General features: G+C 45.3%; 1 protein-coding gene and 1 pseudogene across 2 annotated transcripts; one reads left to right on the top strand and one right to left on the bottom strand.

The window, feature by feature from the left end:
• Positions 1 to 17,420: 17,420 nt before the first annotated feature.
• Positions 17,421 to 122,876, bottom strand: NF2 (NF2, moesin-ezrin-radixin like (MERLIN) tumor suppressor). 2 transcript variants are annotated; one of them, XM_004461765.5, is made up of 17 exons: positions 122,108 to 122,876; positions 95,514 to 95,639; positions 93,483 to 93,605; positions 90,950 to 91,033; positions 73,265 to 73,333; positions 71,803 to 71,885; positions 64,621 to 64,696; positions 61,971 to 62,105; positions 48,578 to 48,652; positions 46,560 to 46,673; positions 43,968 to 44,090; positions 41,476 to 41,693; positions 40,054 to 40,159; positions 36,375 to 36,502; positions 32,441 to 32,606; positions 31,022 to 31,066; positions 17,421 to 20,555 (listed from the first exon to the last, which is right to left on the bottom strand). In XM_004461765.5, the coding sequence occupies exons 1-16, from the start codon at positions 122,219 to 122,221 to the stop codon at positions 31,031 to 31,033; spliced, it is 1,776 nt and encodes a 591-aa protein (XP_004461822.1). In that variant the 5' UTR covers positions 122,222 to 122,876; the 3' UTR covers positions 17,421 to 20,555; positions 31,022 to 31,030. The 2 variants fall into 2 exon arrangements, with proteins under 2 accessions (XP_004461822.1, XP_004461821.1); XM_004461764.4 differs by lacking the exon at positions 31,022 to 31,066 and having other exon boundaries at positions 122,108 to 122,805.
• Positions 111,264 to 113,251, top strand: LOC139437019 (26S proteasome non-ATPase regulatory subunit 6 pseudogene; annotated as a pseudogene).
• Positions 122,877 to 125,199: the final 2,323 nt, after the last annotated feature.

Below are 125,199 nucleotides of genomic sequence, written 5' to 3'. Positions count from 1 at the left end.
TCTCGGTTTCACCGCTTAACCTCGCGGGGCCTCTATTTCCCCACCTGCAACGTGAGGGTGGCAATGCCACCTCCTAAGGCGGTGATGAGGATGAAGGGATGTCACGTGTGCCTGGCAGTACCTCTTTGAACCTCTTGGGAGTTTCCTATTAGCTCGAAAATCCCCCCCCCCCCGCCCCAAAGGAGTATGAATTAATAATAATTACAGCTGCCCAGTATCGATCGAGAGTGCGAACTGCAGCAGCTCCCTCCTTTGGCGTTCACTGGGTGTCCAGGCTGCACTGGCCCAGGCCAGCCGGCTTCTAAGTCAGCACCGCCTGGCTCAGGGAGGGTGGGCAGAAGCCTGCTAAGGGGCTGGTGGGAAACCCGGCTCCCAGCGACTCTCTCAGGAGCTGCCGCAGAGTGTGTTGGCGCTCGCCCATGGCATTCCCTGCAGCTCCTGGTCTTGCTGCCCAGGTAGGGAATTTTCCAAGGAAAGGGCTGAAATGGTCCCGGAGCGAAATCGAGCAAGAATGCAGTGGGCTTTCCTGGAAGGCCCAGCCCTGTACCTCTATGGCGAGGGAGGGCATGGGTGTCCCTGGAGGCCCAGGCCTCGGCCTCCCCCACACCCCAGTCCATGGCCCAGGGGATGGGCTGCCCCCCTCATGACCAGGCTGCTGCTTGGGGCAGGCTCCTTTCAGGTCAAAGGGTCTCTGAGGCCAGAGCCCACCAGGGATGACAGCTTCAAGTTCATGGTACACCTCAGTGCCCTGATGACTCGGGCCGGTCCCTTCCCCTGGTACAAAGCCACTGCCCACGGGGCACATGTTGGCACCATGTGTCCACACGCCGCCTGGCCCGAGCACAGGACTGCTGTTTCCCTGCCCGTCAGAGGGCCATGCGGCCCCATCCCCATTCACAAGCGAGGACACCCTGGCCCAGGTCACTGAAGGGACCAGGTCGGGTCACCTCTCTGTATAAGGCAGAGCTGGGGCTAGAGCCCATGTCAGGGCTGGGGGCCCCCAGGGATCAGGCCCTGCTGCTCTCTCCCTGCACCTCCAGGCTCAGCGTGAAGGCTGCGTCCTCCAGGGACCATGTCGACCCCAGGCAGAGCGGACCTCTCTTCCCCACCCCCCCAGTGCCTTGCTCCACAGCTCACCTAGGTGCCAGGTGATGCAAGCAGGGCTGGGAGCCAGAGGACAAGGGGTTGCCCCTTACTCCTGGCACTCACCAAGCCAGGGCCACGAGCGGGCAGTGTGGACGAGGCTGCAGATCACTCTCCCTGAAGGGCTGGGGTGGGGTGGTGGGGTATTTACAGAGGAGGGACATCGAGGCAGGTCTTGGGGTCTTGGGAAATCCTTGGACATGGAGTGGGGGAGACAGGGCCGTGAGAGAACCCAGAGCTCACCACGTGACCTTGTCTGTGTCAGTTTGCCTCCCTAGGCCTCGGTTTACTCACCTGTTAAACAGGAACCCGTGAAACCCTCGGAGGGAACAATTAGATCCCGTGTGTGAGGTTCTCCAGCTTCGCGAGGGCCCAGAAGGTGGTGGAGCTGCTTATGAGCCAGGGGAGGTCCAGGAGGAGGAGGCAGGATGGGCAAAGGCTCAGGGGTGTGAGAGGGCCACTCTCAGCTCGGGGGGTAGGGTCTGGGTGGGCACCTGTGCCTGGCACAGGCCTGGGCTTGGGGAGGTGGCGGGGGCTGGATGAACATCTGCCCATGAATAAATGAAAGAATGAATGAATGAACGAACACTCGCCCACCCGCCGGCACTGCAGCCCCGTCCTCTCCTCTGCACGTCACCGGGAGCAGATGGCATGATCGCAGGGTGTGAATTATGTCTGTCGCTCCCCCATCTGGGGAAGGTGCTGCCGTCATCACACCGGGAGATTCGTGGGCCTCGGGCCCACTCAAGAGGGGTCTCCCCGGACCTCGCCCCCTAGTCCTTGGCTCAGAGGGTTGGAAACACCAAGAGAGGTGACCCCCTGACACCTGTGTCTGTGGGAGGATCCACCAAGCAGCAGGTGTACCATGGGGGAAAGTGGGGGCCCCCTGTCCAGAGGCCGGAGCCCTCCCCTCCTGATGCTGGGGTTCTCCGCAACCTCCCTGGCAGGAGTCCTCTCCCCCAGGCCCGCTCCTCGCACCACCCGCATTCAGCACCAGGGAGAGCTCCCGGCAGTGCCCGAGACCCTGCGGCACAGGGAGGGATCCAGAGGGACCTGGGAGCACCTCACCAGGCAGTGAGGGAACCCACTGCGCGGAGTTGAAAGTCAAGGTGGAGGGACGGCAAGCGCCAAGCTCAAGGTCATGCCAGGATCGCTGACGGCAGCCTGCTGGGAAAGACGCCGGGTGGCTGTGGTGGGACGGGGGTGTCCAGGGAGGGCAGAGGCCCCTGCTCCTTGGCTGAGGAACAACATTGTTTCCCAAACCTGCTGGGGACGATGTCTGGAGGTGAATAAAATATTCATCGTCCAGGCAAACTCAGTCACTTGATGAATAATGGAATTTAGACCTGGCTGGGAGGGGGTGTGGGCTGGAGCCCAGAGGCCCCATCTGCCCCTATTCTGCCCTGCTCTGCCCACTCTCCTTTGAGGCTGCAGACACCCAGCTCCCCCAGGTGTGGACGGACAGAGCAGGGATCAGAGTCCGTGTTAGGGAAACAGGGTGAGCAGACAGGCCCTGAATTTGTTGCTCCTGGTGATAGAGAAAGAGCCCCGAATATGGAGATTGTTGGGGGGGTGGGGGGCGACGAGTGGGGATGGAGCCTGATTTGGCTCTTACCCCTTTGTTCCCCGATGGGGGCCCTGGTCTGGCCTCAGTTTCCTTCCCTGCACAATAGGGTTGATGTGCGCCGCCCCCTCCGCCCAGTGTTTCTGCAAGGCTGTGGGGAGAGGGGGAGGGCGACGCTGCCTGGGGCCCCTGTCCCTGGCACGCCCAAGGCTTGAGGCCCCTAGCCGAGGCTGAGCCTCCTGAGCCTCCCTCTCTGATCTCCTTTCCTGTCCTCCCAGCTGCACTGGCCCCCAGGCCCCCTGAGCCCCGGAGCATCTCCCCCCGGGCTGCTCTGGATCAAGCAGGAAGGCAGCAGGGTTTGGCGTCAACGACTGCAAGCCCCACGCCGACAGTGAGATGCGTGCGCTCACCCGCTGGTCTGGAGTGGGACCCGGGCAAAGGGTGTTTTTAGAAAACTCCCGGGGAGGTTCCAGGGTGTAACCAGGGTTGAGAAGTCCCGCTCTGGAGCAGGAAGGCCTGGTGAGGGAAACTGAGGCTGGGGCAGGGGTGAGGGGAGGTTGGGGGTGCTACCAGAGATCGCCGACCGTGGTGCCCTCTGCGTCTCTGTCCCCCGACCCCTGGCCCCGGGGGGCACAGGACTCTATGCCTGGGCCACGGCGGGGCTGGGGACTGCGTGGGGGATCCGGCCCCTGCACAGACGGGAAGGGGGGCTGTGGGCACCGCAGGCCCGGCCCCTGCTCCAGGCCCTCCGCTTCCCGAGTGGCAGCTGTGGCAGCTGGCAGGAGACGAGGTACGAGGCAGCTCCTAATTGCTCTGGGCTCCCGGATCCCTGCCTCAGTCTGCTGCCTCTGACGAGACGCTCGACCTCCGCCTGCCTGGGGGGGGGCGGCTGCTCCTCCAGAAGGGCCCCTCTCTGGCCGCCCCTGCAGTGGGGGGTGGGGGAGAGGTCGCCTCCCTTTTCCCAGGGTCGATGGCTCTGCAGCAGGGCAAGGCTGGGACCCAAGGGGCCCGTCCCGCCCAGCTCGGCGTCTGTCTTGGGCGTCCGAAGGGCTGCATCAATGCCGCGTGTCCCGACCCCGCGGGCGGGCGCCCCCTGCCTGCCCCCTGCCCCTGCCACAGGGACGGGAGCCCTGACCTCTGCGACCAGACCCGAGGGAGAAAAATACCCTTTCTGTGCCAACTTGGGCAGGTAACGCGCTCCTGCATCTTTGTGCCGCATCTGGAAAGCCGGGTGCCAGGGTCCAGGGCAGAGCGCCTGACCGACAGCCTCTAGCACCTCCACATAACAAGAGAGTGGGGGTGAGCCCGATGGCTCCCACAAAGGGATTCTCAGACCCTCAGCATCTCCAATTCTTTCTCAGGGGGACCAAATCATTCATCTGGCTTCAGTCTGCCACTCCAGCACTCACCCTTCCCCATGTGTGAATGGCTGCCTCTGCCTGTCACCGTGTGCCTGGGCACAGCCTGGACTTGCATGCCTCCAGGGACAGGGAGCTCATCCCCCCAGAGCAGCGGCCTTTCTGCCCAAAGATCTGAGAGAAGGCACTGAGGGCCTCGAAAAGGGGATGTACCACACCAACCTGTGGGTGCCTCACTGGGGTGGCACCTACCTCCTACAGCGGGGGGTCTTAAGGATGGAGCCTGGAGCTTGTGGGGGCCCAGAACTGTCTGGGTGGGGGTGGGGGCGGGGGCAATGGGCGCAGGCTTTTCTATAAGCACCACTGCCCCTGGACCCAAGGCTCAGCCGCTCCAATTAGCCTGGCGCCGAGAGAATGGGATGTGGAGGGGTGAACTCTGACAAGGGGAAGGTGGGAAAGGCTCCAGCAGGAGGCGCTTCTCAGGGAGGAGCTGGTCTCATGGAGTTCCCTACAGCCCCCCTGCTATAGGGTCCTGGCCTGTGACTCGGTGGAATCTCCGATGTAGGGGTAGAGCTGGGGCAGAGCCTGAGGAAGCCGAGGTGGTGGGGAGAGCGCTTCCTTCTGAGCCACTACCTGCTCCAGGACCCAGCTCCGCTGACCCCCCACCCCGGCGGCCCCGCAGTGCCCCGGTCGTGTCGAGCCTAAGTGATGATAAAATCGACAGCATTTTAATTGGTAATTTTAATCCTGGACAGAGCCGTAATGGCGTTACTAATTGGATCATTAGAGATTTGTGCTTTATGGCTGTGTAATTAGAGGAGCCGTGGGGGGCCGGGGTGAACTGGGGGGCCGTGCGGGAACAGGGGGCAGGAGCAGCGGGCAGAGCTCCTTCTTTGGCTGGGTCACCACTGGAACCCCGGCTTTTCTTCTGCTCCTTCCAAGCCGGGGTCCTGGGGTGGCTGGGGGTGGAGGCGGGGGCAGCCAGGGGTCTAAACGCTGCCTCTCCCCAATCCTTGGGGTCCCATCATGTCAGGAGCAGGAGGTCCCCAGGGGCCCTGGGGGAGCAAATACACGAAGGGACCCCAGCGGCTCCCAGCCCACTTCCTTGTAGATCAGCTCTCCCTGATTGCACATATGTACACGTTTTAGAGTAGGAAGTGCTCTAGGGCCTCTCACCTGCTCACCTTTCAGAGGGGAAACTGAGGCCCAGGGAAGGGAGGAGCACCTCGTGTGTGCTCTGAAGGTGATCTCGCACACACGAGGCGCACACTCACCAGCCCTCCCACCATGCACACGTGTGGCCATACTGCTGTACTGTATCTGCATGGGGAGGGGGGGGGCACGGACTGACCATCTGGAGCATGAGAGGGGCAGGGGTGCCTGGCCCCCACCCCCGGCGAGGCGGGCAGATGCCGTGAGGTGCTCGAGGTGGGGAGAGGAGGGTGGAGTGTCCTTTGGATTGAGTTCACAGAAGGCTAGAACTGTGCCTGGCACTCAGTAAGTATTTACTAGATTTAATTAATGAAAGAGAAAAAAAAGAGAAGGGAGGGAGGGAAGATGGACAGAGGGCCACCGTCACATGCTCCGCCCACTAGTCCCCTAGGCCCCTCCCATTGGTTCTAAACTCCCTCCATGGGCCCTCCCAGACCTCCTATGGGACCTACCTTATTCCAAGGAAGGGTCCGTCACCACGGTAGCATGCAAGACCTTCCTTCTCCCCTCCTCCCTTCCTCTAGCTGCCTCACTTGGCTCCCATGTGCTGTTTCTGGCAGAGTCCCAGGCACAACCCTGCCCCAGGGCCTTTGCACTTATTATGCCAGGAACGCTCTCTTCCAGATACCTGCATGGCTCGTGGCTTTCGCATCCTTTGAGTTTTCACTCAAAAGTCACCACCCCAATAGGCCTTCTCTGTTCACCTTAGCTTAAAAGATGGACACACACTAACAGAAGCTGTCTTTTCTCGCCCCTTGTTTGATTGTCCTGCCCTGGCCTGCCACTCTATAACACCCTGTGTACTTGGCTTTCTTGCCTGCTGCTGGGTTTTGTTCGCTGCTGCATCTCCGGTGTCGTGATACACAGTAGGTGCCCATAAATAGTTGTTGAATGAAGGAATGAACAGAAGAATGAATAACTGGAGGGGTAACTGGAGCTGGTCCTGGGAGGCGAGGTGGGGGTGGGGGTGTCGCGGGGGGTGGGGGGCCGGGGATGGAGGGGTGGCTGATTTGCCTCAGACCTCTTGCCCTTTCCCTCTGGCTGGCCCGGGCACCCCCATCAGCAGCTCAGTCAGGAGACGGTGCCCCAGGGACCTACGCCAGCCAATTCCCTGGCAAGGTGGGGGGCAGGGAGACTAAAATCTCTGCCCTCCTGCCAAATGCGGTGGGGCCACCACACCTTGGGCTCCTCCACCTGCTCAGCCACCCACTCGGTTGAGGCGCCTCCCCCTTCAGCCAGGTCCCCCGTGGGCCCAAGTGTCCCCTCCCTGCTCGCCCACAAGAAGTGGCTACCTCCCAGGTGGATTTGGGGCCCCAAGAAGACCCCTCATCGGCTGGCCCCAGCTCCCGGTTTGCAGGGGGCTGTCTCAGGGCCTGGAATCCCACCATCTCCGGCGAGGTGGGGGACACACCCGAGGCTGAGTGCTGGGGTCCCGAGCTCCCCAGCAACGCCGGCCTGGCCTGGCTGCCTCAGGCCTCCGCCAGGTGATGTGTGGCCCGCCGGCCCTGCCAGGAAGTGACAGCAGATGGATGGGCAAGGCCGAGGGGCAGGCTCAGAGCCAGGAGCCAGGAGCAGCGGGCAGGGGGGCTGGCTCTGGAGAGAGCCATTCCCGGAACCTCACCCTCCCTGGCCCAGAGCAGGGTGGCAGGGTGCGGGCGTCTTCTCGGGCACGGCTCCCACACTCCTGGCCCTGGACGGGGCTGTGGGCTAGTGCAGGGCACTGGGAGCCTCAGGCCCCCTCCAGGCCCCTCTCCGGGCCTCAGTTTCCTCATCTGCAAAATGGAGAGGTGGCAGGGACAATGCACTGGGAGAATGCACCGAAGTCCAGCCCCCGCCAGACTCAGGGGTGCTCCAACCACACGCCCCTACCCTGTTACGCCTGGTGCTGGGTCAGGAGGGGCTGCTCTAAATTCTGCTTTCTCCTCGCTCCTGGGCTGCCTGCCCCCTCCCCTCTCCTGACTTTTTGGAGAACCAGCCAGAGACAGACCAGACCTGGGGAAGTTTCTAGTTAGGCCTCCCTCCCATTTTTCTGATAGGCAAACTGAGGTCTTGGGAGAGGAACAACCTGTTCAAAGTCAAGAGGGAGGGCACGGGAGACCCCTCCAGGGGATCCCTGCAAAAAGCCCCCTCCCCACCATGGCGGCGGGAGGGTGGGGAGGGGGGAGTTGGCTCAGCTGCCCAGCTGGTGGAGAAGGACAAGCAGGATGGTTCCGGGCATAAAGAAGGGGGCCGGGGTGTGTGGGGGGGTTGCTGGCCCGGCTGCTGCGGCCGAGTCAGGATGCGCCAGACGCCTCCATGGGCTCTGTCTGGGTCCAAGGAGACCAGGACACTGGGCGGACGGACAGCATGTCCTTGCCGGCCGGGCCTGGACGAGGGACGGGGAATGGGGGGGTCATCCGGGAACTGGGGCCTCCTGCCGTCTGTCCACCTGCCCTGCTCCCTGGAGGAGCCTGGGCCCCACGTGGGACTCCCACCCGCTGCGGGGATGGGCCGTGCGTGTGCGCGTGAGGGATGTGTGCACAGCGGTGCGGGCGTGTCAGCGGCTGTGTGCTTGTCAGCGTGCGCCGGGCACGTTTGCACGTGTGGGGGCTGAATTCCCGGGCCCCGAGAACACAGGACAAGCGCACGTGGATGCACGTACCTGTGAGGGAGCGCACATCCAAGCGTGCAGGGGCTTCGCACATGCACGTGCATGTGTGGGCCTCCCTATGCACGCGGGTGTAGAAGTGGGCATGCGTGTGGGCACGTGTGGGGGCGGCGGGCACGAGGGCAGCCTCGGGCCCCCGTCGAAAGGAGCAGGGTCGGATGGGGAAACCGAGGGCAGCGGTCTGCTGCAGGCTGCCCAGGGTCCTGCCTGCAGATCCAGGAGGACAGCCCCTGTCCCTGTCCCACCAACACGGAAGGATGGGTTTAACCGCAAAGGAAGCCTCCGCGGCAGGTCGCGGGGTGGGGGGTGGTATTTCGGGGTGTGAGTCTTGCTCTGGCCTTGTTCTTCTGAGCAGGCACAGGGCACGGGCTGTGGGTCCCATGGCTGGAGGGGCCTCTGGGGTCCCGTGGGGCAGCCTCTGTCCCAGACGGCCCTGCTGCTGGCTCTTGGAGGCCGCTGGCCAGGACCTTTGCAGAGGGAACCTCGCCTGGGGGCTCTCGCCCTCTCGCCAAGCCCCTCAGTTCCCTCGCCTGAAGGTTGGGGCCCTCCCTGCCCCGCATCCCAGGGCCCTGCTTGATGAGACCCCTCCGTGGAACACAAAGCTGGACGCCCAAGGTCACCTCATGGTCAAGGCGATGGTCCTGGCCAGGGCAGCCATCCGATCTGGGAGGGGAGACAGGCCTGGGGGGCCGAGAGGAGGGAGGTGGGGGCTGCAGGGATCCGAGGCAGACCTTCCGGTTCACTTAGTGAAGGGATTTGTCATTTTAATGATGTGATATTTCTTGCCTGGCTCCAGTCCGCGGCTGTGCGAAGGGGACAGCTGCCTCCCTGAACGAGGTGCTGGCGTGTGTGGGGGAGGCTGTCCTTGGGCTCCTGTGCTCGGAGAGGGGAGCTTGGATTCTGGTCCAAGGGGCAGGCTCTGCCACGAGGCTCTCGCGGAGCCTCCTCCTGCCCAGCTTGGCCTCTCCCTCCCCTCGTGACCTTGGGCAAGTCCTCCCCCATCTCCAGGCCTCGGTTTCCTCATCTGTAGAGTGGGGCTAATCCTAGCCCCCCCGGGCTTCCCCAGAGTCTCTCCAGGCCTTCCCTTGGTGGCCTCCCACCCCCATCGGGCCCCTCCCATCCCACTCCTGAATTTCTGCAGCCCCTGATCCTCGGCAGGGTCTTTGGGAAATGCTAACCTGGCTTCCTCTCACCCTCGGACCAGCCCAAACTGGCCTCGACCCAGTCGCCAGCCTCGCCTTGGTGCCCCCACCCAGCTGGGCCTCCATGCCTTACCCACCCTGCACGGCTCGCAGCTGTGAGAACATTCCTTGCTCTTTCTCACCTTCTGGGCTTTGCACAAGCTGCACCCTCTGCCTGGACTCCTCTCTGCCCTGTGCCCAGGTCAGACGCACGCCCCTGGTCCCCAAGCCCAGGTCACAGGCCCCCTCTGGCTCTCCCAGCCACCACCTATTGGTCCTGCGACCACATTCGTCACACCGGACGGGGACAACTGGTGTGTGTCTTGCTCATTGCTGTGTTCTGGCACATAGTAGGCCCTCGATAAATAGGTGTTTGTTGAGTGACTGAATGAGTGACCGCTATGCCCTCCTGGACCCGGAGCCGCAGTGGGGTGGGTGCGGCGCGGGTGGCCGGGCAGGCGGCCCATCAATCAGTCTGACTCTGCACCTGACCAGATGGAGCCGCACCCCCGGGGAGGGGGAGAGGAGGAAAAGATCCATCACCCAGCGGCGGCCGGCGTGCGGGTGTGGGCGTGTCACACCTACCCCCTACGGGCTCCTCATCCATCACACCCTTCTAGGGACATTGGGGTGCAGGCGAGCAGGTGGCGGTCTCTCAGCCGACGGGGCCCACGGAAAACCTGCAGCTCTGCTGTGCGCTGGGGCCCTTGAGGCCTGGAGGGGAGGCGCAGGGATTCAGAGTGGGGATCCTGAACCAAGGCGAGTTGGCGGGACGGCTCTGGGACTCCCTAGAGTGACCCTGGGCCAGTCTCTGGCCTCTGGGAGCCAATCTATAAGGTGGGGACGCAGCAGGGTGCCCCTCACCGGGGGTGGGGGGAGCGGAGTCGGCGGCCAGGCCCTGTCTCCATCCGCACTCAGGGAGGGCCCCCGCCTGGCCGCGGCTCCCGGGGCTGGTGGGGAGGAGGCAGAGGCTGCCAGCGCGAGGAGATTCAGGCAGCGCTGGCTAATTGTCTGGCCGTCAGAGGGGAAGGAGACGTTGATGGATGCGCCTCCTGGCCAGAGGGGCGGGGGGACGGCTGAGTGATGACCAGGCTGGCGGTGATCACAGCTCAGCCGGCCACAGGGACATCGCGCCCCGCACCGGGACTCTGTCCCAGCCCCCACGCCCATTTGCTGGGAAATCACCGCCTCCCTCCTCCTCCTCCTCTTCCTCCTCAGCATTTTAATTATAAAAACAAGCCCGTTCGGAGCTCTCGGTTCACCTGAGTTGCACAATGGCCTAGGCGGTGCTGTGGGTGGCCACTAAGAGCCTCCTTGTGCAGATGCGGAAACTGGGACTCATTCGTTCACTCAGCAAATATGTACCGAGCACCTACTACGTGCCAGGCTGGTGCTGGGCATGGGGGAAATCAAGCCCCAACGGCGGAGGCCCCTTGCCTGCCCTGGGGCACCCGGGAAGTTACAGGGCCTGCCAGGTGAAGGGGCCTGCTAAGCACTTTCCCCACATTGTCTCGCTTACTCATTCCAGCTAAGGAAACCGAGGCTTGAAGCCCTTTACGCGAGTTTGTGACTTGCTTGGGTGACCCAGCTGGGAGGAGGCGGGACCAGCTTTCGAATCCCGGACTCTGTGCTCTGTCCACCAACCAGAGTCTCGGCCTTGGGGCCTCGTCTCTCTGCTTCTCAGGACATCGGGCACGTCTGACGAAGAGCTGCTGAGCGTGGGGGTCACGAGGGAATGGCACAGGTGCCCCCTTTCCTGAGTCTGCCAAGCCCCACATCGCCACTCCCTCCTGCCAGCCTGGGGATCTCCCCACTGGAATTTGACCCCTCTCCTGGGTCAGCCCCATTGCCCACCTCCCATCCTGCCCCGTCCTGGCCCCACTGCTGAGCCCTCGGAGGGCTCCGGCCATACCCAGGCAACCTGTGGGAACGACTTCCGTCCACCCCGCCAAGCTGGGTGGGGGGATTCCCCTCTGAAGCTGAGCGGCACAATAAGCCCAGACACAGGGGTAGGATGGGGTTCAAATCCCAGCTCTGAGCAGTCCCTTGGTCTCTCGGAACCTCGGTTTCCCCGTGTCACATGGGAGCGATGGTAACTGCAGGGGGCTTGTATGGGAATCTCACGATGCCAAGGGTAGGAGCTAAAGGTTAAGCATGCAGGGCCCACCCAGCCACCGGGACTGCGGTTTCCCGTCGTCCTCAGCACCGGGCCAGGGCAGGTGTTGGGGAGATGTGGCCTTGACCCCAGGCAGATATGGTCAGAACTGGGGTGGGGGCCGGGGTCCCTCCGGGGCTGGTCTCTTGAGCTGGGGTGGTGGTGGGGGAGCGCTGTGCTCAGCCGGTGCTGACCTACCCAGCAGAGCGGAGCTGGCTCTAATGAAGTGGGCTAGCCCCAGGCCGGCAGTGATTTCACGTCTCGGTGGCTACTTCCCGGCCGGTAAATGTCACCGAAGAGAGCAGCCGTGGCACCTGGCACGGGCCCAGCTGCGGGTGGGGGTGGGCAGGACCGGGGATGCCCGTGGAATGCTGATGCTGGCCCGGAGCTCCTGGGAGCGGCCGCGTCGCCCAGGCCCTTAGGCAGCCCCTGCCGAGCCCCCGAGGGGAGGCCGTGCCCAGCGCCTACTCACTGGGACAGTAGCGACCAGCCCTTCTCTCACGGTGATCTGGGGAGGGGTGGAGCTGTGAGCTGTGGTGAGCCCCTCCCTGCCCTCAGCTGTCACCTTTGATAACTGACTCAGGACAAGCTAATAGTAAATAGCAATAACCACACAGCGGCAGCTCTCGTTTAATAAACTCTTGCTGCGGCAGGCACTGGCTCACAACTTGGTATCCGCGATCTCATTCAACCCTGATCGTGACCCTGCGGCCAGACCTGAACTACTACATTGTACAGAAAGACTGCGGCTCAGACCAAGGCCCTCCTCAGAGCAGCGCTGCCCGCCCCGCTCCATTCTAGCTCTGCTGTGCCTCCCACATCCCTCCTGGGCCCCTTCTCTACCCACCCCCCACCCCCCGACTTCAGACAGGACAGGGGGCACCTGTCTGTGAGGCTCCTCCTCCCCCCCCCATCTTGTGGGAGCCTCTGGAGGCAGGGTGGGCAGCCTGGGGGGGGGGGCATGGCTTTTCCACTGCCCATCTCGGCCTCTAGCCCTCCCCTAGCTTCCCAGCCTTCTTGAAGAGGCAGGCAAGGAGCAGCCCAGCTCTGAGGCACCAAGGAGGGGCGGCACCGTTCCCTGGTCCCTCCCTGCCCTTTCCCCTTTCTCTCCTCCAGGTCTAAGCCCTGAAAACCAAGATCTGCCCCAACCCACACCAGTCCTGGGCTCAGCAATTCCTGACCCGCCTTAGCATGGATGAGTTACTGCCTGGAACCGACGACTGGGGTGCTGGACGTCCGCAAGTGGCCTCAGACCGGCGGGACCCCTTCCTCCCAGTTAGCTGCATCCTGGCCCCTGGCTTCCCCCTTCCCCAGCCACCCCAGAGTTGCTCCTGAAGGTGTCGTATTTCCTGACCCCTGCCCTGCTCAACTACCCCACCCACCCACACACTCCCAGCAGGGTCTGGCCAGAGTGGAGCGAGGCAAACGCTGGGTGGGTGAGGGAGGGGACCCTGGGTGCAGGCTGGGGCAGGAGCTGCCCCTCGCAGGGCTCCGAGAGAAAGGCAGCTCGCGAGTTCCCAGGAGACGCTCGCTCTCCCTGCTCCCCCTTCCTGGCGGTCCCCGGGGACCTTCCTACATGGGCCGGGAGCCCTGGCATCCCCAGCTCTCCCTGCTTCCATGGGAAAGAGGAGGGAGAGAGGAGAGAAAAGCCGTATTAATAAAAGAAGAGGAGACTGCGACTAACTCCGCAGCGTGCGCCGCTCAGAATAGCAATGTGCTTTCTCAAGGCAAACACAACTCCCCAGGTGTTAATGCAAATCCACTCCCGTTAAGATGAAAGAGGGCCGTTTCCCCCTTTGCTGGTTAATATGAAGGGCTTAATAGGTTCAGCCGCAGGAACTGGGGCTGGGAGCAGAAGGCTGCTGAGCGCTGGGGGAGGGGCGCGGGCCTGGGCAGAGAAGGGAGGTCCCCGTGGGTTTTAGGGCACAGCGACTGCCACAGCTGGCCTGGCCGAGATGTGGCTCCTGCCACCTCCAGCCGCCTCCTGGGTTCTGACAGTGCCGCTGCCCGGGAGCAAGGGGCAGGCAAGCCCAGAGCAGCAATGCCACTGCCCTGCCCTGAGCCCCTTGCCCCTCACAGGGCCTGGGGGGGAGGGGTTGGTGGCACAACTGTCCCTCCCCAGGTGGAACCAGAGGAGCCCAGGGCAATGAGAACAGGAGGAGGACGGGGTGGGTACATGGAGGGAACCGGCTCGCCTTCTTCCTGGACCCGGCAAGCACCTAGGCCGGTCACTGTCCTTCTCTGTTCCTTGGTGGGAGAAACCGCTGTGACTGAGCTGGGGAGACGGGCCTGCAAAACACATTAGACCACTGGAACTGGAAGGGGCCTCAGAGCTCATCTGGTCCATACCTGCTCTTCCCCAGCCCAGGACACGGACACCCAGCCAGGGGCGGGGATCACTCAAGGGCACACAGCTGGACGCAGAGGCGCTGAAGGGACCAGAACCCTACCGCGTATGGCTGGGACAGACAGCCCTTGGGGACTACTGGGTTGGGTGGTCAGAAAAGCATGTGGTGGCTCTGTCAGCGACGGGGGGGACCCCTTCCTCCCACAGACTGGCCCTTTCCCAGCCCAGGGTTCCCTGGCTAATTTCTTGCACAGACGTCTTTCAAAATTATCCTCCACTGAAAAACACGTAAGCCCACACTGGGTGGCAGATGCCACTTGGGGTGTCTGAGGGCCTCGGGACCAAGTGGGGACTTGAGGGAGGCTGTCCCCACCAGTCCACGTCACTCATGGAATTTAGCTCGCTTCTGTTGGGGTAAGTGGCACAGCAGGAGGAGACCTCCGCAGCCATCACTTTTGTTTACTGACTTAATTCCTTCGGATTAAAGGCTGCCCCTTTTCCCCCTAGCTTGCAGGTGGGGGAATTGCATTATTTATATTGGAAATGGGCAGGGCTCCATGGGGACTTCTCTCTTAAACCTGGTAAGAGAAATTAGGTTGCTGCCATGCCTCTCTGGAACCTGCCGTTGGGTTTTCACAGCCAGGTACCCGCGGGAGCTCCGTGAGCAGAGTCGGCACTGCCCACCCAGCTCCTCTCACCCTGAGCCACCCTCCAGTAAATTATTGACCCCAGCAGTGGGTATTAATGTGACAAAACAAGAACATCCTTCCCAGGCAGCCCCAGCCTGGGTTATATATCATCTCCTGGGCTTTGCGGCTGGCGCTGAGCAAACACAACGAGACAAATGGGCCAGATGCGGGGTCATTAAGCACCTGGTGCAGGTGGAGCGGATGGGAGGCACTGTGGGAGCAGCCCGTGAGTCGGGGTCCCTCTGAGCTGTGATGTCCTTGGGGTCACCACTGCTCCCTCCTCTGCTCCCCCCTAGCCCGCATAAAGGCAGCAATCAAAAAAAGGCACCCCTCCCTAGCAGTGACTCTGTGTCAGGCACTGGGCTCAGAGCTTCTGGACATTTTGCCTTTGTGAATGTCTATTTTCTCCTTAATTGAGGTGAAATTCCTGTAACTGACAATTAACCATTTTAAAGTGTACCATCCAGGGGTACTGGTTTAGCCACAATGCTGTGCAACCACCAGCTCTTGCTGTTTCAGAACTTTCTCATCATCCCAGAGCACCACTAACCCAATAAATAACAACTCCCCATTTGTCTGTCTCTGTGGATTTGCCTATTCTGCAGATTTCATAGAAAATGAACCATGCAATATTTGTCAATTTGTGTTGGCCTCCTTTCACTCAGCATGTTTCCAAGGTTTATCTGCATTATAGCATGCATCAGGACTTCATTCCTTTTCATGGCTGAATAATATTCCACTGTGTGGATAGACCACATTTTGTTTAGGTATTCATCTTGTTGACCCAGGCGTTATTAATCCTCTAAAATGCTACCAAATTCCCACTTTACCAGTGAAGAGACTGCAGCACCCAGTGTTTAAGCTGTCTGGATTGCGCAGCTGGTAAGTGGCTGAGCAGGGCCTTGAACCCAGGTTTTTCTGAGTTCCAAGTCAGGGCGGCTTTTAGCCACACAGCTATGCCCTTTCCCTCACTTACCCCTTGGCTGGTTTTAAGGAAAAGATTTCACATTTCCTTGTGCTAGCTGCCTCTATTATTTCTAAACAATGGTAATACCACTACACATCCACACTCCTTTTTTTCTTGGGAATCTGAATACTTCTACTTCTGTTCTATGTGATCCTGACAATATCCCCAAGTAACCAGAGGTGTCATCATTAACTCTCTTTATAGATGGGGAAACAGGTTTCAGGAAGCAAGTCTGGCCCTGCAGGGAAGGGGAGGGCCTGGCCTGGCCTTCCGGCAGGCCGCCCAGAGCAAGCTCACGGCTTAGTGGAGGGCCCATGGGCAGAGGCGAGGCCTGCTCTTCCAGAGGGGTCTGGAATTTTGCTCACAAGCAAAAGGCCAGGTGGTGTTCTGGGGCTATCACCCCATTGGGAAGTGGGCATCAAGTGGGAGCTAGGACAGGACACCACGGGGGTTCTTCTGAGTCAGCCCAAGTCCTTCATGGCGCTGATAAACCGGCTCTGTCATTTTCTTGAGCGAGCTCCGGGCTCTGAGAGCTGGGAGTGCGGCCGCAGGCTCCTGCCATAATGCAGTAATGACAGGCTGCCAGGAAGCCCCGCCATGGCCCGGGAGGGAGAGGAGCCCTTGGCCTCTCTCTGCTTGAGCAGACCGGTTAGCCTGGACTGTCTGAGGGGAGACGGAGAACAGGAGTACAGCTAGATTTCCTCTTCCCCAGACTGGCAAGAAATTGGATTAGACATGGTGGCAGCAATCCTCTCACAGATACCTTTTCCCCAGAGTTTTGCTGCCAGCTCTTCATAACGTGGGTGGCTCCTTATCCGCTCCTCCGAAGTGAAGGCTTCTGGGGTGGGCTGCTCTGGGGAGCAGCGTCCAGGCACTCCACACCGCAGGCGAGGACCAAGGCAAAGGAGGAAGGGCTGGCAGGGAGGCCAGAGGGACCCATTCAGGGACATGGCTGGGACCGGGGCTGCAAATGCCACAGTTAGCCCCCCAGGTAGGAGGTCAGCAGCTTTGGGGTTTACAGGCAAGGTCAAAACTAACTTTATGGGCAGAGCAAAACTCAAAAGATCTCCTGATACCAGAACACATGGTGTGTTATTAGTTTTAACCCCTGTCATGTCAGAGTGAGTGTATTACTGTAACATCTTGGGGGTTGGGAATTGCCTTCAAAAAAACATTAGGTTAAGAATACTGCCTGGACAGCTTACAATGACCAGTGTTTTACAAAGAACTTTCTCTTAGACTTCATGGAAATAAAAGTATTTCCAATCACTGAAAATAATAATCTACATTTAAGAAATCAAGTAGTTTCATATGATTATTTACCCAATAAAAAGTCTAATCAGCTTCTATTCACATATTCAAAGCTGACAAAATACTGTTTAAAAATTCCATAATTCTCTTATTTTACAACTGTAAACATATCTTTCCAAAATATACAGAAAACTAGCAATATTTAACTCAAACACTTCTGGAAACTTTTGCGAATGGTGTTCCTACTCTTGACTTGCACTAAGGAAACCTGCAATGTATTGTGACAGTGAGGTGGCCAGCACAGTGTCCCTAGAGGTCCTGCAAACACATGGGCCACCTGAACCTCTGATTTTAGGTGACAGAGGTTTGGGATAGAGTGATCCTATAATATTACATAGTAGTATAGTAATATACAGTATTAATACTGGACTTTCGTTGGTGGAAAATTTTTAAACAAAACAAAGAAAGAGAAGCTCTGCCGTGGTGGTTCCCAGCTTTAACTGCAAATGTCACTGTGCCTTATTTGTTCTGCAGACAGTGGCTCTGCACACAAACCCTCTCCCCAGCCCTGAATGGGGAAACCCGGAAGCAGAGGTACCTAGAGGGACTGCCATGTCCCACAGCCTGGTTTTTAGGTCTGGAATCCAGGATGGGCAGGGGTGTGGATAGGAAATGGGGGCCACAGTACCTGGGACGAGGGGAGTCCCCAGGTGAGGTACGATAAGGGGCACTGTCATCAGTGCAGAAAGAGGAGATTCTTTTACCACCAGAGACAGAGGGTCTGGAACTGAAGTCCTGGGAAGTTGGGGAGGGCAGAAGGCCCCATTAGAGGTGGCACCACCACCTCCTCTCTTGTCTCTTCAATGGCCTGCACAACAAGCAAACTGAGGAAGTCCCAAGACAAACTTTTTACAGCTTAGAATTTTTATTAAAACAATCATTTAAATTATAACAATCCCCCGGAATAGAAAATAGCCTTCGTTGGTCTGGCCCTGCCAGGAGGCGGGTCTCGGGCCACAGGAAGACGTGGGCGGTGACATCTTTGAACACTGAACTCCCGTGGAAGCCCCTGAAGGCCGCGCTTGGCCAGGCAGCTGGGAGGGGCTGTCTCCTGCCGCGGTGCCTCCCCCCAGCCCTGTCAGTGAGGAACACTTAGTCACCACGCTGGTTGTCAGCCTCTGGACTTGCTGTTTTGATTTGAAAAAGAAGACAGAGGGAGAGAGAGAAACCTGTCCCCAAGATTAGAAAACACAGTCACTCAAGAAGTGTTATGTAATGCCCCGGGCGCTGTTTAGCAGGGCCTGGCTCCATGAATGACTGAGTGGACAGCACAGGTCAGAACCGCTCTGTGGCTGAGGTGAGGCCTCATCAGGATGAACGAGGTGGTCTGTGCGGAAGAGTTAAAGGCCAGCAGCAAGGCCGTGTAGTGTGTCATTGCCTAGGCAGGGACTTCTTGAACTGGCTCAGTAGTGTGGTGCTCTGGCCCAAGAACCATGAGAAGTGCTCAAAATGAAATAACCATGGCCAGGACCCTGCTTACGTGGCAAGCTCCTGTGCCCTAAAGAGATTCACTTAAAGAGAACACTTAGCCACAGGCACAGGCACAAGTCTCTGAAAACTGAGCTTCTCCTTTTCCTTCTTTCACCTTCCACTGGGGCTTAAGACCCATCGGAGGACCACCATGCTCTCTGCCTGATCAGTCCTCGGGGAGGTGCCGCCAGCTCTGGCCTCCAGGGAGAGATGAAGCGTTCCTGGCCGAGTAGGTTCTGCCAGTCCCCCCGGGTCCCCTCCCTGGGCCTGAAGGCACTCCTGTCACACTCAGATGCCAGCCGGCTCCCTTGAGGCCAGGCAGCTTGGCATTTCCTGGGCTTCAGTCGCAAACACATCAGTTAAATAAAAAAAAAAAAAAAAAGCCTGACAACATTTTTATAAGCCACCAGCATGATCCTGTGCCCCACAGACACTGTTAAAAATTAAATTTACAGGTCGGGAAGAAAGTAACTTGTTGTGGAAATTCACGTATGGGTTTTAAGCTTGAGGAGAGCGAGCCACAACATAAAAGGCAGTCCTTACTCCTGAGGCCTCAGCTACAAGGATCCCTCCCCTGGCTGGGACTACACCTCGAGATAAAGAGGCCTTTGAGATTTATTTATTTCTCTCCCCTTCCCTTCTACCCTGTTATCTGCTCTCTTGTGTCCATTTGCTGTGTGTTCTGTGTCTGGGTTCTCAGCGGCACCAGGAATCTGTGTCTCTTTTTTGTTGTGTCATCTTGCTGCATCAACTCTGCGTGTACAGCGCCACTGCTAGGTGGGCTGCACTTTCTTCGCGTGGGGTGGCTCTCCTTGCGGGGCGCACTCCTTGCGCATGGGGCTCCCCTACGCAGGGGTCTCCCCTGTGTGGCATTGCACTCCTTGAGAGCGGCAGCTCTGCGCATGGGCCAGCTTACCACATGGGCCAGAAGGCCCTGGGTTTGAACCCTGGACCTCCTATATGGTAGGCAGATGCTCTATCAGTTGAGCCACATCCGCTTCCCTAAAGAGGCCTTTGAGGAACAGAGAAACAAGGAATCTCAGCTCCAGCCACACACACCTGTGTTCCAGACTCAGAGTCACAACCTGCATGTTGTAAGGGACAAAGTCTTGCTACCTTGGTACAAGGTGGGCCAAGAAGGCCATGGCCAGCATGGGAAACTATTAGGTCAGCTTGACCTTGGGAAAAAGGCAAGATCTCCATGAACTTCTCAATTTCTCAAAACCCAAGAGACTTGTCAGAGACCACCTCTGCTCTCAGGAGAACTCCAGGTCCCCAACCGTCTTCATTTAATAAGCACCTTTTCACTGACTAAGACTGATCGCCTGCTCTGCACACTGGCCCATGTGGAAGGCTCTCTGTGGCTGTGGTTGGTCACAGCAACACCACCAGCCATGGAGAAAAGACAGGGCAAAAAGGTAGCCCCTAATCAGGGAGCGAGCAAACCATAATAAAGAGTGGTCAATGGCTAGCTGCTGCCCAGCACAGAGGGGACCTGTCGGCCAGCACATCTGAGCACTGTTGGGAATAAGACACACTGTGTCAGGCTCTCGCTGAAGGGGCACAGTGGGACCCCACATGGCCCACAGGGAAAATAAAATAAAGGGCCTCTAAGGGACAAGGGCAACAGGTACAACAGACCCAGGCACAATAATGGGTCAGGAAGGGCTTGCTGGCTCATGGCCGGGAGGACAGGAGATTCAGATCAGCAAGTTTCTAGCCAGAGAATGGAACTTGGTTTCTGGGCCTGTGACAGAGATGCCTGGCAGGGGGAGGGCAATGACCGTTCTGTACAGTGCCCTCCTTGCTGCCGTGTGCTGGCAGACAGCCCTCCTTCACAGCTTCTGCCTAATCCTGCCCCATGCCCACTAGCTAACAGCCCGCACACATCCTCGCGGTGCCTGGGTCCAAGGACCCCCCCACTCAGCTCAGGATGAACCATGTCGGAGCTCACTGACCACATGGATCGGGCTTGGCTGGCCCTGCTTCTTCACCACATGCCAGTTCCTTATCCATGGAGATGAATGTTCTGGAACTTTGAGTGGGTGGTGTTCAGGGTGCAGTCCTCCTTACCTTGGGGGCCTCTATACTTCACCCTACACCCACTTCCCAAACTGGGCCAGAGAAGCCAACACTGGGCAGTAAGACACAGACCGGAGTGCCTTAAGTAGAGAAGAATGGGATCCCACATTATATGACGAAAGACAAATTGTTTTTTAAAAAAATTAAAGATTCAGGTCAGGAGAACTAGAATCTCATGAAAGAAATCCTGGCAGGGCCATAGTTCAAGGCAAATTGCACATGAAGGAGGCTGGGCTCTCCATTCAGCTGGGGAAAGTTCCAGAGCTCCCACAGAAGCATCCAGTCAGTCGACCTATGGTTCATCCCCAAGGTGTCTGACCCACCCACTGGTACCGGGAGCAGCAGAAGTGGCAGATCCTGGGGTGGCTGGGCTACCTGCTACAGCTCTTCAAAGAAGGCCACTCGGGACTTGGCACTCTGCAAGGTGAGCTGTAAGAAAGCAGAGAAGAAGTTGAAAGGCGGGCTGGATTTCGCTCTTGTTCACAACAGGCTCCCATCCTGCCTTGTGTTTGGAGTGAAAGGGAAGGCTGTTTAAATAGATGATCAGGTAGTTGGTGGTCAACTCCAAATAAGTTCCCAGATTTGTCCAAGAATTCAAATTAGGAGGTGACAAATGAGGGCCATGCCAGGCTGGTGGGCAAAAGCAGGTCAGCAGGAATATGTCACCACATGGTCTCTTCACAGGTAACAGGAGATCTCTTGATATTTTCATAGAGTCTCACATTCTGGACTACAAAAAGTCTCTATGATGCCTCTGTGGTGTGTTGTCTGGGGCAATGCCAGCCTGGGCGGCTAATCCTCTCCAGGGCTTGACAGTGGAGCATCTCGGACCTCATGCTCTGAGGATGCCCTGGAGTGACATGACCTCAGGAAGGAAGGCTGAGCAGATGAGGAAAAGTGGGCCCCTTCCTCTACTCCGGTTCCTAGGGCCGCAAGGTGGACCTGCCTATGATATACACTGAGAAGGGGTTCTATCCTGAGCTGGAAGCCAAGAGACCCACTAAGTGGGCTGGTCAGAGTGCACTGTCGAGAAGTATGGCAACCCTCTCCTGATCTCACCTCTCAGGCCTCCCCAGGAAGAACATGGCACTGAGAGATACAGGGTGGGAAAGATGTGGAGAAGGATAGTATCAGGGGTCTAGCTCTTGGCATGGGCAATAAGGCACTAGAGTTTGCAACTCCCTGGACTGCTGCCCCTGACTACCCAACCTATAGGCCCCAAACAAAAGCATCTGGCACACCCCCCCTCCCATTGCCCTATTCCAATTCTACTCCTGAAATCAACCACTTGGGGAGAGACTGTGTGGTCCATATCCAGTTCCAGGATTCTCAAAGGTAAGTGTTTAGAAGACAGAGAGTACATACTAGTCATCTTTATACCCTGCAATACACTAAGCTTCTTGCTTTGCACCTAGGAAGAGCTCACCAATGTTTGTTGAGCGAATCAGGTATAGACCACATGATAAGAGACTGGTGAGCTGCATGGGAAAGGCAAGAGCTCCAGCTGGGACTTGAGAGGCCCAGGCACTAATGTTCCTTGGCACCAGCTGCTTGTGTGGCCTTGGAGGACACCCTTGACCTCTCTGAGCCTCTCTCCTCTAGAATAAAGTCTAAGAGGCAGGTCTGGCCATTCTCCTACCTCTAGCAGTCTCTGAATCTGAAAAGTCCTCAGTACCATACACAGCTCTACAGGGGCGGGGGAGGAAGATCCAAACCAACCACATCACCATCAAAAGACAGGCAGCATTAGTGTGCTCGAAATGTGACAGCTGGAGAGCCGACTCTTTAAATCCTGCCAAATCTTTTGGCCTTGAAGTTCCGACTAACAAGCTGAATGCAAGGAGGCATCTGAGCTGTTTTCTTCAGTGGAACCAATTTCAGAAGCCCTCTGGAAAGCCCGGTTCTGATGGGAATGGAGAGTGCTTTTCGTTTCTTTGCTGAGATGGAACTCCCTCTAGAAGGGAGCTGGGTTTGGATGGGTTTCTCCCTAAATGCAACTGGAGGAGAGGGGCCAGGAGTTATGTGCTCTGCAATAACAAGAGGCGTGATGGTGACTGGGAAAGAGAGAAGGAAGGGAATTGGCTGCCAGAGAACTCTGGAGCCAAAATCCTCTTGGATGAGAGTTTAAATCAGAAAGTGTGAAACCCAGTGTCTCTAATCACCTTTCCTCCCACACTTCTAAGACCTCAGTCCAGTTCCGCAGCCCCGTCTCCTTAACCTCCTCGCAGCTATCTCAAGGCTGTGCTTGAAGTGTCCAAGTCCTTCCTGGTCCCGAGTCACCACACAGGCACTGTTCAAACTGCCTGGCCCCAAAACCTGTCTGGGCCAGCTACTGGCAGTGTGGTCCTGGACAGGTTACTTCCTCTGGCCTCTGCTCCTTGCCACAGAGTGGAGTTGATGCAGCCCCTTCCTTGAGATTGGCACATGGATCAATGAGGAAGTGTGGGGGAGCGTGCAGCCCAGTGCTCAGAATGTGCTGAGAACCCCCCAGCTGTCATTACTGATGGCAGCACACGCTCATTCTCTCTTCCAGCTCTGGTTCCTCCCCTTTCAACGGGGCCCAGAGCACGGTGTGTGGGTCAGAAAGGGGTGCACATGAAGGTAGGCACGTGATGCCCCTGAAAGGCCTGCCACTTCACCAGGCAGGGAGCTCAGCCTGGTGGGGCCTTAGGAAGCCTCCTGCCCATTTGTACAATGCTGGCTCCAAGAATTCCTAGATCCTCTACCCAAGGAGTATGTCTTGCTGTACCCTCAAGGGGAGGGTGTTGGCAGCTCCAGCAGTGCCAGATTCCAGTTACTTCAGCCTGTGCTCACTGGGATGCAGAATGCTCTTTGGGTGGGCAGGACGTTTGCCCAGATCCTCTTCCCACCCTGGTGCTGCACTGGCTCAGCCTGACCTCGTCTTTCAAGAATGGGAGTTTCATCTCTGCCCCAAAAAAAGGCACTGAGGAGACTCAAATACTCTTGCTCAAGCAGAAGCAAGAAAGCACTAGAGACATGTGGCCTTGGCAAGAGGACAGAATATCAGTTTTCCCAAAGGCACCCAGTTTGACAGAGGGAAAGGCAGACCTCCTGGACCAACACTGGCTGAAACTGGGCCAGACTGGTTAGCGAGGGCCACCACCAAGAGTGCTGGGCCTCCTGCTGTCTCTGTTCAGCCTCTCAGCCTGGCCCTGCAGGCAGACCTGGCTGCCGCTGCCCCAATCTTTTACCATTGCTGTACAATTTCTGGCTGTTCCTCTTCTACCAGGGACCCGAGGTTCGGAGGAAATTTCAGCACAAACTTAGTGCCCGCTACTGGAGCCCTTCCAGCCGCTGCCACGACCTCTGCCAGTCTCCACCTCTGTACCTGCCCTTCCTCGTAGACAACAATGTGCCCTCCTCCCGTGTTGGCAGTCCCTGAGTCTCACACTGGAGGACACCCACAGCTCCCGCTGGAGCGTGGGTGGGGAAAGGGGAAGAGAGCATTGTGTTTTTTCTCAGGGCCAGGGGGTTTCTAAAGAGAGCCCAGGAAGTACTCCCCTTGGGGCACCACCTCAGCTCAGTGCCAGGCAGCTTCTGCCAACTGCACTCCTGCCTCGGCACCATCTTGCCCTGTGCCACATGGGCTGCCCTTTCCCACGGGGCCCTTCACCACCTGCTGCATCAGGACACAGGCAGGGCCCATTCTAGAAAGCTCACCAACTGTCATATTTTCAGTACAACTAGAGTAGGAGGTGCTGATAAAAGAGAAGGGGTAGGCTTACTGGAAATGATATAAAACTGGCCTTTCATAAAATAAACTCTACCTCCATGAGTCTTCTTAGGCACATGAAAATCTGCAAACAACAGTTTCTTGGTTTCCAGTGATACTCTTGCGCCCCAGGGTGTCTGGGCCCATGTCAATGTTTGGTCTGCCTTCCTGCTCGGTGGCCAGCAGGGCTCCCTCTGTATAGCATGGCCACCCATTTGCTTGCTAGAGCCAGAAGACACCATAATGACCCAACTTAGGTCCTCACCTCATCCAACATTGTACTGAGTTGAAAACTGAAGCCAATCTCATGAGTCCGACCCACCACCCCACATTCCAAACAAAAGCATTTGAGTCCCCCCTGGCAAATTAGCAACACCCTGCCTAGCCCCACAGCCTTGCCTGCTTGGGGAGCGGAGATGGGAAGAGGCAGGGAATTCCTCAAATGCACCCTGCCATGGGGTAGTTCACAGATTATCCAGGAACAGTCCTCTTCTGAATTTCTATAGGTGCTGAAGCAAAAAAACTTCAGAATGTGGATATTCAACCAGGGGCTTTGCAGACAATGGCTGTGTCATTCCAGGACCCATCGGATACAATCCATTACTCCTTTGAGTTCTTCTGAGGACAAGCAGGTGAGTGCTGCTCAAGTGTGACCAGTGACCACATTTGCCACACGCTGTTCCTTTAAAGCTCACAACTGAATCTAGACCAGGGCCAACCACGGGCATTCCGGATGCTGGTCGTGCCCAGCTGCTTTGGGAAGGGCACGAAGCACAAGGTCCTGCTCAAAGCCTTCAACCCAAGGCACACGTGCCAGTCCCTAAAGATGACTAAAGAATGCAAAGTTGGTTCACCAGGCACTGGGCTGACCGGCTTCTCTCTTCCAGCTGTCTTTTCACATCTGATGAAAATCAGCCGTGTGAATAATACAGGAGGAATTCAGTTCTGTCTTGACTGAACTGGCTGTTCAAGGCTGTCACTAGTCCAATTCCATTCTAAGACAAACTTCCTTTCCTTTCTATGCTGCAGAATGCATGCCAGTGTTTTTGTCTTATGGGGACTCTGTGACCCACCTGTGGGCACCAGATCCCTCTTTCCTCCCCAGCATCCAGACTCAGCCCTGGCAAGTCACCTTTCCCTCCTGCCCATCTCCCCCATCAGACTGCCAGCAGTTTGTGACAGCCATCAGGCTGTGGAAGGGCACAAGAGGGAGCCACTTGGCAGAGCAGCTCTCCTTAATCTCTCTAAACTGTGTGTAGTGTGACAAAAATGGACACAGCTACCCAATGCAAATAAATGCTAACTGGGCAGACACATCTACCTCTTTACAAAGAACAGGGGCTGGCTCCACTCGACCCTGTTCAGGCCCTGGCACCCAGCAGGCACGTCCCAGCCCAGGCTACACGCAATAGCCTGCTCCCTGCTCACTGGTGAGAATTCCAGAGCTCATTAAGAGACACTGACCTGGCATCGGCCCACTCCTGAGAAACGGCCCCAGGGGCCAGAGACGGCAAGCCTGGAAGTGACAACCACTGCACAGATCCATCCCAGGGGCCCACAGTGGATGGGTTCCAGCCCCAGAGGCTCCTCCCACATCACTTCCAGGAGTGCTCCCTAATGGAAGAACACAGCATGGGGTGAGCTGCCCACTTCTGCCAGCTCTCCTCTAAAAGACCTTTTGGGGGGATCGTTTCCCAAAGTGATGGGAAGATAACGAAATGTATTCAGGCATGGCGCCTGCAGCAGCGAGGCTGCTTGATTAAGAATGAATTACACTTTCATCCGTACATAGAGAAAATTGATTCACAAGGCCACATTGTGATCATCTTGTTCCTATAGCAAAAGGGGGTAGGGTGGGGGTGGACAGGACACAGAGCCACTTTAGCTGTCAATAGAGAGAAAGGGAGCTCTCTGAAGAAGCTGGGAGAGCAAAACTAATCAGAGCCAGATCCCTCCAACTAGTCTCTGAGGGCCTCTCCTCAATCTACTCATCTCCAGGGAGAAGAAAGGAAGATGGGAGGGGGCAGTCCAATTCATTTTAAGCAATCAGACCCACAATGCTGAACCCATTTTAGATACTAACCTAATAATTCCAGGCGCTGAGACTTGGTTTTTCCCATAAAAAATGCAGTGGAATTGAAATGCAAGCCCTAAAATCATGGTATACTTCCTCTCAGCCACTATATATTGAAAAGTAAGGAGTGGGGGAGGGCACAAGTATTAGAGGGCAAGCAGGGTCTCTGGCACTCAGCCCTACCAGAAGAAAGCAGGCTCTGGAGCAGAAAGGTGATAGCCAAGCCGGAGAGCAGCAAATTCCTACTTAATCTTTGGTTTGGGGTATGATAAACACCCTCCTTTCCAAGCCAGAGCCGAGGGGGAAGACTCTGAAGGAGTGTAGTTATGGTAAGCCAGCTCCAGGTAAGGTTTTCTGTGGGCTTGCTGGTGAGAGCCTGCACCCAAATGCCACCTGGCAATGAATAGAGAGAAAGAGCCAACCGCACACAATCCCACGCAGAGGTGGAGTTAAAGGCCCAGTCCATTCCCATTAACAAATCCAGTTTGGTATTAGCTACTTCTACTCTAGGCAGAAACCTGGCAGGGAGCGTCCAGGGGATCCCTCTTGCTCATTAACCCTTTAGGAACCTAAAGCAGCAGAAAGGAGCCTGGAAGACAGGGTCTGCCTATTTCTCCAGCTGCCCAGGTGATGGTGGCAGGGCCCTTTGCTCCTTGTTCCTGTTACTCCACCTGAAAAATGGACTAATCGGCCTGAATCACTTCACTGGGCAGGTGGAGGTGAAAAGATTTCTATAGGGCACTTTTGAGCAAGGACAAAGGTCCAGATACACTGATGTCATTTTGAAATTGCCAGTCACGAAAAGAGAAATCATGGCAAGGATCAAGGAACTTACGAACAAAGCACTGCACCTGCACAGTGAATGTGCGTCTGACTCTCCCTCCCACTATTGCAGTAACATACCAGGTGCCAGAGAAGAGCTGCACTGAAACATATCTTCAGTGCTGAGGGACCAAATGGGATGTTTTATTGTATCAAATAAGGCCCAAATAATGTCTTCAGGCACTTCCAGATGGTAGTAAAATATCATGGCGAGCAAGGCAAGTTTATAGGCTTGTCAACACCACCCAGAGAGCAACTGCTTGACCAAAAACATGGAATAGGCTGTAGCCTTTGAAAAAAGATGCTGGTAGAATCTTCTATCTACAGCTAACAGAAACAAGCAAGAAACTGTAACAGTTAAGAGGCACCTAGAAATTTAGTGCTGTGTGTGTATCTGTAAGGTTGGAATGGCCTTCAGGGATGAGCCTAAGGTGCCAGATCCAGGTAAGAATGCACCCCTGAGACCAACTCCTTCCCTGGGCCCCCAACAAAGGCGGGGGTGCTGCTGCTACTCTGTGCTGCTCCTTGCACCCACCTTGCTCTCCATTCCTTTTTCTCCTCCTTTCTCCCACACTGCAGTGTTCCCACAACAACGAAGGGAGGGTTCTGGAGCCAGGGAGCCAGTGCACTGCCTCTTATGTTAGGGCAGGGTATGTGCTACCAGACAATGCCCAGTTTCCGAAGACAGCAGAGACACTTGCGCCCTAAGGATGGGGTGAACATTAACCACATAATTAAATATAAGCTATTTAGCAGCCCCCTTCAGGGTAGGTGATCCAGACCAGAGGTCACCAAGGAGGCTCTGGCTGATTGTTTCCATTGTGGGAGATGCCTTTCATGCCCATTCAATCTTTCCCAGTGATTTACTGCTTCCGGCCCGGGTGTTTTAAGTGTTCTACTTCACTTCACCAGCCTTGCATCTCCAAGGGAAGTCCGCACAAATTGAAGATGACATTGGACTTTTATGTCTTCCTGATCCAAGAGAGGTGGCTACAGCTCCAGATAAATGTCAAGGCTCCTCTATTCTTGTTCTTCCACCACCGGAAACCCACTGTTGGACCTTGAAGGTTCAAACCATTTTACTAATAAAATAAACTTTCCAAACTCCATACCCTCCACGATTTCTCATTTGTCTATTTCCTTTGAAACTAGTGCCTCTTCAAAGACCATGGGCACAACATCGATGACTAGTCTGCTGGCCCGCAGACCGGCTCAGGGTCAGAAGAGTGAAATTTGTCCCTTGAGAGGGGACGAGAATGAGACCCTGAAGTGTGTGCCTGCTCCAGGGCGGCCTGATCAACCCCAAGGTTAGGCTGGAGAGCTAAGTCACACCTGGCCAGCTCTCATGTCACAACGCTGTGGGTTTTGCAGTCAAGAAGCTCAAGCCCAAGACACTTTGTGCCCACCTCATACTCTAACCCCTCCCACCTGCCTGCCGACCTCACTCCCCTTGCTCAAAAGACTCAGATGCTAGGAACGCATGCTGCTCCCCCTGAGAATGAAATGAATCTGGGTTCTCAGGGGCGGCTTTGATCACCAGTTCTGCTCTGACTCAGCTGCAAATGCCAAACCAGCTGCACTTATTATCAATTGGAAAAATGGAAATGTAGGGAGGTAAGATTCGCAGGAGAAAAAATACTTTTGCAAATCCAAATCAGTTATTAGAAGGAGCTAGTAAAGTTAATTCTGGCCATTTTACCTCTAAACACAAGGAAATTAATACAATTAATGAATATTCTCATCACAAGTTGTGTACTTAACTGTGGAGGTACAACCTTTGTCCCTCACCCCAGGCTCCCAACAGTTAGTTTCTCTTTATATTTTTAAATCCTTATTGAGTCCTTACTGTGCAGTAAGTGCTTCCCATGCATTATCTCATTCAATCCTAACAATCCTGTGGTGTAAGGACTATTTTTATTCACCTTTTACAGGTGAGGACACTGCGCCCCGAGAGAGAAAAAGTATTATAGAGAAAGTAAGTGGTAGAGCAGAGATACAAGGCCAAACCTCAATTAACAGACTGGACAGCCTCTTGGCATTCCCAGGGGAACACAGTTCTCTCTTTATCGCACAGTCCTGGTAACCCTGGGAGAGCAGACCTGGAATTAGCTTAATTCATTGACACAACCCCCGACTAGTGCTGCTGAGATAGCATCAGGCACCCAGACCTCTCCCTGAAACAGAGGTGTACTGAAAGCAAGCAGGAGGATAAGCCTGGACTGTGGATCTCAGAAGAAATTTATGATCAAAAAACATTAAAACAAACAAGGTGGTTTGACCCAAGAGTAATGAGCTTTCAGAACATTGAAAACTCCAGGCTCACCTCTGCAGTTCTCAGCCCCAGACTTTATAGCTGGAGCTCTGCCCTTGACATTCTAGGTGTCAACACTTCCAAGAAGCATCTTTAACGAGGCTGGCTTCAGCCCAGGATGTAGGAGGTGAGACCTCAGAGCCACAGACATCTGGTCATTAGCCCTAGTCTAGAAAATGGAAAGTGGATTAAATTTCTGTGTAGCAAAAACTGCTACTATTTTGTCTAGTGATGCTGAGATAGCCCTGGTTATATTAAAAGTCCAGTTCATACTTTATTAACCCTTGATTAGTCAGAATTCTTGATTACCCAGGAGGCTGACAGCTTACTTTGAAAACAAGTTCACATCAATACATTAAAAAAAAAAAAGTTTCTGTACATGTCCTAGAAGCTGTATAAATTTGACTAAAAATCGAACTTTGTCTACAATAACAACTCAGTGATAACTGATGGTCAGGATCAGGACTCTGAAGAATTTAAACATTCTGAATCATGACAGAAAGAAGAACAAAATCATAGTAAGGCTGAAGAATTGGGTTGAATGTAGGGACAACCTGCTGGCACAGGCTTGCCCCTGTGCTGACATTGAGTCCAGGAAAACATGGGATCCCACCATGAGTCCTCAGGCTCCCTGGGCTCACTCCTTGAGCAGATAACCCATCTAGCCTGCCCAGGTCAGAAGTGCCCTGGTCAGAGCTAAAGTATTTTTGACCCCCCATGGACTGTTTGGTATTGGGGTATTCAATGCCAGTGCATGATATGAAAGCTGAAGAAACAGGGGCCTGCTAAATGAAAGTGTAACACACAAATTGGGGTTCACATCATGGAACCAAATGACAGCTCGAATCCATCTTACAATGAGGTCCCTTCCAGTATTTTAATATCTAACCTCTCTTGCTTCGATAACAACCACAAATGGGATCTATCTTGTTTCAGATCCCACTTTTTGGGAGAGAGCACAAAGAGCTTCTAATGTGCTTATTCTACTCCAGCAGCAGAGACAGTGGCAGGACCTCCAAATGACAAACCCTGCTCTGCTGCCAGGGGTTGTCTGGCTCATTGTCATGGGTACTACTGGGGATTAGGTACGAAGCAGGGGCAGGATGTCATTTTATTATTGGCATAACAATTTCTCTCCACTGCCTAGGAATGCTGGAAGAATAATGAACTGTTGCAGAAGAAAAGCAGCCATCATTTAATTAATTCACTCAACAGCCACTGATTGCTCATCCACTGGGTACCCACAACTGCACTACTCTGATGTAAGCTCACTCCAACCACAACTCAGTTCCAGAACACAGAGAAGCCAAAGCTGAGATGACCTTCAGAATGCTGATGAAACATACAATATATGTAGACCAACAATTCAGACCCCTGTGGTATTAGCTTACTTTGCCTCAAAAAAAAAAAAAAAAGGCTGCGTACAGAAAGGGAGGCTATGAAAGCAAATGAGCAAGAATGGGCAGCCCCTTTGTTCAATGCCCAGAAGCTGCCAAGTATGACCAGGAGATTATCACTACACCAAAGGTCTTAATCTTGAGTTAAAGACACCAATCTTAAAAGCACCCAAATTACCCCATTTCCATGCTAGGGTATTCATCTGAAGAGTACGCACACCACCAAGACAAAGGACTTTTAGACAGACCTGACTGGACAAGAAGCCATGATCTTCCCCAGCCCAACACTGACACAAGAAGTGAAGGATAACTGGTCCTATGACCCCGTGACATGCTCTTCCGAATGAGGCAGCATTCTGGATGCCTGGAGGTGAGTCAGGTTCCACTGGGCAAATGACTGCTCTCAGACTCAAAGCATGCTGCGGCCAGTACCCAGGCACCACCTGCCCTTGGGAGGGCTTGGCATTGCCGAGGACATTGACAGGCAAGCTCATGCATGGGTTAGTATCACAGGAGGCAGTACCATCACCACATACAGAGTACCTGAGAATAACCTACTTTGAGGGCTCAAATGCAGATAGGTCTTCTGCCTTGGGCTTGAGGCTAAACCAGCAACATAAAATGAAGAAAAACAAAACATACCCTTGTGATATCAACAATGCCACATGTGCCATTTGCAAAATGCTTAGACAGGCCCGAAAATGTGACAAGTGACTGTTCATGTTTGTTTTTATAGCTTAGAAACAGGTCTCTCCAGATCTCAACACTCCAGGTTTCCTGTGGCTGACAGCCCAGTTTACTGCACAGCAATAAGAATTAAACTCCTGGGGCCAGATGACAAGGTGAGGGGATCTGAAGGGACGTCATTCAAGCGCTGACTGGCTCATGCATCATTTTACCTTTCTGCTCACTGGCAGAGGTCTCATTTTTTTTTTTTTTGCCTCCCCTTTTGCTGTTTAATAGCTTTGTTTTGGAAGGGAAACCCAGTAAATGTCAGAAGTCAGAGATGTGGAAAAACCTTTCCTTCCAGGTCACACATATTACAAGGAATTCTCTCCTGGTGCAAGACTAACTTAAGTCCAGAGATGGAAGTCCAGGCTCCCAGCTGTACCCACCAATGACGGCAGGTTGATAAAGCTCTTTTGGAGTTTTCAGATACGGCTCAAACACTGAGAACAGAGATAATTCTTAAACTGGGAGGCCATTTTAAAGAGTAAGGTAAAGAGTAAAAAACTAACTGCATCAGTCATTATCTAAACTTGATGTACAGTCTTATTTTAATGACACTTATTTAATGGGTGTTAACCCGATCCTGGGCTATTAATTAAGAGTGGTACATTAATTGCCAAGAGAGAACCTTTCTTCTTTGCTCAACATAAGTATACTTTCAAGATAATTAGTATGGAAATTAAATTCCTCTAAAGGAGAATACAAATGGAGAAAGATAAGAAACTGTTAGCAACACAAATGAAGACTCATCTTTTAAAAACTTAAGGGTTCTCCTAAATGCGTCCTTTCAAGCCCAAAAAAATTTAAAATTCAGAATGTGGTTTTCAAATCAAGAACAGGACTCTATAGTCCTTGCCATGTAGAACCACATGAAAAGACCAGAGGGAGAGTCCCTCCTCGCAAGCCTCCATTTCATTTTTTTTTCTCATCAAGTAAGGCAGTTCCCTGGGCATAACGCCCCTTGGCTTAAAAGACAGAACTGCTTTACTGCTAAATGAGGTATCAAAACCCCTACCGTAAAGGGGATTCATTTCATCAGAGCTTTTAACACAAGCTTCCATCAAGCCAATGGGTTCATAGTCATTGGCAGATTAAATCCCCCTTCTGGCACAAGTCAAAAAATTTCAACTAAGAATATATTAAAAATGACAAAAGTTTAATGACTGGGCTACTGAGGAAGCCAAGATGCCAAACTCACATTTCATTAATGACTCTCCCGATCAGCAAAAGACAAGAGACTCTGGGTACCTTCTTAATAGTGTTGTGCTTGCTGCTGGTGTCGCCCCGGTCAGAGTTCTCGTTGTGCAGAATATCCAGGGCCGTCTCCCTCTCTTTTAGTTTTAAGGCCTCGATTTCTGTCTTGAGTTCATTGAGCTGCTCCTGCAGATGCTTGCTCTTCTCCATATATTCCACTCTGCCGGCAAAAGGATACTGCATGTCTTATGGCTTTGCGTTAATCACACTGGAGATGCTCCATGACCTACGGGTTACTCAGCATGGGTTTCAGGGTCTTAAGCCTTTGTGTCTCTGCTGTGCCACTCACAGGCCCAATTACCTGCTCTGAATCGGCCTCCTCAACCACAAAATTAGGATAATGATCAGAGGACTGTGGTCAGGACTAAATAACATAATATGTAACATACAGTGTAAAAAAGTAGGAAGCAGTTGTGGTTCAACTGATAGAGCATCCGCTTACCATATGGAGGGTCCAGGATTCTATACCCAGGGCCTAATGACCCGTGTGGTGAGCTAGCCCACATGCATGTGCAGTGCTGCTGCACACAAGGAATGCTGTGCCATGCAGGGATGTCCCCTGTGTAGGGGAGCCCCACGCGCAGGGAGTGCACCCCGCAAGGAGAGCTGTCCTGGGCGAAAAAACTGCAGCCCACCCAGGAGTGGCGCTGCACACACAGAGAGCTGATGCAGCAAGATGACGCAACAACAAAAAAGTGACAGTTTCCCGGTCCTGCATGACCAGAATATAAGCAGACACAGAAGAACACACAGCGAATGGGCACAAAAAGCAGACAACCGGGGGGGGGGGGGGGGGGAAGGGAGGGGAGAAAGAAAATAAACCTTTGAAAAAAAAAGTATAAGAAAGGCCCCTATAGACAATTACTGGACATTTTATGTCCTCCCATGGCCCACTGGGTAGAACGTGGGAGAGTGTGGGCTATGATGTGGACCATTGACCATGAGGTGCAACAATGTTCAGAGATGTATTCACCAAATGCAATGAATGTCTCATGATGATGGAGGAGAATGTTGCTATGGGGGGAGGAGTGGGGTGAGGGGGGAGTGGGGGGTATATGGGGACCTCATATTTTTTTAATGTAATATTAAAAAAATGAATAAAGACAAAAAAAAAAGAGAAAGGCCCCTATAAACTCTCACGAAGTGCCCTACAAATTCCAGTTACCACAGATAGTTTTTAGTTCTGTGTAAAAACAATACATGAAACAAGACTCCTGGCATCCAAAATAATCTCCTTGTCTCCATTCTTCCTCAAAGCAGTAATTCCACTCAAATGACCTCTTCTGACAGACCACATCCTCACTCCCACTTGCGCTGGGACTATATATCCTAAAGATGACAAGGGATCATTCAGACATGAGGAAGAGGATCTCCATTGGTAAAGGGACAACTAAGGTGCCCACACAAGCGGCAAGCAGACACACCAAGCAACAGTATTTATGAGGGTAAAAATGTGGACATCACCCAAGAGCCCAAGACAAGGACATGGCTAGGCAAACCATGCAACACAAATACAGAGTAACATACTGAGGTGAAAGCAATGCATAGTATGGACTCTGTCAACATGGACAACAAGTAAGAAAAGGCAAACTGTAAAAAAAGCAAGACACAGAACAGAAAGAATATAGATGCCCCTATCACAACCATGTAAATATGTATGCCTAGAAATAGGAGAGGTTGGAAGGGGAACTTGGACAGTGATACCAGAGAGACAAAGCATGGCTCAAAGCAATAACTCCAAGGAAATTATCCCAAGGATTCTATGGGTGGTAAAAGCATAAAGGCTCTTTTTTTTTTTTTTTTTAAATATTGGTTACTTTCTTCTTTTTTTTTGAAAGATTTATTTATTTATTTTTCTCCCCTTCCCCCGTCCTGGTTGTCTGTTCTCTGTGTCTATTTGCTGCATCTTCTTTGTCCACATCTGTTGTTGTCAGCGGCACAGGAATTTGTGTTTCTTTTTGTTGCATCATCTTGTGTCAGCTCTCCGTGTGTGCGGCACCATTCCTGGACAGGCTGCACTTTCTTTCGCACTGAGTGGCTCTCCTTAGGGGGCGCACTCCTTGCGCGTGGGGCTCCCTTATGCAGGGGACATCCCTGCGTGGCAGGACACTCCTTGCACGCATCAGCACTGCGCATGGGCCAGCTCCACACAGGTCAAGGAGGCCCAGGGTTTGAACCGCGGACCTCCCATGTGGTAGACGGACGCCCTAACCACTGGGCCAAGTCTGCCACCCATAAAGACACTTGCCAGACAGGTAAGGGATTGCATCCTGGCTTTTTCTTCATCAGTGGTGTGACACTGGGTGAGTTCACAGGTATCCTTAAATCTAAGTTCTCAGTGATAAAAAGGGAAGACTTCAATCTACCTTTGATGTTAGTTATGGGAATTATTATTTTTTTAAAGATTTATTTATCTCTCCCCTCCCCCCCCACCGTCTGCTCTCTGTGTCCATTTGCTGTGTGTTCTTCTGTGTCCACTTGCATTCTTGTCAGGCAGCACTAGGAATCTGTATCTCTTTTTATTTATTTATTTATTTTTAAATTTTTAATTTTTAAAAAATTTATTTCTTTCCCCTCTCCCCCCAGCTGTCTCCTCTCTGTGTCCATTCGCTGTGTGTTCTTCCATGTCTGCTTCTATTCTTGTCAGCGGCACTTGGAATCTGTGTCTCATTTTGTTGCGTCATCTTGCTGTGTCAGCTCTCAGTGTGTGCAGCACCATTCCTGGGCAGGCTGCACTTTTTTTTGAGCTGGGTGGCTCTCCTTACAGGGCGCACTCCTTCCGCATGGGGTTCCCTTACTCAGGGGACACCCCTGCATGGCATAGCACTCCTTGCACCCATCAGCACTGCATGTGGGCCAGCTCATCACATGGGTCAGGAGGCCCTGGGTTTGGACCTTGGACCTTCCACGTGGTAGGTGGACGCCCTATCCGTTGGGCCAAATCTGCTTCCCTGTATCTCTTTTTGCTGTGTCATCTTGTGGCGTCAGCTCTCCTTGCAGGGTGCACTCCTTGTACCCCTACATGGGGGGCACCCCTGCATGCTAAGGCACTCCTTGTGTATGGCAGCACTGCGCATGGACCAGCTCACCACATGGGTATCGAACCCTGGACCTCCTATATGGTAGGCGGACACTCTTATCAGTTGAGTCATATTCGCTTCCCAGTTACAGGAATTAAATGAGATAAAAGCTAAAAAGTCCTGACACACAGGCATTCAATACATTGTCACTACTGGTATTGTTCTCTGCCCATAAAGGAATAACATTAGCCATAAGATCAGCGACACAAGGCAGCCCATTTACCTGGGCTCTGGGAACCAGGGGCTCTTGGTAGGACTTTTTTTTGTAGCAAGAATTCTTTCCATCTCTGATCCATTCCCACTGACTATAAAACGAAGATGGAGATGCTGCTGTGATCAGGGAGAACTGATGCTCAGCATGGCCCTGTGCAGTCAAGATGGCCCAACTTGGGAGCTACCCTGGCTATTTGCTTTCCACTCCCTTAGGCCTGAGCTTCTTCTCTGTCACTCTGCTCTAGACATGAGAAACAACCCAAATCCCAGGGAGTCCTACCAACTGCTAGAGAATACAACTAGGAAACAACTGCTGTCTATTACACGTGAACAGCAGTTTGACTGACTTGGAAATCTGAAAACCCAGCCATACACTTAGGTGAGGTTTTTAGCTACTATCAATTCTAGGTCACTAACCAATTAATAAATCAAAATAACAAAGTTATTTTTATTCTGCAAAGTCATATGCTCATCTTGTCCTATAATTAAATTCTTCCTCCAGTGGGTGAAAACAGAGCACACCTTTGCAGGAGTTGGCTATAGGCTGCTTCAGTGACCCCTGGCTTTCCCCAGGCCCAGAACTACTCACTCCAGTGCATTGGGGGTCCAGAGGACAGCACAAGAGAGCTACGTACTTTTCTTTCTCTATCTCCATGGAAAGCCGCTTCATGTCAGTATCCTTGAAGTCAAAAGAGAGGCTGTCACCCATGAGGTTGAAGCTTGGTATATCAGGAGGCAACGGTGCTGGAATTGGGTTGATGGGCTAATAAGGAGAAATTTCAGGTTAGGAGGTTTGGGTTATACAAGAACAGAGATGCCCTGGTCTACCAACCAACCCTCCAGCAAATGCGAAGGCAATGTGCACAGCATGGACCCCTCCCTCTCAACATCACCGCAACTTCCCACCATGTCTCTCTTCTCTTTAAGCCTCCACACATGCCGCTGCCAGGTGAATTTGCCCAGATTCCAAGTACAGGCAAATCCTTCCTCTTCCCTCAAACCTTTTAAAAAATTATTTATTTATTTATTTTTAATGTTACATTAAAAAAATGAGGTCCCCATATACCCCCCACCCTCCTTACCCCACACCTCCTACATCAACCTCTTTCATCATCATGGCACATTCATTGCATTTGGTGAATATATTTTTGAGCACTGCTGCACCACATGGATAATGGTTTACATTATAGTTTACACTTTCCCCCAGTCCACCCAATGGGCCATGGCAGGACATACAATGTCCAACAACTGTCCCTGCAGTACAACCCAGGACAACTCCAAGTCCTGAAAATGCCCCCACATCATACCTCCTCTTCCCTCTCCCTACCCTCAGCAGCTACAGTGGCCACTTTCTTCACATCATTGCTACATTTTCTTCCATTACTAATCAAGTCTTTAACAGTTATTTACTCTGAGCCAAAGTAAAAATAAACTCTCTTTCGCTTACTCTTTTAAGAAACACCCAGTCTTGTGCTGGGAGCTGGAGTCACAGATAACATGACGGAGTTCATCACTGTTAATTAAGGTAAGAGAATGGGGAAACCCAATGGATAGGGCACCCGCCTACCACATGGGAGGTCCGTGGTTCAAACCCAGGACCTCCTTGACCTGTGTGGAGCTGGCCCATGAGCAGCGCTGATGTGCGCAAGGAGTGCCGTGCCACGCAGGGGTGTCCCCCACGTAGGGGAGCCCCACGCGCAAGGAGTGCGCCCCCAGGGGAGAGCCGCCCAGTGCGAAAGAAAGTGCGGCCTGCTCAAGAATGGCGCCGCACACATGGAGAGCTAACACAGCAAGATGACGCAACAAAAAGAAACACAGATTCCCAATACCGCTGATAAGGATAGAAGTGGTCACAGAAGAACACACAGTAAATGGACACAGAAAGCAGACAACTGGGGGGGGGAAGGGAGAGAAATAAATTTAAAAAATAAAACTTTAAAAAAAAAAAAGGAGAGAATGGAGGCTGAAGGAGCTGGAGAAGGTGTGCTAAAAGAGATGTGGTTTCTGCTGGCATCAGAAGAAGGCTCGCCAGGCAAGAGGAACAGTGAGCACACACAGGCATGGCATTAGGGAGGGGCACAGAATGTTCAGAGAGAATGCAGGGGTCAGTGTGGGGAGGCGCAATGGGAGAGAGGAGAATGGGGAAGATAGGGTGAGAAGTATGGTGGAGGAAGACTTGGATGACGCCATAAAGGCTCCACCTGTGTGCTAAGGGTTTGACTCTGAAGAAGGAGCCAGAGTAGGTCTAGAAGCAGAGGGTGAAGTAATTAGATTTGTTTTTCTGCATTTTCTCATTCTAGGAAAAAAGGGTCATCTAAACTATGGCCCCAATCTACCTCCCCAACTTTTCTCATTATTTGCTCTACAAAACCCTTGAGCCACTTTGCCATCCCATGTCTGCACCTGTGCCTCTACCATTCCTTTTCCCTATACTCCATCTCTCTTTTAAGTATTAAGGATTTCAAATATTACAGTCTTTCACCAAAGCCCTTCTAGTGCCTTCTTGGCCAGATGGCAACTGTTTCCTTTGCTGTCATTTAATACTGGTTACAGTTCTGTAATGGCCTTTCTCAAACTCTACCCTGTACAATAATCCTTTTTGGTTGTGCCTTCTTTCTACTGTTTGAAAGTTTACTGAGCACAGGATCTGCCTCTTTCTCATCCTTGGACCCCTCACTGAGTCTAGGACAGGGTTTGGGAAAGAGTAGAGGCTCAGAACAATCATTTGAGATGGTAACCAGGCCTGAGGCGGCCTGTGTGGCTATTAGAGGTGGTGCTGAGAGGGGACTTTTGAAGTTCTAGAAATGTTTTCTGATCTGGGTTCTGGGTACACAGGTATGTTCTGTGTTCAGTTTATGAAAATTAAGCAAGCTGTACAATTATAATTTGGGCATTCTTCTGTACGTATATTACACTTCATAAGAAATTTCCAAAAATGATGGGTGCTGGGCACTGCACCACTATTGGGAGCATACATGGGTATGACTTCTTTGGAGAGTGTCAACATTTAAAATCTGACCCCACAGTTTCCATTTATAATTTATTCCACCAATATATCCACACATATGTGCAATGATTTGTGTTTAAGAATGTTCAGTGCAGTTTTGTTCATCAGAAGGTGGTTGGTTAGTTGAATAACAACCCATCTACTCAACAACAAAATAGGATTAAAATGCTGGCCATGAATGATCTCCCAGATTTATTGTTAAGAGAAAAGAGCAAAGTTAGGACAGTGTATGAAGCCTGCTCCAATGTGTGGTTTAAAAACACAAGCATCTGGGGCATCCAGCCCAGCTGAGCCCTAAGACAACTCACTCTAGTTGCCATCTGACAGAAACCTCCTGAAAGCACTTGAGTGAGACCATCCAGCCTACCTACCCACAGAGCCACAAGGTAACAATAGGTGTCCTCAGCCATGTGGTGGGCTTGGGGTGGTTCCTTATACAGCAATAGATAAGCAGAACACACAGCAACAGCAAACTGTTCACGATTCCCTCCACCTTACACCCTGGGCAGCTTACATCTCTATGCCCTGTGCTTGTTTATGTCCCCCTGCGTGTCTGTGCCCTGCATGTCCATGTGTCTGTGTCCTCACCTGGGATACTGTCCATCTCTTTCCCACCTGGCTAGTTCCTACTCACCCTTAAGCTCAGGCACCACCCTGAGTCTCTCTTGACTCTCCAGTCTGGGCTAAGTGCTTCTCCTTCAGCACCTATGCCCCTCCACACCTGTCCTAGGACTTCATGACTGCACTGTGTTCATCTGGAATAGAACAGGTGTGCAAAAATGTTTGCTTTGCTGAATTTAATGGACAAAGAAATTAAAGAGAAAAGGCTTCTCTACTCATTTTGTGACCCTGTCTGACTGAAGTCTGCCTCCATGTCCCAAAACTGAGGTTGGAGGCTAGTTCTTGCACGATGGAAAATTGCTTGGAGATAAGTTCTGGGGAGGTTATCCCTTCCCAGAAGTACAATTACAGTATATGGTATATACTAGTAGTTGAAGATTACATTCAGCTCAGCATTAAGAAGCTAGAATGCAAACTCTCTTGAGGATAGAATAAGAGAAACGTTATTTCACAGATGGAAAAGGCTCCACTGCCTGATTTCATGACAATAGGTAAGCAACTGGCTAATTCCAGGCCAAATGGTAGACCAGGGACATTCTAACCAGCTCCCTAACTCCAGGTTTTCTGTATCATTTGTTCTGCCATGTGTCTACTTGAACATTCACCCCGAAAGGCACTGCCAGATGAATAGAAGGACCAGGAATAAAGGGAAGGGTCACAGGTCACCAGCCCCACTCCAAGCTCACCGGGTACGTGGGTTTGGTGGTGATCTCCAGGAGCTTTTGCTTGGCTCTTCGTTCTGCTTCTCGGGCCTCCTGCAGGTCCTGTTTCAGCTGATCTGCCTCCTTGGCCCTGAAACAAAAACAGGAGCCATCAACTCCCCTAAAGAGGACAAAGCAATGGGAAGTAACCCCCACTATGGAGAGGAGATACATGGGTTGACCCAATCAAACCAGAGGATGGCACCTGACAGTAGGGAGGGGGAAACACATCTGCAGGAAATCAAAGCTTCAAAAGCAAGAACACTCCTGGATATTAATCATTTCAACTAGTAAATCTAAACTGGAAGAAGAGAAAAGCCAGTGGGAAGAAGAGGCAAACAAGAATCTTTACAACTGGAGGCAAGGGAGTTGGGGGAAGGGTTAGAAGCTTTCTGTGTTTCATTTCTGGATGAGAGTGGGCTTAGCAAATGAAGGGTTCAGTGGATCAAAGGGCTTATGTTGGATCACAAAGGGCAGAAGATGAGAAAAGAACTGATACTTGATAGCCCCCAGATTCCGTCAGCCAGTAAAGGAAGCAGCAGCACCTGAGAGCATCCTCTGTGGGTGCAGATCCTGTCCTGCAGGACACAGGCCAGCATGCCACAAGAGGATGCTGCACAGGGTACTTGCCCGATATATACCACTCACAGGGATAATGACCACACAGGAAAAGAAAGGCCTAGGACAAGATGGGAATTGGGGGATGACATTCCCTGAATGACATGCAGAATGTGGAGAAGAAAACTGTAGTAAATACACCTTGGAAGCGAGATGCCAAATCCAAGTGTTCTAAATCAGCAGAGTCAAATGCTGTGCTGGATGTGCCAGTGTTTATCTGAGGGCTGCAGGGCCAGAACAATCCAGAGCCTAGAACAGTCTTTGAAAAGTACAAAGAACAGTCCACCCTCCAACCTGGTCATGAGTTGTGGCATCCTGGCCCTCCTTTCCTATCAGCTTCAGGAGACCTACCACCAAGGACAGGCTTCTTGGAAGTGGGTGTCTAGGTTCTGTTTAAAGGAAAATAACTGCTGTCTTCCTCCCCCGAATAAAGAGGGGGAAAAAAACAAGTTTTTTAATGCAAAAGCAGCCTCATCACATCTCCTCAGCTAAAAGCAATCTGTGGACATGCTCATTTATTTCCTGCAGCTATGACTAGCAAGGGAGAGTCATGACATGACCAGAGGTGCCCACTCGACCAAAGAATTGTGTTCCTGTGCCCTTCCTATGGCTCCACCTCCACCAACCTGTCAAGGAAGGACCCTCTCCCTTGCCCCAGATGATAGAGATAGCTGCAGGTAAGCTTGGACTTAAGGCAGCATTAGGACTGAGCAGTGCCTCAGCTGGGGCCCTGGGGCTCAGGACTCCTACTAGGCTGGTGTGGGGGTAAAGAGGACCCTCCCCTCTGACCTCCTCTCTGACTCCTCGGCCATCTTCAGTGCCAGCACCTCTGCTTCCAGCACTTTCTGCTCCATCAAGCGCTTTTCCTCTTCTGTCCGAATGGCAGTGGCCTTGATGCGCTGCATTTCCTGTTCGGCCTCTGCGGCCTTCTGAGCCAGGAGTTTTGCCTCCTCCTCGGTGATCTGGGCCTTTTCTGCCAACAGGTCGGCTGTCTCCTCAGACCGCATCTGGAGAGAAGAGTGCTGTCACTGGAATGGGGACCACATGCCTATTCTCCTGTCCAGATCTGGCCTCAGACCAGTCTAAGGCACCCTCAGGGCCCTGCCACTCAGTGCCCTTCACCCCCTACAAGGGAACAGATGACAACAGGTGACAAGCCTCAGCCACCAACTTTTCAGAAGAACTCTTCAGGCCTCCCATGTAGAGCAACAAGAAAAAACATCTTTATGAGCTGAAGTTTATGAAGGAGAAAAACAACTTAAACTCTATTTTTCTTTCCCATTTAAATCAGAGGTTCAAAACCAGGGGTGACTTTTGTTCCCCTTCCCCACCAGCGGACATCTGACAACGTCCGCAGGTTCTTTTATTTAAAAAACAAAACAAAACACATCGATAGCTTTTTATTCAAATAGAAAAATCAAAACTTTAAAGTTTGTACTTTAAAAATCATCATTCATGGAAATGATTAACACAATGTTTTCAGATTCTAAGTTCTTTCGTGAAACATCAGTAGTATTTCTGCCAATATCGTCCATATATTTTAAAGATTTTACCACTGACTTCCATGTCGAGTGTTTAACATGATTAGCAAGATTAACTGTTATTACAATGGAACCTCGGAAAATTAACTCCCTGCTGCCATAAGTTGATATGTTTTGGTTCTAATATATAATAGGAGACAAACCTCAAGCAAAAAATTTGATTACTATTTTTCTCAAAGATAGTGATTCTTACTTTCTACAAGTCATATATTTCATAGCAGAAAAACAACTTGGTAGAAAGAAGTTTAGAAACATTTTTTCTCCCTTTTTTTGAGGCTTTATAACAGTGGAAACTGTAGATTCAATTCAGTAACAGAGGAATGGGGAGGGAAAGAATAGTTCTGATAAGCCCCACTTTCAATTTCATTAGGGTGGTGAATGAGAAATAAAATGAATATTTTGTTCTTCTAAATCCAAATTCAAAACAGGGTCTTAAAGTGACCAAAAAACAAAAAAATAAAAGAATAACAATAAAACCTAAGATAATGCCTAGGTAATACCAAAAGACTATGTACTATAATGTACTTATTTACTTTTTAAAAATCTCTGCCTGCAGGTATTTATATATATATATATTTTTTAAGATTTTTAAATTTATTCCCCCCCTCACCCCCAGTTATCTGCTCTCTGTGTCCATTTGCTGTGTGTTCTTCTGTGCCTGCTTCTACCCTTATCAGCAGCACAGGGAATCTGTGTTTCTTTTTGTTGCATCATCTTGTTGTGTCAGCTCTCCATGTGTGCAGTGCCATTCTTGGGCAGGCTGCACTTTCTTTCGCACTAGGCGGCTCTCCTCATGGGGCGTGCTCCTTGTACATGGGGCTCCCCTACATGGGATACATCCCTGCATGACAGGGCACTCCTTGGGCACATCAGCACTGCACATAGGCTAGCTCCACACGGGTCAAGGAGGCCCGGGTTTGAACCTTGGACTTTCCATGTGGTAGGCGGACTCCCTATCCATTGGGCCAAGTCCACTACCAGCCTGCAGCTATTTTTGATTGTCATCCAATGGTGGTTGGCATCTAGTGCATGGAGATCAGGGATATACTGCTCTCTGTCCTTCAATGCACAGAACAGCCCCCGCCATAAAGAAGTGTCCAGGGAAACGGACTTGGCCCAGTGGTTAGGGCGTCCGTCTACCACATGGGAGGTCCACGGTTCAAACCCCGGGCCTCCTTGACCTGTGTGGAGCTGGCCCACGCGCAGTGCTAATGTGCGCAAGGAGTGCCGCGCCATGCAGGGGTGTCCCTGCGTAGGGGAGCCCCACGCGCAAGGAGTGCGCCCCGTAAGGAGAGCCGCCCAGCGCGAAAGAAAGTGCAGCCTGTCCAGGAATGGCGCTGCCCACACTTCCCGTGCCGCTGACAACAGAAGCGGACAAAGAAACAAGATGCAGCAAACAGACACAGAGAACAGACAACCGGGGGAGGAGGGGGAATTAAATAAATAAATAAATCTTAAAAAAAAAAAAAAAGTATCCAGCCCAAATGCCAAGGTGCCAAGGCTGATGAGCAGCCTGCTTTAAAGGCAGTCCCATGCTGAAAGTGGAATTCAGCTGCACATGAACTCAGCCTTAATCTACTTTTGCTAACACAGGTCAAAAGAAAAGACACCTGTTATTTTTAAGCTGAAATAAACTGTCAAAACAAATGCCCGTAATTTGTAATGCCTTGGGAGCCTAAGTTCAGAAAACCAAGGAAGTTCCAATGTAGTCTCCTGGCAACCCAACCCCTTAGAAATCACCAGGGCTTCGTTGGCCATCGTTGCCTCCTCTTTCATCTGTAGTAGCCTCCTCTCCAATTCATCCCTTGTGCGCTCGGCCTCCTCCCTCATCTGCTTTTCTCGGGCAAGGCGCTGCCGCTCCATCTGGGAGATGAACAAAACAGAGTCACGGGACCCAAGATCTGTCATGCTGCAGGGATCCAAGAATGCCCCATTCTCCAGAGATTCCCCTTTGGGGACCCAGTGTCATTCTTGTCATCCACCATCCTCTTTCCTTCTAAACCATTGTAGAATTTAAAGTTCTGCCCCTTGAGGAAAAATTCAATGGTAAATGAGCAAACAAATGAACGAACAACAAAAAATCAGGCCCAGTCTGCCTGAAGAGAAAGGTATTCTCACACAGCTGTGTGCTGGAAAAGCTACCTTCAGGTATCCCTCTTCACTGGAAAACCTCATGCAGCTCTGACCTGCGGCTGACAGGACATAATGGGCGTTTCTTCCTCAATGAAATGGAGCCTCACAGACAGCTTTCTTCTCTGGTCAGAAGAGACACCTCACCATTTCTAATCTACACGGACCCCTCACACACTTCTGATTTCATCAACAATAACTCCACTCTTGCCTCTGACCCAAAGAGAGGATAGAATCATTCTGTGTGATGCATCAATAGTTCACACGTTATATTTCACAAGGGAAACCTGCAGCGGCCACAGCACAGAATCTCACAGCCTCACGCAGAGGCAACTCCTGAGCCAGGCAGGCAAGAGGAGGGAGCCAGGCAAAGAACAAAGACCCCCATCCTGAAGGCAGCAGTACACTGCTGCCATCACCTCCCTTGCCTTCTGGATCACTGCATTAATTAGGCCACATGCCAAGCTTAATAAGGAGAACAAGCCCAGGACAAGCACTATTCTCTGTGATCTTAGGGTACTGAGTTCTGAAAGCAGAAGCCAGAAATGACCACTGTAATACTTTCTTCCTTAAATAATTAAATCATGTTTAATTACTTCTTGCTCCAATCTTATCCCACACTCTAACAGCATGAGATTTTGAAAACTGCTGTCTTTTCTAAGTTCTAAGCCAAAAAAAAAATTACACTGGCACCGCCTTTAAGGAATAATGCAAAAACAAGCAATAAGACACTGTAAGTTCCCCAATTTTCCTAGTGCAGGCCAGTGAAAAGCTTGGCCCATTTATTCTCTAATTTCCATCATATTAAAATTTCCATTAGGTGGATTACTGCATCTCTGTTATATTCCACTTGAGAAAAGAAACTCAGGTAATCCCCTTCAATTCCCAGCGTTGTACTTTCCCTAAGATCTCTACCCCAATAATAATGGGCTTCCTGTCTGCAAAGTGGTTTATTGCTTATAAACATCTTCAGGTACATTCAGTCCTTTGATATGAGACAGAGAGAAGGATTGCCTCCACATAATGGATGAGAAAACTGAGGTCTGTCAGGAAAGTCACACACTAACTTTCAGATCTGGTTCCAAGGTCAGCATTTGTTCCACTGGGCCAGAGCCCCTGACCTGTGGTTGCCTAGATGCTGAATTGCCAGGGACATGCCTCCACTCTTCCACAGGCAGCACAGACCTGTGGTGTGCTCATGAGATTCCCTACCGGGGCCCAGAGGCCACATGCTCCTTGTTGTTTTCAGATCTCTCACTTCTAAGTTTTGCTCTGCTGGAAAAGAGGTCAAGGAGGGCTCCACTTGAAGATGCCACTGTGACCTCATGCTGGCTGAAAAGACATTTCTTTATCCAACAAAACCCATTCTACCATCCCCAAAGTATCCCAAAGAGCACATCTATGGCCCACCTCTCAGAGCAAAGAGATGAAGGGCTGAATGCACACGGGATAAAACTGGGCACATCATTCTAAATCCCAGGGCTGGGAGCCAACCTCACCAGTTACCCAAATCAGAGTGCAACATAGAGACTAATTATTACACCTCCAAGCCTGCAAGTCCTGAGGGCAGCTGACTACAGCTGCTATCTAGTAGTTGTCCAAAACACAACTGATTCTCTCAGTAGTGAGGCTCAAATTAGTGTGTGAATTTCAGAGAGCAGAAAAGGTCTATGAGTAGAAAACACTCATGCAGATTGTCCAGTTTGCCAATGAGCTCCCCAGCACCGCCCGCTGCGGGCAATGTGCTGCCTAGGCTGACCTGCAGGGGAAAGTGGGGCTGAAGTCTAATTAGCATTCCAGCAGCAAGCTCTGCAATGCCGCCATGCATTCTATCCCAATAAGAAAGGCAAAGGCCAAGTAAAGGAGACAGGCACATGGGGAAAAAAAAAGAAAGAGATAGGTAGATGGATGGATGGATGCTCAGCTACCTCTTACCAAATTTGTGTTAATTATACCTAATTCCACCTAAGTGTAGAAATAACTAGAGACTTTTTTTTTTTCTAATATGCTATTAGAGTTTCTTCCTCATCTCCAGAGCTGACATTCTACCAGCTGGGCATTAGCCAATAAAGATCCAACAGGGATAAATAAACGCAGGCATATCCAGGGTCAAGGGACACCTGCCAGCCCATAACCACTCCTTGCTTTCCAGGCCAACCCTCTGAGCAGCAAAAACATCAGTTAAAACAAGGTCTTACTCACCTGCTTTCTAGCTTTCTCCTCTCTGGCTTGGGCTTTCATCTGCTGAACTTCCAAAGAATCAGCCTTCCTCCTCCTCATAAAAAGGTCATGGTTCCCAATACACAGCTGGAGAATCTGTGGCCATGAAACAAAGAGAAACATTAAACCCACACACTGATTACCAATTCACCAACACTACAGCTTCTTGGTCTGAGGGCTCTTGTGGGAAGTGGCAACCTGTAGAAGAAAGAGTGGGGTAATATACCAAAATCCTGCCAATGGTTTCTGGTCCTCTCAGCTCTGAAGACTGGCAAAATGAAGTGCCTCAGATATGCCAGGAGGCAAAAATCACAGGGAAGAGAAGAACAGGGGACACTTTATCATGTTTTCTAGATGCAACTGACTCTCCTAATCAAGATGTGGCTCTGTTGATCAGGGAGGACAGCAAAGATCATTCAATAATTTGGGCTGGGAAAACAGGTTTTCATGTGGAGAAAAATAAGTTGGAATCTTCCCTCACACCATACCCAAAAATCAATTCCAGAAGGATTAAAGACTTAAATGCAAAGATCAAATCTTTGAAACTTTTGGAATAGATTATAGAATAGCTTTATGATCTTAGGAAAGGAAAGACGTCAAGCAAGATACAAAGCACAAATGATAAAGGAAAAGATTTATACATTTGGTTAAATTAAAATGAAAAATTTTTGTTCATCAAGACATAAAAAGTTAAAAAACAAGCCACAAACTGGGAGAAGATAAACCAACAAAGAAATTTAAAAACCCAACAGAAAAATGGCCCCAAAACATGAAATAGATATTTGACAGAAGAGACACATGATTGCCCAATAAATATAAAAGATGTTCAACCTCATTAGTAAACATGAAGATGAAAATTAACATGACTGAGACACCATTTAATATGAACAAAATTGGTGAACATTTTAAAAAGCCGATAGTCTTGAGAATGTAAAGGAAAAAGGAAGTGTTACTCACTACACTACTGTTGGGCCTGTAAATCAATTCACCTCTCTTGGAAAACAATGTGGCATAATCTTGATTTTGGACATATCCTAATGGCCTGTACTACTACTATGTACATGCTCTAGAGACACTAACAGAATACAGAGTATTCACTTTTGTTTTTATTTATGCCTTATACACCCATTATATGTGTACTTTTATATGTATGAGGTAATTTAATTAAAAACTTTAAAAAATAACTCATGACAAATTAAGGTTTAACTTTTTAAGTTAAGCTAAAGAAAAGAGACTTTCAAGGTCTATCAGAAAAGTGTGAACCTCTTATGTTTTTTAATGTAACATTTTGTGTGATCTCTTTATCTTTAAAAAAAAAAGACAAAAAATAAAAATTAAAAAAAAGTATGTACCAAGTGACCAACATTCTACACCTCACAAGAAGCCACTGTGATACTCTTTAAAAAGAAGCATTTTGGGGGCGGGGGTGGTGGGATTGAATGGGACCTCATATATATATATTTTTAATGTAATATTATTACAAAGTCAATTAAAAAAAAAAAAAAAAAAAGAAGCGTTTGGAAAGCGGATTTGGTTCAATGGATAGAGTGTCCGCCTACCACATGGGAGGTCCAAGGTTCAAACCCAGGGCCTCCTGACCTGTGTGATGAGCTGGCCCACGTGCAGCGCTGATGTGAGCAAGGAGTGCCGTGCTACACAGGGGTGTCCCCTGCATAGGGGTGCCCCACGCGCAAGGAAAGCACCCTGTAAGGAGAGCCGCCCAGCGTGAAAAAAGTGCAGCCTGCCCAGGAATGGAACCGCATACACGGAGAACTGACGTAGCTAGATGACGCAACAAAAAACAAGATACAGATTCCTGGTGCCACTGACAAGAATATAAGCGGACACAGAAGAACACACAGCGAATGGACACAGAGAGCAGACAACTGGGGGGTGGGGGGGAAGGGGAGAGAAATAAATTAAAAAAAAAAAAAAAAAGAAGCATTTGGTGTCTCAGAAAAAAACAGTTATCAATCATAAAAACCAGAATCTCAACTTACCAGTTTATTAACACGAAGCTTTGAGGAGTTAAATTTGAAGACATCAATTTTCTTATCCAGTGGTTTAATGGTAAACTGAAAGAAGGAAGCAAAAAACAGTTTCAGTCTAACAGCTTAAAATGTTACTACAAACTGAGACATGCCACAAAAGCCAGCAACCACACTGCCAATGAATCAGCATCATGCTTCACCCTGTCCTTGTTTCCCAGGCCCAGGCACCAAACCAAGATGAATGAGAAGCAACTGAGTGGTGCCACATCTGGATCTGTGGAAGTTCAGAAAGAACCCTAGAAGCTCTAGGAAGCTCTGCTACCATCTCAGGCTTGGCTCTGACGAAGGGATGCTTGGTAATCTGAAATAAGAACTCTTGTCCTACCTAACTCTGAGGCCAACACTGGGAGGGCCCCCAAGAGTCTAACGCATGGTCCCCTGCCATCATGAAGTTCACAAACTAGTTGGAACTAGACAAACAACAATTAATTACTCAAGAAATGATACAATAAGCAAGTGCCTTATTGTGTAGTACAAATCACAAATGTCCTCGGAGTTCAGAGAAAATCTACAATTAAGTAGGAGGGGACTTAAACTAGTCTCAGAAAGAATATGATAGAGAAGCCAAAAAGTACAATTGAAGAACATTCTAGACAAGGCAAATAACAGAAACAAAGAAGGGAAAATGAACACAGCATGAGTGAGTGAGTAAGAGAGTGTGGTTTATGGAAAGAAGCAGAGGAGTAAGATGATAAAATGAGCTTAGAAGAGAGCAGATGTGGCTCAAGTGGTTGAACACCTGCTTCCTACATGGGAGGTCCCAGGTTTGGTTCACAGTGCTTCCTAGAAACAGAAGAAAAAACAACAAACAAACAAATGAGGAAAAAAAGAACAATTCAGGGAGCCAATGTGGTTCAGTGGTTGAGTGCCGGCTTTCCACGTATGAGGTCCCAGGTTTAATCCCCAGTACCTCTGAAAAAGAAAGAGCTTAGACTAGGATGGAGGCAGGGACAGGGTGGGGGTGATGAGGAATAAAAGGCAGGCAGAGGGGAGTGGATGTGGCTCAGTGGTTGAGTGCCTACTGTGTATATACTAGGTCCTGGGTGCAATACTCAGTACCTCCTAAAAAAAAAAGTTGAAAGGCAGTTAGAAGTAAGCAGATATGTAGTCAGCCATACTGATTCTATAAGAAATGAAAGAACTTAAGAAACCAAACACATTTAAAGAGATTGAATCCGTCATAAAAAATCTCCCAGCAAAGAGAAGTTCAGGACCAGATGGCTTTACAGGTGAATTCTACCAAGCATTTTGAAAAGAATTAACACCAATCCTGTTTATACTCTTCCAAAAAATTGAAGACGGAAAAGTACACAGCACGTTTTAAGAAGCCTACATCACCCTAATACCAAAGCCAGATAAAGATACTACAAGAAAAGAAAATTACAGACCAATCTCTCTTACAAATGTAAGATGCGAAAATTCTCAACAAAATACCTGCAAATTGAATCCAACAGCATATAAAAAGACTTATATATCAAGACCAAGTGGGATTTATTCCTGGTATGCAAGGCTGGTTCAACATAAGAAAATCAACCAGGGAAGCATATTTGGCTCAACTGATAGAGCGTCTGCCTACCATATGGGAGGGTCCAGGGTTCAAACCCAGGGCCTCCTGGCCTGTGTGATGAGCTGGCCTACATGAACCGCTGCTACGTGCAAGGAGTGTCCTACCACATGGGGGTGTCCCCAGTGTAGGGGAGCCCCATGCACAAGGACTGCACCCCACATTGAACTGCCCATGCAAGAAAAGTGCAGTCTGCCCTGAAGTGGCGCCATACACATGGAGAACTGATGCAGCAAGATGATGCAACCAAAATGAGACACAGATTCCCAATGCCACTGAGAATACAAGCGGACACAAAAGAACATACAGCAAATGGACAGAGAGCAGAAAACGGGGTCGGGGGGAAGGAGAGAGAAATAAATAAAATAAATCTTTAAAAAAAAAAAAGGGCAGTCAGAGGGGAGCAGATGTGGCTCAGTGGTTGAGAGTCTGCTATGCATATACTAGGTCCTGAGTTCAATGCTCAGTACCTCCTAAAAAAAAAGTTGAAAGGCAGTTAGAGGGAAGTAGATGTGGCTCAAGCATCTGGGCTCCCATCCACCATATAAGAAGACCAGGGTTCAATGCCCAGGGCCTCCTGGTGAAGGCACGCTGGCCTGTGTGGTGAGCTGGCCCACACGGAGTGCTGGTCTGCGTAGAGTGCTGGCCTGTGCAGAATACTGCCCCATTCAGGAGTGCTGGCCCACACCGAGAGCTGGTGCAGCAAAATGATGTGAAAAAAAAAGACACAGAAGAGGGAGAATAAGAGATGCAGCAGATCAGGGAGTTAAGGTGGCACAAGAGAATGATTGCCTCTTTCCTACTCTAGAAGGTCCCAGGATGGGTTCCCAGAGCCACCTAACAAGAATAAAAGCAGACATAGAAGAACACACAGTGAGTAGAAACAGAGAGCAGACAATGGAGCACACACGGGGAAAAAAATTCTAATGTATTAAAAAAAAAAAGGCAGTTAGAGGGGTTTAGATTTGATGAGACAGGATATAGGTCTGAACATGGGGATGATTTGATGAAAGCTGCTAATAGAAGATATAATGTAGAGTGTGAAAAGGAATGTATTAAAGTAGATGAGGAAAACACAGTTCCTGAAATTAGAGGGAAGAGAAAGAGGAACGATAAAGATAGGCTGGTAATCTAGTAGGAGAACCCAGGGCCAGACCATCAAGCAGGGAAGCATATAACAAACAGCAACCACTGCTCTCAACCCCTCCCGATAAGACCAGAGAGACCGTAGATTTCAATGATGCACTTAAAAATGGATATCCACTTCCAAAAAAGATTTGCCAAACAGAGAAATATATTTAGGGAAATATATTCCTGGATATTTCTCTCACATGCTACACTGTCCACAAGGGGTACACATCCTGAGGGCTAAAAGTGATCCTTTGTTTAGTTTTTTGCCAAGTCAACTCAGAAGCATTATTGCTCTTGAGTAGGCTGCTATTTGTGAATTTCATGAGGTTATTTTTGGCCTTGCTGTTAAGCCCCAGAGCTGTCAGTGGAAAACCACAAGTAGTGGGGAAACCACAGGCTCTGTGATATACCAGGGCACACACAAAGCATCAATGGATCACTTAAAATAAACCAACATTTCTGTTTTGACAGCACAGCTGTCATGCATAACTACCAAGACTACTTCCTATTATATCAAGTCAGCTTGGGGTGTTCTTATTGCATGAGTTACTGACATGCTAGAATGTGATGATGCCTTGCCCCTGGAAAGGGTACATTAGAGTTTATTGTGTCAAGCCATGCTAGGGGAGATTTTAATCCTTGGGTTCTTTGAAGAATGTTTATTTTGGGACCCCTTACCACATAAATGTGCGGATGTGCAACAAACAGATTTTATGAAATGGGAGATGAAAAACTACCAAAGCGTGGCATACTTATTGCTTTAAGTCGTGTGGAACTTTCAATTTAAGTACTTAAAGAAAAAAAAAAAGGACGCTCATCTCCTAAGCTAATTACTTCCAAAAAGTTCAAAGCCAGGAAGTTTTGAATTCAGAAGCTCAATCTGTTTCATCAAGCATGGCTGAATGGATCCCAAGCATGGACTGGAAATCAGGGCCTGGTGTTCCTCCCCTCAAGTTGTTATGAAGAAAGAAAAAACAGGTAATGTGCTAAGGGCTGATTCTGCAGTTGACTGTGCAGTTGATAACGTAAGCCATCACAGGCAGTTCCACTCAAGCCCTGGCAGTAAAAATCAGAAAGTATGGTCAAGGCTGCTCTCCCACAGCAGAGGGCATGCCTTCTGCCTAGTTCCTCCTTTCCTCTCAGGGCTCACTCTTTGGGCTACCTTGAAAAGCAGGGGATAGATTAAGAATTTGCCCTATTCAAGATGATAAAGTGAAATGATTTCAGGGTTCTGTCCCCTCACAGAAGCTTTGAACAACCAGCAAGAACTAGCACAAAAATCCTTTTCAAAGCTCCAAAAAACAGTTAAAGGACTATAGTAACAGGGTGAGTGCTGAATCAAAAATGAAGCCGTTAGGAAGCGGACTTGGCCCAGTGGTTAGGGCGTCTGTCTACTACATGGGAGGTCCGCGGTTCAAACCCCAGGCTTCCTTGACCCGTGTGGAGCTGGCCCATGAGCAGTGCTGATGTGCGCAAGGAGTGCTGTGCCACACAAGGGTGTCCTCCACGTAGGGGAACCCCACGTGCAAGGAGCGGGCCCCATAAGGAGAGCCACCCGGCACGAAGAAAGTGCAGCCTGCCCAGGAATGGCGCCGCACACATGGAGAGCTGACGCAGCAAAATGATGCAACAAAAAAGAAACACAGATTCCCATGCAGCTGACAACAACAAAAGTGGACAAAAAGAACAAGCAGCAAATGGGGGAGGGGGGAAGGGGAGAGAAATAAGTAAAATAAATCTTAAAAAAAAAATGAAGCCATTAAAAAAAAAAAAAAGAAATTAACAAAAGCCACTTAGAAGCAGAAATGGCAACCTTGGCTGGTCCCACCCCACCCCTCGCCAGCTCGGTGCAGAGCTGCCCTGCAGTCTCAGTGTGGATCCCAGGCCCCAGTTCCGAAGGGAGCCAAGGAACACTCATGCACATACTGGGAACATACTTGTATTGCCCAAACTGTCTGGTGGTGGCCTGAGGGACTCCTTGTCCCAGAACTTGCTCTGCACTTAGAAGGCAGCACATGGAATTCTCTTACAGAATGCTGTGGGAGAGCAGGCAAGTCATGCTGCCTGGGCAAGACACTGCAGGCTGAAGGACTATACTATAGGGTATAGTGCCTGGGAATGCAAGGAAACTGTTTCCTAGGGAAGAAGAGACATTTGACCTGTGTAAGGGGGAGGAGGGATTCCTAAGCCTAAAATAAGAAGTAAGGACAGAAAGAATCAGAGAGGCCCTTATGCTTTGGCCTAGAACTATTCTCTAAACAAATTTTATGGATAAACCCTGAAAGAACACACACTAGCAGAGGTCAATGGGCAAAGACTGGGGGCAGTGTTTTCTTTTTTTTCAATCAAGGAAGGCTCTGTCATAACACTAGTTGAATACAAGCTTAAGGAACAGGGGACTCAGAGTCTAATTTCCAGCAATAACCCATTATTCTATCAAAACATCCAGATTTCAACAAAGGGTCAAATAACGTACAAAGAAACAGTAAAATGTTTCCAAACTCAGCAGGCTATACATTTTTCTCAAGTGCCCAAGGGTAGACTTTCTCCAGGATAGACCACATGTTAGGGCACAATGCAGCTCTCAATAAATATAAAAAGATTGAAATTATACAAAGCACCTTCTCAGATGATAATGGAATGAAACTGGAAATCAGTAATAGACAGGAAAAAAGTAAATTCACAAATGTGTGGAGGCTGAACAATACACTCTTAAATAATCAGTGGGTCAAAGAAGAAATTACAAGTGAAATCAGTAAGTACATTGAGATAAATGAAAACGAAAACACAACTTATCAAAACATATGGGATAGAGAGAAGGCAGTCTTAACAGGGAAATTTATAGCCCTAAACACCTATATTAAAAAAGAAGAAAGACCTAAACTCAAAGATTTAATGGAACAACTAGAAAAACTAGAAAAAGAACAGCAAACCAATCCCAAAGCTAGCAGAAGGAAAGAAAAAATAAAGATTAGAGCAGAAATAAATGAAACTGACAACAAAAAACAAGAGAAAATCAACAAAACCAAAAGTTGGTTCTTTGAGATCAATAAAATTGACAAATCCCTAGCTAGATTAACAAAGAAAAAAAGGGAGAAGATGCAAATAAATACAATCAGAAATGAAAGGGGGGAAGTTACAACTGACCCTACAGAAATAAAAAGGATCATAAGAGGATATTATGAGAAACTGTATATCAACAAACTAGACAACCTAGATGAAATGGACATATTCCTAGAAATACACAGCCTATACTGACTCTACAAGAAATGCAAGAACTTAAGAAACCAAACACATTTATTATTATTTTTTGAAGATTCATTATTATATTTCTTTCTTTCTTTCCCCTTCCCCCCACCCACAGTTGTCTGTTCACTGTGTTCATTCACTGTGTGTTTTTCCGTGTCCGCTTATATTCTTTTTTTTTTAAGATTTATTTATTTATTAATTAAACCCCTCCCCTCCCCGGTTGTCTGTTCTCTGTGTCTATTTGCTGCTGTCTTCTTTGTCTGCTTCTGTTGTTGTCAGCGGCACGGGAATCTGTGTTTCATTTTGTTGTGTCAGCTCTCCATGTGTGCGGCGCCCTTCCTGGGCAGGCTGCACTTTCTTTCACGCTGGGCGGCTCTCCTTACAGGGCGCACTCCTTGTGCATGGGGCTCCCCTATGCGGGGAACACTCCTGCATGGCACGGCACTCCTTGCCCCCATCAGCACTATGTGTGGGCCAGCTCACCACATGGGTCAAGAGGCCCTGAGTTTGAACCCTGGACCTCCTATGTGATAGGTGGATGCTCTATCTGTTGAGCCAAATCCACTTCCCCAAACACATTTAAAGAGATTGAATCCATCATAAAAAATCTCCCAGCAAAGAGAAGTCCAGGACCAGATGGCTTTACAGGTGAATTCTACCAAGCATTTTGAAAAGAATCAACACCAATCCTGTTTAAACTCTTCCAAAAAATTGAAGAGGAGGGAAAATTGCACAGAACGGTTTAAGAAGCCTACATCATCCTAATACCAAAGCCAGACAAAGATATTACAAGAAAATTACAGAACAATCTCTCTCATGAATGTAAGATAAAAAAATTCTCAACAAAATACCTGCAAATCAAATCCAACAGCATATAAAAAGACTTATACATCAAGACCAAGTGGGATTTATTCCTGGTATGCAAGGCTGGTTCAACATAAGAAAATCAACCAGGGAAGCATATTTGGCTCAAATGATAGGGGGTCTGCCTACCATATGGGAGGTCCAGGGTTCAAACCTAGGGCCTCCTGGTCCGTGTGGTGAGCTGGCCCACACGAAGTGCTGCCATGCACAAGGAGTGCCCTACCACACAGGGGTGTCCCCAGCATAGGGGAGCCCCATGTACAAGGAGTGTGTCCCATAAGGAGGGCCACCCTGCGAGAAAGAAGTGCAACCTGCCCAGAAGTGGTGCCACACACATGGAGAGCTGATGCAGCAAGATGATGCAACAAAATGAGACAAAGATTTCCGGTGCTGCTGACAAGAATGCAAGCAGACACAGAAGAACACATAGTGAATGGACACAGAGAGCAGACAATGGGGGGTTGGGGGGTGGGGGGTGGGGAAAGAGGAGAGAAATAAATAAAAAATAAATCTTAGGGAAAAAAAAAAGAAAATCAACCAATGTAATATACCATATTAACAAATTAAAGGAAATAAAACAAAATCATCTCAACAGATGCAGAAAAGGCATTCCACAAAATCCAGCATCCTTTTTTGATAAAAAGACTTCAAATGACAGGAACAGAAGGAAAATATCTTAATATGAGAAAAGGCATATATGAAAAACCCATGGCAACATTGTACTCAATGGAGAAAGGTTCAAAGCTTTCCTTTTAAGATCAGGAACAAGACAAGGATGCCCTCTGTCACCACTGTCATTCACTATTGTACTAGAAGTTCTAGATAGGGCAATTAGACAAGAAAAAATAATTAAAGGCATCCAAACAGGAAAAGAGGAAGTAAAACACTATTTGTGGATGACATGATCCTGTACTTAGAAAATTCTGAAGTATCCACGACAAAGCTACTTGAGGTAATAAATGAGTTCAGTAAAATGGCAGAATACAAGATCAATACACAAAAATTAGTAATGTTTTTGAATCTAGAACCGAACAATCTGAGGAGGAAATAAGGGGGAAAATTCCATTTAAAATAGCAGTGAAAGACTCAAATACTTAGGAATTAATTTAACCAAAGAAGTACAGAACCCATATGCAGAAAACGACAAAACAATGCCATAAGAAATTTAAAAAGACCTAAACAAATGGAAAGACATTGTGTGTACATAGACTGGAATACTAAATACTGTGAAGATGTCAATCTTACCCAAACTGATTTACAGATTCAATGCAATACCAATCAAAATTCCAAAAGCCTACTTTACAAAATTAGAAAGGACAATTAACAAATTCATTTGGAAGGGAAAGTGCACCCAAATAGCCAAAAGCATTCTATGAAAGAAGAGCAATGTAGGAGGAATTTCACTGCCTGACCTTGAAACATAATAAAAGCCACAGTGGTCAAAACAACATGGCAGTGGCATAAAGATAGACACATCAATCAGTGGAAGAGAACTGATAATCCAGAAATAAACCCTCACCTATATGATCAAATTTTTTTTTTCTAGATTTATTTTTTTTATTTATTTCTCTCCTCTTCCCCCCACCCAAGTTGTTTGCTCTCTGTGTCCATTTGCCATGTGTTTTTCTTGTGACCGCTTCTATCCTTATCAGCGGTACCAGGAATCTGTGTTTCTTTTTGTTGAATGATCTTGTTGTGTCAGCTTTCTGTGTGTGCAGCACCATTCTTGGGCAGGCTGCACTTTCTTTTGCGCTGGGCAGCTCTCCTTACAGTCCCTGCGCATGGGGCTCCCCTACGCAGGGGACACCCCTGTGTGGCAGGGTACTCCTTGAGCACATCTGCACTGCACATGGGCCAGCTCCACATGGGTCAAGGGGGCCCGGGGTTTGTACCGTGGACCTCTGATGTGGTAGGCGGATGCCCTATCCATTGGGCCAAGTCCACTTCCCTCAGATGGCTTTTGACAAACCTACCAAGTCCATGTTAACGGGACGAAACAGTCTCTTCAACAAATGGTGCTGGAAGAACTGAATATCTATAACCAAAAGAATGAAGAGGACCCCTATCTCACTCCCTATACAAGAATCACCTCAAAATGGATCAAAGACCCAAATAAAAAAGCTAGAACCATAAAACTACTAGAAGAAAATGTAGGGAAACATCTTAAAGACCTTGTGGTAGGTGGACCTTATACCCAAAGCACACGCAACAAAATAAAAAATAGATAAATGGGACCTCCTCAAAATTAAACACTTTTGCACCTTACAGGACTTTGTCAAAAGGCTGAAAAGGCAGCTAACTCAATGGGAGAAAATATTTGGAAATCACATTTCAGATAAGGGTTTAATATCCAGGATTTACAAAGAGATGTTACAACTCAGCAATAAAAAGACAAATAACCCAATTGAAAAATGGGCAAAAGACTTGAATAGATATGTGTCCAAAGAAGAAATACAAATGGCAAAAAAAAACAAAACAAAACATGAAGAAATGCTCAACATCACTAATGATTAGGGAAATGCAAATCAAAACTACAATGAGATATCATTTCACACTTATCAGAATGGCCATTATTAAAAAGACAGAGAACTAAAAGTGTTGGAGAGGACATGAAGTAGTAAGAACACTTACTCACTGTTGGTGGGAATGCAGAATGGTACAGCTACTGTAGAGGATTGTTTGGCAATTCCTAAGAAGCTTAATATAGACTTGCCACATGACCCTGCAATATGACTACTGGGTGTATACCCAAAAGAACTGAGAGCAATGACAGGAACAGACCTATACAAACCGATGTTCATAGTGGCATTATTCAAGATTGCCGAAAGCGGGAAACAACCCAGACATCCATCAACCGATGAATAGATAAACTGTGGTATATTCACATGATGGAATATTATGCAGCTGTAAGAGGAAATGAAGTTGTAAAGCATATGACAAAATGGATGAACCTGGAGGAGACATTTTGTTGAGTGAAGAAAGCCAGACACAAAAGGACAAATACTGTATGATTACATTATTATGAATCAAATGTGCTGTGTAACATATTATATGATTTTTAAAAAATGATATGTATCCAGTACATTTATTGAGAAACAGATGTTTTCATTCAACTGTGGAAAAAAAAAAGAAAGAAACCATCCATGAGGAGGACCAGATCTGGGATATATCAGACAAGACTTTAGAATAAACGGTCCTACACAGGATCAAAGAGCTAAAGGAAAACATGGACAAAGAACTAAAGGAAATCAGGAAGATAAGAGATAAATACAAAGAGAGTATCAGTAGAGAGATGGGAATTATGAAAAAGAGTCAAAAGAGCTAAACTCAACAGTAACAAATTTAAAATTCCTTAGTGGGACTCAATAGCAGAGTAGAGCTGGCAGAAGAAAAAAAATCAGAACTTGAAGACAGGATAATTGTAATCCTTCAGGCTGAGGAGAAGAAAGAACATAATTTGCCATACTTAAAAAGGCTAGAAAGAAGAAAAGTGAGAAAGCCTGAGGAAACTGTAGGACACATGATGAGAGCCTCAGAGGGAGAGGAAAGAGAGAAAAAAGCAGAGAATATTCTAAGAAAGAATTGTGGTAACTTTCCCAAACTAACCAAAGTTATGAATATACACATCCAAGAAGCTCAATGAACTCCAAACAGGATAGACCCAAAAAGACCCATGCTGTGGCATATTATAATCAAACTATTGAATGCCAAAGATAAAGAGAGACTTCTGAAAGCAGCAGGAGAGAAGAAGCAAAGTGTTATGTACAAAAGAGCCTCAATAAAATTAAGTGCTGATTTCTCATTGGAAACTGGGGAGGCAGGAAGGCAGGATGACATATTTAAAGCACTGAAAGCAAAAAATTAAAAATCAATCTTGTATCTGGTAAAATGGTCTTTCAAAAAGGAGGGAGGGATTAAGACATTCCCAGATAAACAAAAACTGAGGGAGTTTGTCACCACTAGGCCAGCCCTGCAAGAGACGCTAAAGGGAGTTCTGCTGGTTGAAAAGAAAGGATGAGAGACAACAGACTGAAGCCTCAAGAAGAAATAAAGATCTGTGGTAAGGGTAACATTTATGGGTAAATATAAATGCCAATGCTACTGTATTTTTTATTTCTAACTCCACTTTTTACTTCCTACAGGATCTAAAAGGCAAATGCATAAAATGTAATGCTAAACCAGTGGTTTTAGACAATGTACAAACATATGTAATTTGTGAAAAGAACTACATAAAGGTGGGAACAGAGTGATTTGGGAACATCATTTGCGTATATTACTGAGGTTCAATTGGTATCAAAGCAAAAGAGATTGTTATAGAGTTAGGATGTTAATTGGTAACTACAAAGAAAATACTGGCGAATATGTAACCTCATAGAAATGGAAATTAGAGTACAGGTTGCCAGGGTCAGGGAATAGGAGAAATGGGAGTTAATGTAAAATGGGTATAGGGTTTATGTTGGGGAAGATGGGAGAGTTTTAATAATAGGAGGTGGTGAGGGTTCTACAATATTATGAATGTGATTAATGTCACTGAATGGTATGCTTGAGAGTGGCTGAGATGGGAAAGCTTACATTGTACACGTCTCCACAATTAAAAAAAAAGAGCAACTTTTTTTTAAAGAGAAAATGACAATTAAATGCAATACATGATCTTGGATGAGATCTTGCAAGGGAAGAAAAAAGGCTCAAAGGGACATTACTGGGACATATGAAAAACTGGAATATAGACTATACACTTTATATCAATGTTAAATTTCTTGAACTTGATAACAATACTTGGCATGATCACATAAGGGAATATTCTTGTTCTTAGGAAATGTACATGACAGTATTAAGTGCTGATGGAGCATAATGTATACAACCTACACACAAGTGTTCAGAAAATGGATAAATATATAGATACACAGACAGATGGACGGAAAGACAGACTAGCTAGATAGAATGATATGGCAGATATGGCAAAATATTAAAACTGGGGGATCTGAGTATCTGCAGTGGGAAGGGTATGAGGAAGTTCTCTGTATGATTATTATTTTTACAACTACCATGTAAATTAGAAAGTATTTCAAAGTAAAAAGAAAAAAGAAAAAAAGCAGATGTGGCATCAGTAAACCTGATGGAGCTCAGCACCTGCTATGTCACTCGCCAGATACAGGTCACTTAATCCCTCTGTATCTCTGCTTCCTGATGTGACCCAGAGATAGTGAAGGCATGGCCCATACCTTACAGCAGTGTTCTTATGAGGATTCAATCAGAGAGGCGGCTGAAAGTGCTTTGTTGATGGAAATGCACTATATCACCATCATCATCATCATTAATCCCATACTCTGCAGTTCTTTATTATAGCATTCGAACTTTTATTTGACTCCTTAGAAGCTGAGACTAGATTTTCCACATCTTTGTTTCCCCTCCAAAGCCTAACACAAAGAGAAAAGCTCAAGAATTCCTTTAAAATTAATGAACAATGAGTGAATGAATGAATGAAGGCTGACAGCATCTGGGAAAGGTTACCATCCTCTACAGAAATAGTGTAATTCTGAGAGAGTTCATCTGAGTTATTATCTTTTTTTTAAAATGTGGCTTATGTTTTGGCAAATATAAGTATTTATTTTATTTTATTTTTTATTTCTCTCCCCCCGCCCCCAGTTGTCTGCTCTCTGTGTCCATTGGCTGTGTGTTCTTCTGTGACTGTTTCTATCCTTATCAGCGGCACCAGGAATCTGTGTTTCTTTTGGCTGCGTCATCTTGCTGTGTCAGCTCTCCGTGTATGCAGTGCCATTCTTGGGCAGGCTGCACTTTCTTTCGCACTGGGAGGCTCTCCTTACGGGGTGCACTCCTTGCATGTGGGGCTCCTTTGCGCGGGGGACACCCCTGTGTGGCACGGCACTCCTTGCGTGCATCAGCACTGTGCATGGGCCAGCTCCACATGGGTCAAGGAGGCCCGGGGATTGAACCTTGGACCTCCGATGTGGTAGGCGGACGCCCTATCCATTGGGCCAAGTCTGCTTCCCTCATCTGAGTTACTAAAATTTAATTATTCTCCAATTCTTATAAGCATATAAGCCTGACAATCTTATTTATATCAGCTGTGAGAGAAATACATACACACACAAAAACATTCCTTACAACATTTATCAAGCCTTGAGCACAGAGATATGACTATAATATACATACTAAACTTAAACATAAAGACAGTTTCTCCTCTCCCCAGAAAGAGAAAGACAAACAAGAAACGTTAGTTTTTTTGTTTGTTTCCTACTCTTTGGGGGTTAGCCCTGAACAAGATGAGTTTCCTAGCCTCTTGTTAATCAGTGGCAGGTTTAATGATGGCCTTTGAAAAATGGATGCCAATACTGTTCTGTCAATACTTTAAAAATTAGCAAACAAAATCAAAAGCCTAGGAATGAAAGAATTTTATTGATAAGAAGAAGAGAAGATGGTCTGTCCAAGGAAGCTACAGCAAGGAGAGATGGGAAAAGAACTTCTGCTTGGCCATTGGGCCCTAGTGGCACTGGCAGTAAAGACAGGTCCTACCTCCTTGTCACTGTAGGAGATGTTTCGGATTTCATTCCACGGGAAGGAGATTTTGGGGGTCAGCCTGTTCTCAGGGTCATAGATGTGAAGCCCCAGGGCATCCACTCCAAGAAGCAGCTCTGTGCCTTTCTTATTCTGTAAATCCAATAAGAAAACAGCAAGTTCAGCTCCAGCAGAGGTGCGAGGTTTTACTCAACATTCCAAAGAACCTTGTACATACTGTTACATATGACAAGTTTCAACTGGTCCCAAAAGAAGTCACGGCTGTCTCATAACCCAGAGGGGCTCCAGCTTCCTGAATAGGGGCAGGCAGAGGCAAAAATGTACTGTTCTTGTGACTCACTTATCCCTTAGAGGAACCACCAGGGGCTTCTGTCACAGGCTTGACAGCTGAAGTAGGGGCATTCTAAGCATTGTTAACTCTAAGTAATTTACAGTAGGAAAAATGCTGAAGACAGGCAACACAGAAGCAATTTATTCACCAAAAAACTCAAACTGTAATTAATAACCAGGTTATAGAGATATAGAATAAAAATCAGAGGGACCACACATTTCTTACATTAAAAGAAAAGGCTGTTGGACTAACAAAAAAAAAATTCTAAGTACTGGGATGGAATGGTTTCATTTAATGTTAAAATGTAATAAAAATATTGATAAAGTAAGTATAACCTGGGTGTTAGGCACATGGGTGTTCACTAAAATTCTTTCAACTTTTCTGTATATTTACAAATTTGCATAATAAAATGAAAAAATATCAAAATGAACTGTGACTAAATTATACCTCAATAAAACTGCTTTAAAAATTAATTTATTGTATATATGTTATGTCTCTAACAGAAGGGGTGATCAGAAGTCAAAGTAGCCAGAGGGCAACTGCCCTGGGCCCACAGGCCCAGCTGCGATCCTGGAGGCTGCATCCTCACACTGCAATCCGTCTGCCTGCATGAGGTTCAGCCCAACTAGGGAGGTGGAAGGAAGCTCCCTGCATGAGGACACCACAGCACCTGACACTTTGCTGATGACAAGGAAACTGAACCAAGACTGAGGGCAGAAAAGCAGATCTGCAGATCTATAAATCAAGAGGGTGGGCCAGCTATGATGAGAAGCACCAATCTAATAGCAGGTGTCGGATGGAGAAGCAAGTGCTTCAAGGTAATTCTCTTTACTCCTTCTAACCCTGAAGTCAGGTATTATCACCAAACCATGTGAGATTCTTCTGCTTATCTGTAAAGCTCTTAAAACTACCGAATTTATACAAGTGAGACTTTGTACTGTGAAAATCTACAGTACATCTTGGAAAACAAGGTATTTTGTTATATTTTATTTAGTTCATTATTATTATTTTTTAAAAGGATTCTACCCTCTGCCTCCTATCATTATGATCCCACCACTTGTAAAGATTAAATGGAGGGAGGTGCGGACTCAAGCAACCTGTTTTTAAATGTTTTAAGCATATATTTTCAGGTAAAATTTCAGGAACTCTAACACAAAACCACTAAAATAGCCATCAGCTTTGCATACTGCTCAACATAAGAAACACAGGCAAAAAACTATATTTTAGTCTGACTGATGTAGAAATATCCCCTAATAAGAAACTATTTTTGTGGATCATAAAACTCTATCTACTTAGAATCTAGGTAGTGGGCACATGGGACAAGAGGAATGGGGTTGATAAAAATGACAGAAATGTGCAAACATTAATAAAACTGTAGAAAACAACCTTCTGCATTATTTCGCAATATATATTATTATGGAACATCTTTTAGATACATTTTTGGTATATGAAATAACATGACATTTCAGTGTACTTTATGCAAAGCAATCTGTAAAAATCTGTACTTAGAAAACAAAGTAGATGTAATAAAGTAGGCATAATAAACATAGTAAAGTAGAAAGCCACCTAGAATATTTAAAATGTGTTTCAATTTATCCAAATTTTATACAAAATTTGTAGGAACTCAAACATGGAAAGCAAACCGTAACTATGCTAATAGTAGAGGTGGACCACTCTGGACAGTTTTTTAAAGTATTGGAACCAGTGATGAAATACTTTAGCAAATTACACGCATTCCTTTGGAAGAAGCTGCCCACACACTGCATCCAGCAACCAACCCACAGGAGAAAGCCATCTAAAGGCTCAGACCTGGACTAAACACAAATGCAGCTTTCAATGCAGAAACAGTGGGTCCCCAGAGGACAGCCGACTACTATTAATGGCCTGAATAGAAAACCAATTAGCCTCATAGTGAGGATAAGATTCCCCACCCAAACAAATCAGTAATCTATAAATGCAGCTTTACTATCTTTGTGCTCTGGGAAAAGAAAGTATTTACAAGTCCTTCCCCGTGCGCCAAGATCTCACAAAGCCAGAAATAATCAAATGCTAGACTCAGAGCATTCAAACAGGTTTCTGCTGAACATAGAACCAGGCCCAGGTCCCTCAAGACCCAAGTGAAAATTACCTATGATCTAATTGAAGTCCAAAAATAGAAAATTAGGCTATAAGACCTCTTTCCCCTTGCTCTTCTTTACCACTGAACCATAAAGTGACTGAGCCATCCACACTGGAATGAAGTAACCCATTTCAGCATTTTGTACCTAATTCAGTCTCTGTTTTCTAAATAAGGAACACAGAGAGAAGTCTACACACCCGAATTGCAAAGTAGTTCACACCATACATCTCTAGGTCCTGAGCTATCTTCAAATACTCCATTTCAGCTTCGTCCCTGTGAGGAGAACAAAAGACAATGTCACTGGAGCTAAGTGAGGAAGGTGGTGGGTGGGTCTAGGCAAAGCTCAACATTTTGAACCTGCTATTCTTCTTGGGGTCGTCCCTGGCAGAAGACACAGGCCGGAGAAGATACCAGAAAAGCTCTTGTAAACTCTGAATTTTTTTTTTAAAGATTTTATTTATTTATTTCTCTCCACTTCCCCCCACCCCGGTTGTCTGTTCTCTGTGTCTAGTTGCTGCGTCTTCTTTGTCCACTTCTGTTGTTGTCAGCGGCACGGGAATCTGTGTTTCTTTTTGCTGCATCATCTTGTTGTGTCATTTCTCCATGTGGGCAGTGCCATTCTTAGGCAGGCTGCACTTTCTTTGGCACTGGGCAGCTCTCCTTACTGGGCGCACTCCTTGCCTGTGGGGCTCCCCTACGTGGTGACACCCCTGTGTGGCAGGGCACTCCTTGCGTGCATCAGCACTGCGCATGGGCCAGCTCCACACGGGTCAAGGAGGTGCAGCGTTTGAATCGCGGACCTCCCATGTGGTAGGCAGACTCTCTAACCGCTGGGCCAAGTCCACTCCCCCCAGCTCAGAATATTTTAAACACCAAGATCAGGCAGTATTTCCCATCCCCATAAAAAGAAGAGAAGAGATTCACTGCAGTATCTCCTAGCTTCAATTTCACACTTTGCCCTTGGTAAATAAAGACTCTCATCTTAACTAATTCAAGAAAAGCATATGGCTGATTATCTTCTACCCTCGAATGTATTTAGATGTTTAAATTTTATTTACCTTGTTTCTTTACCTTACATATACTTTCTTCAGCTAGACGGTTTTGGAGATGAAATAACTCTCTCTGAAAGCTACCTGAGCACTATCTACCTGATTTTATTTCTTTCAGTATTGTTGAATAGGTACCAGGGCTATAAAACCCAAGCCAGGTCACCTGCTTCCAAGTTGTAAGTCAAACAAGGTAAGCTTTCAAAGGAGCAATGACTTGCAGAAACTCCCAAACTGGTGCAAAGTGAAACATTTTAACTTAAATCTCTTTATGACTTTGTCCTCCTCCCTCTCTTCCCAACCTCAAAATGCTCTCAAATGAATTTTTAAAGTTAAATTTTTTGATAACACCAAGTGTTAGTGGGCAGGTAGAGCAACTAGAAATCACACAAACTGCTGACATAAACTGGCACAACCACTTTGGAAAATTGTTTGACATTATTTGTAATGCCAAAAACCAGAAGACAACCCAACAACCCAAATATGCATCAATAGTAGAACTGATAATTTGTGGTATATTAAAACAATTCTATACAGCACTGAAAGTGAAAAAGCTACTGCTATATGCCAACAAGCCCAAATCTCACAATATGAGGTTGAGTAAATGAAGTGAGGCACAAAAAACAGAAATCATCTGATTTTATTTATATAAAGTTTAAAACAGATAACATTCAGCTATGGAGTTAGAAATAAGGAAAGTGGTTATACTTTTGGGGAGGAGGGAAAAGGAGTGAAGGAGGAGAAGGTCATGTTCTACTTCTTCACCTGGTGATATATGGGGTTTTCACTTTGTGATAATTTCATTGAGGGGTGGAGTTACGATTTGTCCACTTTTCGGTATGCATGGTACACTTTTTTAAAAAGTTTTTAACAAATCATGTGACAGGAAGTAGACTTGAAGAAGAGATTAAAAAATTAAAGACTAATGAAAAAATGTTCAACTCCAAAACTGATCAGGGAAATAGTAATTAAAATAAGATACAAGAAGAAGGTTGTGAGCCAACACCCATATGGGCAGGGAAATCTATGATAAGGTAGAAGTGAATAGTTACACAGTAAAGGGATATGACAGGGGTGTAGTGATACACTGAGTTGGGCAGTGCAAGCATGATGGGGGTAGGGTGGGGAGGATGGGTTGGACAGTCCATGGAACTGGGGGGAGGGCTGGGGGAGGGATGGGGGAGGAGCAGGTGAAAACTGGGGATTGGCAGGTATGTGGCTGAAACTACCATGTTGAGAAAGCTCTCTTGGCAATATAACAAGGGTTACTTGTTTAGGGTGTTGGATGGGGGGGCATTTGGGACAGGGTGTCCCTGGGGCAGTCTTCTAGAGAATGTGCCAGTAATTATTTTGTCATAGTGCATTGTATCAGTGGGTGGAGACCCACATAATGAGCAGGAAGGAGTTGGACTCCCATCCTGGGGAGGCCTAATACGTTCTCAGGCAGAGGGGAGGGTGTCTCTTGAGAGCATGGGTGGTTCCTAATAGGGGAGGACAGACTAGTGTGTCAAGCCCTCAGTGTTGTTGCAATTATCTAAGTATGAATCTTGTCCTTTAAGGAGTGAAGCCTGGTGGTTGCAGTGGGCCCCAAGGAGAGGGGGAAGAAGGAATAAAACAGATGGAAGAAGGGGTATTTAGAGGGTAATGGAAGTATTCTGCATGATCTTGCAATGCTGGACACAGGACATGTTAAATTTCATCAAAAAAATTTTTTTAAAAGCCTATGGTCTAGGGAAGCAGCTGTGGCTCAATCAGTTGGGCTCCCGTCTACCATATGGGAGACCCTGGATTCACGTCCTGGGGTCTCCTTGTGAAGGTAGGCTCACTCGCACGCCGTAGAGTGCCACCTGGCCCACAAACGCCACGGAGAGCTGACTCAGCAAGGTGATGCAACAAAAAGGGAGACAAGTAAAAAACAGAAGAGCGCACAGCAAATGGACACAGACACAGAGCAGACAACAAGAAAGCCGTGGGGGAGGGGATAAATAAAAAAAAAATACAGACAGAATGCACAGCGAATGGACAGAGAGAGGAGACAGCAAGCAAGTCACAAGGAAGGAGGGCGCAATAAAAAAAAAGTGTATGGTCTAAAGTATAAACCATAATGTGAACCAGTGACCACGATGGTAGCTATGTATCAATATTTGTACACCAGTTGTGGCAAATGTACCATTCACATGTAAAAAGGTTATTGATACAAGAGGGGGAAAGGGGAGAGGATGTTGGGTGTATGGAAGTACCTTATATTCTGTATGCGACTTTACTATGACCTAAAACTTCTTTGAAGACAAAATGAAACAAAAGTAAGACACTGGGGAAAAAATGCTAGAAAATCCCACCATATGTACAGGACAACAGATATAACAGTGATGAAAGGCAAAACATCAAAAAAAATTCTTTTTAAATCTTGTTCATTTTTTTTTAAATATCCCAATTTTTAAGTCTTATTTTAGTTTCAGTTTTTCTAAATTTATATTTTATTTCTTATGTTTAAATCTATCATTATTTCATTTTCCTAATAATTGTATTTGGCAATATTCTAGGCTTCATTTTTTTAAAAAATTTATTCCACCCCCCCACCCCCCCGCCACTTATTTGCTGTCTGCTCTCTGCGTCCACTCGCTGCACGTTCTTCTCTGCCTGCTTGTCTCCCTTTGTTGTGTCATCTTGCCGCACCAGCTCTCTGCCAGCGCAGGACAGCTTGCCTTCACAAGGAGGCCCTGGGACACAAATCCAGGGCCTCTCATATGGTAGAAGGGAGCCCATTTGACTGAGCCACAGCTGCTTCCCTCTGAGCTTCATTTTTTTTTTTAAGATTTATTTATTTTTCTCCCCTCTCCCCCACCCCAGTTGTCCGTTCTGTGTCTATTTGCTGCATCTTCTTTGTCTGTTTCTGTTGTTGTCAGCGGCATGGGAATCTGTGTTTCTTTTTGTTGCATCATCTTGTTGTGTCAGCTCTCCGTGTGTGTGGCACCCTTCCTGGGCAGGCTGCACTTTGTTTTGCACTGGGCGGCTCTCCTTATGGGGCGCACTCCTTGCACGTGGGGCTCCCCTATTCAGGGACACCCCTGCGTGGTACAGCACTCCTTGCACACATCAGCGCTGCACATGGGCCAGCTCCACACAGGTCAAGGAGGCCCGGGGTTTGAACCACAGACCTCCCATGTGGTAAATGGACACCCTAACCACTGAGCCAAGTCCACCGCCTGGGCTTCATTTTTGAAGAAGTTTTGGATCACAGAAGGGTTAAAACTATGGCAGGGGAAGATCATTGGTGTGGGGTATCAGTGATAGGAGGAATTTCACCTGGGCATACATATAAGGTATATAAATGTGTTTAAGTGTTGATGGGGCATTGCACAGTGAGTAGAGATTCACACAACTGAAAGAATACTGAATTCCCATCCTGGGGAGCTCTGCCACATTCTCTAATGGAACAGCAACAATCACCCAAGTAAAGGGGCAATGATTAGTGTCTATTGATGGGCACTTGATATTTACAACTATCCTTATAAGCCTTTGTTCTTGCAGTTGCAATGTAGCCTAGTGTTGTAAGGTGCCTAAGAGTTAATTCTTGAGAGCCTCCCTGTTGCTCAAATGTGGCCTCTCTCTGAGCCAAACTCAACATAAATGTATTACCTTCCCCTTCAGCATGGGACATGACTCCCAGGGATGAGTCTCTCTGGCACTGAGGGATTACTAACAAACACCAAGGAGCAATGCAGCTGGAAAAAGACCTTGAATAAAAGGGGGAAAAGGTAAAGATAAATGAGTTTATGTGCTAAGTGACTTCAAAATGAGTTAGGAGGTCTTCCCAGAGATAACTCTTATGCATGTCTCAGGAGGATCTCATAGACAGCCAAAGTAGATACTATCCCAAATAGTGGGGCTCCTAAGGACTCTGGAGACACTCAGGTCCATGGCAGCCATGGCAGATAGCTCCGGAGGTTGGTGCCTTGCCAGTGGGCCTTACTTTGGAGTTTGAGTTCCCCAGTGTGACAGAACTGGACTCAGATATGGCTCCTCTACACATGCCTCTTCTGTCCCCTTTATTTGAACCTATAGTTGATACTGGAGTTGGTAGGTGTATGTCCAAGAAACTTGAATCTCTGGGCTGTCCATTTGCCAGCTGAGCCCTGAAGCTTAGGAGAATTGCAACACCTACTCTCCAATTCATTGGACTCACCTAGGACAACTAACAAGGAGGTGAGGATGGACAACTACCATACCAAGGAACCAAGATAGTCTACAACTGCAAGCAAGAGGGGCCCCATCCATCAGCCATATGGGACTGAATCCCCCTCTCAATTAGAGGTGGAGTGGGCATCACCATCCCAGAATCCTCAGGACTGGGAAATAATATATGGACTAGAATGGACTTACTGGTATTCTACTACAGATTTTTTGTGATTCTAGCAATGGAAGAAATTTTATCATTGATGCGGAGACAGTGGCCACTGGAGGTATTGAAGTCAGGAAGAGGGACAAAGAGGTATAACATGGGGGCAATTTCAGGAGTTGGAATTGTCCTGAGTGACACTGCAACCACAGATACAGGTCATTATATATACGACCATACCTACAGAATTGAGTGGGAGAGAGTGTAAACTACAATGTAAACTATAATCCATGATTAGAGGCAATGTTCCAAAACGTGTTCATCAATTGCAATGAATGTACCACACTAAATGAAAGAAGTTGATAATGTGGGGAAGGGTGACAGGTGTGGAGAGTGGGGCATATGGGAATTCCTTATGTTTTTTTATGTAACATTTTATGTAATCTAAGTACCTTTTAAAAATAAAAAATATATTTTAAAAAAGATACAATTTTCTTAACCCTTTTTTTAAAAGATTTATTTATTTTTTTAAAAAAAGATTTATTTATTTATTTAATTCCTCCCCTCCCCCGGCTGTCTGTTTTCTGTGTCTATTTTGCTGCGTCTTGTTCGTTTCTTTGTCTGCTTCTGTTGTCAGCGGCACGGGAGGAAGTGTGGGCAGCGCCATTCCTCGGCAGGCTGCACTTTCTTTCGCGCTGGGTGGCTCTCCTTATGGGGCGCACTCCTTGCACGTGGGGCTCCCCTATTCAGGGACACCCCTGCGTGGTACAGCACTCCTTGCACACATCAGCGCTGCACATGGGCCAGCTCCACACAGGTCAAGGAGGCCCGGGGTTTGAACCACAGGCCTCCCATGTGGTAGATGGACACCCTAACCACTGGGCCAAGTCCACCGCCTATTTATTTATTTAATCCCCCCCCTCACCCGGTTGTCTGTTCTCTGTGTCTATTTGCTGAGTCTTGTTTCTTTTGTCCGCGTCTGTTGTCGTCAGCAGCACGGGGGAAGTGTGGGAAGTGTGGGCGGCGCCATTCCTGGGCAGGCTGCACTTTCTTTCGCGCTGGGCGGCTCTCCTTATGGGCGCACTCCTTGCGTGTGGGGCTCCCCTACGCGGGGGACACCCCTGTGTGGCATGGCACTCCTTGCATGCATCAGTACTGCGCATGGGCCTGCTCCACACGGGTCAAGGAGGCCCGGTGTTTGAACCGCGGACCTCCCATGTGGTAAACGGATGCCCTAACCACTGGGCCAAGTCCGTTTCCCTTTTTTACCTTTTAGATTACAAAAATTAAAATTATTGATAATGGGTGCCGATATAACTCAGTGGTTGTGCACCTGCCTCCCATGTACAGTACCTCCACAAAATAAAATAAAATTGAAATGAAATGAAATTAAAATTAAATAAAATGACTGATAAAAATAATGAGGTAGAATGAAGGCACTTGTACAGTGTTGCTGGGAACATAATTAGGTACAACCTTTTTTGGGGTACAACTTGGTAGCTCCCATTGAAATGCAAAAATGCTCACATCCTTTGAGACCCTGCGATTCTTCTAATGAATCTATCCTCAGAACTACTCACACAAATGTGTAAGGATAGACAAGATTGTGTACTGCAGACCTTTCTGTAAAGGTGAGAGTCCTACAGATACTTCAAATGTCATTAAATAGAAGAAAAGATTTAAAATCAATGCTATATCCATATATTATATTTCTTAAAATTAAACTCAATTAACTATGAATGCAGTAGATCGATATATCCAACAGGAGGAATAAGTGTGCATGCAGACACATGCTCACCCTATACTGTAATAAATGACACATGTGAAACTGAAGACCCAGATTACTCCCAGTTTTCCGTTTTTCTTTCATATATTTCTGAACTGAATTTTATTAAGTATGTCCTAGTTTTGTAGTTTTTTGTTTTTTTTTTTAAATGAAACACTCATAAAGAAATGTAAGGCAATAATGGAACAGCCTAATGGGACAGCCTCACCTGGCTCGGCCTCGGTGCTCTGCGTACCAAGCAGTAATTCTCTCCTCCCACATTTCTGGAGTCATTTGATACAGATTTATCACCTACCAAAAAATGGAGCAAAATAAAAAACCCACACATAAAGAAAGTTTGGGTATTGTCTGATATTTTTATAATTATTTATCATTTTTACAAAACAGCAAGTTATTTTTTAAAAAGTTGCAAGCAGAGAGACACACAGAGCAGCAAAGGAGGGCATGTTCGCAAGCATCATTCAATCTGAGTAACAACTCAGAAAACTGCACTATTTCTCAGACCTCGGAGCAACCCTCTTCTGACAGGGCCCCTGCTTTCTTTCCTGTGTTGTACGTCCCAGAGACCATCTCTGATAGAGAAGCTCACTGAAGAGCTTGCTTCAGGATCATTGTAAACTAATCTTGGGTTGGCCAGCCAAGCCAGGCCTGCAAAAAAGCCATCAAATGAGCAAGTGAAGTCAGTGAAAGGTGAGGAGCATGCCTTTATTACACAGTGACAGACGAGTAGCGCTATAAAATTGGAAATGGCAAAAGGGAGGGAGGGCCAGCTTCTGCAGCTAATGAATAAGATGAACAACACTAAGGATTAAAAACAATACCCACCCCTAACTCATCTCTATCCACCCAGCACAGATGCAAACAGCTCAATTCTCTAAGCTGAGCACACTCCATACCCCTCCCTGAGACTAAATGATGCTCCTCCACCTTTATTAAAGAAACTATCATACTAGAGAACACTAACAAGCAAGCCATGCTGGTTGATCCTGACAATCCCAAACCAACTCCAAGAACCTTTGCTTTTTTTTCCCCTTTAAACTTATTTTGAAATGATTTTAAATTTACAGGACAGTTGCAAAAATAATACAAAACCCATACAGAGAACTCCAACAAATACCCCCCATAACCATATCTACCACTTTTAATATTTTGCTACAAAAAATATATATTTGCTACATTTCTTGTACCATTCTCTCTCTCCATCTACCTACCTATGCATTTACCAATCTTCTAAACATTAGAGTTTGTTGTATATATCAGGCTCCTTTAACATACAATACTTCCACATACATTTCCTTAGAACAAGGATAATCATTTATACAACCACCTTAAGTACACTTATCAACTTCAAGAACATTGATTTAAAGTTTTCTACCTATATTCTAGTTTTTTTCATATGTCCCAGTAATGTCTTTTGGGGTCTCTCCTCTTCCATTATTAGATCCAATCTAGGCTCATTTATTGCATTTGTCATTGTCTTTTTAGTTGTGATATTTGCTTTTCTGATATTCTTAATAGAGATTACACACTCTTTATTCAATATTTATAAAAACATTCTTCTCCTATACTTCCAGTTTTCCTACAAGTCCTTAAGTTAGCTTTCTTATAGACCAAATAAACTGCTACGTGTTCCCAAACAAGCTGGAGTACACCTCAAATTGATTTCTTACCCTTTTTGGAAGCAATTCCTCTTGGGCCAAAAATCCACGCTTGTGAACAGAGGGATCATAGTCACCATACTGGAAGAGAAGAAAGGGAGAGAAGGCAACTGAGATTCTATGAGACAATTTCCATTTCTGAACAGGGCTCAGCTCAGTCTCATTCCAGCCCAGCTCCGGGGAGCAATTCAATTCTGATGACAAGTCAAGATTTCAACCTTGCTAGTTTGTTATCCTTGAATGAAAATACAAAGCTGATTGTATCTATGAACAGAGTTGCATAATCCCATAAGAGATGGATGGGTGATGTGCTAATAAGAATATGACTTTTGTATAGAAACGTGACCATGTTTTCTAGCCCTAAAAGAAAACAGTCGCTACGAAAACATTAGCTTTTGAAATGAAACATCAAAACCCAACTGTGGAAGGTGTAATCAGTAATATGATAAGAGTCTGGTCCATTTATGATACAAATGCTTCTAAGTGGCTGGTAATTGGAACGAATTACTAGTTGAGAGCCAGGAATAATACAGACAATATTTTTAACATTTCACTCAAGGCTTTCAAAAATACTTTGGAAAAATCTAATGTCAATACTGTCATTCCCATTATGCCATCAAAGAAATGACTAAAAGGTTCACTGATTTTTCTAAAGTCACTAGTAGGGCCAGAACTAGGGCTCTGAATTTTAATGTACTTACCCAGGGACAATTATTTTGAAATTTATTTTATGATTAAGAAAAAAAAAATCAGGAAGCGGACTTGGCCCAGTGGATAGGGCATCCGTCTACCACATGGGAGGTCCACAGTTCAAACTCTAGGCCTCCTTGACCCGTGTGGAGCTGGCCCACACGCAGCGCTGATGTGCGCAAGGAGTGCCATGCCATGTGGGGGTGCCCCCCATGTAGGGGAGCCCCACGCGCAAGGAGTGCGCCCCATAAGGAAAGCTGCACAGCATGAAAGAAAGTTCAGCCTGCCCAGGAATGGTGCCGCACACACAGAGAGCTGATGCAGCAAGATGACGCAACAAAAAGAAACATTCCTGTGCCGCTGACAACAACAGAAGTGGACAAAAAGAAGAACAAGCAGCAAATGGACACAGAGAACAGACAACTGGGGTGGGGGCGGGGGAGAAGGGGACAGAAATAAATAAAATAAATCTTAAAAAAAAATACTCCTCTCCTTAGACAACTTAAATCTGATCAGTAAATACTTAAAAATAAAAGAATTTTAAAAAAGAAACTAACTCTAAAACATATAGAATACAAAATCAAAGCCTGTTTCAGATCAATCAGCATTCAGTGGTTTTCTTTTTACCTAAAACCACAAAGCTGTCTTTTAGTTGCTCAAGATGACATTGTAGGATGCTTCAGGGTGCCATCCCCTCACACAATCTTTGAACAGCTAGAAAAACCAGCAGAGGCATCTTCCTCAAAACTCTAGAAAATAATTGAAGAGTTGCAGTAACTGGGTGAGTGCTGTAAAAATGGTAGGAAAAGCTCACAGCATCCTTGCTAGCTTCTCCCTGGAACAGTGTGGAGCCAGCCTGTAATCTTATTGTGGGTATGTAGCCTGGTTCTGGAGGGAGCAGAGTAATCCCATAGCACATACTGGGGTACCCACATGTTGGTTTTCATCTATCACATGGCAGCCTGAAAGAACGAACCAGGAAACTCATCCCAGAACTTGCTCTGCAGTTAGAAGTAACATGGGGACAACTAAAGCAGTATAAGAAACAAGTCAAAGCAACCTGGGGAAAAGGATTACTTGCTTTAAGTCAAACAAAAGAGAACCCCAGAGGGAGAGAAACTCTATTTCATAGGGAGTAGAAGGGACAATTCAAATTCCTGTAGACGGGAGAATTCCCAAGGCCACAAGCAAGCACAAGCCCAGGAAAAGGCATAGGCTCATTAAAGACAGAGAGGACACAGCACTCCACATTCACGTCGGGCTGATCTTATCGATAGAAGGGGGCTAAACTCTAATGGAGAGTACCAGGCAACGCAGAGCCAATTTGCAAAGGCTGTGAAAGGTGTTTTTTGCTTTTTTTTTTAAGATTTATTTATTTATTTAATTCCCCCTCTCCCCTGGGAGTCTGTTCTCTGTGTCTATTTGTTGCGTCTTGTTTCTTTGTCCGCTTCTGTTGTCATCAGCGGCACGGGAAGTGTGGGCGGTGCCATTCCTGGGCAGGCTGCATTTTCCTTCGCGCTGGGCGGCTCTCCTTAGGGGCGCACTCCTTGGGCGTGGGGCTCCCCTACGTGGGGGACACCCCTGCGTGGCACGGCACTCCTTGCACATCAGCACTGTGCACAGGCCAGCTGGACACGGGTCAAGGAGGCCCGGGGTTTGAACCGCGGACCTCCCATGTGGTAGACTGATGCCCTACCCACTGGGCCAAGTCCATTTCCCCATTTGTTTGTTTTTATTAGCTCCTGGCACTCGGAAATCTGTCATATCACTAGATAGATACAAACTTAAGGAACAGACAGTTCAGGGGCAAATCCCAGCGTTAATGCTTTATAATATTAAAACGTACAGTGTGCAACAAAAGAATGCAAGACAAAGAAACTGAAAATGATGGCCCATCCAAAGGGACAAGATGAAAACAAAAAACCTATTAATGAAGAACAACAGATTTTTAACATATCAGACAAGGACTTTTAAAAAAAAAATTGATCCACAATATGCTCAAGGAGATAAAGGAGTACAAGGAGAAAGAACTAATGGATATCAGGAAAATAATGAGTGAAACAATATAAAAATCTCAATAAGAAGGGAGAAATTTTTTTAAAAACCAAACAGAAATACTGGGAAGACCTCAATAACAGATATAAAAAATTCCCTAGAATGGATTTAAAAAGCATGATCCAACTATACGTTGTTTACAAGAGACTCACCCTAAATTCAAAGACACAAGTAGACAAAAGTAAACGTATGCAAAAAAATATACCATGCAAATATTAAACAAAAGAGGCTGGGGTAGCTGTACTACTATCAGATAAAACAGACTTTAAGTCAAAAACTATTGCAAAGGACAAAGGAGGTCACTACATACTGGTAAAGGGGCCAATTCATGAAGAAGACATAACAATTAAAAATATATACCTACCTAAGCACAGAGTTCCCAAATAAATAAAACAAATATCAGCAGGTTTGAAGGGAGGAATAGACGGTTCTATAGTAATAGTAGGAGACTTCGATAAACCACTTTTTGACAGAACATTTAGACATAAGATCAATAAGGAAATAGAAGACCTGGACAATACTCTAAATCAAATAAGACTTAACAGACATACAGAACACTTTGCCTATGGATCATTTTCCAGGCTAGACCATATGGTAGGTCACCAAACAAGCCTCAATAAATTAAAAAATATTGAAATTATACAACGTATCTCCGCCAACCAAATGGGATGATACTAGGAATCAGTAACAGAGGGAGAACTGGGAAATTCACAATAATGTGGAAATTAAGCAATGACCTCTTTAATAGTCAGTGGGTCAAAGAAGAAATCACAAGAGAAATTAAGAAATATCTTAAGGCAAATGAAAATGAAAACACAATATGCCAAAACTTATGGAATACAGGGAAGCAGACTTGGCCCAGTGGTTAGGGCGTCCGCCTACCACATGGGAGGTCCGCGGTTCAAACCCCGGGCCTCCTTGACCCGTGTGGAGCTGGCCCACGCTCAGTGCTTACGCGCACGGACTGTCGCACCACTCAGGGGTGTCCCTGCGTAGGGGAGCCCCACACACAAGGAGTGTGCCCAGTAAGGAGAGCCTCCCAGTGCAAAAGAAAGTTCAGCCTGCCCAGGAATAGCACCGCACACACGGAGAGCTGACACAAGATGACGCAACAAAAAGAAACACAGATTTCCATGCCTCTGACAACAACAGAAGCGGACAAAGAAGAACACGCAGTAAATGGACATAGAGAACAGACAACTGGGGCGGGGGTGGGGGAAAGGGAAAATAAATAAATAAATTAATAACAAATCTTTTTTTAAAAAAAAACTTATGGAATACAGCCAAGGCAGTACTGAGAGGGAAATTTAGAGCTCTAAATGTTTATTTATTTTTATTTTATTTCTCTCCCCTCCCCCCCGTTGACTGCTCTCTGTGTCCATTCACCGTGTGTTCTTCTGTGTCTTATATTCTTGTCAGCGGCACCAGGTATCTGTGTTTCTTTTTGTTGCGTCATCTTGCTGTTTAGCTCTCTGTGTGTGCGGCCCCACTCCTGGGCAGGTTCAACTTTTTTTGCATGGGGTGGCTCTCCTTACGGGGCGCACTCCTTGCGCGTGGGGCTCCCCTACGCAGGGACACCCCTGCGTGGTAGGGCACTCCTTGAACGTGTCAGCACTGCTCATGGGCCAGCTCACCACACAGGTCAGGAGGCCTTGGGTTTGAATCCTAGACCTCCCGTGTGGTAGGTGGATGCTCTATCAGTTGAGCCAAATCTGCTTCCCCAAATGTTTACTTTAAAATGAAGAAAAATCTCAAATCACAGACTGAAATTCACAAGTGTAGAATCTAGAAAAAGAAGAGCAATCTAAACCCAAAGCAAGCAAAAGGAAGGAAATAACAAAGATTAGAGCAGAAATAAATAGAAGAGAAAAATTTAAAATTATAGACAGAATCAAGGAAACCAAAAGTTGGTTCATAGAAACAATTAATAAAATTGACAAACCTTTAGCTAGACTAACAAAGGAAAAAAGAGGAGACAAATAACTAAAATCAGAAATGAAATAGAGGCATTACTACTAATCCCACAGAAATAAAAAGGATTATAAGAGGATGCTGTGAACAACCGTATGCTAACAAATTAGATAACCTAAACAAAACAGACAAATTCCTAGAAGCACAAAAACTACCTAAACTGACTTAAGAAGAAATAGAAGATCTCAACAGACCAATTGTAAGTAAAGAGATCAAATCAGTCATAAAACAATCTCCCAATGAAGACAAGCGCAGGACCAGATGGCTTCACAGGGGAATTTTACCAAGCATTCCAAAAAGAATTAACATCAATTCTGCTCAAACTCTTCCAGAAACTTGAAAAGGAAGGAACACTCCTAACTCATTCTATGAGGCCATCACTCTAATAACAAAGCCAGATAAAGATATCACAGGGGAAGAAAATTACAGACCGATATCTCTTATGAATAGAGATGCAAATATCCTCAACAAAATACTAGAAAACTGAATCCTACAGCATATTCAATGAATTATACACCACAGTCAAGGGGCATTTATCTCAGATAAGGAAGGGCGATTCAACAAAAGAAAATCAATTAATGTAATACACCACATTACCACATTATTAGAACAAAGGAAAAAAAGACATGATCATGTCAATTGATGCAGAAAAGGCATTCGACAAAATTCAGCATCCCTTCTTAAAGAAAACACCTAGAAAACTGAAAATAGAAGGAAACTTTCCTAACATGATAGAGGGCATTTATGAAACACCCACAGCTAACACCCTACTTAATGCTGAAAGACAAAGTCTCCCTCTATGATCAGGAACAAGACAGGGATGCCTATTGCCACCATTGTTATTCAACACTGGACTAGAAGTTCTAGCTAGGGCAATTAGGCAAGAGAAAGAAATAAAAGGCATCCATATTGGAAAGGAAGAAGTGAAACTATATACAGAAAATCCTGAAAAATCAACAAAGCTGCTAGAGCTAAATAACCTAATTCAGAAATGTGGCAAGATGTGAGATCAACATGCAAAAATCAGTACCAGTAACTAATAATCTGAAGAGGAAATCAAGGGAAAAAAGTCCATTTACAACAAAAGAATCAAATATTTAGGAATAAATTTAACCAAGGATGTTAAGGACTTAAACACATGGAAAACTACAAACACTGCTAAAGGAAATCATGACCTAAATAAATGGAAAGACATTCCATTCATGGATTGGAAGACAAAATATTATTAAGATGTCAATTCTACCCAAAGCGATTTACAGATTAACACAACCCCAATCAAAACTCTAACAGCCTTCTTTGCAGAAATGGAAAAGCCGATCATCAAATTTATATGGAAGGGTAAGGGGCCTGGATTAGTCAGCCATAGAGGTGCTGATGGAAAATACCAGAAATTGGTTGGTTTTTATAAAGGGTATTTATTTGGGGTAGGAGTTTACAGATACCAGATCATAAAGCGTAAGTTACTTCCCTTACCAAAGTCTATTTTCACGTATTGGAGCAAGATGGCTGCAAATGCCTGCGAGGGTTCAGGCTTCCTGGGTTCCTCCCTTGAAGGGTCTTGCTTCTCTCTGGGTTCAGGGTTCCTCTCTTCCTCTACAAGGTCAGCTGTGGACTATGAGGCTCTCCAGGCTTTACATCTCTCCACAAAGTCAGCTGTAAACTACCAGGCAACACCTCCATCTCTTTCACTGGGGCTCCAGTTTAAGACTTCAGCATCAAACTCCAACATCAAAACTCCAACATTAAGAACGCTCAACTCTGTCCTTTGCCATGCCTTTTATGCCCCACCACCACCATGCCCCACCAAGGGGTGGGGACTCAATGCCCATTCAAAGCCCTAATCATAACTTAATCATGCCCAGGTACAGACCAGATTACAAATATAATCCAAAATCTATTTCTGTAACTCATAATCATATCAAACTGCTACAGGGCCCAAAATAGCCAAAAACACCTTGAAAAAGAACTTAGAGGACTCACACTTTCTATTTTTAAAACTTACTACAAAGCTACAGTGATTAAAGCAACATGGTACTGGCACAACAACAAACATATAGACCAGTGGAATAAAATTAAGAATCCAGAAATAAACCCTCATATCTACGGCCAACTGATTTTGACAAGAGTGCCAAGTCCACTTAATTGGGAAAGACTAGTCTCTTCAACAAATGGTGTTGAGAAAACTGGACATCCATAGGCAAAAGAATGAATGTGGACCCCTACCCTCATGCCACATACAAAAACTGAAACTTGAGCAATCTATGGACTATAATTAACAAGTATAATTATAATAACATTTGTTCATTGACTAACAAAAATACCACACTAAAGCAAAGTTTTAAGAACAGTGAAAACTGAATGTGCAGGAGGTGGCCTAATGGAAACTCTGTATTTTCTGCATGATATTTCTGTAAACCTATATAACTTTCCTAATATAAAAAGAAACAAATGGCAAACCTCAGTAATTTAGTATAATCTACAACCATTCATGCTGTTAGTCAAGGACATTGGAAAACAAAAGGGCAGGCACAAATCTGTTGGCTCTATCTACCACCAAACTGGGACAGGACATGGCCCCACCTTTCTGCTCTCAGAGAACTTCAAATTAGACTTCTGGTGTGTTCATTTGCCAAATGAAGTAGTACACCAGACTACAGAGACACTCCACAATTGAAAGATGCTCATCATCACCTTTAAATAGTGCCTCATTACCATACCACCCTGAATTAGTATTACTATATCTTATAAATCTCCTATGATTACCTTGTGAATAGCAAAATTATATTGCACTGTTTAGTGTGTTAAAAGAATTTGTCAAACTAAGCATGTTAAATTTGTCACAGTTTTTGTAACTCTGTCTATGCATTTCTTCATAAAAACTGGAAGTGACAGTTTCTCTCAATTTGGAAGAGGCCCTGAGGTGTCAATAAATCATCAACTGTAGTGAGCTTCAATTGCACTCTTGTGGGAGGCATCAGTAGAGTGTGGGCAGAGGCTCTTTAAGGTTCAATCCCAACGCTTTCATTTACAAGCTCTATGAGTTTGGACATTTTTGTGCCTGTTTTCTCATCTGTATAATGGGGGTAATAGTACTTACAGGACTTCTGTGGGAATTAAATGAAATAATACCTACATAGAGATTTTTAAACAATGCTTGGCATATAAACGCATGATACAATCTCATATCAAAAGATAAAATTCAGGTCGTGACACCTCCCTGAGTCTGTTTCCTTGTCTCCCTTAGAGGATCTGAAAGGGTAACCTCTGGAGTACACCTCTGAGGCTTTCAATAAGGCTCCCTCTCTTGAAACCCCAGCCTCCCCATCTGTAAATCAAGGGACATAACAGTGTAAGATCATAGGTGGACAATTCAGGTAAAGGATTAAGTGCAGAGCCTGCTCATATGTTTGTTGTCCTCCATATAATTTATAATGACACCAGTCACTGTTTGCTTCCCTGATTTTGAAGGAGTAGGATGCTAAAGAAAGCCCCATTAGTTGCATTTGCAAAGCTCTCAACTATGCTGACCAAACTCTAATGCAAAAGTAAGCAAATATGCAAAGTTAAAGCTATAAATTCAGATTCCAAAGGCTTGAAAGATTAACTATCCACATTATTATAACATGCTCCCAGCTTCTCGATTGATCAAATGCATTACATCTGAGCCTCGCTGAGAACTTCTCTGGATCCACTCCACTTATAACATTAAAGCCACCTTGATGTGGATGTCTGCTCTTAAACATCTCTTTAAAAAACAAAGAAAGAAAAAAACAGTTTTTAAATTGTGGCAGTTGCTCAGTATAAAAGAGTCATACCACTGCACAAATTGGGATGGCTGCTCCTCATTCTTTTACGTAATGCAGTCTGATGGTATAACCAGGGACGAATTTACTGTGAAGCTAATGAAGCTTGGATTTCGGGTCTTCGCATATGTATGGGCCTGTGTCTAATTTTATATTCACAATTAAGTATTCTTGCATTAAAGAGAGCCCCCCAAATTTTATAAACTTTAGGCTCTACAAAACCTGAATCCACTCTAATGTAAACCCAGTGAATTTAAATCCAAGAAGGGAGTTCACCATTGAAAGGACTCTTGGAGTCGATTCTAGGGTTAAACTCCTTCTGAAAATTATATAATTTCCTATGCCTATATATACTGGAAAATTAGACCAAATGCTCTGAAAAGGATTTCACAAAATATAAAGATTTGATTAATGCACACATAGAAAAATATTTAAATCCCTACCACACAATAGTCACTAAATTCCAAATGCATGAAGGACTTAAACCTGTAAATAAAATCCAAAAAAATACCAGAACAAAATATGGAGGAACATGTATATAACAATGGATTGGTAAAGCCATTCTAAAAATCACTCAAAACACAAAAAGAAAAAGTTCAACATGTAAAAACAGACAAAAGGCTGATGCCCATTAACACACAGAGCTCCTACAAATCAATCAGAAAAATATAAACAATACAGTAGAGAAAAATGGCCCAGTACATAAACAATTGATTCAGAGAAAAGAAATACAAATGGCCAATAAACCTATGAAAAGTTGCTCAGTCTCAATGGCTATCAAGGATATACAAATTCTTAAAAATCTTTTTTCTATCAGATTAGCAAAAATTAAAAGACTGATAATACCATTGTTGGTCAGGGTGTGGAAAATAGGTATTCTACACTGTTCTGGAAGTTAAATCAGGGCAACACTTATGGAAGGCAATATGGCCACATCTATTTTTTTTAATTTTTAAGTCTTTTTATTGAGATAAAAACTCACATAACATAAAATTCACCCTTTTCAACTGGTTAAACTAAAAATCATTCCATGGTTTTCTGAATATTCACAATGTTGTGCAACCATCACCACTGCCTAGTTCCAGAACCTTTCCATTACCCCAACAAGAAATCTTGTACCTGTTAGTAGTCACTCCAAATTTCTCCCTCTCCCATCTTCTGGCAACCACTAACCTATTTTCTGTCTCTATGGGTTTGCCTATTCTGAACATTTCATATAAATGGAATCCTACAATATGTGGCCTTTTGTAAAACTTAAATAATGTTCTTTCACTTAGCATTATTTAAATTTTAAATGTCCTTATCCTTCAACCCCATTATGCCATTTCTTGGAATCTGATATTGTTCATATGTGCCCAAGGAGGCACAGACAAGGATGTTCATCACAGCACCACTTAAATAATAGAAAGAAAAACAAACCTAAATATCCAACAATTAGGAAATGTTTAAATAATCTACAACCCTCCATTATATGAAATACTGGAGGGTTAAAAAGAGTAGTTTTTAAAAAGAATAAGGTGGATCTATCTGTTCTGACAGTTTTAAGTGACAAGGGCATATTGGGCAGGGGTTCTTCTGGAACCTCGAGAAATGGAGAGGACTCAGAGTGTCATCTATTTCACTGGCCCCTACCACACTCTTCATTTAAAGAGGTTATACCAATTCACAGTACCTCCAACAAGTACCTAAGCTGCAATACTGCGGATGTTCAATTTATTAGTCTCTGCCAATCTTATGGGTTTGAAATGTTACCCTATGTTTAATTTTCCTTTCTCCTGATTATTAATTGGTGATACTATCTTTTCATATTTACTGAACATTTTCATTTCTCTTCTATAATTACCTTTCATATCCTTTGTGCCCATTTTTCTTCTGTTTGTCTTTTTCTTATAAATTTAAGAGTTCTTTATATTTAGAGGTACTTCTTTTGTCAGTCCTGTGCAATTCTACTTCTAGAAATCTATCTGAAGGGGGGGGAAACTTTTACATATGTACAAAAATAAATCATGTAAAAGGATTTTCAGTAGAGCATAAAAACTGGAAACAATCTATCTCTTCCTTAGAAAGGGAATGGTTAAACTGGGTTTATTTATCAATGGACTACAGAGAGCAGTTAAAATCAATGAGCTACATGTACACATAACAACACGGATAATTCTCAAAATCAATGTTAAGTGGGGGGAAAAAGCAGTTTGTAAAAGGATATGCAGAGTATGGCACCATTTATATCAAGTTTTACCTCCTGGATATTTTAAAACCAGTCTCTTCCCTTCCATCCAACTACTGCCCTGAGGTCTGAGCCTCACCGTCTCTCACCAGGAGGACCACTACAGCCTACTAACTGGTCTCCCTGTTTCCAAACCTGTCTCATTCCATTCTGTCCACACAGCCACCTTAAGATCTGTTTGAAATACAAACATCACTGGCTTTCCATTACCCACAGGATAAAGTTAATACCCTTCATACTTTGACCCCCTAAAGACCTTTAAGGCCTCAACCCTTGCCACTCCATACCGTATACTTTACATACACAGTTGATGCTTGTTATAATGCAGTAGTTATGTTCTATAAAGTTACTGTAAACAATCGGTGAATACTGAAGCACTGCTCTAGAGGATATAGAGTGAGATTCCTGTGAACAACATTTTTGTTAATCAGCCAATATACAACCTTGTTTTATGTGTTTTTCTATTAAAGACACCTTACTTAAAATCACAGCCAACAGCACTATAACTCATGCCTGAATGAAGTTTATCTAACATGTGTTTTCTCACATAAGGCACATCACAGCCTACTTGCACTTAGGAACATTAGACAGTCCTTCAGCACTAAGCCAAGGGGCCCTTGAAACAACAAAATCATCCCTCCCAAAAAAAGATACAAAAATGTAAAAAACATGGTAATAAATATACCACAAAAAGGACACTTATTTACAGCATTAGAGCTGAAACAAGGAGGTAGAGTACTTCTTTGTTTGACCTTCCCTGGGAAAGTATACATTAAGCAACTCAAATTTTTTGCTACTCTGTGCATGTTTGCAAATGACTGTGAAAGCACTGCAAGTATTGATTTGGGGATTACAAATAAATTTTAGTGAGTGGGCGAATTCATTAATATGTAATGCGATTAATGAGGATTGACTGTACTCAACTTCTTAACGGATTGCATTTTGGCATTCTGTCTGATTTTCATTAAGAAACACTAACCCTTTTCTCTGACCATTCTTTTCTCCTGTCTGAACACGACAAGCTTACAGGCCAGCAATGCAAGAATGGTAAGTCACATACTATTCTCTCCCAAAGTAATTTTTTTTTTAAGATCCATTTATTGACAGTGGACTTGGCCCAGCGGTTAGGGCGTCTGTCTACCACATGGGAGGTCCGCGGTTCAAACCCTGGGCCTCCTTGACCCATGTGCAGCTGGCCCATGCGCAGTGCTGATGCACATAAGGAGTGCCCTGCCACGCAGGGGTGTCCCCCGCTTAGGGGAGCCCCACGCGCAAGGAGTGCACCCCATAAGGAGAGCTGCCCAGTGCAAAGGAAAGTGTGGCCTGCCCAGGAACGGTGCTGCACACACAGAGAGCTGACACAACAAGATGGCACAACAAAAAGAAACAGATTCCGGTGCCGCTGACAACAACAGAAGTGGACAAAGACGCAGCAAACAGACACAGAGAACAGACAACCAGGGTGGGGGGGTGAAGGGGAGAGAAAGGAAAGAAAGGAAAGAAAGGGAAGGGAGGGAGGGAGGGAGGGAGGGAGGAAGGAAGATTACCCCCTTTTCCATCCACCTACCCTGCTGTTTTTGCTGCATTGTCTTCTCATTTTCTCTTTCTCTAGGATACACCAGGATTTGATCCTGGAGACCTCTGATGAGGAGAGAGGTTCCCTGTCAACTGCGCCACCTTAGTTCCTGGTTTCTGCTGTGCTTCACCTTGACTCTTCCCTTGTCTCTCTTTTGATGCATCATCATCTTGCTGCGTGACTCACTTGCGTGGGGCACTGGCTCACCATGCAGGCAGGCTTTCTCTTCTTTTTCACCAGGAGGCCCCAGGAATTGAACCCAGGTCCTCCCATATGGTAGGTGGAAGCTCTATCACTTGAGCCACATTTGCTTCCCCCAAAGTCATTTTTTTTTAAAGATTTATTATTATTTTTTTTAATTTCTCTCCCTTTCCCTCCCCCAGTTGTCTGCTCTCTGTGTCCTTTCACTGTGTGTTCTTCTGTGACCGCTTCTATCCTTACCAGCGGCACTGGGAATCTGTGTTTCTTTTTGTTGCGTCATCTTGCTGCGTCAGCTCTCCGTGTGTAGGGCGCCATTCCTGGGCAGGCTGCACTTTCTTTCGTGCTGGGCGGCTCTCCTTATGAGGTGCACTCCTTGCACACGGGGCTCCCCTACACGGGGGACACCCCTGTGTGGCACGGCACTCCTTGTGTGCATCAGCACTGCGCATGGGCCAGCTGCACATGGGTTAAGGAGGCCCTGGGTTTGAACCGTGGACCTCCCATGTGGTAGGCAGACACCCTATCCATTGGGCCAAGTCTGCTTTCCCCAAAGTCATTTTTAATAAGAACAAATTTCAAACAACAAACTGTCAACATAAAATCCAACAGGTGGCTTAAACATTGGTGTATCATATGATAGGACAAAAAAAAAGAGAAAAGAAAAACCCACACAAAAAAAATAAAAACCAGTCCATACTTTTGATTCAAACATAACTCAAACTTCAAACAAGAAATATGGTTCTTGCTAACTGAAGCATGTGATTAATATTTGTATTTATACTTTGACAGTAATTGTTTCTTTATGCTTTGGAATTAGCTGTGTCTATATCATTCAAACAGCTGAAATGCTGTAATGAATACATTTGCTTGTAATTAAATTCCATGTGTTAATGAGTTCGGTTCACTTTCCCCTCCATACTTCTAAAGTTCCTTTCTATTTCAAAAAGAAGGAAGAAAACAAACTAAATAAATTAGAAAGAACCAGTATGACTTACTGAAAGGCTTGGCCTAAGGTGACCATATAAATGAAGCTGGAACATAGTGAAAGGCAGTGCATGCTACTCACAGACCTCCCTCACACACCAGGCCAGGTGTGGCAAGAGCAAAGTGCTGAGTTAGGCAACCTGGAGACCAGGGTCCTCATCCCAGCTCCATTCACTCATTACAGTCTGCCTCAAATCCTGTCCATCAAAAAGTGGGCAGAAAAGGAAAAAAAAAAGTGGGCAATAAATTCCATAAAAATAAAATGACATACAAATGACTTTGGACAAATCATAATCCTTTCTGAGCCTTAAATTTCTCATCTGCAGAACAGGCAAAGTGTTCTCAAGCCTTAGCTACCAGAAAATACAATACTAAAAATCACACAAAATATCCATGTTATGACATTTTATAAAGCTGTAAAACACTATAGGCATGTGAGATCTGATTAACATTCTAATAAAAGATATCCTTGTAATATTAAATAACAATCCTAGAAACTGGAAGCAGTTAAAGTAATCCTTAGTTTCCTGAATGCAGACTTTAAGCCATAGATTTCCTTTATTTGTAAAATTCTGAAAATTTACATCAGGAAAGATAGAACATCCTTCTCCATATGAAACACATACACTGTCTGTGAATCACTTTCATCTCCAAATTAGTAGGATTCAAATTAGTAGGGCTTTCCTATAGTGAAATCTGTTTAAGCAAACATCTGTTGGTTCCCTGAAAAGTGTCTTTTCTCACAGGTGGCCTTTGAATTTGAGGGCCAAAATCTAGGCAAAGAAAATGTAGCCTTTTAGACTGAAGCCCTTCAAAGAGAAGGACTGTCCTTGAGAGTTTGGGAGCATGAGTACTAAAAAGGGCCAGGAAGAGCTCTGATTTAATGAAAGCAACAACTGCTTCATCACTGTCAGGGTGATACTGATTGAAAGGACACATTTTTCCTGTTAATAATATTCTTAATCAAAGCATAAAAGGAAATGCATGTTTTAGTTGAGTCAAGGCCTATTTTCTGTTTTCTCAATTACTCATTTTTCAGAGCAATGGAACAGAGGAGCAAAAACGCAATCCCAAAGCCAAGAATTCTGACCTTAGCTTTACCCAAGATTGCCTGCACGACCTTGGACAAATTTAGGACAGAGAAAAGAACCTCACAAGTCCTGGTGATACTCAGCAAATATTAGACTAGTCATCAAATGAGTAAACTGACTCAGGGCTTCTGCTGGTTTGACAAGCACGTATAGACTTTTTTTTCTTTTCAGTTGACACTAAAACTCTATTAAATGACACAAAAATGTGAGCTAAGAAGGTCATTGTGGGAAGCGGATGTGGCTGAAGCTATTGGGCTTCCGCTTATCACATGGAACGTCCCTGGTTTGGTTCCTGGTACCTCCTAAAGAAGAGAGCAAGCTAGCGTGGCAAGGTGACGCAACAAGAAACACAAAAGGAGAGGTATAATGAGAGACACAACAAAGCAGGGAGCCATGTCCCCGATGCCTCCTAAGTGGACTAGCAAGACAGCAAGCTGACATGATGGGCAAGCACAGGAAGCTAATACAACAAGAGACACAAAAAGAAAAATACAATGAGAGACACAACAGGGCAGGGAGTGGAGGTGGTTCAAGCGACTGGGCACTTCCCTCCCATATCAGGGGTCTGGTTCCCAGTGTCTCCTAAGAAACAAGGAATGAATGAATGAATGTATAGAGGTTGATTGTGTTGTTTTGCTTTTGCTTTTTGTTTTTTGAGGTACTGGGGCCAGGGATTGAACCAAGGACCACATTATGTGGGAAGCTGGCACTCAACCACTAAGCTACGCCAGTCCCTCTAAGTTGGTTTCGTCATCTGTTTTGCTATTTGGTTTTTAGGAGGTACCAGGGATCAAACCGGGGACCTCATATGTAGGAAGCAGGTGCTCAACCACTTGAGCTACACCTGCTCCCTGTGTTTTTTTAGTTATTAATGTGTCTTAGTTTTTTCTAGCATTATAGGGAAATGGTTTGATGGACACCAGGAAATAACTAAAAAAGAAAATCATAACTAAAAAAATTATGCTTCTGAGGAGAGGTTATAGCTCAGTGGTTGAGTGCCTGCTTCCCACGTTTGAGGTCCCGGGTTCAATCCCCACCACCCCCTTAAAAATAAAAAAAAAATAAAAAAAGACCCTGCTTCAAAATCACAAAAAAAATCAAGGAGCCCCAATTCTGGAGATATCCTCTTATACTGGGGAAAAGGGCAGGAGTAAGGGGAACAAGCAAAGGTGGTAGGTGATTAAAGTGGATAATCTGAGGAACACCATGCATCCTAGGTTGATTCTCTAGTTAATCTACAAAGGTGTGAAGAGAGAACGTGGCTCAAGTGGTTGAGCACCCGCCTCCCACATGGGAGGTCCCATGTTCAGTTCCTGGTGCCTCCTAAAGAAGACAGACAACAAGCCAAAACAATGAGCAGACAACAAGCAAACAATGAACAAAATCAAACAAGCAGGGAGTCGATGTGGCTGAAGCAGTTGAGTGCCTGCCTCCCACATGGGAGGTCCTGGGTTTGGTTGCTGGTGCCTCCTAAAGGGAAAAAAGAAAACAAACAAAACAAGCAGACAATGAGCAAAAACAATGAGCACAGGGAAGTGGATTTGGCACAATGGATAGAGCATCTGCCTACCACATGGGAGGTCCCAGGTTCAAACCCAGAGCCTCCTGATCCATGTGGTGAAGCTGGCCCATGCCCAGTGCTGATGCGCGCAAGGAGTGCCGTGCCATACAGGGGTGTCCCTCACGTAGCAGAGCCCCACACGCAAGGAGTGCACGCCGTAAAGAGAGCCGCCCCACATGAAAAAAAGTGCGCCTGCCCAGGAGTGGAGCTGCACACACGGAGAGCTGACACAAGATGATACAATAAAAAGAGACACAGATTCCCGGTGCTACTGACAAGAATACAAGTGGACAAAGAATAACACACAGTGAACAGACACAGAGAGCAGACAATTGGGGGAGGGAAGGAGAGAGAAATAAATAAAAATTTTTAAATCTTTAAAAAAACAACAACAATGAGCACAAACAATGAGCAAAAACAACAGCAAAAACAATGAAGAAAGAGAAGAAGGAGAGATCTCAGGGGGAGCAAACAAAACAAAACAAAACGAAGGGGACAAAAACCTAAGACCTGCAGCTTCTCTCTTGGTCTGTAGTGATTTCTCTTTCAAAAGATTTTCAGCCAACCAAACAGCTCAACTGGGTTTAGAGGCCCACAGAGTCTGCAGTGCCCAGTCATAAGGATGGTAGAAGGCCCATCAAGGGCCAATGAAGCAGACTACCACACAGGGCCTCTGGTTCTCATGAGATGAGTCTGGAATGAAGATCTGGGCCTTCCTGACCTACAGGCTATATTTGGCCTAAACTGGAGACCATAAATTTATTTTTCCTCTCTAATAAAAAGAGAGGTCGGCCCAGTGAATGTAACTGACCACACATGTACAATGACATTATGCAGAAAATTCATCAAGCTTTATGCATATTATTTGTGCATTGTTCTATAGGAATGTAATGCTTCAAAAAAAAGTTTTATGGGTAAGCGAATTTGGCTCAACGGATAGACTGTCCGCCTACCACATGGGAGGTCCAGGGTTCAAACCCTCCTGACCCATGTGGTGAGTTGGCCCACACGCAGTGCTGATGCACGTAAGGAGTGCCCTGCCACACAGGGGTGTCACCCACATAAGGGAGCCCCATGCGCAAGGAGTGCGACCCGTAAGGAGAGCTTCCCAGCGCAAAAAAAGTGCAGCCTGCCCAGGAGTGGTGCCGTACACATGGAGAGCAGCAAAATGACCCAACAAAGAGAGACACAGATTCCTGGTGCTGCTGACAAGAATACAAGCAGACACAGAAGAACACACAGTGAATGGACACAGAGAGCAGACAACTGGGGGAGAGAGCAGGGAAGGGGAGAGAAATAAAAAATAAATCCTTAAAAAAAATTTTTATGAAGAATAAAGTGACCATCTACACACATTCTCTCTCTTACAAGACTACAGAAAAGCTGAGACAGCTACAGTGGTTCCTCCAAGCCCACAGTCCCATAACATCTTCTTTTCTGTGGCAAGTTTCTCCAAGTCCAGAAAATGCAAAGAAACAGTAGGTAGAAGCAATCCCTTGACACGCATTAATACCCAAAAAGAATGCCTTTGAGCCTACCTTGGCCTGGACGGCGTAAGAAGCGAGGAGCACAGAGGCCTCGGGAGGACAGTAGATCTTCTCGTCTAAAATCTGCTTCTTTACCTGGAAGGGTGAACAAGGGAGACATGATATCGTGTGTGTGTGGAAGTGAGCCATGAAGCAGATGGCTGCAGGGTGTTCTGATGAGGGCTGCCAAACAAGCCTGATAATGATTCTTCTGAGAAAGGATACCATTTTTTACTGATACAGACAGGTTGAGAGTTCAGTCACTGAGAAGTTATTGGAAAGATGACTGTGTGCAAAAACCCCTCATCTCTTCTCCTCATGATCAAATGCTGAAGAGTAAAAACAATCTTCACAGATAAAACAGAGACTGACATCTAGGCTGGGACAGAGGAGGGCTGTGAATACGCTAAGTGTCAGGAGCAGCTCTGGTGGTGATTGGAGCCTCCATCCCTGCTGAACACTCTCAGCACTAAAGGAAATGGAGTTGACTTTTAAGTCTTAACATAAGACAAAAGTTGCCAAGGCCACTGAGTTATGACTGCAGGAGAAAACCATTACTTTCAATGAGCCTGCTTAAAGGAAAGAGGAGGCAATAAAGTTTGATTGATTAAACTTTTAAGTACACGTGAGGTAAAGGAAATATAGTTCTTAAGCCATAATGTTGAATTTATATATCTCATTGCACCTAATTTCTTAGAATGGTACAGTATGTGATGTTGCAGACACAAAGGCAAGAGAGCTGCACAAAGTGGTGGCATGCTGAAATAAGCACAACAGGACAGCCAACTCTCTCTTCACAGATGTCACCTGTCACCCAGATTCATAAAAGTAGTAAATTCTGCCTTCCTCAGTCACAAAAATGCTCTAATACTTCAGTATGAGGGAAAATGTAGCCAAAGTCCTATGAGGGATAGACACTGCTTCCAAGTGCTATTATAAGAAAGCCAGTTCTTACAATGCTAGGACTTCTGGGGCCTAGGAGACTGCTATGTGGTTTTGTTCAAATGCAAAAATTCTTCCCAGGTTTTAAAACTGATTTTACATTCTTACAGAGAAAATGAAACCTGAGATGTTTCTGAAGCAGTGCAACTTTCTAATTCTTGATTTCTTTTTAAGGGAGGAGGGGAAATCACACTCCAGAAAAATGAAAATGGCTTCCCTTTGACCTGAAAATGTTGGAAAGAATGTATATATGACAAACTTTTTTTGTAAAAGAAATTATTTGGAGTATTTTAGTTAATATTTACTGAACACAATATAACTGAGGTTCAAACTAATTATAGAAGACTATGTGATATAGACAACACATCCAGTTCTGGAAAATCATGTAATTCACACCCCTCACCACAATGTTTTACTGACAGTGGGCACCTCTGGACACACAAGACAGTCTCAGTGCCAATCTCTAATTAACCACAGAACTGGGGACAGACTCTGACCAAGCAGTAAGAACACAAGCAAAACAGAGAGCACTTTCATCCTCAGACAACCACCGCCCCCCACAAGATGGCCAACTAGTCAACTCAGAACATAACTATAATCATGGACCTCCTCATTTTGTTAATTCAGTTGAACAATTACTTATGGAATGCCTGCTGTGCACTCAGTGAGCCTTACTTCTAAGGGTTTATAATCTAATGAGGGGGTAAGGGAGAAATAAAGCAATTACAGACAAAGGAGCAGCATGAAATGCGATGTTTGAAGTAGCACAGGCGAGGTATAAACCAAGTATCACTAAGGTTCCCAGAAGTACTGTCTTCAAAAGAGCAGATTTTAAACTTCCAGGAGAGGGAAGCAGACATGGCTCAACTGATAGAGGGTCTGCCCACCATATAGGTGGTCCAGGATTTGGTACCCAGGGCCTCCTGACCCGTGTGGTGAGCTGGCCCATGAACAGTGCTGCTGTGTGCAAGGAGTGCTGTGCCACACAGAGGTGCCCCCCACTTAGGAGTACACCCCAAAATAAGAGCCACCCCGCACGAAAAATTCAGTCTGCCCGGAGTCATGCCACACACACAGAGAGCTCACGCAGCAAGATGACGCAACAAAAAGAGACACAGATTCCCAGTACCACCTGACAAGAAGGCAAGCGGACACAGAAGACCATACAGCGAATAGACACAGAGAGGAGACAATAGGGGGAAATAAAAAAAATAAATCTTAAAAAAAAAAAACTTTCAGGAGAACGGCTGCTTTATAAGAATCTCTCTCTAGCCTTTCTTTGCAACTATTGAGTACTTTTAAATCAGCTGGAAGAAAACAGGATTCATCTTCAAGGAGTATTTAAGTTAGGTAGCTACTTGTATCCATTCCTTCACCATCACACTTTTGCAATTTCATCTGACACCAATTCTTATTACTCAAGGACAGTTTTATTCTGAAGATTTTTCCATTATAGAACCAAAGGGACTGATTTTCTAGGGGCAGAATATTTTCACAATTTGAAGGCATCTGTGGTTAACTTCAAGGGTTCTCCCAGGTCAACTCTGCAACCAGGCCTGGGAAAGTTCTCTCAGAATTAAGGAAGAAGCACAGACCAGTGTACCTGCAAGAAGAATAAGTGTTGTGTGATCTCCTGAACCAGTTCTTCCTCAGCATTCTCAGGATAAAATTTGGCCAGGAAGTGAAAGGTTACTGGCTCTTCCTTTGAGACATCATGATCCAACACCTGCAGAATTGAAGAGCAAAAGACAACTTACTATTTTGGCATGTCTTTCTCCCATGCCACCACTATAAAGAGACTTGTCCAGGGTGTGCATAGAAATTTTTTCCCTCTAAATTCATCACATTTCCCTAAGGTTGTGATTCCAAAGCTTTAAGCTTTCACAAAAGCCATTTATAACAAGAGATAATATTCACTCCACATGGCATTTCTAAACCAAATTTATCAGTGTTCCCAAGGAGTGAGTGGAGCTAAGATTATTAAGGTCCAAATATTCTCAAGGCCATAAAAATAGTTTAAAACTAGAAATTTATAACTCAAAGATCTTGGGTACTATCTTTTATGGTAGGCTGAAGGCTTTTTCTTTTTCTGTAGTAGAATATTCCTTTATTCTTTTATCTTGTTGCCACCTCCAATATTTAGATCTATGTTGGAAAGGAGCTTAGAGACAATGAACCAGATATTTCTGAAATCATCCAAACACTAACCAAGCAACAGAAGTAAAAAGCGTCCATCATGGCAACACCTTGTTTCAAGGAAACTCCAGAGATGTCCCCATAGAATGCTTAGAACATAGTCCATATATCACTGTCTTTAATCTTTCTATCCACCCCCTAAAAAGCTTGAATGGTCTGCTTTCTAGAGTGTATTTCATTTCAGGACATTAACATATATGACAGCAGGTTATAAGACCCCATTAGCATGTATCTAATTTAGATCTTTTGAGCTGCAGGCTCCATAGCTCCTGATGCTCCCTTTTCTAGAATCCATTTGGCCAACACTTCAATATAATTTCAAGTTTACTTTGCTAAGAATCACAAAAACATGTAGAAAAGTTTTGCTGTCTTTGACACATAACTTTCCATGCTCCTGCCCAAATTCCAGGTGTCATTGTCCAGGAGATTCTAAATAAACCTGTTTAACACTCTCACTGACAATGGCATACTGTGGCACTTTGATATTCATTGAAAATTCCCATATGAAACTTACAAACAGAAGGAATTCTGACATGAAGACTCAGATTACTACGTATATACCTAAACACAATTTGAACATCTGAGCTTGGAGGCAAACTGGTAAAAGACCAGAGGCCTTAATTGTTTATCATGCCACATAGTAGATAATAAGTTCAAGTAGGTAATCGCAGGGAGTATCTTTTTGGGTAAGAGTTAGACATTGACTTACTTGAGATTCCAATGTCTTTTAGAGTTACTAACAAAAGCATATGACCCTGCTCCCTAACCATATTCGTGGTGAGGTAAGTATTTGTGTGCACATATGAGTCTGTGTAAAGGACAGTTCCCCTAAGCAATATCCATTTCCAAACCACATCAGAGTTGCTAGGAGTGCATACTTCTCCACCAGTGCCTCAGAAGCCCTAGAGGATCCCAAGGACAAAATGGACACAGAGACCAGGGCACTTTTTATTCCCCTTCAATCACATGAACGATTAATTCAATTTGGGCTATGGTGTTTCTCTAAAAGACTTCTAAAAATTCTCTTGAGAACATAAGCCCCAAGAGAATCTTTCCAAGAAATAAATTGTAAAAAGCGTGTGTGTGTGTGTGTGTGTGACGGTAACAACAATTTTTATTCATAAAGCCTGACTAGTGGTTCAATAAATTAAAAGGCATAGAGTCAGAAGTAATCAGCCAGGTGACAATGGATAAATAAGCCAGCCTGGCAACAGTTTAATCTTGGTTCATACTGCTTGCCTTGGAGAGCCTGTGAGGAGTGGAAAACCTGGGGCATCTCCAGGACCTGCTTTCTGTACTACTAATTTAGGGCCTTGCCCTCTTCTCTACTATATATATGAAATACCTTGATGATAAACAAATAAATGAGGTACATGTGCAGGAAAATATGGAAGGGAACACGCCAGCCCAACTGGTTTCACTGACTCCAAAGCCCAACCTTCTTGTCCATTTTAAGCCAGGCCACAGTGTCCTTGATTGTGTACTGTAGTCCAAAGAACCAGGTTTCCCGAAGCCCCAGGGTCCGGCACACCAAATCAAACAGGTCCTTCCCTTTCCACTTCATCTGCAATAGAACAAACCAACAGGAAAGGATATTGTAAGCAAAAATCATAATCTCAGAAAAAACCTTTTCTTTGTACTCTCTACTCTCAGATTCCAAAACGCAGGAATGACACTAAGATGGCTGATGAGCACAGAATTCCTAAATAATTTTAAAAGCTTCCTCCACCAAACCACGAGTGGGAAATACCAATTAGAGCTTAATGGTTTAATCACTGCAAAGCATACACAATATCTCCCTTGGACAGTTCCTTATAGACCTTAATATCCCCAAAGCTGCTAATTTAGGAAAGCTGGTAAATAAGCATTGTCATTTAGGAGAGCCTATCCTCTTGCATTAACCCAGGGATTTGGCTAGCTTCTAGAGACATTAATCCTTGGGATTTTGTTGTTGATTTTTTTTTTTAAGTCATGACTCTGACCTTAGATAAAAGGCTAGTGTTTTTTAATCTAAAGATTGGTTTTGCTAGTTTTTGAAAAGCAGTATAGGGGAAGAAGTTGCAACCAAAGTCATAAATCATGAAGAAAAAGAAGCATTAGAAACCAGGAATACAATTACATGTTTCTCCTGTTACAGATGTGGAACTGAGGCCAAAGGGGAGACAACTTGCCATAGTCACACAGAACAATTTCAAATTCTCAGTATCTAAACCAAAATGATGAATAGACACTAATACAATGTAGTGTATTTATACTATAGCCTCATTTCAAAAGGACCTGAAGCAATGGCTGCTAAACCCTTTCCTCAGCTCTTCAATCTTGCAGCCTGAAAAGCAAGTTCAACATCTTAATAGCGAATGCGGCAACTTAGTAGATGTTGCCACCTTGTGGCTTTCAAGTTAAATCACTTAGACTGTTCCTAGACTCCCCCTTAGCTGCTATTTGTAGCCACTCTCCCCAAAACCACCAAGTATCAGGTGTACATTCAAATGCGCACCAGGCACAGTTACGATCACATGGGACACATCACAGAAATTTGTGGTCACAGTTAGAGCAATCTTGGGATTCAAATGTAAGGCCAGACACCGGAAGAGCAAGACCACTTGACTGCAGAAATATCTGTCCTTCTCCTGCCCAAATCTCTACCCAAAGTCCCGGCACACTGAAGATGTCCCGGCACACTGAAGATGTATATTGAAAAGCAACGGGAGGTGGGATAGAATTTTAAGGTTTAGAGACTTGTTAGAAAAGCAAGAAGGAAAAATATAAGTTTCCCTGATATCTGGTTGGTGTTTGCTAAAGCCTGATTTTTCAAGGCCCTTTGTTTTAATATAGGTAAATGAAAAGTGTGTCTGTATGAGGGTTCCCAAAAAGAAAGCCCACCCCTTCTGTGTCTGCCCTCAAAGTCAAGCAAAGCAGTGATCTAGACAGAAGAACCAAGAACTGCAGCAGACAAGTAGTTGAAGTATAGATGTGCTTTTGCCCTTCACAAGGCTGATTCTCCTGTCCTTTCCCTCTGCCTCTGTCCCCTGTGAGGTGAGGTCTTTAGGGATTATTTTGAATCCAGTGAAATAAAATGAGTTTTATTTTAAAAAAAGAAGAAGAGGGGAAGTGAATGTGGCTCAAGCAGTTGGGCATCCGCCTACCAGGTTCCGTTCCTGTTGCCTTCTAAAAAAGACAAGCAAGACAGGGAGCTGATGCAACAGGATGGTATGATAAGCTGACACAACAAGATGACGAAACGAAGACACACAATGAGAGAAAACAAGCAGGGAGTGGAGGTGGTTCAAGTGATTGAGCACCTCCCTCTCACATGGGAGGTACTGGGTTCAGTTCCTAAAGAAGACAGAGCAGACAGTGAATGCAAACAACGGGGGTGTGTGTGGGGGTGGAATGAATAAACAAAATAAATCTTTACCAAAAAAACTCCCTCCCTCTTTTGAAGGCTTAATAATGCTTGCGGGAACACCCATTTCCCAATTAGACAACAGGACATAGGGTTTTGTTTTTAATATATTTTTTATTTTAAAATACACAGATCACACAAAATGTTACCTTAAAAAAATATAGGAGATTTCCATATGCCCCACTCCCCACACCCTACACTTATCCCACTTTAACAACTTCTTTCATTAGTGTGGTACATTAATTGCATTTGATGAATGCATTTTGAAGCACTGCTATATAGCCTGGATTATAAATTACATTGTAGTTTACACTCTCTCCCAGACCATTCAGTGGGTTATGGCAGGATATATAATGTCCTGCACCTGTCCCTGCAATACCATTCAGGACAACTCCAAGTCCCAAAAATGCCCCCATATTACACCTTTTTTTCCCTCTCCCTGACTTCAACAACTGCAGCCATTGTCTCCACATGAATGATATAATTTCTTCCACTGCTAGAGTCACAATAATTTTATAGTAGAATATCAGTAAATCCACTCTAATACATATTTTATTCCTCCATCCTGAGGACCCTGGAATGGTAACTCCCAGTCCACCTATAATTGAGAGGGGCTTAGATCTCACATGGCTGATGGAAGGGATTCTCCTGCTTGCAGTTGTAGACTCTCTTGGTTCCTTGGTATGGTGGTTGACCATCCTCACCTTCTTGTTAGCTGATCCTGAGAACTCTGGGATGGTTATGCCCACTCCACCCCTTAACTGAGAGGAGAGGGGGCTTTAATCCCACAAGGACATAGGGTTTTAAATTCACTGCGGGTTTTAATTCCTACAGGCAGACTTCACAGAAGAAATGTTATTTTGGAAAACTAGAAGCTTCAGGATGCTGATTATCCTCTTGCCTCTATTTTAAGCCAGTACATAGTATATAAATTATAAATGACTACCTTGCTACAAGATAATGTAACACTAAAGAACAGACATTAACTTGGAGAAGTTAAACACCCAAGGGCCGAGAAGATCAAGGTAACGATTCCCAGCCGGCCATAACTCAGGCCGCGGCCAGGCCTGTCTGTAAGTGGAATGTGCCCTGCATCTAAATGAAGGCTGCCGAGGGAACAATGAGTGAATTTCCTGATTTGGGAGTTTAAATTCTCAAACATAATATTGCAGTTATAAGGATTTCCTGTATGCCCCTTTACTTCTTTGTTTTTAAAATGCAAAACTATCTTTGTTGTATATGAAAAGAAAATACCCTTGCCTCTACAGTCTTCCATAAAGTGAAGATAGGGGAAAAATTCTCATACCGATTCAGAATGCCCTACTTAGATTTTAACTTTGTCTCAAAGAACCAAAGAATGTCAGAGTTAGAAATGAGCCTAAGCGATCACCAAATGTTTTGTACAAATACGAAAACTGAGCAATAGGCTCTTAGCAGCCTGTCAAAGCAGACACCGCCTTTTTCAAGGGTATCTAAGGTAGGCACCTCTTTTCCCACTCTGTGGTGTTTCTTCCTTCTCATTCTCTACAGCATTCCCCAGTCACCTTATCTAGTTTCTGGTGTACTGACGCTTTCCTAACCCTGAAAACAAACCCATTCTCAGTAGGGCCAGATATGTCTCACTTACAGCTCACTGTGAATTAAAGACTCTGTTACCCCCATTTAGACTTTCAGCAAGTATTACAAAGCACTTCCTGTGTGCCAGGCAATGTTAGGCACCGGGATACAAAATGGTGTAAGCATGGTCCCTGCAGAGACACAGGCAATGACAGACTGAGGTCAGAGAAGGTTTAAAGAACAAACGAGAGTAGGTAAAGGAAGAGAGGAAATAAGTATGTAAAAAATCATGATCTCTCCAGGGAACTGGCAGTCTCTGGCGGAGCTGAAACAGACAGTCTGACTCAGGAGGAGGGGGTGTGGTGGGAATGGGGGTATGATGCCCACCTGGTGGGAAAGCCGAGGATTCTTTCAAGACTCTTGAGCAGAGGAGCGATGGGATCAGATCTGCGTTCTGGAATGTGCTCTGACAAGGTAAAGAACAGACTGAGGGAAGGGAGGATAGAAGCAAGAAGACTAGAAAAGAGGCCAACTCCTGCCTTAATCAAGGCAATGGGAGGGAGAAAAGACAACCTGAGAAATGGAAAGGAGGCAGAGTCACAGAGCTGGTGCCCAAATGCCTGTGGAGACTGAAGGAGAAAGAATTAAGAGGGATGACCATGTTTCTGGTTTGGGCATTGCGTGGTTCCACTAAGAGAGTGATGCAACACAGAAGGCACAAGTTTAGGGGGAAGAAATGTGCAATTAAGCTTTAGATAAGTTAAGGTGCCTGAAGAAACCAGGTGGGAATGCCCTAAATATATGTGATTTAAAGGCTTAGCTCTATTTATAAAACAATATTGTCTTAAAGTAACTAAACAGTTTTTCTCTTTGATTGACTCTAACCTCAACAAGCTATTACCTTTATGAGGTTGTACTTATCACCATCCCCTTCCCTGAATGTATGAGGCTTGCTTAGTCTTTCTAATTTGGGTTTCTACTTCATACAAACAAGAGCTCTGGTCATAGTTCCTCCCAGTGGCTCTCAGGGCACTCTATGGCCAGGAGGTATTGGGTTGTGAGCTGCCTGACTTGCTGGTAACATGATTTTCTTGAGTTTTATCACTGGTCCTCTGTGCTGGGCTGACACTGTAAAGTGATTCATGGTCATTTGAATGTCTTCCTCAATTGTAGGCACCTCAGAACAAAAGCAATATTAGTCATCTCTCTGTTCCCCACAGTGACTGGCTGAGGGTGTACATAAAAGATACAATAAACAGCGTTCAACTGAACCAACTTCAGTACTTCAAAACCTGAAGGCTTAAGACTTACAGCAAAGGTAACCCTCATTCATTTACTCCTTCAGTAAATATTTGGTGACCATATATTGTGCCCCAAAACTGCGCAAGGTGCAGGGGATAAATGGTGAGCAAAACAGATGATCTCAACTCTGACAGAACAAGACTAGGGAAGAATGAGCCAAGAACAGATAATCAATTCCTCATACCACAAACAAAAATTAACTCCAATCTGCTTTCCTGCACTACAACACTCATCTTTAAGTGCCACAATAGGGACACCAAGGGCTGAAGGGATCCCTTGGGAAGAGACCCCCTTGGTCTCGGAAGAGTAGGAAAATGACGTCTAAACTAACTACTGGTAGGAAAGAGAAGCTAAGTGAAGACTGGGCTTGTGGAAAGACTTGTGAGCAGAGAAGTATGTTCCAGGCAGAGGGAATAACATATGTAGAGGCAAAAGGAAGCTTAGATGGCTCTTGCAAGAAATGAAAGTACTAGAGTTCAGTTCGCCTGAAAATAGAGTATCTACTGATGTGTTTCCAAAAGGATAAAGCTACCATCTAAAACCAATTATTTGTTAACTAACTCCACTTTTCTCACCTGAACCAGAGAACACAGAAAGTTATCTGAATGACTGTTTTCTCTATTCTCCCAAGGATGGAATATTACTAATACCGTTTTGGATACACAAGAGAGGTTAGGCGCCAGACTTGGCCCAGTGGTTAGGGCGTCCGTCTACCACATGGGAGGTCCGCGGTTCAAACCCCGGGCCTCCTTGACCCGTGTGGAGCTGGCCCATGCACAGTGCTGATGTGCGCAAGGAGTGCCCTGTCACGCAGGGGTGTCCCTGCTTACGGGAGCCCCACGCACAAGGAGTGCACCCCATAAGGAGAGCCGCCCAGCGCGAAAGAAAGTGCAGCCTGCCCAGGAATGGCGCCGCATACATGAAGAGCTGACACCACAAGATGATTCAACAAAAAGAAACACAGATTCCCATGCCGCTGACAACAACAGAAGCGGACAAAGAAGATGCAGCAAATAGACACAGAGAACAGACAACTAGGGTGGGGGTGGGAGGGAAATAAATAAATAAATCTTTTTTTAAAAAAAAGAGAGAGAAGTTAAATCATTACACATGGTGGATACCTTATAATACTGGGGCTTAATTCTCTCAAGGACCCAGTCTTTAGACTGGTTAGGCATAGACAGGCAATGGTTACCTAATGTTGGTATGCATCTCAGTTCTGTCACTGTGTGCCCTTGGGCAAGTTATTGAACTTCCCTAGGCTTCAGAATGGGGATAATAAACAGAACCTGTCCTAGAGGATTGATCCAAGGATTAAATGCATTAATACACTTAAAAAGTCTAAAAAAATGCCTAGCTTATAGCAAATACTCAATAAAAGGTAGTTATTAATTCTAACCCTGACTCTCCTCATATCCTCAAGTGGCACTGTTTAAAGCCTCCCAGTCCTGTTTCACTCCAGGGATGATGGATGACAGATCAGAAAGGGCACCATCAATTCTCATCAAGCTAACCAACCTATCACTCATTTGACATTTATTGAGCACCCACTACGTCCTAGTCATTGTGCTCAGCACAAGAGATAAATGATGAATTCAGGACAAGACACTGTCCCTATTCATGTCTGGCAAGGAAGACAGGTAAATGGGTGATGAAAACGCAATCTGGTAAACGCTAACAGAACAGAGTATTGTGGGAACACAACTTGGGCCTGGGGACCCAAGGAGTGAGGGGCTTCACTCAGGAGCCATTTGAGCTGGGTCTTGAGAGGTGGGCGGTAGCCTGTCCTGAGGTAAAGGGGCTGAAGAAGCAGAGGTCATGCCTGCCAGAGCATGTCTGCCGCTTGGGTCCAAGCTATTGCAAAGTGAAGGAATGTTCTTTGCACCTTTCTAGTATCTGGCAAGCAGCATAATGATCCTATCTGCAGTACTGAATGTTCAAACACAGTACTGAATATGTAGCTTCAGCCCGATGCTGTGTGACAATGCTAAATCTCCACAGTCAGTTAGGACCCAGGTGATTCAGTCACTGGTCCAGACCATCCCATAATACCTGCCAGGATCTCTAAGAAGTGTATGACTAGTGAATGAATCATATGTTTATTATTTTGTTAAAATAGTTCCTTTTCTGACACCTGACAATGTAAGCCTTTCAAGCCTTGCACTTATATTACGTAAAGGCCTTTTTTGTTAGGGTTTATAATTTTTCCTAAACAGACTGCAAAAAATAGTACATAGTCTAGTTCTGATTAATGTACATTTAAACCCATCTCCTTCTGCCCACACACTGATCAAATTGCTCCACATACAGCACTACAGCTCCTTGCCTCATCTCTTCATAGAGAAACAGAGGGAGACTTGGAGGCAGATGCTCATTTTGCAGACAGAAAAAGAGAGGTGGTGGGAAGGAGTACGGTGACTTCCAGGGAGAAGACAGGCAGGAAGGAGCAAAAATCTGGACTCCACTGTGTGCAACCTCCCCCTCCACAGGCCTCATCCTCCAGATGCCCTTCAAGCAGAGGGGCTAATGGTAGTGAGTCTAGAAGTATAACACTTCTTGCTGTAGTGGCTGTACTTGCCCATTACTTTACCATGCTGTGGTGTTATTTCATAGATATATACTTGTGCCTGCATCGAGATAGATGTGTATGAACTTTATAAACAGGACTAAGTGCTGTCAGCTTGTTATTTTTTGTAGGGGCTGAATTTATGAGCTTTACCCAGAGTGAAGTGCTTGTAATTTATCAACCTAGAGTGTTTTAAGTAAATAGCACTAAGCACTTACCCTCCGCAGCAGGAACATATCTGGAATTCAGCGCTTTTCTTTTGTAGAAAGCAACTGGCACCAATACCCTTTGGGGCTGATTGGGATCTATTAACCAGGAAAGCATTGTGAATGATATCTACTGACAGCCATTTTACAAGTGGTCAGTTTTAGACTCACAACCCTAAAATGGCCATTTGTTTTTTGCTTAGCAGCCTTCACATTTCATTTCTTCCCCTGCTTTCTTTGGGCCAAGTGGCCATCAACAATACAATCCCTTATACTTGCTGATACAACAGTGTAGGGTGAGTAGGAACCCAATCACATGATGGGAAAAGGCCAGAGCTAGAAAAGGACAGCTTTTTTTAAGAAAGAGAGCTGAATTTGGTTGTTATATGTAAAATGCGTAGGAATTGGAACCACAGAGAAGACCTGAGTCTAGAAAAAGCTAAAGAGAGGCAACATTCCATTTCACAGAGGTCTATGGGACTAGGTTATCAGCCATACAAGGAATGCTATTTGACTGGCTGTCTACTCCACAGCAGATCTAAGAGAACTGGGAAATCCGTGTCTTTTCAAGCATTTACTTATCAGGGTTTCTTCAAATTAGCTCACAAGCTGCCCTAACATTTGCCATGAAAATTCTCAAAAGGTTAGCTCCCTTACAAATATGAACAGAAGGAAATGCACCTCCCAAGGATGCCCAGGCTCAGATGTGAGCCACATTTCAGAAATGGAACACTAAGGGTGACTATCATTTCCCCCTCACTTGCTGATTCATCACTGACTTTTACAGAAACTAATTTATAGGGAAGCGGATGTAGCTCAAGTGATTGGGCTCCCATCTACCATATGGGAGGTCCCGGGTTCAGTTCCCAGGGACTCCTGGTGAAGGTGAGCTGGCCCACACAGAAAGTTGGTCCGCACAGAAAGCTGGTCTGCACAGAGAGCTGACACAACAAGATAATGCAACAAAAAAGAGACACAGAGGAAAAGACAATGAGAGAAACCACAAAGCAGGGAGCTAAGGTGGCTCAAGTGATTGAGCACCTCTTTCTCATGTTGGAAGGCCCCAGGATTGGTTTTTGGTGCCTCCTAAAGAAAAGACAAGCAGACACAGCACACACAGAGCAGACACAGAGAGCAGACAGCAAGCGCAAGTGGGGGGGAGTAATAAATATATCCTTAAAAAAAAAAAAAAAGAATCCTTAAGGGTTTAAAAAAAAAAATGTATAGAAGACTTAAGAATGTATTTTAAAAGGCTAATGTACCAAATCCAAACACAAATACAACTTTTATTTGCCCATTATTAAAATACAGAAGTCAAATACCTCAATTTACCAGATAAACACAATGGAAAAGTTACAAAAATGATTTTGCTATGTATCAAGTAAATAATGAGTTCCACTAAAATCTATTCTGATTAATTAAAGATCATGAAAAAGTAAAATAATATTGGTTTAAAACCAACTCTTCCAACTCAGTGTGGTACCACCACATCAGAAAAGCAGGTTCTTATGTCTCATGAGATTTGTCTCATGAGCTTAAACTGTAAAACTGTTGTGCTGTTTCCTTTTGCAATTAAAGGATACACCGCTCCTACTCAGCCATTGTGTCTTAGCGTAAGGGAAAAAGGGATCCTCCAAACAGAAACAGAATTTCAGTGATAAAAGAGATCCATTTTTCTCTACTCTACCAACCCAATCCCTACATCCTTCATTGAAAGTGGGGCAAAATCTTCATAAGCCTGAAATCTCCTCTTTGCAAAAAAAAAAAAAAAAACCAATTCCAAATTCTTGCCCTATCAGTTTCTGCCATAATCAAATACACCAAGTAATTTTCCTCTCCCAGCCCTCCAATCATCTGTTATTATACCTCATCTATTTAAAGCTATTGGTTTCAAGGCCCCCCCACCAATTGCTTCCTCCCTTCTTCAACCTAGTACATTCTAGGCCTAAATTATGCTCTGCCTTGTTTGCTCCCAAGCTAGCAAACCTATGTGTTTCAATTTCTCTATAATCAGATCTTTCTAAAATCCATTCCTTTATCTATCTGCTATGCCATTCACCCTTCCCCCCTCCCCCAAACAATACCAGATGCATGAGTCAGTATGTACTTTACATATATAGAAAAATAAGGTGTCTGTCTTTCCCCCAGATTACTATCTTTCCTTCAGTTCTGAAGATCACAAACTCATTGAAGACAAGGGCTAAATGCACATGCGTGCACACACACACAAACACAACATGCACACACATACACTTTTAAGTCTCCAAGAACCCAAGCAAGTGCTGCATAATCTGTGGACACTCCATAAATGCTTGTGGTCGGCTGCTACTGCTGATGATAATGATGGTGTTAACTAGATGAGGCTTCTGAGTGGAACAGTCTTCTACGTAGTGATTGCAATGAAGCAAGAATTTATGACACTCCTTATTAAAAATTCTAATTGCATAATTAGGCCTTAAGGTATATATTTTCCCCCTTTGGTGACACATACTAATTTCTTCTCTCTAAAAATACCTTGGCAAGGAAATTTAAATCTTAAAAAAACAAATAAGAAAATTTTCCACAGAACAAAAGAGACTAGTAAGAAACAAATCACAACACCTTGGGCAGTCACAAAATGGAGGTTTTAAACTCCGTTAGTCTTTCAAAACAAGATGAATTACAGTTTTTTAGGGGAAAAAAAAGTATTTATGTTTGCAGCTTCTGGCATGGTTTCCACTGAAGATGAGAGAGGCTATGGGAGCAGCACTGAAGGCAGAGAGGAGACCTGGATCCTAGATTCCCTCCCTCTACCATGAATAGCCTATAACTTTGGGTGAGCCATGCAGCTCGAATGGGCCTCAGTTTCTTCATCCATAAATCTCTTATGCCCAGTGTAATGCCCAGATTTATGAAGCTATAAATATAGAAGACAAGGCTCTTCAAAGTCGACTGACAGATGACAAAACAGAAAGACACAATAGTTATGATGTTACAAAAACAATACAGCTCCCCAAAACCAAAGAAGACAATATCTATCTTTGGAATGTAGCTCACAACATGAGCACAATCATAGCCCAGTAAAATAGCTATAAAACATCTGAACCTGCTGTGCCAGGTAAGTCACTTAACGTCTTTGGGTCTCTGCATCTTAAGTCATCAAGCGGTCTTTCAAAATTAACACCTTCTGAGTCTATGAGATTGGAATGGTTTTGTGCAAACCATGTAGTGCTTTCTTCATTTTTATAATGATTTTCTTTTCATTCTTTAACATCCCATTCTATATCTTAAAATGATTTTCAGGGATGTAAATGGTACTTAATGTTTAATTTATGTGTGGTTTCCACATTCCTTTTCCTTACTCAGGTTCTGCTATCATATTCCTTACTCTTAATAAAGAGCTGACTGTATAATAATGAACTCTCTAATATAACAAAATGGTAATTATAATGTCCCTGAAAAACAGAAGTTTTTAGCACCTGGCACACTACTGATATTCAGCAATAATCAAGGATTACAAATGTTTGAAATACTGAGAATAATAATTCTGCAGAGAACTACAAATAGGAAGTAATAATAAATTCAGTGCAGATAGACACAAGGCTAAATGTCTAACCATCAGGTCAAACTGGCAGACTATGAAATATAGTCCATGATTAAGTATTATCCAACTGATTAACTACTGCCATAGACAGTTTTAAAATTGTACTTTGTACTTAAGTCATTCCTTTTTAAAAAACTACCAGCACAAAAGAACTAATACATAGTCCATTCATGCCAACTAGTTCATGCAAAACTCAGACCTTAGCCCCAAAATAAATTCTACACATTCCATTTCTGTTCCTAGCTAGACTTTTGGTCATCAATGATTATGACACTGAGTTTAAAAACATCAGAAGGTGTAGGTATGAGTGGGTAGGACTGGTAAACCTTTCTGCTGACATATAAGAACTATTGTGGGCTGAAGACTTTTTTGAACATATTTACAAGACATTTAATCTCAGACTCAGTATGAGCAGGATAGTAAATAAGTACAATGTTGGTGAATGCAAAACCACAGATCAGTTCAGATAAGTTTAGTTATTATTCTGGACTTCAACTTTAAGCTTTTTCTTTAAGTCAGACTATCAAAACTACTGAAACTGTAAGCCAAGTAAATGGGAAAGCCCTAAGTAATGCCATTCACGAACAAAGTTTTTGTAAATCTCTACAAAAGCTAGGTCCAAATTTTGCAGAGGCGCAAAAAAGAAAAAAAAAAGTGAAAGTTCCAAGAGGGAAAAGGTACAATGCCTTTATAAATGGTGTCCTCTGACCCCACCTAGTGGTACCAAAGTGATTCTGAAACTGAGACAAGTACTTTTGAGTCAGCATGGATGACTGAAGATTTGATAAAAGACATTTTCCCTGAAGTCAACACTACTTTGGTAATAAATGCTTACGTGCTAAAAACGTACTAAAACATGAACATTTAGAATCTAAATTAGACAAAGCACAGACAAGATGATAAAACACATCATCCTGTAAAAAAACAGGAAAACCTTGTCACTAGCTAGCTAAAAATATTAGATTTGAGAAAACTCAAGTTAGGTTAGTCTTTTTTCTCCATTAAAAAAATGCATTTAAATATATCACTCATATGTGAACATAAATAAACAATAAGTATATAGTAAAAGTTGTAAACTAATAAAACAAACATGCATATCATATAGGGTTCCCAAATATCATCCCACCACCAATACCATGCATTGTTGTGAAACATTTGTAACAAATTATGACACAGCATCATCAAAGTATTACTACTAGCTATGGTCTATAACTTATATTAGGTATATTTTTGCCCCAACTCACTCTTATCAATTTTTTTCTGTTCATAAACTACATATTTATCTCAAATGTACAATCAATGGCATTTGGTAAAACCAGAGTTGTACATTCCTACCTTCAATCAATATTAGAGCATTTTCAATACTCAAAAAAAAAAGATAAAACAAACCACTATCATACCCATGTTAGCACTACTAATTACAAATCCTATGATGTGTTTTCACCATTTCTATTCATTTCCAAACAACTTTTTACCAATTCTGCATAGATTAAACCTCAGTTTTATATTCTCTAACCACATTCTATTCTCTCATGCCTTATGTTCTAGCTATTAACTCCATGAGTTTGCTCATTATATATAGTTCATAATAGCAAAATCATACAATATTTGTCCTTTTGTGCTTAACTTACTTCACTCAACATAATGTCCTCCAGGTTCATTCATGCTGTCATAAGCTTCATGACTTCATTTCTTCTTACATTGTGTATATATATCACAATTTGTTTATCCATTTGTCTGTTGATGGACATCTGGGTTGTTTCCATCTTTTGGCAATTATGAATAATGTCACTTATGAACACGTGTACAGATGTCTGTTCATGTCACTGATCTCAGTTCTTCTGGGTATATACCTAGTGGTGGTAATGCCAAGTGACATGGCAAGTCTATATTCAACTTCCTTAGGAACTGCCAAACAGAATTCTGCAATGGTTGTACTGATCTACCTTCCCACCAACAGTGAATAAATGTTCCTATCTCTCCACATCCTCTCCAAGACTTGTAGTTTTCCCACTTTTTAATAGTGGCCATTCTAGTAGGTGTGAAATAATATCTCACTGTAGCTTTGATTTGCATTTCCCTAATAGCCAGTGACATAGAAAATTTTTTTCATGTGTTTCTTCACTATTTCTTCTTTAGAAAAGAATCCTGATATCACTGCAGACATCAAGCTAAAGAGAAATAAATCATTTAGTACATTTAAAAAAAAACTCCTTAAGCAGGAATATGCCATAAGATAAATATTGAGACTAATTGTAGAATTCAGGAAGTTTACAATGACAAAGGCATGGGTTTCATGAAGGAGGTTCAGAGGAGATGATTAAAGGAGAAAATTTACAGAGCCTGTAGCATAAGACCTTTCCTCTTTGTTCCTACACTTCCACACCCATAACAACACAAGAAGTTAGTATTTATTTACCAAGTACTTGGGTGACATTGAAGCAAGTCAGGCCCTGGGCTAAGTGCCTGTGAAAGTCCACCTCATGCAATCCTCAAAACAACCCTATAAGAATATTACTATTATTCTTATCATTTTAAAGAGATGGGGAAACTAAGGTTTAGAGAGATAAATCCAAGATCATTTGAGGAGTAGGTGGCAGCAGCAGGACTTTCACCTAGACCTATGTACTCCTTTATTCAGGACACCAGCTCTTGTTTTTAAAGAAATATTTTTATTGTCCTCTAGCAGATTTTTCTCATTCCTTTGTACTCAAATCCCAAGATAACTTCCTACCTAAGCAGGAAATATGTAAGAGGGAAGAATGCAATAAGCCTCTTCTGCCCACATCTTGATCTCAAATAGGATATTAAAGTCTGAGGGCCATCTCACTTTTCAGATGAAAATTGGGGGGAAATAAGTGACATACCCACAGTCACCTAGAAGTCAGGTACTGAGACATCTGGTTCAGGGTCTCAATGGTTTCAAACAAGTAACATCTGACTATGTATGGGGACCAGACCCATGTCTGCCTGAATTTGACTTTGACCAGGCCTGACACCTCAGAAGTGCCTCCTGCTAGGCTGACCTCAGAATTTGATGATTGGCCCAGGACCACAGTACCTCCTGAATCTTGGGCTTAGTAGGTCTTCTACTCCTTTATGGTCACAAAAGGTCCTGATCCCTGGCCCAGACCTCCTAGTGCCCAGGTCTTTGGATTCACCAAAACTTTACATCTACCTAATTCTGTCCCAGTCCCCAACTTGCCCAGCTAGTTCCCTTGCTGTTCAGGATGTTATCTGGGGAATCCCTGGCCTGCAGCATTCATCTTCTAACCCGGCTCCTCATTTCCAAACTTCCTCCCACCCAAACATTCTAAAACATTTTCTGCATGCCAACCACTTGAAATCACTCTCTTAATAAAAACTTTAAAGCTCTCTACTGCATCTGATAAATAGAATCTCCTTAACCTGGCCTTCCAGGGCCTCCAAAATCTGACCTGAACTTACCAATTCAGACACATCTACCCCCTCCCTCTTCAAACCACAAGCATTCCCATCCTCTGCCAGAATGTTCTTCTCTGCTTCTGAGACACAAATCTGCCTTTAAAGCTGGGCGGTCCCTCCCTGTTCACACTACTGCATAGTGATTCCTCTTTCCTCTCATCAGGAACATGCCTCTCATTTGATATATCTCTATCAATCTATATAAACCTCCTTTGTGTTATCTTTTCACATGTGTCCTTGTTCTCTAACTAGATTATAAGCACCTTGGAAAGATGAGACCCACCCTCTAATAGCTTTCTGTATGCTCCAGTGCCTTAAATACTGGCTCCAAAACTGAACTGCAGGGATGAGGGTAAACTTTAAAGAAATTAAAGAAAATGAGACATTGTAGTCTGAACAGATAACTAAAAGGTAACTTTTCAAAGTACATGAAAGGGTCTCAAAACAGAGATGTTAACCAATTGCTATCCAGGGGAAGCAGACTTGGCCCAATGGATAGGGTGTTCACCTACCACATGGGAGGTCCGCGGTTCAAACCCTGGGCCTCCCTGACCCATGTGGAGCTGGCCCATGCACAGTGCTGATGCGCTCAAGGAGTGCCGTGCCACGCAGGGGTGTCCCCCGCATAGGGGAGCCCCATGCGCAAGGAGTGTGCCCCGTAAGGAGAGCCACCCAGGACGAAAGAAAATGCAGCCTGCCCAAGAATGGCGCCACACACACGGAGAGCTAACACAACAAGATGATGCAACAAAAAGAAACACAGATTCCCGGTACCACTGATAAGGATAGAAGCGGTCACAGAAGAACACACAGTGAATGGACACAGAGAGCAGACAACTGGGGGTGGGAAGGGGAGGTAAATAAATAAAAAATAAACAAAACTTTAAAAAAAAATTGCTATCCATAATACAAAATATTATGAGAAGACACCAGTTTGAACACAGGGAAGAACATTCTGGCCACAAACCATGTTAAATATGCAACTAGAAACCACTTAACTGCTGCAAAGTAAGTTCCATTTTAGGCCAGTGCCAAGGAATTCCAACTAGAGAATGGCAAGTGAAAAAGATTCATTCATGGAAAATGTCCATTTGATTCAAAGACAAACTACACATTGAAGCAACATGGCAGGGATCATTAATCACATCATTCATCAGCTAAAAATGTAAGCCCACTGGCAAGTTTGCTGAATGGTTTTGAAATGGAATTTTCTACCAATGCAATAAATAAAATAATACAACCAGCAATTTGTTGTTAAGTCAAGAAGTCCTTTGAAAGATCCCTTATTTCTACTTTTTCCCATTTTCCAAATACTTAAGTTCTCTCCAGGTTTTTTGTTTTTTGTTTTAGGAAGTATCAGGGATTAAACCCAGGACCTCATACATGGGAAGACGGCGCTCAACCACTTGAGCTACATCCACTCCTCTCTCCAGGTTTTTAAACCTTTTCTATCCTTTTGCTATTTCTGCCTTCCTTGTCAGGTAGCATAGTATGGTGGAATGAGAGCAGATCTAGAAGAAAGACCTAGGTTCAAATTTCAGGCCCATCACTTACTACCTGTGTGGTACCCCTGGACACAAAGAGGAGGAAACATGTGAGCAGAGCCTAGAAGGAGAATCAAATGGTCCACAACTGAGAGCAAAGGTAACAGCCTACAAAAAGGTGCTGTAAGTGTGAAAAGGCTTGGCACTTTCAGGAAAGAAGAGGCAGAACAACAGCCCCAGAGCAGAGGGTATGTAGGTTGAGAAAGGGAACAAAATCATGAGAAGGAAAAAACAACTCAATTTTATGTAACAACCCTTATATGGTCCTTACCTTGAGCCAGCTATTAGTCTAAGCACTTTGCCAATAACTCAATTTTTTTAAAAGATTTTTATTTATTTCTCTCCCCTTCCCCCCCACGCCCCAGTTGTCTGTTCTCTATGTTCATTCGCTGTGTGTTCTTCCGTGTCTGCTTCTATTCTTGTCCGCGGCACTGGGAATCCGTGTCTCTTTTTGTTGCGTTATCTTGCTGTGTCAGCTCTCGTGTGGGTGGCCACCACTTCTGGGCAGCTCTCCTTACGGGGCAAATGAAGAAGAGTTGAAACGTTTGGATGAAGAGCTGGAAGATGCAGAGAAGAATCTGGGAGAGAGCGAAATCCGTGATGCAATGATGACAAAGGCCGAGTACCTCTGTCGGATAGGTGACAAGGAGGGAGCCCTGACAGCTTTTCGCAAGACATACGACAAAACCGTGGCCTTGGGTCACCGACTGGATATTGTGTTCTATCTCCTCAGGATTGGTTTATTTTATATGGATAATGATCTTATCACACGAAATACAGAAAAGGCCAAAAGTTTAATAGAGGAAGGAGGAGACTGGGACAGGAGAAACCGCTTAAAAGTGTATCAAGGTCTTTATTGTGTGGCTATTCGTGATTTCAAACAGGCTGCTGAACTCTTTCTTGACACTGTTTCCACATTTACATCCTATGAACTCATGGATTATAAAACCTTTGTGACTTATACTGTCTATGTCAGCATGATTGCCTTAGAAAGACCAGATCTCAGGGAAAAGGTTATTAAAGGAGCAGAGATTCTTGAAGTGTTACATAGTCTTCCAGCGGTTCGGCAGTATCTCTTTTCACTCTATGAATGTCGTTACTCAGTTTTCTTCCAGTCATTAGCTATTGTGGAACAAGAAATGAAAAAGGACTGGCTTTTTGCTCATTATCGATACTATGTAAGAGAAATGAGAATTCATGCATACAGCCAGCTGCTGGAATCATATAGGTCATTAACTCTTGGTTATATGGCAGAAGCTTTTGGTGTTGGTGTGGAATTCATTGATCAGGAACTCTCCAGATTTATTGCTGCTGGGAGGCTACACTGCAAAATAGATAAAGTGAATGAAATAGTAGAAACCAATAGACCTGATAGCAAGAACTGGCAGTACCAAGAAACTATCAAGAAAGGAGATCTGCTACTAAACAGAGTCCAAAAACTTTCCAGAGTAATTAATATGTAAAACCATGTAAAGAAAGGATTTCCTTTAAAGATAATTACTTGGAATTTTTATAGTTTACTTCATTATGTGCCCAGTTCAACTGTATAAAATAAATACTGCATTGTTGTTTCTTTCAAAAACAAAAAACAAAAAAAAACAAAAAAAAAAACAACATATTTTAACTACCACTGGTTCTGAAATTGAATCCTTCTTAGAAAGCCACCACATCTGACCTCAATAAAGCCAAGAATTCCATAAGAAGCATCTCCTTTTATTCCAAACACACCTGCCACTGCCTTGCATTAGGACCTTGCTTAGTTAAGACACAGCATAAAAACAGAGCAGGAGGGGAAGGCCAATGGCTTCTCAGACTCCCTCTATTAACATAAATCAAACTAGTATTATTTTCAACAGAGTATTTGAACATCAGGTACAAACAGGTATTTCCACTGGAAATCTGAGGTTCAACAAGACACAGCAAGGGAAACGGACTTTGGCCCAGTGGTTAGGGCGTCCGTCTACCATATGGGAGGTCCGCGGTTCAAACCCCGGGCCTCCTTGACCCGTGTGGAGCTGGCCATGCGCAGTGCTGATGCGCGCAAGGAGTGCCCTGCCACGCAAGGGTGTCCCCCGCGTGGGGGAGCCCCATGCGCAAGGAGTGCGCCCGTGAGGAAAGCCGCCCAGCGCGAAAAGAAAGAGCAGCCTGCCCAGGAATGGCGCCGCCCACACTTCCCATGCCGCTGACGACAACAGAAGCGGACAAAGAAACAAGACGCAGCAAATAGACACCAAGAACAGACAACCAGGGGAGGGGGGGAAATTAAATAAATAAATAAATCTTTAAAAAAAAAAAAAAAACAAGACACAGCAGCTTGACAAGTCACAACAGGGCAGTGCCCATGGTGACCCAAGCCTCCTACTTTAGGCCAATTTATAGTTTGTCCTAGTTCTTCCTTTCACTGTACTTGCCAGAAACAACCCTGCAAGTTCAGAATTATTAGCCACATTTTACTAATACAGTAGCTGAGGTCCAGAGACTTAAATATCTTGCCCAAGGTAGCAGCTGAGGTAAGATTTAAGCCTAGGTTTTATTTCAAAACTCATGTACTGTCTAACACTACTTTGCAAAGTGTGGCCCCTAGGTCAGCAGCATCAGCATCTCCTCTGAGAGTCTGTTAGAAATGCAAAATCTCAGGTCCCACCCCAGACCTACTGAATCAGAATATGTATTTTACCAAGATCCCCAGGTTATTTATGTGCACACTGATGTTTGACAAGCTCTGCATTATACCATTCTGCCTCTCTGAATGTCACTACTATCAAATCTCTTTTTTTATTTTTATTTATTTCTCTCCCCTTACTCCCCCCCCCCCACGCCCACCGGCTGTCTGCTCTGTGTGTGTCCATTCCCTGTGTGTTCTGTGCCCGCTTCTATTCTTGTCAGCGACACTCGGAATCTGTGTCTCTTTTTGTTGCATCGTCTTGCAGGGTCAGCTCTCTGTATGTGCGGAGCCGCTCCTGGGCAGGCTGCACTTTTTTTGCTCTGGGCAGCTCTACTTATGGGGCGCACTTTTTGTGCGTGGGGCTCCCCTATGCAGGGGACACCCCTGTATGGCACCGCACTCCTTGCATGCATCAGCACTGCTCGTGGGCCAGCTCACCACACCGGTCAGGAGGCCCTGGGTTTGAACCTTGGACCTTCCATGTGGTAGGCGGATGCCCTGTCTATTGAGCCACGTCTGCTTCTCCCAAATCTTTCTATAGATCAGTGGTTATCAATGTAGAGATGGAAGGTGAAAGGGTGTTTTACTCCAGGAGGACATTTGAAGATGTCTGGACAGGTACTACTGGCACCCAGTGAGCAGAAGCCAGGGATCCTGATAAACATCCTACAATTCTCAAGACAACCCCCACAACAAAGAATTACCTAGTCAAAATGTCAGGAGTACCAAGGTTGAGAAACCCTGCTCTAAATGAGAATATTGTCCATCATCCTTGCATCTGGAGTGTGTTTAAAGAAAAAAAATAAAAGCTTTTGATGAGAAAATTATGGATGAAGAAATGTCACACGAAAGTTACTTCCCTAATGAACCAGTCTAACTCAAAATCTCTTACAACTTTTTATCAAATAATATCTTAGATCAGGGTTCAGCAAACTATGGCTCACAGGACAAATTCAACATGTTTTTATACAGTTTGAGAGCCAAGAATAGTTTTTATATTTTTAATGGTTGGGAAAAAAATCAAAATAATCACATTTTATGCCTTGTGAAAACCGTATAAAATTCAAATTTTAGTATCCATAAATAAATAAAGTTTTAGATTGTATGTGCATTCATTTATGTTTTGTATAAGGCCACTTTTTTTAAACAGTTTTAATGAGATATAATTCATCTACCAAACAATTCAACCATTTAAAGTATAAAATTCAATGGTTTTTAGTATATTCACAGATATGTGTAACTATCATCACCAGTCTATTTTAGAACATTTTCATCATCTCAAAAGAAAACCCCTACTCTTTAACTATCATTCCCTTCCCTCCTCCCATTCCCCTCCCACTCCTAAGCAACCACTAATCTACTTTCTGTATCTGTAGATTTCATATTCTGGAAGTCTATATATCAATGGAATTATATAATATGTAGACTTTTGTGACTGGCTTCTTTTACTTAGCATATTTTCAAGATTAATCCATGTTAGAACATGTATCAGTATTTCATTCCTTTTTACAGCCAAATAATGTTACACTGTATGGCTATCACATTTTGTGGATCCATTCATCAAATGATGGGCATTTGGATTGTTTCCACGTTTTGGCTATTAAGTATAAGGCTACTATATATTCTTGCACGCATTTTTGTGTGGACATGTATTTTCACTTCTTTTGAGCATATACCCAGGATTGGAGTTGCTGGGTAATATGGTAAATCTATGTTTAATTGTGAGAAACTGCCAGGCTGTTTTCCAAAGTGGACGCACCATTTTATATTCCCAACAGCAATGTATGCAAGTTCCAATTTCCCCTGCATCCTTGCCAACAATATTTGTTACTATCTGACTTCTTTATTACAGCCATCCTTGTGGGGGTGAAGTGGTATGTCACTGAGGTTTTGATTTGCATTTCCCTGATGACTAATAATGTTGAGCATCTTTCCAAGTGTTGGTTGGCCATTTGAATATCTTCCTTGGAGAAATGTCTATTAAGATTCTTTGCCCATTTTTCAATTAGTTGTCTTATTATTGAGTTGGAAGAATTCTTTACATATTTTAGATACAAGTCCCTTATCTGATATAAGACTTGCTAATATTCCTTCCATTGTTAGTTGTATTTTCAGTTTTGATGGTGTCTTTTGAAGCACATAAGTTTTTTATTTCGATGAAGTCCAATTTATCTACTTTTTTCTTTCATTGTTCCTCCTTTTAGTGTCATAACTAAGAAACTTTTACCAAATCCAAGGTCATGGAGACTTACCCCTATGTTTTCTTCTAAGAGTTTTAGAGTTTTCTTCTTAAAGCCTCTGATCCATTTTTTAATTAAACTTTGTATATGGTGTGAGGTAACCGTCCAATTTCATTATTTTGTGGCTATCCAGTTGTCCTAAAACCATTTGTTGAAAAGACTGTTCTTTTCCCATTGAATGGTCTTGTCAAAAATCAGTTGACTCTGCATGTATTGGCTTATTTCTAGTATCCCAAATTGATTCCATTGATCTTTATGTCTATCCTTGTGCCAGTGATATGTGTTTATAATTTTCATGACTTTCTGATGTATTGACCCTTTTATCATTATAAAAGGTCCCTCTTTTCTCTAGTAACATTTTTTGTTTTAAAGTATATTTTATCTGATATTAATAAAGCCACTCCATCTTTGTAGTTGCTGTTTGTATATATTTTTCTATCTTTTACTTTTATTTGCACCTTTGAATCTAAAGTATGGCTCTTGTAGACAGCATATAGTTGGATCTTGTTTTTTTATCCAGTCTGACAGTCTCTGCCTTTTGATTAAATCTTAATTAACTCATTTTTAATGTTACTGATATACCCAGATTTATAGGATTTATGTCTGCAATTTGCGTTTTGTTTCATGTCTTTTTAAAATTTTTTATCACAGTAATATATGTAACTCAAAATCTCCCATTTTAACTACTTTCAAGTATAGAATTCAGGGATATTAATAATTACATTCAAAATATGTGTAATCATCAAACCACCCATTACCCTAACTTTTTCATCACCTCAAACAGAAACTCTACATCTATTAAACTATAACTCTGCCTTCTCCCCACCTTCAGCCCCAAGGTTATCTGTTATCTACTATCTACCTCTATGGAATTTGCTTATTCTTTTTTTTTTTTTTTTAAGATTTATTTATTTCTCTCCCCTTCCCCCCCACTCCAGCCACCTGTTCTCTGTGTCCATTTGCTGCATCTTCTTTGTCCGCTTCTGTTGTTGTCAGGGGCACAGAAATCTGTGTCTCTTTTTGTCCCGTCATCCCGCTGCGTCAGCTCTGTGTGTGTGCAGCGCCACTCCTGGGCAGGCTGCACTTTCTTTCGCGCTGGGCGGCTCTGCCTACAGGGTGCACCCCCTGTGTGTGGGGCTCCCCTACATAGGGGACACCCCTGCGTGGCACAGCACTCCTTGCATGCATCAGCACTGCGCATGGGCCAGCTCCACACAGGCCAAGGAGGCCCGGGGTTTGAACCGCGGACCTCCCATGTGGCGGATGGACACCCTAACACCTGGGCCAAGTCCGCTGCCTTGCTTATTCTTATATTTCATATAAGCAAGATCATACAATAATCTTTTGTGTATGCCTGGTTTATTTCATTCAGTATTATGTCCTCAGTTTCACCTATGTTATAGCATGTGTCAAAGCTTCATTCCTTCCTGTATGGTATACATGACTGTTTAAAATTTTGAAAAAAAAAATTCAAACAGGAAAAAAAAAGGCTTTAACAGCTCAGTAATATTCCATTGTGTGTATATACCACATTTTGATTATCTATTCATTGCTTGATGGGCACTTGGGTTGCTTCTACCTTTTGGCTATTGTGAATACTACTACTTTAAACATTGGTGTATAAACACCTGTTAAAATCCTTTCTTTCGATTACTTTGGGTATATACCAAGAAGAGGGATTGCTGGGTCATAGCCTATGTTCAACTTTCTGAGGAGAGCCAAACTAATTTCCACAGTGGCTGCACCATTTTACAATGCCACCAAACAATCTATAAAGGGTCCAATTTCTTGGCATCCTTGCCAATACTTGTTATTTCCTGTTGTTGTTGTTTCTTTTTTTAAAAGATTTATTTTTTATTTACCCCGCCTGCCCCCAGTTGTCTGCTCTCTGTGTCCATTCGCTGTGTTCTTCTGTGGGAAACTGTGTCTCTTTTTGTTGAGTTATCTTGCTGCGTCAGCTCTCCGTGCGTGCACAGCACCATTCCTAGGCAGGCTGCACTTTTTTTTTTCGCACTGGGCGGCTCTCCTTATGGGGCGCACTCCTTGGGCATTGGGCTCCCCTATGTGGGGGGACACCCCTGCGTGGCACAGCATTCCTTGCACGCATCAGCACTGCACGTGGGCCAGCTCACCACATGGGTCAGGAGGCTCTGGGTTTGAACCTTGGACCTCCCATGTTGTAGGCGGATGCCCTATCCATTGGGCCAAATCTGCTTCCCTGTTGTTTCTTTATTATTATTGAGAGCCATCCTGGTGGGTGTAGAATGGTATCTCATTCTGATTTTTTCCACATCTTTCCTGTTCCTCTATTTCTTATTTACTGCTCTCTTCTGCATTATTTTCTAATGCTGCATTTTAATTCTTTAATGATTTTTTCACTATACATAGCTAAAGGTATTTTAGTGATTGCTTTAGGATATATGATATAATCTTAAATTATCTGAATCAGCTTCAGAATTATACTAGCTTAATTCCAGTGGTAGATAGAAACGTTGTTCCTACCTAGCTCTAGTCTCTTTTCCCCCATTTTGTAGTATTGATGTATTTTTATCTATTGTTTCAAACTCAACAATACATTTTTATAGTAATTATTTTACCATTTGTAGTCATCCTTAGTCCAATCTCTATTTTTTTGTTCCCACTCACCTCCTTTGTGCTGTTACTAGCCAATGTATTATACATATATTTCTATATGTTATAGGCCTAACAATAAATTACATACACATTATTTTATAAAATGCTTTTTATATCAGGTAAGAGAAGAAACAATGTACATTTATACTGTCTTTTATAGTTACATAATTACCTTCACCTGTGCTCTTTTGTGGTTTTGTATGGATTCAAATTGCATCTAGGGTTACCTGCTGTCAGCTGGAAGAACTTCCTTTAGTATATCTTGTAGGGTAGGATTGTTGGCAATAAATTCTCAGTTTTTATTTATATGGGAAACTCATTTTTGAAAGATAGCTTTGCTGGTATAAGATTTGTGGCTGGCTATTTTACCCTGAGCTGACAAGCCAGCTTTTAATTTTTAATCTTATTAGGATTCTCCTGTAATGAATTGCTTTTTTCTTGCTGCTTTCAAGATTGTCAGCCCTTTTTTTTTTTTTTTTTTTAAGCTATTTTCTGCTATTTTCTCTCTCTCCTCTCTTCCTGGTAGTCCCATGATGCATATATTGGTAGCTTAATAGTGTACCAATTTCTCTGAGGTTCTGTTAATTTTTCTTCTTTTTCTTCCTGTTTTTTGGCTTCCATAATTTATCTATCTATAAGTTTGCTAATTCATTCTTCTGCCAGTTCATATTTACTGTTGACACCCTCTAGTGAATTCTTTATTTCAGTTATTATACTTTTCAACTCCAGAATTTGCTTTGGACTCTTTTTATACTTTCTCTTTACTGGTATTTTCTATTTGATGTGACACTGACCTTGTATCTTACTCTAATTTTTTAATCAAACTTTCCTTTTGTTCTATGAACATACTTTCAATGACTACTTTTGAAGTCTTTTTCTGTTAAATCTGACATCTAGGGTTCTCACAGGCAGTTTCTGTGACTGCTTTCTTTTCTTGCATGCGGGTCATACTTTCCTGTTTCTCTGCATGCTTCATAATTTTTTGTTGGAAACTAGATACTTTAATATATTGTAAAAAATCTGGGTACTTCCCCACCCCCTGCCCTAAGAGGAGGACTTATTTGCTTGTGTAATTTTTAGTGACAGGTTAGATTATTTTAGGGAAATCTATTTCCCCTTCCCCACAGTATTAAGCCTCTGATGTTGCTCCTCAGGATGGTGCAACTTTGGGTATGCCCACAGTTACCCTTGGATGACACAGTTTTGGTTAAGGTCTCTTCCTCTCTTTCCCTAACCTTCCCATAAATTACTCTCCAAATTAACTCAATAGAACCATGACTCCTTTGAGAATATAGATTCCAGGTCAGTGTGTGATACTTACTCTGACCTCAGAAGGGTTCCTCCAGAGGTCTCATTCCCCTATTCTCTCCTGAAAACTAACCAGCCAACAGTCTAAGCTGAATCCACGAATGTCTTTCTAATTACTTTTCTCACAACTTCCACTGTTCCTGAGAGCACCCTCAGGTGTGAACTTCTTCATGCTCTGTTGCAAATGAAGTCAGTTCCTTTGAAGAGATTAGGAGATATTTTGTTTTATGGCCTTTTCTCCCCCCAAGACAAAATCTCTGAACCAAGGCTCTGGAACTGGGGTAGCATGCAGCACCCAAAGAAGAGTGGCGGTTAGGCACACTCCTCCAGGACTTAGTCTCAGCAACAGGTAACTGGGGAAAGGATGAGAAATGCTGGCAAGAAAATCCTCCAACTGGGAGCTGGAGGGAGAGGGAGCCCTGTGGTCTTGATTGCACCAGTATGGAGTAGACGCCACCTCTCTGAGCTGGGAATGGGGAGGGAGGAACATGTCTTGGTTCAAATACCACACACTCTTGCCTTTCTTACGGACTTTTTAAATATATTTTCTTCCTTTGTTATTTGCCGTTAGGACCATTCCCAGAAGCTTCAAATAACTGTTCTAAAATAATTTTCATCAGTGGGTCTGTGGAGCCCCTCACAGTCATACTGGAAGCTGAACCTGTTTAAGACTGATTTTGCACTATAACAGCAGACTTGTAAAGAGTTAAATAGTTGCAAGAGTGGAATAGACACTATGGCCCGCAAAGCTGAAAAATATTTACTATCTGGCACTTTACAGAAAAAAAGTTTGCCGATCCCTGACTTAGGTCACTGCTGCTGATGCTGCAATCTGCAGGCCCCACTTTGAGTAGCAAAGACTTAATTACTTCAGAAGTAGTACTGTGTTGGCTAAGAGCTTGGTTCAAAACCCCACTTTACCATTTACTAGACATAAGGTTTGGGGGCAAAGGCATGATAATAACTGTACCTACCTCACTGGGTTGTTGTGAAGATTAAATGTGTTCATGACTGACTCTGAGAACATATTCAACAGATAATAGCTATAAACAGCATGCTGGAAAATGTATGGAAAGTAAGTAAAAGACACCATCTCTTTCCTCAAAGTCTTTTCCTGAAAATTTAACCCTTGAAAACAGGAAACGAGTACAGACTTGCCAAGAGACAACATACAACTTTTAATACCTGGGGTGCATAATAATATTACCTAACGAAGTTAAAAACTCCACACAGACGGAGCTTAAGCCTGAAACTGAAAGCGAGAATTCCCTACCAGGGATACTTCCAGCCTCTTCCAATAACCATCAATGATAACCTCCAGAAAGCTCTTGCAAACCCCAAAGCCCTATGAGGAAAAGCAACAAATATCTTCAACTCGAGGATTTGGGCCCAGATAGATCATTCTGGTTCTAACCGTCTCTATCTACGCTCAGAAGTAGAATTCCTCAGGCTTCCACCTCGACTGTCACCGTGGCAGGGGCGCCTCGGTCGGTGCCAGACGTGGCGCCAGGGCTGGGTGCGCGGGAATTCCGCCCGGCTGCCCCTCCCCGCTGCCCGTCGGGCTGCGGGCCGCTTACCTCGCAGTTGAACTCCATCTCGGCGTCCATGGTGACGATCCGCACGGTGAACGTCTTGGGTTGCTTCCTCTTGAGGGAGCTGAAGCTCATGCGGGAAGCGATGGCCCCAGCCATGGCGCGGGGCTCGAATTCGGGCCCCTCGCGCCCCGAGGCCTGCGCTCTGAGCCTGTTAGCCCCCCTGGAGGAGTCGCACAGGCCTCAGGGCCACCATGGTGGCGGGCTCGCCGGCCCAGGAGCGGTCAGTGCGGCGCCGGCGTCCAGCGGCCCGCATGGGCCGCGAGGACCCTGAACCCCAAGCGGAAAGGGGTGTCGGGGGGCGGGTCCTGCCGGCCGCGTGTAGAGGACGCAAGAGAAACCGACGGGGCGAGCGCGACGTCGCGCTCGGGAATTCGGGCCGGGAACGCTCGGGAACTCGGGCTGGGGACGCCCGGGACGCCCGGGGAGGGTGACCCCCGACGGCGGCGGCCCGGAACCCGCGCGCCTCTTAGCGGCCAACGGGACTGGCGGGGCCGAGCTGTGACTGAAAGAGCGCGCGCGCGCGCGCGCCTGTCACCGTCCCCGCTCTGCGCGCTCCCGAGGAATTTCCCCTCCTCTCAGCCCCCTGCCGGCTACCACCCCGCCTTCAGGGCCCACAGACCACTACACGCGGCGCAACCGAACCCGGCGGTTGCCCGGTCAGCCTGAGGTACCCGGCGACTCCGCGATTGGTTGAAAACTCCGAGAGAGGCAGGGCTTTCCCATTCCGTCCCGCCTCCTTCAAAGCGGCTCCACCAATTACAAGTTCCGCCCTAACTGGAGGCGCGGAGCTTGGGCTCGGTGTTAAGTGGCTGTAGCGGCAGTCACTCGGAACGCTTTTGTTCATAGGTGCACGCCTTCTCCAGCAAGACTGGTTGAGATCGCGGATCCCGGAGCCCCTTTCCGGGGCACGGGCGCATTGGCCGTTGTCTGGCGCGGGAGCTGGATTTCTCCTACCTCCAGTAAGGAACTGCCCCTTGGACAGAGCCCTCGCTGAGCGGGGCGCCCCAGGGAAGCGTGTTTCGGACACCCGGCGGATATTCCTGTTTGGCACTTCATTCCATATACTGACCTCTATGTTTCATGAGCTTTTTTTTTAAACTTTATTTTGTACATTTAATACCTGAAAATATAAACAATTAAAAACTAAACGAAAATACAGTTGAATGAAAACATACATTTCTCAATTAGATGTACTGGATAAGTATAAAAAATTTTTTAATCATACAATGTGTTACACAATATATTTGGATCATAGTAATGCAATCATACAATATTTGTCCTTTCATGTCTGGCTTGCTTTGCTCCACATAATGTCCTCCAGTTCCAACTATGTTGTCATATGCTTTACAACGTCATTTCTTCTTACAGGTGCATTATATTCCATTGTGTGACTACACCACAGTTTGTTTATCCATTCACTGGTTGATGGACACCTGGATTGTTTCCAACTGTGGGCAATTGTGAAAAATGCCGTTATGAACACGGGTGTGCAGATGTCTGTTCGTGTCACTGCTCTCAGTTCTGGGTATATACCCAGTAGTGGTATTGCAGGGTCATGTAGCAAGTCTATATTAAGCTTCTTTAGGAACTGCCAAATAGTATTCCCCAGTGACTGTCCCATTCTGCATTCTCACCAACAGTGAATAATGTTCCTATCTCTCCACATCCTCTCCAAAACTTGAGTTCTCTGTCTTTTTAATAATGGCTGTTCTGATAGGTGTGAAATGATATCTCATTGTAGTTTTTTTTTTAAGTTCTACTTTTTTAAAAAAGATTTATTTATTTCTCTCCCCACCCCACCCCCAAGTTGTCTGCTCTTTGTGTCCATTCGCTGTGTTCTTCTGTGACCGCTTCTATCCTTATCAGTGGCACCGGGAATCTGTGTTTCTTTTTGTTGTGTCATCTTGTTGTGTCAGCTCTCCGTGTGTGGCGCCATTCTTGGGCAGGCTGCACTTTTTTTTGCGCTGGGCGGCTCTCCTTACGGGGCGCAATCCTTGTGCGTGGGACTCCCCTATGCAGGGGACACCCCTGCGTGGCACAGCACTCCTTGCGCGCATCAGCACTGCGCGTGGGCCAGCTCCACGCAGGTCAAGGAGGCCTGGGGTTTGAACTGCGGACCTCCCATGTGGTAGGCAGACGCCCTATCCATTGGGCCAAGTCCGCTTCCCTCCTTGTAATTTTGATTTGCATTTCTTCATGTGTTTTTCACTTTTGTTATTTTGTTTGTTTGTTTGTTTAGGAAGTACCGGGGGTTGAACCCGGGACCTCGTACGTGGGAAGCAGGGGCTCAACCATTGAGCTACATCCACTCCCTGTCATGTGTTTTTTTGCCATTTGTATTTCTTCTTTGGACAAATATGTATTCAAGTCTTTTGCCCATTGCTTACTTGGGTTGTTTGTCTTTTTATTGTTGAGTTGTAACATCTCTTTATATATCCTGGATATTACACCCTTATAGAACATGTGATTTCCAAATATTTTCTCCCATTGAGCTGACTGCCTTTTCACCCTTTTGATAAAGTCCTGAGGTGCAAAAGTGTTTAATTTTGAGGAGGTCCCATTTATCTATTTTTTCTTTTGCACGTGCTTTGGGTGTATCATGAACTCAAAACGCTTGGGGAGGCCTATTAGGGTGCCAGCACTTTCCAGCAAGATCCCTGTGCTTTGTTTTAGGAGATATATTAATTATTATCAAAGAGGGATAATAATTGTACCTACCTCATAGAGTTAAGAGAGTTAACACATATATAAAGCTTTAGAATAGTGGCTGGCAAGTATTAGTTTGACTCCTATGAAATTGTTTCCGTGGATCAAAAATGGTTGGAAAATAAAAACATTTTTCATTTTGTATTTCATATGATTTACATCTTCGAATCATACACATGCCTTATTTGTTGTTGTATGTCATCAAGGGTTATAACAGGGGGCGTGGAGGGCAACTATACTTTTTTGTATTAATAAATTCTATTTTTAAATCATTATTAATGTCCAAATGGAAATAATAGCGTACGTTTTAACCGCACAGTAAGTGGTCTGTAAGTGTTAATCATTAGCATCACTGTCGCCCTGCAGGT

This window comes from Dasypus novemcinctus, chromosome 19 (genome assembly GCF_030445035.2).
Source record: "Dasypus novemcinctus isolate mDasNov1 chromosome 19, mDasNov1.1.hap2, whole genome shotgun sequence".
Classification (NCBI taxonomy): Eukaryota; Metazoa; Chordata; class Mammalia; order Cingulata; family Dasypodidae; genus Dasypus; species Dasypus novemcinctus.
Note: the sequence above shows the minus strand (reverse complement) of the source record. Positions and strands in the feature narration are given on the sequence as shown.

What these genes read in the sequence shown, in the direction of transcription:
- NF2 (XM_004461764.4), bottom strand. Translation starts at nt 122,221, where the DNA reads ATGGCTGGGGCCATCGCTTCCCGCATGAGCTTCAGCTCCCTCAAGAGG. An exon ending in GGCTTAAAATGGACAAGAAG is followed by an intron (nt 93,606 to 95,513) that starts GTTGGGCTTTGG and finishes TCAATTCTGCAG; the next exon opens with GTGTTGGATCATGATGTCTC. An exon ending in AGGAGAAAGCTAGAAAGCAG is followed by an intron (nt 44,091 to 46,559) that starts GTGAGTAAGACC and finishes TTCATCTCCCAG; the next exon opens with ATGGAGCGGCAGCGCCTTGC.